This window comes from Genypterus blacodes, unplaced genomic scaffold, assembly GCF_046128005.1.
Source record: "Genypterus blacodes isolate CSIRO-AG114 ecotype Tasmania unplaced genomic scaffold, CSIRO-AGI_Gbla_v1 ptg000003l_1, whole genome shotgun sequence".
NCBI lineage: Eukaryota > Metazoa > Chordata > Actinopteri > Ophidiiformes > Ophidiidae > Genypterus > Genypterus blacodes.
This window is the reverse complement of record NW_027466817.1, coordinates 3,272,664-3,408,483: the sequence shown is the minus strand read 5'-3', so window position 1 is coordinate 3,408,483 and position 135,820 is coordinate 3,272,664. Positions and strand designations below refer to the sequence as shown.

Sequence of the window (135,820 nt, the reverse complement as noted above, 5' to 3'; positions counted from 1 at the left end):
CTACATACTGTAAGCCTAGATGTAATCCACAGCAGGAAGCGGGGCATTACAGTAGGTGTTAAAGCTCCACTGCTTCCCTGAAACACTGCTGCTGACTGTTTCACTCAGTGCCCGCTAATATGAAGCCCCGATAGTGTTTCAACGCCGCGGCCCACAATGCACCTCTAACCGTCATCACCAGTCAAGAAACCAACAAACCATATGCCCAAGGTCGCGTGGTGTAGAGAGCCACCAAATAAACACAAGGCTGGGACATTTAGACAAACTCGAGGCTTAAGCGAGCCAGAAATAAATACATACATGGATTTAAGTTTCCGAATGATGTTAACACAGGACTTAATCATGATTAAAAGTTTCCCTGCAGATGTTCGGGGCTGGCTTGAGTAAGCAGAGGTCGAAACTGTTTCCTTTTCCCATGCTGCTTTGTCCACTTTTGACAATAAGGGAAATGACATGGCATGTTTTCTCCTCCATTTTGAGTGTTGCGTCGCTGATTCTAAAATAATACAAACTGGTACATCACAACACATCAAGAACTTCCTGTAACAGAGCAGCGCCGTGGCGACAAGACGCTCGTTTGCTTCCTGCACCGACGACCATGATGGCGGAAACCAGCTGCCGTTTCAAAGAGCGAGACACGTCAACACATTTTGTCTTACGGGGCTGTCAGACAGAGGGCTGCCCATTGGGCAACTACCTGTCAACAACATCTCAGATCCTTTATCACCTTCTCCTCCCTTTCTCTGCTCTGCCATCCCCTCTGCTTCTGACGCTTGTGGATAACGATGACGATGAGAAAGCCCACGGCAGGAGGGACGTGTGTGTAGGTGAGAGCCTGATGGGCCTCCATGTTACTTTTCACACTTTTTGACGTTCCTTCTCACATGCTACTCATGGGCTCTAGTTAGCAGCTCCACCATTTAAAGTCAAACACCTCTGCGCATTTGTGTGACTAAAGGATGATTATAGCTGACCTACATGTTAATAACATAAACACTGTCCATCTCACTTCCAATGTTAAATATAGTAAAAAAAATACATGTATGTGGTTCATAGAAGTCCCTTCTAGTTACAGAATTCCATAGAAATCCGTCTCTTACTTTTTGAGATCTCCTGCTAAAACCCAGACCAACAGAAAAATGCCAATGAATATACATATAACCTTGGTAGAAGTGATCAAACTGATTGATTAGAGTAATCATGTATGTGCTATTCATTGACATGGCCAGCAGTTTCAGTACAAACATTCCCCCTTCATTAGTATCGACCTTCTAAACCTCATTTGAGTCAAACCCCAACTTCATGCCTGTCCTGGTTCAGTGATCCTGGCTCACTGTAGAGTGTCTGTCAGAGGAGTGTTTATTGGAGAAGAGGTGTGTGTGTGTGTGTGTGTGTGTGTGTGTGTGTGTGTGTGTGTGTGTGTGTGTGTGTGTGTGTGTGTGTGTGTGTGTGTGTGTGGAGGGGGTTTAGTCAGAAGCTTGTGAAGATCAGTGAGGACTAACGGCTTGATAACGACTGGAGCGTTGGAAGTGGTGTGAAAGCAGCGGCTCAGGGTCCAAAGATTTAAGTAAGAGATAAACGAAATAACTATCTAAAATAGCTATTGTCATGGTAACGCCTCCTCCTCTTTTCTTGACGAGAGCGATCATGGACGTTGAAAGCAGAACGTGTTGCTTACTCATTTACAAGAAAGAATGACTTTGGATTATAATGATGGAATAACTGCTGACTGCACACAAGAGGCAAATTCATCATTTATAAGATTTAACTGACTTTTCTCTTCCCCGTTAATTAACTTCAAGCACTGTTTCTATTTTCACTGTGAAACGTTCAAGCATGACATCATAAGCGTTTGTCTTGACTTTGGAATTAAGGAAATTAATAAGTGCACACGTTTGACACTAACTTTTAAAATGACTTGAAATAGGATGCTGGGTGACTTCTCAAATTGAATTAGATTCAAGTATGAGACCCACATACGAAATTCCACTGTGAGCTGAATGTGCCGTTTCTCCTCTCACCACCATTGCACTTCCTTCTCTAACTGCCTCTTTCTGTTTATTCATGTGTGTGGCAGGCAGGGGGGGGGGCAGTCATTTGAAGAAGGTGTCTTCACTTTGGTGTCGATACACAAGTGTAGGCTGGGTGAGAAATGGTAGGATGGGGGTGGAACACACAAACACACACACACACACACACACACACACACACACACACACACACACACACTTCGCTCTAAATCTTTGTTTCTGTAATCTTCATTTGCATATGTGACACTGATCTATAGATTACATTGAAATGTTGAAGAGACGTCTTTTCCCTTTGTTGGTCATGCGTCTTTTTGTACAGAAGAATGACACGTTGATGTAAATATGGAGGAAATTGCTCTGCTGGAGGACAAATGGAGGATGCAAAGATATTCATTGCAGATTCAACACCAACCTTTAAGAATATGACTTATTCTTTGTATTTATTCTATATATCATAGGTTCATCTTTTTGATTGGCGCCTCAAGCTTATGTTCAATATGAACAAAATGTATAGATTGAACTTGTTTTGTGGTCAACACATTTTTTACAGGGCTGCCCATTAGGCAACTTCCTGTCAACAACATCTCCGATCCTTTATCACCTTCTCCTCCCTTTCTCTGCTCTGCCATCCCTTCTGCTTCTGACTCTTGTGGATTAGCCTGATGGGCCTCCATGTTACTTTTCACTCTCTTTGACGTTCCTTCTCACCTGTTACTTATGGTCTCTAGTTAGCAGCTACACCATTTAAAGTCAAACACCTACATGCATTTGTGTGATGGAAGGATGTTGAAGCTAAAACTGACCTCCAGAAGCTTTTTTGGAGCTCACTGAACTGAACCACAAACACACAAGACTATCATTTCACACCTGAGCAGTACAGACTTATGATTTAGATTTTTTTTAAGTGTGTTCGATTGTTATGTTGCCATTGTAGAACTGATCAATAGGACACTGCTGGTCCGTGATATGTCTCTTCCCTTAACTGGTGAAGACACAAGGTTGAAATCAGATTCTACAAAATTGGACAAAGGGCTTATGATCATGTTCTAGTACTTGTCCTGTTAAATACTTCTCTGAGTGCCTTTTAGTTGTGTTTTGTTTTATTATACAAAAACTGTGTGATGCCAGCTGACCAACATATTAATAACATTGACACTATCCACAAATATGTTTTAATTTTGTAGTAAACATTGTATAGTCTACTTCATCATATGATTGTTAAATAAAGCCTTTCTCCACTATAGTTTTCATTTTGTCACACAGTGTTGGACCTGACCAGAATACATAGAGAATACTTTATGTTCAGGGGACACAGTTGAAATCACTCTTGCTTTGCATCATGTCACTTGTGTTGGACTGCTGCTGCAATATTCAGCTGGTGGGTACAAAAAAAAGGGCTCTTGTATTGTTTTTTTTAGCCCCCAAAACCTGCTCGTCTGGAGCCAAAGAACCATGACATCACAGGTTAGGAGGCAGGGGAACGCCATGTGGTGTTTACCTGAACAAACAAACTAAATCAGGGGACGACATCAAGTCATTTACTGGCAATATGGTGCGGTAGAGCGATCCAAGACCAGTTGGAAACTCTGGTAATGAAAAGCAAATATATGTGAAGAACTCAGAGGTGAGTGGGGGAAAGCCGGCACACGACGGACCAAACAATAAATAAGCTGATCAATAATAAAGACTCATATCATACATCATATTGTTGCGCAACCTGACTGCAGCCAAACCAAAAAGCTGCCATAATGCTTTTATAACTGACCGATGAGAAGCTTTAAAGAGTTAACCTATAAAGGAGCTGGCACTGGTTAATTTCACTTGAGCGCCAGAGTTTTCAACCGCACGGCTGTTATGAAAAGCACGGGGAACGGACGACGCGTTGGCTGCTCCCCGCACATCTAACCACATATGAGGCATGAAGCCGAGCCCGAGGCGGTGGATTTTCAAATCAGGCTTTGTTATTACAGGAGGCCTGAGAGGAGAGCAGATGCTTCATTCACTCAATCATGCATGTCACAACTCCGACTGCTCTCTCCCGACTGCCGAGCTCAACCTCTCCACTGCCTCCCTCTTTCTTTAGCGTGCGCTCTCCTGTGGCTGTTTCTGTCAGTCTTCATTACTACTTGTGGCTGTGTAGGTCTGCGCGCACGTTCCTGTGTGTGCGTGTGTGTGTTGCAGAAAAGATACATCTGGCACTGGGTGCTAATCTGAGCCAGGTGGTGGAAGACCCATCGCCGATTTCATGAATGTGACAACAAACTGCCAGACATCTCACACTGACCCCGCAACCAGGAGGAAATGTGTGCGGTTGTACAGTGTGTTGATCTTTCTTTATGCGTGTGATAGAGAGAATGGGAGGTTTGTTTTATTGCTTATTACCTTTGTGTGCGCGTGTGTGCATGTGAGGGAGGGAAAAGAGAAAGCAAAAGGATGAAACGTATTACGGTATTACTTTCCCTGTGTGGGTGTGTGTGTGTGTGTGTGTGTCCTCTTGATTTCCCCAGCCACAGAAGCCCACCCATAACTTGGCACATTGGGGCGATCAGGGTCCTGGTGGAGTGTCAGTAGGTGTCAGAGGGCTGCTTACCTACCATGACGGATGGGAGTGGGGTCACCAGAGAGACAAGAATTTCATTTGACGCCTGCACACACACACACACACACACACACACACACACACGCGCACACACACACACACACACAATCCCTCCCCGGCTGCGTCGTCTCTATCTGTTCAGGTTTCACTCTCAGTGTGAGCCGCTCTAAAGTGACCAAACATGCTCTTTTGTTCATGGTAAAAAAATTTACTACTCTTGGACTTCACTCGAATTTGTGGTAGACAAGACCCAGCAGCCATTTATGTGTTTACACTTAAGCCTGATGGCTTAAATACTTCTGCACTAATGAGGATACACTTCAAATGAAGCAATTTAAAAGGGCATAAATTATACACATTTCTTATTTTTATTTGGGGTTTGAGCAAACACAGGTCAATCTATGTACCGTCTCTTTAAGGCTCTCTCTCCTGAAAAGCTCTGCTCTCATTGGCTGGCAGCATCCGTCCCAAACTGGCAGCATCCCCAGACTGAGAACAACACATGCAGGTCAAATGCTTGCCTGCTCTGTACTTTGTGACATGTTGCATGTCCATTTAAATATGTCACATGTTAGAGGATGAATCCAAAACAAAGTTACATATTACACTATCAAAAGATAAAGCCTCGTATGTCCCCTTTAAGATCTGCCCCCTTCACACAGCCACACTACATCGCCCCAGCCAATAGTGGAGTGTCATCAATAAAATGGACTGCAGCGCTCATCAGAATCGGTTTTCTTGTCTTGCGTAGTATGACGTAGTATATCAAAGAAACCTTCATCAGGCCTGCGGCAGAACACTGTAAGCTGCGGAGCATCGTTCAGTCCACAAACTGTGGAGACTCAGACTTTCCACAGCCACAGACTTCTTCACAAAATGTTTTCATATGCTGTGAAGTCGTCCTAGCGAGGAGGAAACAGATTCCGATGGCCTTAAATAGAGCACATACCCTTTAATTTATTGATTATTTCCTTGAAGGAACGACTTCAATTGCTTGTTATGGTGCTTTCTTAAAGCTGACATCCAGAAACAATACAGCGAGTATGGAAAGTAAAAGTAAAGTAGAGCATTACTTTGCCGCATCAAGCCAAAGCAGTTCAAATACTTTAAGTTTTTTTTTACCGTTTATGTAAGTGAATCATAATTTATTATGTTACTCATTACATGGGGGATGAAAAGTGTTACTAGTGTTACTAACTAACACATCAGCACACATGCATAGTAGGTGGCACAGTAGAATTAAAGAAAGGAAGAATTGCACTGAGGTTTCAGTCTACGTCAGCCGATTGTGTGTGTGTGTGTGTGTGTGTGTGTGTGTGTGTGTGTGTGTGTGTGTGTGTGTGTGTGTTTTTCTTGGTTCACGTACTTCTGCGTTCTGATAAATGAGAAAGCTTTTTCATTTTGAGGGGATAACTAAAAGTCTCTTTGGAGCTCCTCATCTAGGTTTGCACCCCCGTTTCAGGCGGTTTTCCATCTTCAGTCATGCTGCTACTGCTTTGCTGTGTATAAGACGAGCAAAATGTTTGTGACTGAGTGGCAGGGAGAAGCCGAATCAGAGGGCATCTACCTACTTGCACTTATGGAGTCTGGCGTGGTGGTAAGTGGTGTAGTAGGTTTAAGTTGGATGTCGGGATGAACAGCAGCAGCAGGGAGAGGAAATGACGTTCTCTCATTGAAATGAATAAAGCGTCCGGTTTTTCGGTCAACGATCAGTGAGAAACATTCTCCACAGGTTTACTCTCCTCTACGCCCCTGATTACCATGCAAGTACAGATTAACAGACATGCACTCAGACTAATTTAGTGCAGTGCTCTCCTGTTCACTGGCTCAGCTGGAGACAGGCCAGTTAATGCTGTGAGGTGAAAGGCTCTGTGGGCATCTGGCTCTTGAGACAATACAGCAATTACAGAGGGTCTCCAAGCAGGAGGGACTTTAAACCCTGTCAGCTGCTGCACACACACACGGAAACTCTCTCTCTCTCTCTCCGTGTCTCTCTCTCCCTCTCTCATGTCTGTCTGTCTGTCTTACATACACACATACACACACACCAATGTCGTAGCTACAACAGGAGCAAATGAGAATTGGATGTTTGTGTCTTATGCACATACTTCTCAATAATTTGGAATCGTGAGAAGAGAATTGTGAGAAATTATTGCATAATCAAGATATATATAAACACGAGAGAGAGCGAGAGCGAGAGAGTGAGAGAGAGCGAGAGAATCTTTTACCCATAACCTGAAGGCTCAGTCCCATTAAGGCACATTTCAGTGATAGTTAGGTAATGATGATGTCCTGTCTCCTGCTGCAGTCTACATGACACATTAACACCATAACACCTTCAAGGAGCATCATCTTGACAGAGGAATCTCTCTCTATTGCCTCTCCATCACTGCCTACATGTTCTCATCATTGCCGTGGTTGAGCTCCTGAAAACAAGCATTCCATTCTGCACCATCATAATACACAATATTTTTAATAATATAATCTAATTGAGACAAAGGGGTCTCATTCTCAAGAAAGACCTGATCAGACAGCAATACAGACAAAGTTACAGACGGACAAGACGATCAATACAACGACAGAATAGGACAGATCATGAAGCCATTTGTGTTCCAGATTTGAACTGCTATGTACAAGAGCAAATCCCCACAGATGCTTTGGCCAAATTTCTTAAAATTAGTTTAGAATCCCTGAGGGGAATCATGCTGGACAGCTGCAGTTCCTGCTATAGCATGTTCCAATAACGCAATACTTGATTTGTGCCGTTGCGAAGGGGAATGCAAAATAATAAACCAAACATTGACATTGTTTTAGGTTACAGTATCTGCTCTCCTCTTCCTTTTGACAGTACTGAAGAAACTTTGCTCACATCAGAAGTCCCTCTGCACTTGTGCGTCAGCCTCAGAATCTAACAAAAACCAACAGGCCACTGCAAAAACTCCCGGCAGCATAGTGAGTCAGCTTTGGCTGGCATTAGTTGAAAATGGAAGCACAAATACTCCAAGCTCCACTGTCTTCAGCATTCTGGCTATGAGACTGTTGCTGCTGCAGGCCAGGCTGTTACCTGGCCAGCCTCAGAGCAGCCTGGGCTGTAGTGACGCCTCCAGAGAGGCAAGAAAGAAAGAGGGAGGAGAAGAGAAAACACTATCTGAGCAACTTTCTCCCTGTAGGTCTTCAACAATGGCATTAGAATGCATCAGATGCACACTACGGATATTACAGGCTGTTTTTACACACGGCACTGGCCTGGATGAGCTTCTTTTGCATCTCTCCTCCACTTGGTTTGTGTTCCCGTGTGAGAACACTCAACAAAGGGTGAGAGGGTCAACAAAGGAAGCAGTTAAGGTATATGCTCGGGAGCTACGTGCATGTAACAAAGACAAAATTGGCAAATGTTCCTCGTCATAGTCATCGGGGTCATACCCTGGGCTGCCTTCAGGGGCTGAACAGGAGAGTGGGCATTGAACCTTCAGCATGCTACTCTGTACACGTTTTCAGTGTTCAGCATCTGTTTGATTGCTATGGATAAGCTCCAAATGTGTTTTCACGCATCTATGTATAAGAAAGTAGACAATGTTACACAGCAAATCTAAGTTGTGTTTAGACTTTGGATGGGAGTAATTGACAGGTCTTGGACCTTATGAATCACAGTACCAGAGTGGCTGTTTAAGTCACCATAGGAGACTGGGGTTCACACCGCACGCAAACAGCTCCAGAGTTCACTTGAGACTGGAGTGCGACCCCGTCCAAAGGGCCACACTGCTGTGCTCAGACCTGCACAAACAAAACCAAACCATCTATAGATTGATGCCTTCATCAAATCACACGCTGATACAATACAGTGAAGGATGTGGTTCTGCCAGACTAGATTGGCTGTAATAGCTCACTGCTGTACATGGAGGCTTGATTAGTGGCACACAACTCCCCCTTATAGAGCATAAAAGCACATCTAAGGTTTTCACCCTCCAACTAGCAAGTCTCTAATGAACAGCAGCCTGACAGCCTGACATTTTACAAAGTGCTCCAATCAGCTGAATAAGTGCACAGTTTCCTGATGCTGATGCTGATCATTCAGTAAATTTGTTGTTGTGGGCAGCATTATCCAAAACATACCTGCATACGTAGACACGGAGAGAAAGAGAGAAAGAAAGAAAGGGAGAAAGAAAGAACGAAAGAAAGAAAGAAAGAAAGAAAGAAAGAAAGAAAGAAAGAAAGAAAGAGAGACAGAGAGAGAGAAAGAAAGAAAGAAAGAAAGAGAGAGAGAGAAAGAAATGGAGAAAGAAAGAAAGAAAGAAAGAAAGAAAGAAAGAAAGAAAGAAAGAAAGAAAGAAAGGGAGAAAGAAAGGGAGAAAGAAAGAAAGAAAGAAAGAGAGAAAGAAAGAAAGAAAGAAAGACAGAGAGAGAGAAAGAAAGAAAGAAAGAAAGAAAGAAAGACAGAGAAAGAGAAAGAAAGAAAGAAAGAAAGAAAGAAAGAAAGAAAGAAAGAAAGAAAGAAAGAGAGAGAGAAAGAGAGAGAGAGAAAGAAAGAAAGGGAGAAAGAAAGAAAGAAAGAAAGGGAGAAAGAAAGAAAGAAAGAAAGAAAGAAAGAAAGAAAGAAAGAAAGAAAGAAAGAAAGAAAGAAAGGGAGAAAGAAAGAAAGAAAGAAAGAAAGAAAGAAAGAAAGAAAGACAGAATTTTAACTAATCCTGAACAATTCCCCAACATGTTCATTATTAAGAATTCATGTGCAGCCGCCTGTCAAATGGTTCATGTGCTAATAAGAGCTTTGTAGCTGATGGCCAAACACACATGACAGCCTCTTTGTGCCTCCAAACTGTCTCCCAAACAAATCACGCAGACTCTCCGTGAAATCCATTCATGAGGCCATTAATGTAATTGTGTCGTATGACATGTATGAAATCAACAACAATACTGCCCCGCCTTAGCGCACTTACAAAGCCACGGACTTGACAAACTGACTGGGGAAGGGGACGGAGAGACAGGACTGGGAGGAAGAGGAGGACAGCTGCCGACAGAGGTTTATGTGAAGTGAAGACAGGTGGGTTTATGCACGGAGAAAGGAAGGTGCTTTTTTTTTTGGTTCGGTCTTCTAAAAAGACGTTAATGACACACAAGATTAAAACGTGATTTGTCAAAGCAAAATGACAGATTATGATAAAGAAGAGAGTGAGTTTTTTTTCAGACTTTTTCTTTTACTGATTTAAATTATTACGATGTTGCCGCTCTTCTTCTGCCACTTTGCGATTCCAAGCATGCATCAACTATGACATAAGAATACAGGAGCATTGTTTGTTGTTATTCTTTAAAATGTAAAATACTGTGTGTGAGTGTGCGTGTGCGTGTGTTCGTGCGTGCGGTGAGCATTCACGGCATAAAAATCTAAAAACAAAAGGATAAATAACAAAACTAGTAAACAAAACAGCCAAGCCACGCACACACACACATCTTCCTCGCCTTCTATGACACAAGGTCAGTGTGTACACACCGCCTGTCATGTCCTTGTCATGAATGCATCATGGGTATAGAATTCAGACAGCGAGGCCACAGTGTCGTGCCCGTGTTAGCGATAACCCGAGTCTCTCCCAGGGTTAAAGTCATTTACTTGACTTGTTCCACCGCCACATTCCTCAGTACCAAAACACAGCCGCCATCCCTCAATGGCACACGGGCAGAGACAGGCCGTATTCATCACAGGAGGCCAATGGTAAATGACTTTGCACAAAACTCTCTCTCACACACACACACGTACTGTACTTTATACTGGCTCTGGTACATGGCTGCACAATAAAGTAGTGGTAGTAAGATAACAATAACACACAATAACTCCAATCTGTACGAACGGGCGGCTACGTTTGTTGTTTAAAGACGAACACCAGGGTGCGGCTGAAGCATAAATAAACTTGGCCTGTGCCTCCGTGTTGGAGCTCTCAATCACAAGGCGGCCAATCGTTAACCTAATAGCATCGCTCCGAGCCTTTATATTGAGCACACGCAGGAAACATTAAGTGTATTAAATTATAAAGCGAAATTTTTCATTATAATTGTTTAGTTAGCAAGACGCAAAATTCCCTTCCATTCATCTGGAGTATTGACTTGTGATGACCTAGTTGTTGCTGGCCTGCTCGTGAACCGTGCAAGCGTTGGGACAGCAGCATGCGACACAGTATACCTCAGTGAAATAACAGTGTGACACCGGAGGAACATTACAGGCCGACTGTGCTTCTGCTGCTGCCGTGCCAAGTGTACTGCAACTCCAAAAATGACCGAAAAGTGCCCAAGCAGGATCATAGTCTCTGAGTCACGAGGCTCGAACACGGATCCATCTCTCTTCCAGATACCAATCGAGTCCAGGCCGATTCCTGGCTGAAGCGCTGCACATCTGGCTCACTTCTGCCTTCAGCAAAAAGGCTATGGACCAGACCCAGTGTGTGCATGGCAAGTGATACAGGCTCTCATATGGGCCAGCCTCAGTGTGTGTGTCTGTGTGTGTGCGCATTATGTCAAATTCCCGTAGTCCCTCTTATTTTTAATGGGGGCATTATCCGTTTCTACGTTTTTATTTTCATTTAGGGTCTATTTTGAGACCTTTGCAATGCTGTCATGTGCAAAAAAACACACTGATCCACTGACAGACTCCCTTGCTGTGCACATTGACTGAAAATAGGTTGGATTAGGTACAATCTCGCCTGAAATGCACACTGTGTTATGATTGGCCGGCTGCATCAGGCCTGACCTGGTAACGGGGATGACAGCCAAACGTTTGTTCCCCTGCCTCATATTTGAATTGTGTATTTGATCAAGCACATAGGTTGGTAAAGTCAGAGCAGTTGAGGAAATACGACTTTGTCTTGTTGCTTATAGACATGAAGACAATGTTCAACACCAACTCCGTGCTATATTACACTCAGCTTTAGGCCAAGACAATCTAGACTACAAATTTAGCATTTAGACTAGACTTTACCTTTACCTGTTCTAAATGAAGAGATAGAATTTGTAGTCACACACAAAATGTTGATCTTAAGGCTTGTTCCATTGCAGAGCCATTGCTTTAATTTTTCTAAAAGGTTGTCTCAAAATTGTTTCAATAACCTTCAGGTAGTTTGCAATCAAAAGTTCAGAATTAAACCAGGAACTACATTACACGGAACCATCCGGAATCAGCGCCACATTGTTCCTCCAGCAGGTTCCTCGCTCACATTTCCACATTCGAGTGGTGTTAAGATTATGGAAGTTCGAGCAAACGGATGTCTGGCAGCCATATTGCACCACAAGTAAGTCTGTGTTCCGACAAATGCGGCGAAATCTTTTCAAATACATTTCCACTTCGAGTGGAAGATTCAAATTCTGTCAGGATCTCCTCATTTGCATGAATAGATTGAAGGGCTTGCAGCTGAGTCCACTGTTTCATGTTGTTTTCCCCTCTTATTCAATAGTCTTGAAGCCTCGCTTTTGCGGTTAGTCTTGCTGTTTTGCTTTCACTTCACTCTGACAAAATGGTTCTCCAGCCTTTAAGGTGCCGCATGAAAAACTAGGTCATTTAACAATGTACAAACTGCTCTGAATCAACAGAATATTTATGAGCCCCATTCAGTTTGGCATTCGCATTTTCATCTTGACAAATTAGAGCAAAGAATTATCCTCTTATCCAATTATCCACTGTCTCTCTTAAGGCAGACAGTTGGCTCATCCATTACTCTCTTCTCCCCTCTCCCTCTCTCCCTCTTTATCTCCCTCCCTCACTCTCTCAAACACACATTACACAGATTATCCTGTATCCACAAGTCCTGTCACTCTACTCCCATGTGGCAGTGTTACAGTCCTATATGCCTGTGTTAACTGTAGCCATATGGTGCTTCTTTAGAGAGTGGCTGTGGGTGTCAGTCACAAGCCAGCCGTTGGGGACAGGCCCACGGGCTACTCACAGATGATTACACACCATTAGAATGCATTGACAGAGAGAGAGAGAGAGAGAGAGAGAGAGAGAGAGAGAGAGAGAGAGAGAGAGAGAGAGAGAGAGAGAGAGAGAGAGAGAGAGAGAGAGAGAGAGAGAGAGAGAGAGACTGAGGAAGAGAGGCGTCTTGAGACTGTTGGTTTGGTGTAACAATAGGTAATACAAAATCATTTTACAAAAGACAGGGGCAATTTCTTTGGTCGTCGGACTGAGAGACACACAAACAATACTACAAAATCAGAACCAGGGATAAAATGTTCACCTACTGTAGTTTGTCGCTCACATGGTCTTGGGTACCTCTAAAATTTGTAATGATCACTAACTGGGATGTAGGTGATGTGCCAAACGCCTCAAACTCTCAACAACAACAAAAAAACAGCCCTTGTCGATGTCAGGCTCAGAACTAATCAATCAAACATTGATCAGTAAATTATTTCCAGTTCCTGGAGGTGTCAGTTTCGACACGTCAATATAACCCCCTGAGAACTTTCTGTTTTTCTGATCAAGACTGCACAGATTGGACAAGTAGAAAGTGTGTGTGTGTGTGTGTATGCATCTGTGTAATCAAAGATTCTTGTGGCCTGCCCTTAGGATATCAGAAGAACAAAAGCAGCTAAATCTTCCTTGTCAGAAGCCAAGCCTCTCTTATTGACGTCTCTGCGTCTTCCTCACACCATCACCCCACCTCCCCCTAAGCCTCATCTCCCAGCCTTATTTAGCATCAAAAAGGACTCGGCATCTTCACTGCGTTACTTTAAGTCTCACGAGTCCTCCAGTCACTTATCAAATACTTAATCATGTTTTAGGATGTAGCTCTCTCCACCCGTATTACTAATCCTCCCCGAGCTTTATAGCCTTTGTCTCCTGCTAAGATTGAGGCTTAAAGGGGCTCGGAGCCTTCCTGAGGAGTCAGACTGAGACCAGAGGAGAACAAACACATTCAGGGGGAATCCTCAGTTACAGCAACATAATGTATAGATGCAGGGAATTGGGAATTGGCTTTGGGAAGAAGCCAAGTTGTATGTGTGTCTATGTAAAGCACGTATGCGGCTGGATGTAAATGTCCACATATCCTTTTGAAACTGAATGTGTGTATGAGGCAGTGTGTAGCATCCAGGATCACGTAGAGGGTAATCAGTCTTAATTGGTTCAGTCTGATTATTATTTATTATTATTTCCTCTAAAGCCTTTATTCAGCAAGCCTCTGGATACACACTCAGGAAACAGCCCCTAATTACTAATGGATGATGACAAAGAGCCAGTGAGCCAGGGTCAGCCAAGGTGTGTGTGTGTGTGTGTGTGTGTGTGTGAGAGAGAGCGAGAGAGAGAGAGAGAGACAGAGCGTGAGACTGTGTGAGTGAGAGAAACAGAGAAAGAGCAAAAGTAAGTGGCTGTTTTCCTATTCATGAACTAATTTCTTCCAAATGACGCTGTGTATCATGTTCAAACGGATGTGATTCCTCAAATCAATAAAAGACGTTTTGTTCAACTGAAGTTTCTCCTCAGATGTCAGTGAATCAAGGGAGCGCTAAGCCTTGAAAAAAACCAAATCTGTGAAACCAGACACTATCTGCTGCATTCGTTACCTCGCCAAAGTGACTTCATCCAATTCGAATTCAGGACAAAATGTCATTTTCCCCAGAGTCGTTCACTTTATGATATCACTGAAACACGAACTTTACATGAAAAGTTTCAATGTAGAATCAATGTAGATAATCAGTATCAGCACTTCCAAATCCAAGGTGGTTTTCATATAAGTATCTGAATCTGTACAATGAAAAATGTGTCAATGTGGAAAAAGATGCGCTTTGATCAAAATGTGATCCAACTTCCATTGTTATAGGATTTGTCACAAGTATCCAGGCGTAAATGGATTCTGTTCACTCTCATTCATTGCAATTATTTGAAAGGGAGTTGTGACTTTCAGTAAATGTGTCCCTGGTCACTAACAGCCCACACCAAATGGTTATTTTATTAATAATGTCTTTAACAAATGGATTAAGCACATCAGTAGACAAAGGAGGAAGAATGGGCTTTAATTTAAGAGCATAACTGCCAGTCTGCTGAGTCCAGATAAATGGAACAAGTGTTAAGTGGAACAAGTCTTCATTCAATATGTAAATGCTGGTCATCTTATAATCTATTATCTCGCCGAGATTTCGTTATCTGCAATGTGTAAAAAGGCTTAAAAGGCAAGAAATAAAATGTGCAGATTAAAAACAAGAATAAATTTAAATTAAACTAGTTTTTAATTAAAATGAATAATACAATAATTGTAAAAACTTTATAAAAGTTGAAGAAGAACACAAATGTATTCTTCAAAAAAGTTTCTTCATCGAAATTGGAAAATATGAGATAGAAATAACTGAATTATGAAATATATCTCTGCCAGTAAAATCTGAGGAGTTGTAATTCTTTTTGTAGAATACTTTTCTTATCACCTGTTTGTTTCACTTCATCCCAGGAGCCTATTCCTAGTCTAATTCCTTTCAAGAGTCAATGCAGCTCTGCCGTGTGTATTGGCAGAGGTGCCCGACTGGTGCTCGGTGATTTACAGGCCTTCAGTCAATCACTGATTTACTCTTTGGTTTGGCCTGCATGTGTGGCACGGCTATAAAACTACAGCTTTGTTTGGGCTGCAGAAAATACATTAGAGTGCGTGGAGGGGCGCCATGCAATGTTAAATAAAATTTTAATGAAGTGTGTCTGATGGTTGATATGCAAGCCAGATTCACCAGTTGTAAATTTGCCAATTAACCCATGAGCACGGAAGCGCTGAGGTGGCCGAATTTTGAACATTTTTGTCATTCAGGATCAGGATGCTGCCTCATTCGGGGGGGGCAGGAGGGGGGATACACCCACGAGCAGCTTAGGGCACCCTGCTGCCCTGTCATTAAACACCTCCCGCCCTCAGACACACACACACACTCCCCTTTTCATCCAAGCTGAAAGAGGTTCCATGGATTTGGGTGGACAAGCCTGCCGGGGTGCAAGAGTGGTATGGGGAGCTGGGCCGGGGATTGTGGGGGTGTATGTGATCCACATGTTCCCACCCTGGTCCCCTGCAGCTAAAAGTACATGTGGTTAATCTTTGGAACCCCCCCAACGCCCCCAACACACATGCAGAATCACATATACACTCGTGAAGTACACACCAATGCCCTACCCTAAAGGTATTCTTACATCCCCTGGAAGATGAGTGTTAAACTGCCCATTGATTTCTTCTTCCTTCTCCTTCAATGCACATCGTAATTTAGCTGCCCTCTGTGTGTGTGTGTGTGTGTGTGTGTGTGTGTGTGTGTGTGTGTGTGTGTGTGTGTGTGTGTGTGTGTGCGCATTCCTTTCATTCAGAGAGATAAGAGTGGCCTCCAGACATTCTTGACGCCCCCCTGCCTTGCTCTTCTTCAACCTGACTACAAATTCATCCATCTCTTTATTTCTACTGTGCTCCTCATTCATCGCTCCTCTGCCTCCTCTCTCCCTCATCAACCCCCAACATCACACACATATACACACACACACACACACAAACACACACACAGTGACTTCAGAGTTGTCCTTTTTCCATGTCTTTGGCTCTCTTCTTGTTTCTTCATCCATTTACACTACATTACAGTTGCCTTGATCCCTTGGCCCTGGATAAACATCATTTATCAGGGCAGGCTGATGTTTGCACCTCTAATTCAAACAGGGAAGTCAGACCGTGGCTGAAAAATGGCATTCCTTATGGGAGGATGAGGAGTGTGTGTGTGTGTGCGTAGGGGGGGGGATGTTGTGGCTGTTCTGTCATGCTCTCGTCAACCCCGCAGACTCTCCCAATCTGACCTGTGACACGCAAACACACACAGACTCCTCTACACACACACACACACACACACACACACACAGATTCCCATTGACACACTCTATATCTCTGAGCTTTGTCTGGCAAATACACTCACACACTCAAAACTTACACTTGTGCATGGATTCACCAACGGACACACACACACACACACACACACACACACACACACACACACACACACACACACACACACACACACACACACACACACAGGGCCCAGGTGTGGAGTCTCTCACTGATAAAGCCTCGGCGGGTCAGAGGGAGTGTAGATAGGCGCCCCCCCCCCCCCCCCCCCCCCGGCTCTGTCTGGTGGACGCGCACGTTTACATGGGAAGTAGCGCGGCTGTACATCCAAACATTTACACTGCTGACTACAGAGACGAGATTGATCGCTGCTGTTCCGTCGCCACTCTGCGCTTCTTATCACGGGAGTTCATTAAAGCCTGACACACCGCTAATGACAGAGGTGACGTGACATCGCTTGGAATACATCAAGCGACTTGTAATGCACTGCCACGGAACACGATGAGTTACATTCAACTGTGAGATGATAAGAAGTTTGCTGATATTGACACTACAATGATTGACGACACGAATTTAAAGCAAATCATGACACTGTTAATAAAATAGTTAATCAAATGAAAAAGTGGTAGTTTAGATTAGCTGCTCGTATTTGATTTGATTTTGATTTTACTTAAACTGACAATCCTCAATTTAGTAATAATTACTACGAAAACATCTTAAGACAGCTACTGGGAAAGTGTAGTTTTGTCTATCCATATGTAAATGAGAAAAAATGTGAAAGTACTTAAGAAACAAGTACATTTCCCCAAAAAACATGAGCAGCATCCTGTAAGAGCAGATGCCACAGAATCATTTCTCTGTAATCTCTCGAGGTGTCCAGGTCAAACCGGTGCCTGTGAACGCTCATGTCACCTGGCAGCACATGGAGGTCAAAGTTCACACAGTAAAAGGAATACCCGATAGGGAGATGTACTGACCGGGTCGGTGGAGCTACAGAGGTGAGTGAGTTTGGCGGGGAGGGGAAGGGAGAGGGAGAGGGAGAGGGAGAGAGGGAGAGAGGGGGAGGGAGAGAGAGAGAGAGAGGTAAGGTGCAAGTTGTTTACCCTAAAAGAATAATTTAAGAATGCTCAAGATGAAACTGTTGTCAGCTCACAACAATTAGCACAGTTTATTCAAGAACGAGAACAAGACACATTTGGTCAAGGCTTGTTCAGCCTTGGGGGAGGTATGCATGCTTCCAGCCCATCCAGCACCGAGCCGCACCTGTGATTCTACATCTGCTGGCCGATGAGCTGACAGATAAGTAGATCTTCCTCTCTGCATCTTATACTTCTTTGGTTAGCGACCCCAGCAGCGTAATCCGATGCCATTTGGACCTAAATCCCCGAGTCTGTCACCCTTTCACCTCCGTCTCCCACGGGGCTCCGGCAACGCCCGTGCCTCCCCTTAACCAAGCAGGCAGCACAGTCTGGAGCCAAGACAGCGGTATAATTGACCCCTTTGTGAGCGAAGAGAGGAGAAGACAGGGATGTCAATATTTTGCGAGCCCTCTGCATTATCTGCCATTGATTATGTGCGAGTCATCATCTGAGGCCAGATCCAGCCCTTGTTCCGCTTGCCTTACCCCACTGGCCTCGATTGAATGATGAATTACCAATCAATATAAAACTGTTTGATGAATCCCCTTTTGGATGGTGTAGATCTGGATTTTATGCCTTTATGACACTTGATATGGTCATAAATCTAACTTTATTAATGGGACAGGGGCTCCTTTTATAATCCAGCGGTAGATATTTCACATGAAGCGCTGTAAAAGAAGCGTAAAACACTCCTTAAACTGTGGCTGTTTATGAATAAACAGTTAGCAAACACGGTGAGGAGGAGTGGGAGAAATGACTGTATTATTTATGATGCTGGTAAAAACGTGTGAAATATCACCATGACGACATGTGAGCCGGCTATTCATTTGGTTAAGTGATTAGCAAATTGAGGGTGATATAGCGTTGGGGGGGGGGGGGGGGGGGGGGAGTGGGAGTTGGGGCGTGCCAGGCGCCCACGCTGCCCATCGGTTTACCCACAAATCCCTACGGCTGATTAAGGCAACCCATCCTCTTTCATTACATTAGCTCGTGAACTATAGGGCCAATTAGAAAGATTAAAAATCATAAAAGCACCCGCGGCTATCCTTCTTCTTTACGTTTAAGCAAAAATGATGTGGACCGCACGCGCACATGTCCCCATTAAAGCATCGTAACGTTAAAATTCCTGGAAGTTCAGGTGGCTCTCCATTTCCCCTCCATGCCCTCGCCTCTTTCAAGGAGAGCCTGGCCTCCGGCGTGTAAATGTAATTAACCAAATGACTGAGGTAACCTTTAACATCAAGCTTAATCACGTTCTGGGTGTCCCATTTGTACAATTTGTTGCTGGTAATTACATATTTCCATCCGGCTCACCCTTGGATGCAAAAAAGCTGCAGCGCGTGTGTATTTCACGCAAAGAACAACAAAATGGTAGAGAGGGGGAAAAAAGCATCATCTAAAGCATTCTTCGCAGCGGGCACATGTGTAAACACATTCCAACCCCTTCTCCTGTGGGGACGCTCCAAAGAGAATAATTTCAATCTTTTATTCATGCTGTTTAATGTAACCCTTTAATCTGGGTTTGAGCCCAGGGGTGCTCTAATCCAGGAGTGCCAGCCGCCCGCTCTTCGCTGTATACCACTCTGAGTACATGAGCCCCTATTGTGGCTCCAATCAATCACACACTCATTACACCGGTGCCATAAATGTCAAGGCACGCCAACAGCCATGCCCAAGGCCCCCAGCCAGCAGGCTCTATCGGGTCTGTGCCACGTCTCTGCCAGGCCCGAGCGGTGTGTGAGCGTCGTCGTCGCCAACCAGAATATACTGCTGTGTCAATATGGCCTGAATGTGCCAATTTGGTATTGTTATGATGCATGGGTGCTGTCTGATGCTGCAAGGCAGGGGAACACACACCGGTGCTTTCAGATGCTCTCTGGGGACGCCAGGGTCTGTTCCAACCACCTGTGATTATTCATTCTCATTTGCCTGCCAGCATCCTGCTGCACGGATGAAGAAAAGATGGGATATGGCTAGATTTGCATGATTGGCATTTTCATTCATCAGGGGTTTTCTTTTTCGGCATTTCAAAAAGTCAAAGCAAGTTCCAAAAGGCAAGGTTTATCTAGGAAAGGCGTCTCAGCTGCATACTTTTCAGAGAAGTGATCATCAAAGGGTTATTTTGCTTCACAAGCCAACTTAAAAATACAAAACTTGAAGAGCCAAGCGCCTTGCTGAGCTGCAGTGGGTACAGCTGTTTTCTGTATTGAGTGTTAAGTGCAGCCAGGCACACATCGCACCAAATAACCTCCTCCTTGTCAGTCGGCGGTAACGACCTGCATGCTGGCCTGAGACAGGAGGCGAGTGGGGAGCGCAGGAAGGAGGAAGATGAGGACAAAAGGCTGAATCACAGAACATTTGGAGCTACCTTTACCTCCCACAGCTGTCTTAAAGAAGCACGCTCTGCCCGGTGATGACATTTAACCCCTCTTGCTATTGGAAGACCTTCTTCTTCTTGAAACAGACATTTATTATTCCATAACATTTTTACAAATACAGTCTGTTTTCTCATCCTCCATCTCTCGTCCCTGCAAATGAGTAGCGATTCAACCTATAATCAACTCATGAATATCTTATATTTGCTCAGGTGCACAGACGCTGAAGCATTTTATATTATCATTATATTTCTGGCTTGTTTGGAAAAGAGAGAATCGGACATCGAGACACCACCAAGTAACGGCGGGCATCAATATCGAACAGAAGAAGAGAAGAGCTCCACCTATAGAAGCTGAAATCACAACCCCAAAGAAACACATCTCACCAGGGCCACCCACTCTGTCTGACAGTTCGGGGACAAATGCATCTTATCCTCTGGACATACTAGCGGATTGTTACAATCTTTGCCAAATGAGGCCCTTCACACTACATGAGTGGCTGTTGTCGACACGTTCCTTCACAGGGGTTCACACACACGACGACACCAGGGGGTTCATAAAAAGCCAGACTGACAATGGCTCGCAAAATGCTCAAATGGTGGAAGGAGGGAATATGCATAGTCAGGATGTTTACATGTATTATAAAATGTTGATTATGTTGCGATTCAGGCAATTCATCTATTTCTACGCCTTAATGCAGTAGAAGTCTGCACAAATTAAAGGATTCGTAATCTGAGTACCAGGCCTAGATGTGTGTGACTGTAAATGGAGTAATACAGTAGATAAGACTCCTCCCAGATCGGCAGGCCCGCTGGGATCAAGTCAGCCAACGCAAACTCAGGTTCAAAATGGATGGAGCGAACCTGTAGTGTGTAATGTTTTATGTGCCCTTACACAAAGCATTAAGATCAGCATTTTTTTTACATTCTTATCGTAGACATGTTCAGTTTAACTGCCCGATACTGCTAGTTAATGTTAAAGTTGTTAATGATGGGAGAAGAGCTGTCCAAGCAGGTGTAATTAGTGTGATGTCCCGTGAGAGGACGGTGACACGACCCCATTAGGTCATAATGTGCTTCATAAAAAGACGGGAACTTATTGAGAAGGACGTTTTAAAGGTTTGGTTCCCCGTCCTGATTTAAGTGAGAGGAACAGTAGGTTTAATGGTTCGCTAAAGGCATAAACCTCTTACTAAATATATGGTCACGCCATTTCAACTGCCGAGGCGTGAAATTGTATCACTGGAGTATTGGATCTGTGTGTGATTCAGAAATAGGCCGGCTCCGTTTGTTTGCAGTTAATTAGCCACGAAAGGCTTAAAGTGGAAAATGGAAAGTTCTAGAAGTCGCCATGTATGATTGCATATGTACCAGCTGAATGCTCTTTACTTAGCATACTTTAGTAGAGCGGAAAGTAATGGTCTTCCTCAATGACATCGATTTAAAAGAAATAGAAGTGTCCGACGGTGCATTTGGGGATTTTAAGATCAATGGGAAACCGGAGAAGACTGACAGAAGCTATAATAAAAAAAACACTACAACCAATAACATAAAAACCCACAGACACAATTACTATAACTGTCATTTATGCTTTTCCTATTTGTACTTGTTCATATCACCCATAACACCCTGCAACCGTGAGAAATGAGATCAGGTCCGACCTACCTTCTCCCATTCTTCCTGACGTCCTTCCACACTTGCCAACGGTTCCTTTATTCTTCTTCATTTCTTCCACTCCTCTGCTCACCTGCACCATGTCACCCCCTGGAGGTCATGTTGGATTCACACGTACTGACAGAGGGCCTTTTATCTAAACGGGGGAGAATCAGAGAAATCTATGAAGCCCTGGTTGAATATCCAGTTACAGCAGAGTTATAGATGCAATCCTTTGTTACTGAGCTTTTTGAAGACATATTTTCATGGTTAAACTTTCATTTAACAGGCCGTTGTTATACATTTGCGTATTTAAAAAACACATGATCCATTTCTGTTCTCCTTTGATCGAGCACTACTGTGCACATCGATACACTGATCCGCTCTGATTAGCCCATTGCATCAGGGCAAGACCCACAAATTGTGAAAGGAGGATGTTGGCCAACACACAGGCGTATCTAACAACATATTACATGTGTGATGACATAAACACAATTGCTACAATACATTGTAAAATGAGGGAAAATATAATGATGCATATGTCTCCTTTAATAATGACTTAACAGTGAGAGTTTGGACGGGAACTGGCACTAACAATGACTTCATATCCACTGGTGAGGTCGTCCCGTAATCACATAAATTGCTGCATTAAAAGTTTGATTTTGTTTGAATTATAAGTGGATAACACTATCAGTTGCAACAGTCACTCAATAAAAAGAGTTTGATATTGAGCATACAGTGGATAAACATTACAGGAATGTGGAGCTGTTCCAAAGAGCCAAGGAGCAGGAGACTGATTTAAGCCTGGTTTAATAATGTAACAGCGATGAGATTACACTTTATCTCACATTAAGAGATGAATACATTAGGTACAGTAGTAATAAATCACACGGCAGAGCTAGAGATCTGATCTGTAGCCAACCTGAAAGCAAATGTCCTCAGTGTTCCTCTGGTCATGTTGACCTTCCAACAGTGACAGAGATTATTAACATCAATATACCCGCGGCGCTAAAAGGGACACTGCTAAGCCGTTTGCTGCTGTGGCCCTCTCAGTCCGCTCGGGTGGCACAGAGGGATATTCCGTGGGAATTCACTGACATTGTCCTTTCCTTATTCATGCCTTTAGAAACCCCCTCGATTCAGGCTATTGTCTGAAAAAATGCCTGGTGAAACACTTTTTTTTCATTTCAATTTAGCTGTTCCACCTCTTGTATTGTGTTTAACGGCTGCTGGGAAAGTGTCACAGCTTTGCCAAGGGAAATCAGTACAATTCCAATATTTCTTTCATTCGAGCCGAGGCTGGCGAACGGCTGAGGTATCAAGGGTAAAGACAATGTCAGCGGAGTTTGTATTGGCAGCATCCTGCAATCCTGCCAAGTCTGAGCCCGGCTTTAATGGGTTTCTGCTCAATAACAATGAAGAGACAGAGAGCAGCGTAAAGACAGGTCCTCTGAATCTTAATAAACTGGGATGCATTTTATATGATCTGTTGTGTGCGTAAGTCGGCTTAACAGGTTCGAGCTGTCGTGCGGTGCCAATCAAAAAAAAGTTGCAGTGATTTACAGGAGTGAGGGGGGAAATAGCCCAGGGCGGTTGTAGTTACAGTGTGTGTGTTTACTGTACGAGTGAGGGAGGAGAACGCCTGTTCTAATTACAGTCACTGAGGGGGAAAATATTTCCCAAACACGTCTGTGCTGTAATCTAATCCAAAGCAGCCACACCCGGCTACACCACACATGAACAATCAAAACATTCGTGTTATTTTTCATTCGTCGGATGACATATCGGGCCTGGAATGATCAATCAAGCCAATAACTCAGTGTATTACAGCATCCGCCGAGGGGGAGGGCGCTCGCAGCTCCGAGTCAAACTAGTCAAGCATTCTTTTTTATCGTGTGTATGCAATTATTCATGGCTGCGTGCTTTGAGGTGAAACAGCTTGTGTGCAAACTCACGGTAACGGTTTTGACATGTGGCACGCAAGATACATATATATAGTATGAACAGTGTGCAAATATAGTCAGGCAGGTGTTGTGAGCTAAACAGCAGATGCTGCATCGCATGGCCGACCCATGGGCTGCTGTGGTACAAAGTGGGTTAGTGGGTCGGAGGCTCGCGCTGATAGCAAACGCATACCTTTCTCACACTCTTTTGATTATATTTGTTAACCTGACCTCGTAGATGTGAAGTCAGCACCCGACATCCAAGAGGTAATATAACATTCACACAACGGTGGGGACATAAATCCAAGAGAGTGAGCGGACTGGATCCTCTGGACTTCACTCTGGCAGTTTGGAGATTATTTTCATATACAAGGGCATCACAAAACATAATTAATAGGAGGCATAAATTCTCCCTAACATATAGCACCTGAAGTGAATGACTCTCCGGGGTCTATGCGGGGGGTCCTTGATATGAATGAGTCCGTCTATCTCTGTCTTAGTGAGTCTCGGAGGGGCTGTTTTCATTTGGAAAGAGAAAAGTGTTTGCCGAATCATTTGACAAGGACATTTTTGAAAGCGACACTGTAGAGTCAGCAAGGACGCCAGCCGCAGCCTCCTATGCATTCTAAAGGATGCCGACGTGCACGGGGGAAAATGATCCTCAAAGTACTACACTTAATTGAAACCCAAAGCAATTTTGCCCGTCCTTTTCCAGGAACAATTATCCTTGTTCTTGATCTTTATCAGATATGCTCAGTTTGTGATGGCCGTGATATTAGGAGTTCTCTTGCCAATTTTCCTCAACAAGGAACAGAAAACCTTACTAGATACAAATACTGTGTCTGGAATAGCAGCATGTATTTGATGTTTTGAAAATTGCCTGTGTATTAAATGAAAATGGAGATGAAACCTATGGGAATATCACTTTAATAGACAAAACTAAACCTGATGACTTAATACCAATATTTATTCGAGCTCCTAATCTTGCACGATTACTGTTTAAAGCCTTCAATTCAGGTCACTAAGATTAATTTAAGTCTGTAAACATGTGTATATTGATATTTTCTGTGTATACTTTTTTAATACAAGCACCTCTATTCACAGATGTACACACAACGAGCGCCAACAAAGTGACTCAGCGTGTTTCGCTCTGTTGGGATAATGTCGCACGGTAAGTTTGGCTGAAGGTTTCGTTCACGTCGCTTTCACTGGATCGGCTCCATCTATCAGTGTGAGCAGGTCTGTCACACACAGAGAACATCCTGTCGTCAACAGAACGCTCACAGGTGTGTGTGCGCCGCCAAAGCCACATACTGTACGTCATGAGCAGAGATGGTAGAGCGCGGCTCACGATCACACTGTCGTAGTTGTGTCGTGGGACTTTTGAGGCAAAGCTGCAAATATAAAATGTAGATTCCAATAGTTTGTTGCATTTTGAAGCAGCAGGAAGCAATGTGATTTAAGTTCATTCAGTCCTTCCCCTTTTGGCAACGCATCAGAAAGGGGTGAAGCGATCAGGCTGGGATGAGTGGAGATGGGAGGGGACACACAGAGGAAGCGAGTGAGGAAGCGTCTCCCTGCATGAACACAGGACATTAGGAAGGTCGTCTTTCTTTTAACATTCCAGCCGGCCTGCCCCCTTCTTAGTTGTATGTCGACAAATCGATGTGATAACTGTTTCGGCGGTGTTTGTGTTTCCACTGCGAATTGCCTCATCTTTTAAAAATGGGAAAGGTGATGCATCAGTGGGATGAAACATTTATTGTAGAACGATTTTTCATTAAAGCAAGGAGAGAGCCTCCATCAATATTTCAATGGTCCTGCCTGCCCCGGTGTGTCACTGTGTGTAAATATGGGAGTGTGTGTGTGTGTGTGTGTGTGTGCGAGCACAAGGGAAAATCCTCTAAAGTAAGAACATGTGGGAGGACATCCTTGGTGTTACAGCACTATTTATTCCACCTTTAGGATTGAAATCAGGGGTGACATTTGTTGTACAGGAGCAGAGACGCTCCGTTAACTTAAAGTTCAGTAAATTCCTTATGATTATAGTGATCATGATGATTCAGCCGCCATTTTAGCTCATTCTACCATTATACTTAATCACACTGTGTTATCTGCCATGACTTAACACGCACAGACTCTCTCTCTTTCTCCTTCCTTCTCATCTCTCTCTCTCTCACACACACTCTCCTCCCCTCCAGGTGACAGTCTCCCTGGTCGGCGGCTGTCGTAAGCGGCTATCTTCCAAGCATTTTCAGCTGTCACACTTTCCAGCCTCGACTACGCCGGTTTTAGTCTCGTGTATCAAATATTCATAGAGAGAGAGAAGAAGAGGGAGAAAGAGAGAGAGAGAGAGAGAGGACAGGTGGGCCACGTGCTCTCCTGTCCTCTGCACATCTCTGTTTCTCCTCTCACATCTCTCGGGTTTGTGTGTGTGTCTATGTGTGTCTATGTGTGTGTGTGTTTAGCCAGATAACTCAAAACACTAATGACAGATTACGAAATTTTGTCTAGAGGACGGCCAAGACTAAATCTGCATTATAGACATAGAGGGACATAGATCAGTGAAGGAGGAAGGGACTTTGGACCTGGATCAAGCAGGGGACGACCTGAAGACGCTGGTGTCGAATCCCCTCGTTTGATCGACTCCTCCCTACTCTCGTCCTCCCTGAAGACTCATGTGCTTCTACTTGTCCTCCATCAGCGACTGTGTGCAGAACAGAACGCTGTATCAAAAGGACCGCATAAAAGTGTTGCACCGCTCCTTTATCTTAGCCAGGGGGTCTCATGAGAGCAAAGCTGTGCGCCGCTGCCGCCTCTCCCATCTGATGAACAAACAGAGCACGAAGCATGACCCACACGTGACACTCCTGCATTCACATTAGTAAGGAGAATATGGCCGATATAAGCTGGCTGAAGGATGGAGATATACGCGGTAACGTGTGTGTGGGAGGGAAAAAGCACGAGTGGGAGTGATAGAAGTAAAGATGACAAGGAGGGAGGGGCTAAACACGCTGGGAACTGGAGGGAGGAGGACGGAGGGGATGATGGGAGTGCATATGAATATTTGATCTGGTGGTGAGAGGGGGGGCGAGGTGGGAGGGCATCCCAGAAGTCCTTGTGATGAGTGGTGCTGTAAAAATATTTACCTTCAACTCAGCACAGAGGGACACAAGCAGGAGGAGGAGGAGGAGGAGGAGGAGGAGGAGGAGAGCGGCAAGCCGTGTGCACCGTGCCAACGTTGCTTCCTTCCGTCCTTCCTTCCCTCCCTCTCCCTTCAAACATTACTCCCTTATTCCCAACTTATTGTCAGCTAAATTGGGTTAAGATTACATAGCAGAACACACACACACACACACACACACACACACACACACACACACACACACACACACACACACACACACACACACACACACACACACACACACACACACACACACACACACACACACACACACACACACACACACACACACACAGGAGCAAAGGGAGAGGAGGCATTCATCCTGGAGAGAGGAAGATAAGCGGCAAGATAAAAGACACAACAAGTTTGAGGCAGAGCGTTGATTGGAGAGGAGGAGGAAGAGGGAATGAAGATGTGGAGGAGTGGAGGAGAAAATGCGATGATTAATTCATCTGGATGTTTCTGTGGGCCACTTGCAGCGTGGCTCTGGCTGCTGTGGGCCCTGAGAGGCTCGGCATGATGGAGAGTCGGCCATTACCGCGTTTAAAGCGCTGCCTCCCGACACTCCTCGCTCCCTCTTCGCTTCCCCTCTCTTCCTCATTTAGATCCGCAGCTTTGTTTACACCTCCTAAGTGTGGGAGATGACGACGTGAAGAGGACGGAGAGGGAGTGAGGCTGAGAAACTTGAAGGCGAGGGAGGTAGAGGAAGAGACGTGAGTGGAGAGGATAAGACGGGAAGCCGTGTGTCAGTCGGTGCCCGTGGGTGTGTTTACTCATATCCACTATCCCAACACATGTTTACCAGCCTGAGTGACAACATCCTCATCATGTTTCCCTCTCGTGTCTCTGCCTGCCCCTGCCAATGACATCACAGCAGGACAAATCCTCCCTTTGGCTAATTCCTATCCTGAAGACGCTGCGCAAACACAAGTGATGAAGAAACACGAATGCTGGGAGTTGTTCTTTCAGGCAGGAATGTAGTGAAGGTACACCCAGCATCACTCAGGATGGAAATATGAAGAAATGGGGATTTTAAAAAGGTAGAAACTAATCCAAATGAGGATTTTTCAGCCCTGGTGTGTTCACTTGATCACCAGTCTCAGATCTTGATTGGCTAAACACTGCCGGTTTAGCCAAACAGGTGTGGGAAGAAGCAGGGAGAGGTGGAACACATGTGCAGGGCTGAGGTCCCTGAGGAGCCGGATGGAGAACCGCTGCCAAGTAGAATAAATGTTTTACCATCATTACACAAACAAGGTCCATCCAGGTAACTGAGGGATTTTCATAGCCACACACACACACACACACACACACACACACACACACACACACACACACACGTCAACACATTGATAAATCACAACAAAGCTCCTTTCTGTTGTTGTTTTATGTGTTTGTTGGCCGCCTGTGCTTCCCTCTACCTCCATCAAATGTGAATTATTGCGCTACACTTATAAAAATAGATTCAGCAAAATGTCACGTGAATCAATAACGAGCAGGAAGGTGCGCTTTATCTTCCAGGCTTGCATCGCCTCCTCCACTTCTCGGTCTTTTTAAGCGCCTGCCAAGCCCAGTCCGGCCCCCGTCTCCGGCAGTTCAAACACTGTACACCTTGGTGAAGCACCATTCAATCCCACCTAGTTTGCCATGCTAGATGAAAACATCAGGGCTTTTCTCAGCCACCCCCTGCCCCCCTTCCTCCCCTCACCCCTTCCAAAAAAAAAACTACAAAGCAAAGAGGTCTTTTAAGTCCGGAGCTGAGACACTGAGCTCCTCATTGACATCAAACAGCTGGCAGAGGATGTGCCAACAGGCGGCTGCAGATGGTCAGACTCAAACAGGACACTCTAATGAGACGCAGGTAGGGCATTAGTAGTCTGGGCGGGGAGGCAGTGCCCAGGAGACGCCAGCAACACACGCACACATAAACACATAAGGAGGATGGTGTGTGTGTGTGTGTGTGTGTGTGTGTGTGTGTGTGTGTGTGTGTGGTGGACGGTTGCTGTAAAGGTATGTTTGAGGAGAGAAAAAGGGATAACAAGATGGACTCACTCTTTTGACAACTTAATCTATTTTACAGACAGATTCACTTAGCCACATGCACACACACACACACACACACACACACACAGACACACAACATACATAATCACCCCACAGTCCAGGCAGCCAGTGTAGCAGATCAGAGTTAAAACAGCATGAGACAGCTTCATATCTCTGTGACAGGCCTGAGAGGATGAGGGGTTTTCTCACATTGGGGTGGAATGTGCGGGTTAATGGGTTCAGCACACTCCAATCAATAGCAGGCTGCCACTGCCACCTAGTGGATTTGTTGGGTAAATGGCTAAGTGTGGTGAGTTAAGGGGGGGGGGGGACATAGAACTACAAAGCAGTAAAAAGTCTTATGTTTCACTGTTAAGTCTTTGGTATGGAGAGGAGGTCATGAGGCTAACTTCACAATATGATCTATACAATTCCAGCGAACTGAACTGCATGTATTTTTAATTGACTACTTGACCAGTTCCATTACACAGAAATCAGAATCAGAATCAGAATTGCTTTATTTGCCAATTAAGTTTACACTTAGGAGGAATTTGCTGTGTGTTCTAGGTGCGAACGTATAACATATAGAATAGACAACATAAACAACATATAAAACAACATAAAGAAAGCAGGTGTAACTTATATCTTGTGTAAACGTTTCTATGAAACATTACATTTTGTAGTCATATTGCCAGATTCACATTTGCACTTGTACCCTTTTCCTCCTTCTGAATTTGTACTGTCATTTGTACTGTCATGTAGTGTTTCCCCGATTGTATGTACTTCGTACCCCTTATTGTGTTCACTCATTATGTTGTACTTATGATCTGCATGCACTCCTGCACGTTTTTCTATATTGCACTAGTTTGGTGATTTCTCGTTCTAGTTTCATTCTGCACTGTACTGCAACTGTTGCACAGTAATTTCCTTCGGGATAATAAACTTTAATCTTATCTTATGTTATCTTATTTTACAATGCAGCACATCGCAATTACAGTTTTCAATATCTGCCATTATTAAGCAGGACTAAAAATAAAATAAAATAATAATAAATTGAAATATTATAAAATAACAAATAAATAAATAATAACAAATTAATAAAATAAAATAAAATAAAAATGTAGTTAAAATAAACAGTAGGACTTACGGTTGCTTGGGCTGGTGGCCAGTTGTGCTTTCCTGTGACGTCTGTTTGTCACGCATTACTCCTTCAGTAGTCCCTCATAAAAAGTAGAGCATTTCATTCCAAAATGAACGTGAAGAAATGGAAGGAGTTTGAAAACAAACCCGCTAACTTCTCATAAGAATTTTAATTCTTTTTGAGCTCTTAGTTGAAGCCACAAGCTCGATCATTCGGGCTAGCTAAAGAGCTACAGGTGTGCACATGCTAATCACTTATCGCAAGTATGCTATCAAGAGGCAGCGCGGTGATTGGCTCGTTGATATTTCGGCCTGCGAATCGTTGGTGGGTTCTGCGCATGCGCCTTTTCAAGAGAAAACAAACTACTAGGTAATCGCCTCAATCATACAAATGCGGGACGAATATTGGTTATTTAAGAATAAATGAGGACATTTTAAAATTATAATACGGGACTGTCCCGGGAAAAACGGGACATATCGTCACATGATCAGATACTCAGCACCTCCATGCAGAATCCACAGGTGCTCCCCTGCTGCACTGGAGTGGTGTCCACGTCAACAACAACATCACGTCACATGGACTGCTCACATAGACTTCTTGCTCTGACAGGCCAGAAAACATCTCTCATCAATCATTAAGTTGAGGTTTATAAGTAATTCATGTGTTTGAAATCAAAAGATTATTTGTCATAGGTGGTCATCGCTCCAGAAATAGGAAATAGTAATTGGATTTTGCTGCATATCCAGAATGAGGATCTCGTTGATGAAATGAAGAACTGATCAGCAGATTCGTCTTGATAGATAAGATGGTAAAGAACTAATTGACGTTGCATGAATTCTGCAGTGCTGTTTACACCGAGTAGCCAGTAGAGGTCAGTGTTTCGCAGTTTATGTGCTTCTTCTGGCTGTCCTGCTGCCTTCAGTGTCTCCTTCCAGTTAGAAGTTTGACAGTAACAGAATATATCGCGCATTAAGGTAAGCGTGCAATGTATTCAGTTTCAGTTAAACACCATAAATATAGTTTTATTATTTATTTGTATTTGTTTATTTGTTCCTGACCACAGTGTACAGTTTTTGTTGCAGATTAGTTTTTAAATGTACATTTAGATATAAACATTTTTTAAATTCAATTCAATAATCGAAACTTGATATTTTGACTTAAGGTCAAAAATGATTAAAAGGGATAATAAATATTAATCATACCCATATTTCATTAAGCAAACTCACTGATGTAATTCGTAAAACTTTGTAGTTTGTAGTACAAATTACAAGAGACAATAAATACATTCACAAAATCATGCTGTACATCACCTAATCTAAATGTGATCCTAAAAACTTTCCTTTCACTGAACATTCTCTTCATGCTGTACAAATGGACTATTTTAGGATTGTAATACTTCCAACTGTATTTGAAGGCAGCACCGAATCATCAGGCCTGAGAGAGGATGGAAATCTATGATGGCAATCTAATTAAACATTATGTTAGGATATTGCAGTAGATTTGTCTCTGCTTTGTAGAGAGAGTGTGGTCAGTCTGGTCAGTATAAATGTTGTGAATTGTAAAAATACATTTCTGTTTATGTTATTGCTATTAACAACCCCAAACCCAGGCTCAAAAATTCCCCCGCAAGGCATTAAGGCTTTCATTTTGATCCATTCTGTATTATGGATATATTATGAGAGAAGCATCTGTTTGGTGTGACTCATTGTCTTCCATCTGAAAAGTTTCAATCTCTATCTGTTCAGAATTATTATTATTTTCCTTTGTTTTGTCTTCATGCAGACGGGCTTTATTGGATATATGACACCACAAAAACCAAATCCTGCCGCAGACATTTGATAGATGTGAATAGGAGCATATTTCAAAGCAGATTATCCTCTGGGAGAATGTAATTAGTAGTCAGTCACAGCATATCAAACCATGGCCCAGTGCTCTGGACAGGCCCTTCAGTTTGTAACAAAGCCTGGTCAAGGGATAAAATGATGAAACTGTTTATGAAATTGATCACGACCAGCCACATCCATTTATAGAGAAATGTTGTGCCTTTCATTTTCCTACAAACGGTGGTTTCTATGTGTTTATTTTCAGTGAAAATGAGAACTTGTATGTATGGAAAATGGAAGACCTCCCAGCAAAACACTGCACACAACATGACATTAATATAAAAGACATAAACAGAAAAGTTCATTTCTTACAGTTACAAATGTTTTAATGAGTCAATAAAAGCAATAATTCTCTATAAATACCAACTGAGGTGTGATTTTTTTTGTTTTCAAGAATGACTCAGCATGTAAAACTCGAGAATGAAACGAGTCCATAAAGTGCAGGTCGTATTCCTCGCCCATCTCTTTTGTGGGCCGTAAAGCAGGATCATATGGGTTCACTATGGGCTGAAATCAGTCACAGTCTGTCTAAACTAAGTCAAGCAGACAAGGATGATGGGCTTTAGGAAACCATTCATTCGTCCAAACACACACTTTCAAGGCCAATTGAAACACTCACGGTCCTTTGTGTGTGTGTGTGTGTGTGTGTGTGTGTGTGTGTGTGTGTGTGTGTGTGCTTGGGTGTGTGGGTGTGTGTGTATGTCCCTGTGTGTTTTTTCCTACTTTATGTGTTTTTTTTCTTAAGGGTTTATGTTTTAACCTCTGAACGATTTTACTGTTGCAAACTGTTACGACATAAGTAATGTGATTTTATTTAACTACTTATATACAGTGCATATAACTTAGCTATATAACTTATGTAATGCAAACACTCAAATCTGTTTTTGAACTTTCATTTATGGGAACAAAAAAAAGAGGAAAATCATATAATTGTAGGAAATGTGTGTGATCAGGATCTAGCAGCAAAACATTTTATGATTTCTTAACACTGTACGATTTTCAATGTTTCTTTCAATTTTATTAAACACAAAGAAAAATCACAATAAAAAAAAACACCCATATCAATATCCAGATAGGTTCTAAAAACTTCCTGTGTCTTATGAGAAATACGGCAGCTAAATAAAGTCCTGTTATAATGATGATGGTGGTTTGGTCTGGTCCTGCTCTTTATGGCGGCACGGTGGTTTGCTATGCTGCCTCACAGCAGAGAGCATATTTTGGAAAGGATCAAATGCAGAGGAAAAATTTCACCGCAGAAGTGTGGGATCAATTAAAAAGAAAGTTTTTTATTAGAAGAAGGTACATTTTTTGTCTTGGGGTTGTTTGGCCTTACCAGAAGTATGGGCTCTAATTTCTTCCCCCTTTTCATGCATTTATGTAAGAATGTCTGGATGTGCATTCAGAGAGTTTACAGACTGTTACACCTTTCTCTTTATTGAGGCGTTGCAGCCATGTTATCAGTCTCCATGTGGGGCTCCATGGAGAGAAACGACAGGTTTTTTGAATTTGTCAAGTGGAGTGTTGTGTTTGGATTTGCAAGGAAAACAATATATGTGTAATTTGTTTTGGAATGTGTCTGAACGCATCCAGAAACGTTCCCAGTGCACCATAGCGCATGCATGGTGTATATACGTATATATATGTGTGTCTTTTTATTGCGTTTATGAATCTATGTCCGCAGCGCACATAGGAGCCTGTTTGTTCGCATCTTGCCTGTGTGTGTTCCTTCATCCCTGCCAGTGCTGAGCCAAGGGCCCATCTGGCTCCTATGATGGCCGCTGCTTCACGGTGCCTCAGACTGATTCATGGGCGCTGGACAGCCTCAGCTGCTATCCTACTTCCACCGTTTTACATCACATACCTCTCCAAAACCTCTGCATACCTCCCTCCTCCTCCTCTCACCCTCAGCTCCCCAGTGTCTCCCACACGGACACACAGGCCTTCCACACACAGACAAGCATTAACGGAGATGCTGCACATGTTGTATTTCTCCGCGTACATTTCAGACAAGATCTACACGGTCTTATAAAAATCATTCAAATAAATTGGCTGACACGTTTACATCTGCCTCTGTCCATCTGCTGAAGAAATCCCTGTCTAGCGCCTGTTCTGGAATCTTTCTCCAAATCCATCTTCCTCTTCCTCCTCCTCCTCTTCGCTTCACCGTTTACCAAGTGAACCTCAAATGCCACAAACAGTATGGACCACCCCCCCTTTTTGGAAGGAAGTGTGCGTAACAACCCCCAAACTTTCCTTGGCTTGTTGTGATTTCTGTCTCTCCCTCTTAATGTCCTCTGCATCTTAATTATTCACATTCTATCTCTTGTCTTTTCAGCTTTCACACACAGCAGCATGATGGAACCGCAAATAAACGGTTGCCACTTTGTCCTCCATATTCTCAACCAAACCTCACTGTACATGCTGGGGGAACTTGTCGGAGATTCCATTGCACAATAAGGAGCCGCTGCACTCAGAAAGCCTCAGATATGCACTTATAGAACCTCTCCCCCCCCCCCCCGTCAGTCTTGTAGGAACCCCAGAGAGCCTATCAGAGAACAAATGGAAATAATTGGCATGAATTATGGATGAATATTGACAGTTAGATTGCACTCACATCCTCTGTGTTCTGCAGTGTGGCCTGTAACACAGTACAAAGAGAGAAGCACAGTACGACTACAGCTGCTGTGTGCTATGAACAACACACAGTTGTTTTCTGTTATCGGCGATATGAAGCATTGGCTGAAGAATTAATTGCTTCATACAATAAAGTGATTTAATGCGTTAAACAGAAATGTATTTGATATTGAAGTAGTGCTCCTGAGACAGTTTGTGTGTGCACAGTGCAGTCGTGCAGTGTGTGTAGTAGAATGTGACTCAGGCCAAGTTGATCCTCCAGTTATGACTCCATCTCCCAAAGATGATATTTAACAGGTTCATCACTCAACCATAACAGCTGTGACTTTCAGTTCAACTGGTGTCTTTTATTTTGCATTTGTAGTGAGTGCTAATGTCCATTGTAACCAAGATTACAACATATATGTGAGATATAGAACTTCTTGGCTGCCAGATTTGCCATCATTACATCAAAACTGTTAGGAATCATAAAAAAACAAAGATAGAACTTTTGTCCAGGTCGGTCCAGACATTGTTCATGTAAAATATAGAGACAAATGACTGAATGGATGTGAATGGACCCAAGAATTTTAATTGATTTGATTGTATGGCTTGTGGTTGAAAAGTTATTGACCAAAATATGGTTATTACAGCGCCACAATCAGGGCGATTAGTACCATAAAATATAATGGGTACAATCAGTTTCATTGAAATCCGTGAATAACTTTTTGAGATATCCTGCAAACAAACAAAAGCAATAATTGTAGGAGGGAAATGAATTGGGAGTTATTTCATAATTCATTTAGTAATCCCTTCTAAATTAGATTATTATTTGGCAGCAAGTAGCTAATCCGCTCCCTGGCCTCCTTGCTGATCTCTGTGGGTTCTTTGCACAACTAAGTCATTGTTTTGCACATCACTATTGCGCCTTTAGTGTTGCATCAAAGCAACTGTCCAGTCATAAACAAGTTATCATGCTTTATATACCAGTGCAAGATTTTCCTTTAGTATGAATCCTTGTTTCTCAATGTTTATGTTACTTCCCTGTTACATTTAATGACTAGATGAGGACATTCATAAATATAAATATACATACTCATATTCCAATGTGTCTCAATCCAATGGGACTTTCAGTTTGTGCTTGTTGGATACACACAAATACAAACGTTGCAATTGTCGTAGGTTTCGTAACAAATTTCATTTCAAATGTCATTGGGTCGATCGGCAGCCGTTGCCGTGAACGACCTGGCTGTCTGGTTGAACGTGGATCAGGACTACGAAGAGCTGATTTGGTGGGAACACAGAGCCGCAGACTTTGTAGTTGTATCAGCTATCATCTTTGGTTTGCAGAGGGTATCGAGTGCTTCCAAGTCAACAGACTCAAATCCAAATGAAGTCAGGAGTCATTGGTTTCAAAGTCCAGATTCAGGTCTCACACACTCAAACTGGTGACTGGAGTCCAAGTTGAATCTAAGGCATGTGCCCCATGTCCAAACCGCTGTTTCTGCATGGGTGTCAAGAAGTTCTGATGCGCACGCTGTAATTTTCTCAATTTCAGGAGAACATACGTGTGGTTTGCTATGATTTCCTGTGTTGCTTGTCGGTCAAATGAAATGTAGATGTTTTTGTTTGCTGGGGTTTTGTTTTCTGGCTTTTGATGGACAAGTCAGCAAACATAGGAATCAGCCATTCAGTGTTCTAACCAGCTATTTAGGTTGAGTAGATATATTTTGTCATTGTATTTTTATACATTGTGAACATGCGACTTGAACATGCTTTTGTTGCTGCCTTCGCTTGTATCGTCCCAATGGAAGAAGCAGATCACTTCAGCCAGTAAGTACCTTTAGATTTGTGCTACTTACTTTGTTATGGCTGCTTTCTGATGCTAGTGTCGTCACTCAGCTGCACACTAGTGCCAGTTGGAGCAATCCAAAATGGCGGTGAGAGGTCATACTATGAGAAGTGTCCACTGACAGTCCAACAAAAGGTCATTTCTGTTTAATAATCAGAACCAAAATCCTGCAATCTTACTGCAAGTGGGGCCCTCATCTCTGTTTTCATCAACCTTAATAAAGAGGCCTTAAAGAGAAGCCATGGCTAAGTGCATCTTCTACAGTTAGAGTGAATCCACATGAGGTCTGTGCGAGCATGGTTTGCTGACAGACGTCTCTATGTTGATCCAGATGACTGTCGGGACACATTAGATGGACACAAGCCCCGCCAAGACGTCTGTTTGAACTTTTCATGTTTTCGCTGCTTTCCTGTTTATGCTTCCAATCAGAGCTCAATACCGTCAGCTTGTCACACCGCAATTGTTTGCGGCATGTTATTTTATTATGACATGAACCTTGTTCCACAAAACCAAGAGTAGCCTTTTACACTTGAGGCCCTACAGCCTCAGACAGACAGACCCAGCACCCACGCTGCTGGAACACAGAGGACATGTGATTTTTCTCTGGGCAAAGTCACCCCCTCAAACCAGCGCCTGTGTGCATCTGCAGAGGGGGACAGCGTCTGCATTGATGCAGTCACATTGCTCTTGTTTTGCTGGCTGTCATTTCCTTGAAATTCCTCTGACTTCATTCCTGTAGCTCTCTCCCTCTGATCTGCGTCACTGTCTGCCAATTTACAGACAAACACATGCACACACCAGCCTCACACACATACATTGCTTCCACGGACACATAAACAGACACCTTATGTTACTTTCATCTCCCTTCCCTCATCATGTGATGCTGTACAAATTCATGTTGGAATTTTTGGACCCACGGCTATAATAACAATACAATCTCTTGCGTGCTAAGTTTTGTTGTTATGCCAACGCAAACACTGTCTCTCTTTGATATTTCCAAGTGTTTCTTTCCCTATGAGTGAGAATCAAACCCCTGACCGTAGGCCAAGCAAGGACAAGTACAGCAAAAATGATTCTGCAATTTTAGCTTATTAGGATGAAAGCAGCTCTGTTACTCATTTCCGGCAATTTTGGTGGCCTTTGTCTCACTCTGTCCTCTTTTGGTTAAGATTAAATAAATCAAGATGAAACTTTGATTGCTCCCTGTGGGTAAAGTGTGTCATTGCAGCACCAAAAACAGAACCAGCATGAGGAATATTACAAATGGAAGGATATTAAACATTCCACAGTATCAGGAACATATGGAGTTGAGAAAATGTGGGAATTTAGGGGGTGAGGGTCAGAAATGATAGAGAAAGAGAATTAAATAATCATGCAATTTAGTTCCTTCTTCATTTTCTTCAGACATTTTTCCTTTTGTTGTTGTTGTTGTTGATGTTGTGGGTGATATGATGTCCAGCCCATGTTCATAATAAGAAAAAGAACAAAGGAAAAGCAAATGAGAATCAAAGCTGAATTATGAAGCCGTTTGACATCATAACGACAATATTCTCAAACAAACAGAATGGGACTTTCCATATTCTCTATTTTACGTCAAACCTGAGCTAAAGTGAAATCATATCAATGGCCCAAAGTGACATGTGTGAGGTCTTTGTGTGAAGGAAATATTAAGAAATATTTGACAACAAATGAGAAAGAATGTAAACATTTACAGATGTGGATTGGCTAAACTGGCAGCTGTCTTGGTTTCTCTCTCTCTCTCTCTCTCTCTCTCTCTCTCTCTCTCTCTCTCTCACACACACACACACACACACACACACACACACACACACACACAGACACACACACACACACACACACACACACACACACACACACACACACACACACACACACACACACACACACACACACAGATTCCTCATCCTTCTCTGCCTGTTCCTGTCACATTCCCCCCTCTTCTCCCTGTCGATGAGCTTTTCCGTCCCGAGGTCCAGGGGTTAAGTTGTCCCCAGCATGTGTTGGTGCTCAGGTCAGCAGCAGCCAGGACCTGTGATGACAGAGTGTGTGAACGCTGGGGAGTGTCAGGGGTTAAGTGTGTGTACAGGGGGTGATATGGTTGGACACCCCAAAACACTTCCACTGATTTGGGAGTTTCGTGGATTATTATAAAGGTGAAATGGAAATCAGTCAAAGGCGAATAACTGGAAATAAACAAAACTGTGAGTGAATTTTGGTAATGTATTAAATATCAGCTGTCATTTGTACTGTGAAATTCATTGTATGCAACAGTTATTGTGGTTGGTAGAAGAAGCAGCTTTCTCCAGTTTTTTACAATACTGTGTGCACTTATGGCAGAAACAAACACACAGAGTGAGAATGACAGAGGCAGCTGTTGGCGTGATCCTGAGGTCATGTTAGATCACAACGCTGTGGAAAAAACAAATTCTTTAACCCAGGGGGTTGTCTGAGATGTGAGTTACTGGATCACATGGTTATACAAGGCCGGAGTGAGTCTCCCTTTGTGTGTGTGTGTGTGTGTGTGTGTGTGTGTGTATCTGTGTCTGTGTGTGTGTGCGCATGCGGGCACATTTGTATGTCTGTGTGAGAGAAAGTGCAAGAAATGGTTTCACATTGGAAATCCAAATCATTAAACACACACAACAAAAGGAAGATAATCACTTTTATTAATTATTAATTATTTTTAATTCATCTAGACAAAATATGGCAAAATTCGGACTAATAAACAGGACCAGAGAGACAGACAGATTTTTCTTTTTGTATTAGTTTCATTCCATCTGAGCAGAATGGAAGTTTATTTGAAAAAAGGTTGAGGCAAAAAAGATCTGACCGCATTTCCAATACCAACTAAGGATCCAAAAATGTATCATTATCCAGCTTTGTAAAAAAAAACTCATGAAAATAGATTGATTTAATTACACTCTGGGGTGTATTAAAGAAATAATAGGCTTTTCAGTGGATGGGGAGGGTTCATTAATAAAAGTAATGTTTGAGCTTTGGAATTTTGCAGGTGTGATTTGTCTTCATCTTTAATGGTGTGGACTGATTAAGAAAGCAAACAGTGTGTGTGTGCACATGTGTGTGTGTGTGTCTGGTCAAGTGTGGCCACATGTATGCAATGTGGCCACCCATCTGTACTCTCAAGTGTGTGTGTCTGCCGAACTGTGTATACACCATGTGTGATTAGAGTGCCACCGCTTGTTCCATTGGAGTGTGTGTGTGTGTGTGTGTGTGTGTGTGTGCGCGTGTGTGTCTGTGTCCTCACATTGGCTGAATTATTCAAGCTTAGCAAACAGAGCTGACAAGACTATGAGTGATCCTTAACGTTGTTATTGACTTAGACTTTATTTATAGAGTGTGTGGTCCGGCTGCACGAGCTGCACACAGCAGCACCATCCATGGCCTGAGAGCAGACACGATTAATCAGAAGAATGTTATAATTAGGCTTAATACCCTCAGGCTGTAGGGACACACACACACACATACAGGCATGCACGCACACACACACACACAGAAACAACACTATATGTGAACATGAACATAATGTATGAATCCATGTGGTGCACAAACATACACACGCACACACACGGACACACACACACAGAGGGGGCCCTGTGTGTGTATGCGGGGTGGATGGGTTGCAGAGGGTTTGGAGGGGCTGTTTGTCCAAAAACGCTTTAAGGCTTGTTCTCGTCATTGGAGAGGTTCTCAAACAAAAGTCAGTTTGTTACAGTAGCGGGTCTGCCGGGTGGGAGCGTGTGTGTCAGGGGAGGGAGAGGGGGTATATTAATACACACCAATGCAGATGTGGGAGCGTTTGCAGCTATCCCTGAGAAAGGCTGTTGTGTTCAGTGTCAAATTGAATGTCTGGTGATCCCCATTTGGCCGGTCCTATTTTGGTTTGAGGGTTCAAATGAGTTCTTTCAAAAGTACATATTTGTCTCCGTATTCATTATTATTCTTCTACAGCATGAATCAGAGTCACTTGCTTAATTTCTGGGGAAGTTGAAAATAAATATAAAGACTCCATTTAATAATTACTGTATGTCCGGAAGAAGAGGGACAAGAAATGAAGCCGGCAGCTATTTTCAGATTTTTATTTTATTATAAATAGAAATGATAATGCGCTTGTACACATGACACATATGTCATCGCTTTGTCAAATTATACAAAAAAATATATCAAAAATTAAAAGGAACCATTTAAAAAGGACAGATTCTCTCTAACATAGACAAACATACAAAATAAGAGAGTGCTTGTATCGATGCTTGGATGGTGATGTGATGAGATAAAAGTATTCTTGAAGTTTTTCTGGTTGCAATACAGTACTTTTGTGACAATAAATATGTCTGGGCTGCATTAGAAATGTTATTGATATTTCCTGCATTTGCAAAAAAAGGAAACAATAAAGGAGGTCCAAAACAATACAACATAATAACACATCATTTTGGCTTTGTCATTCCTGGTTATTGGCTGTTTATATTGGCATTCCCTTGATACGTTCATTTCCTCACAACACACCACAGTGATTGAAGTCTTTACAAATGTGCTCCCTTCACTCTGCTATCAAAGCAGATATTAACAATGTTTCATATTTGTTTTGGACCCGTAAGCCTTCAACCGCACAAGCATTGTTCTTAAACCAGATCCAGAGCATGAATACAAAGTGGGTTTTTTTTAAGACATTTGAAGAGGCACATTTGTTTTTTATTGTTTTACCACTGAGGTTTACTCTAAGATACATGATATTGCACGTCTGGTCAGCTGGGAGAACGGCTCTCTTTAGTCTAAAGTCTCTTGGTCTCTCGGTTTCTCAAGTGTCTCTCGGTCGTGACTTGTGACCCGGTGGCTTTCTCTCGCTGGGAGAAGATCTTTAAAAAGGTTTTTCACCCTGTGATCGATCTTGCCTATCCCCCCTCAAAGCCACTTCTTTGCCACCCTCCTCTACTGCTCTCTCATCTGTCACTTTCCCTAAAGTCACCCCTGACCTCTCCGAGTCCTCTCTAAAACTACAAAAGGCTGGGATCCTTGCCTCACTGTCTGTAACATCAATGAGACAGAGGGACAAGGACAGAAAGGCAGAAAGGAGGGAGAGGAGGAGGAGGGGGAGAAGGAGGAGGAGGAGGAGGAGGTGGAGGAATGTTTCAAAAGAACTTTTGCGGTGGAGCTGTGGTGTACATTAGTGTGGCGTTTCTGGAATAATAAACCCAACATATTCATTTGCTGACATGCTTGTTTGTTTGCTTTGTGGAATTTCACTCTGTGTGTGTGTGTGTGGGACAGACGCAAAAAACTCAAATAAACGCAGTGTCCAATAAAGTCATCAAAGCTTCTTTCTTTTCCCCATGAGAAGATATAATTTAGGGAATCATTTGGAAATATATGGAATTTCATATGTACTGGTGTGGCCCGGAGATATGTAAACATGTTCCATCCAGCGTCGGCTCCACGGCTGGTAGTCCGCCACGATAGATTCGGGGTTTTCGAGGCCCGAAACGAAGACCCCACAGGCCGATTTGGAGTCCACGGATGGTGTTTTGGTCACTGGGTTTGTTCAGATCCTGTGGAGAATTCTGTAGATGGCTGGAGCTCAACATGTGGTGAGCCAACCACATTAAGGGGACGCAACATACCGCTGGCAACTCTGCTGTTCATCTACTATACCGATTCAGCAATGTTCACAGTAAATCAATCGTTTTTTTGGTCTGATATTCCTTCTTGTGGTCCCTTCTTTTTCTTAATTCAAATCCATGTTTTCACTAAAGTCTTTTACTAAATGTCCCGCCGGTAAGAGAATGTGTCCCCGGTAAAATGGTAGCAAATTTTGGCCCAGATAATGTGTAGCTTTCCATCGATGTACATACAAATGCACGTCCCTCTGTGAAGTTGGCGGCTTCAGATCAGGAGATCTCAGGCCTCAAATAAGGAAGGGCACCTGTAAAAAAAAAGGATGAAACACAGTTGTTAAAGTATGATCTGTGAAAAAAAGATAAAAAGGTGGAAAGATAATAAAAGAGATATACTGTCGCAGTAAATCTTGGGCATATGTTTTAGCGTGCCATTCCGCTAACATGTGGGTATTGTTAGCATTGTGTTTGCTACGAGTGTGTTGGAGTTTTAAGGTCGTCGGAGGGAGATGTCACGCTCACGCTCATGCTCACGCTCACGCCCACGCTCACGCTCGCGAGGCAACGCACCTACATTTGACATTAGAGGCTTGAGAGGAGGTGATGAGTGTTATGTCTCTGGAAGAACTAGGAGGTCGTTAGCAAAGTAGCAACCGTACTCCACTAATGGAGCCTTCAACAGAAAAGCAGAGGAAAAATACCCCGGAGCACCGTGCCCACTGTAGCTGGCAAGTGACCTCTGCAGAGCGCCCAGTCCAAACTCCACAGCAGCCGCTGCTTAGCAACAGCAATACCAGCAAAATAACAACAAACAAATATTGAACGGATTACCCGCTGTCGTTTCCACTGGACAGTCAAGTGAGAGTGGACGGGGTTTTACAGGCACGCTGACCGATCTGCAGTCTCTTAACATTGCGCTGGAACCTGGAGCGGCGCGGCTCGACGCTGCTTCCCCAGCTGACCTCAGTCCTCGCACCTGTTTCCAATAGCTGCCCTGCCAGAGGCTATTAGGATCTGTCCACCCCCAGAAAAGACCTTTCCTCTGCAGCTCCAAACCCAACCGCACACCGGCTATCCAGTCGCACTGATTAATCACATCAAGATGGACCGCTGAGGCTTATAACAGTGTGGAGGTGTACGAAGGCGTGTGTCGTACCGCCGGTTGCATTTTTGTGTGTGTGTGTGTGTGTATGTGTGCCACATGCTAGAGGTGGTTCCTGTGTGTCGCTCTAATTCCTTCTTCTGTCCACTTTGAGATATTTCACCGAGATATCTCATTAGACATTTGCTGCTCTCGGATATTAAGTTAGATATTCATTCGATACTCGCCGCCCCACAAAGCTACGTGTAGTCGGACCCATTGGACCGCTGCCACGGTCTTTGAAGGGCCCCGGTTGTGTATAGGTTGCCGCAAGGTCAGTGGATGAACCTGATTGGTCAACCCCCTGTGGACCAAATTGGAAACGGCGGCCGCTGTAATCACGCTGTGGCGGAAAATGACGTTGCCGTCCAAAGTTAGAAGGAGCTTTGTTTGAAGTTGATTTAAACCCTTATAGTAACGGTAATGTGGAGTGAAAAGGCCTTCCCACTGCTCAACAGGAAGGTATTCCCTCAGGTCAGCCATTTGGGTAGGCCTATCACACACTCCTGGGGCTCCACTTTATCCTGATGGGAGCTGACTCTACGCCGGACCGCAGGATTCTATATCAGTGTTGGGTCAATCACTTCATAGATGGAATCAGATCTGCACAATTAACCCCAACACTTGATTGGGCCCCGCGAAAAATGCCGAAACATACGGTTGCTGCTGTTGGCTGAAACGACCCGTCCCTTGTTGGCAGCATGTATTCGGGTCCATGCTAAAGCTCGCTGAGTGTGTGTGTGTTTAAAACGATCGCACACTGTATGGTTGATTTGGTGCTCACAGTTTCAACTTAAGGCTTCGGCATGGGAGGCATGCAGAAATCTAACAAGTATTCAAATTGCTGAATATGAAGATGAAGAAGATCAGACATTTGCAGCGATCCAGCTTTGGCAAATAATATTAGAAAAAACGTCTTGAAACTCTGAATAAAACCTCATTTCAAATCCTTAAATAATTAGATTTTATTAGATTATTAGATCATATTTCAAATAGCTATCTAAAATAGTAAAATAGGCCAGGATATCTACTTATACAATAAGCCTGCCAACTTTGAAGTATATTATATTAACTTCAAAATGTGATGAAGTCATTAACGGACAACGGTGCGATTGTCACTTATTGTCTAGCTGAGTTGTCAGATTAAGCATGAAAACTAAAGCTTTTATATTAATATTCTTCCCAAGCTCAAGTACATTTTTTATCTAATCTTATCATTATGTTCGTGCAATTGTACTTGTCTTGTCTTGCATGAATCTTGCTATGTAACTCATCACACACACCTTGAATCTGTTGGTGCAGGTCTGGTGCCTGGGTGTCCTAAAAAAAAAGGAGAATAAAAAGTATAAAGTCTATTGACCTTACTTTGTCCGTACTGGCCATACTGGTAGGAGGCGACGTGGTCGACGGTGTAGCCTGGTGAGCCGTAGGATGGCGTGCAGTAGGACTGGGAGCTGGGCAGGGAGGGCAGAGCCGACATGGAGGGAACACTGGTCAGACCCTCCAGGCCCTTGATGTGGTCCATACGTTGGCTGCAGCTGGCCGCCATGCCAGCAGGGGGCTCAAGGCCACCTGTCAGAGGGGAGATGGCATAGTCGCTTTGGGGCTGATGAGGCACGCCGCCCGGATTCAGCAGACCCATCACCTGAGAGAAGGGAAGGAAAGGGAGGAAGGACACAGAATTGAACTTTAGGACGTAGGCTGTCTCGCACACACTCTTACAGAACACCACTGCTCAGGATCATATGTGGGTCACATGTCGTATATGGCTCACATTTATCTGACATGTAAAGAAGTGTAACATGTGTCAACAGAAGCAGAGACAAATATGAACACACTCAAACACAAAAAAAAGAAATCCCTGAGTCGCAGACATCAAAAGGCTTCCAGCGAGCCCGTCCCACACAGCCACAGAGATAGCAGCAGAAAGGAAGAATTAAGCAATTTGTCTCAGATCCATGGCTCCACTTATTCTAAAATTCCCCCTGCTGCTGCTCCAAAAATCTTTGGCACAAGATAACAATTTATCTTCAACAAAGATATGCTAAGAAAGATAACACAAAGGAAGGCCTCCATGTGCTCCGTTCTGTTCAACCTCCGCATAGATTTACAGTTTGAGAAATCCGTTAGCTCTTGACCTGGTCTTTATTAGCCACCAGATAATCAAATTTAGGGGAATATTTCTTTGCCAGCAAAGGACGGAAAAGAGCCGTGGGGTAAAGTCTGTGGAGTGTGCTTCAAAACAGACCTGATGCCACCGCCCCCTCCCCCCTCCTCCAACTCGCACTGAAACTACCTGTCTGTCAAAGTGCAAACCGTTAATAAGGTATTGAGACTGGCTTTATCGCTTACCAAAGGTACTCTAACTTAACCTGCTACCTTTAAATGTATCATATCCCACCTCTTTCTCAACAAAGCACAGGCCTCAAGGCTCTTCTAGCTGTCTTAATAAGAAGCAGGTACACCGCTCTTTGGGTCCTCTTGGCCCTCTAAGTGACATATTATTCTACATCAACACACACACATGGTCCTGCTTAAATCATTTCCCAAGTAGGGGAGGTGAATGGAGGAGTCCATGTTGATTTGGAGAGGGGAGTTTTGTTTCCTCCCTCAGTAACATTTTCCTAAAGAGTTAACCTGCATTTGGAAGGTTTGACTTAAACAAAAAGAAAGCGAGAATACGGTGTGACAGACGTTACTGAAAGTGGTAGATTCTTCTTTGTTAACGCTCCCGCTGGCATAGTTTCCTCTCCTTATCTATCTCTCGGCCTGACAACCTTCGTTATTCTCTCTCTGTCTCACTGTGGGTCTTGTGAGACGGTTGCTGGCTGGCCCGTGCAGGGTGTTTCTTATTGGAATGGTGCTATTGCAAGCAGCCTGAATCGGTGTGCCCAAGAGTTAGCAGGGAAGAATGTCGGGAGAGAGGAAACATCTGAGACGGGACATTCCTTCCCGGCTGTATGAAATATATACAAATAAATTACAACCTTTACTTTCACATGAAGGAATGCAGAGGCAAACATTTTAAGAATGCAATCACAAGAAGCCTCCCTTGAGGCATTAGCGCAGCATGAGTGTGTGGCAGCGATTCTGCACATATTTGACTATCACAATGGTGTGTGTAACTGCCTGTGCATGTATGGACAGTTATGTTTTGCTTGTATAGGGATTCAGTGGTGTGTGTCTTGCATGAATGCATCAGTACATCAGTGCATCTCTGAATGGTTGAATTCATGTAGAATCCAGAATAAAGCCTGTATGTGAAATAAAGGTTGCAGGCTTGGCTTATGTGTATGTATTTGTCAACATGCGGTACATTGACAGCCCCAAATCTGTCCAAGAGATCAGAGGAAGAAGATTGTGAGGGTGAATTGTATGCAAATATTCTGCTAATAAAGGATTTAATGATGACTAACTTCCTACAGATATTCCCAGATATTCCCAGCTGTCAGACATTTGAAATATTATAATGGGTATTTATTTAAGAATCACATTTTGTTTGTTATGTTGCTGCCGAATTACAAAAATGAAAAAAAAATGCAAATGATCATGAAACTACCCATTTAAAGTCGTAGTTGTAGTGCACGCTTTTCAACCATATCATGTAACATTTGTGTAAAAAAATGATGCAAAATCCTTAACTGTCAATTATCTACACTATGCGCACGTGTCTTCGTAATTATGTGAACCCATGAGTATGTGTGCGTGTTGTAATTTCGTATCTACGCGAGTGTGCCATGGTGTAAGTGTGTCTTCATACTGCTGTGGCCTGTTCTCTCAGGAGTTGTGCCAGACTGAAATCTCATTTTCTGCTTGTTAGATTCTTATTCCTCTGTCTTACCCTACGTCTACGTACAAAGACCCAGGGACTTCATGCCTGGATAATTGGCCATAATTGTCTTTTCACTTCTAGTTTGTCCTCTGTTGTACTTGAGTCATATTACTTTACCAATTCTACCAAGGTGAGTGGAGTGGGTGAGTCGGTATGCAGTGAATGTGGATGTAAAATTCGGTATGCATCATCTCACATTTGGTTTGAAATAGCTCAGAACATGTACAGTGTTGGATTTTTTAAAGTATTATTTTACAGTCTGATAATATATATCAAGCATATCTCAATTAGGTTCAACTCTGGGAAATCGTACTCAGATCTGCTCCAATAGCACATTGTTCAGGCAAACACCAGTAGCAGTAGTAGTGTCAAGCACACAAGTAATATTCTGCCAACTTTATCCACTACGAAAGATTTTTAAAAATGAATCAAATTTAGTCTCCCGAATCTAGTTTATAGTTTTTAACTTTCCTTTTTTTTTTTTTTTTTACACATTAGGTCAAATTAGATTTTCATTCTGGAATTAATTGAGATTTAAATGAAACCATCAACTCACTCAGACTGAAAAAATATTTTAAATTTGAATATGACTTGATAAAATCTATATTTTTGCATTTGTATCCGCTGCTGCATTGCCCATTAATTACTGATGAATGAATTCAGACAATAATGTATGTATTTGGTGTCTGACTTTAACAGATATATATATTTGTATATGCCTCACCTGTGGAGAAAGTCCATTTCCGAGGGCGGGGTTCATAGGATTGGCCGGTCCTCCAGGGCTGACAAAGCTGTCTGAGTAGCCTGAGAAGGAGTGGCGTCCGGAGGCCAGGCAGTAGGGCGAGCCGCCTTCTCCCTGCCCGGCACCACCGGGACCCTGGTGGGCTGCGGAGGGAGGTAGAGGCTGGGGCCGATGTACAGTGCTGGGGGGATCTGACACTATCAATGACATAACCGGGAAAATTAGAACCACCTTGCGGGATTGTTTGTAGTAAATCAATGAATCCATTTGAAATTTTAAAAGTTTCAGAAGTTCTTTGCCAATACAAAAGGAATTAATATTTTATAATTCAATTTCTATTTCCACCACAGAGAGAACAGTGTTCAATATTAATTGGATCAGTAACAATAACTAAGCAAAGTACTTCACTGAGCAAAGCAGGAGTAAATATTGATTTGTCACTACATGACTGCAATAATAGACAGTGTGCATTGTTCTCCATAGCAACAATATCAAGTTTAATGTAGAAACTTCATTCAATATTTACTCAAACGAATGTAAAATTAAGTAATTGAAATGCTTTAAGAAATATTGAAATGCATATTGACTGGCCAGATGATTACATAACCCTGTGTCTTACCTTGTGCTATGGATGAGGGGTTGTATGCGCTGTCAGACAGCTGGTAGGGGGGGATACTGGACATGGCCGATGGTGGGAACCCCCCTGGGATTAGGTGATTAAATGCCATCAGCTGATTAGCTCCTGCTTGCTTCCTCCACCTCGCCCGCCTGTTGCTGAACCACACCTGTAAAGTGGAGCACTCCATCAGCGTGTGTGTGTGTTATGTGTGCTCTTCACTAGACTGCACTTCTGTCCACCTGGAATGTTGCCTGTCTCACACACACTCACACACACATACACCACTTTCATACTCACACACATTTTCTATTACAGTCCTCCTTGTGCAAGTTGCAGAAATATAAAAGTGAAATAAAATAAAAATGTAAGAGTCAGGCAGTGTGTGTGTGTGTGTGTGTGTGTGTGTGTGTGTGTGTGTGTGTGTGTGTGTGTGTGTGTGTGTGTGTGCAAGCTATGGTTGGCTGCACGCACTGTGTTGAGTGTGTGAGTGACATGGCGTGTCCATATGGATGGGGCTCATGCTGGGCCTGCTTACACTTCCCATATGGAGCCTGTGGAGGGGAATTTACTGGATTCTGGATCAGGACTAGGAAAATTCAGATTAGGCCCCTGGGAGCAGCGGCAGAGGTGTGTGTGTGTGTGTGTGTGTGTGTGTGTGTCTGTGTGTGTGTGTGTGTGTGTGTGTGAGTGAGTGAGAGAGAGAGAGAGAGAGAGAGAGAGAGAGAGAGAGAGAGGGAGAGATGGATGGATGGATGGATGGAAAAGACAGGTCTGTGGCTGTTTTCGTCAGATGGAGGTGAATGTGTGTGAACAGTGTAGCTGCTGTCTTGTAAAACCTTGTGTTTGTCATGTTTAAGGATTACAGGGTTATCAAAGCGAATGGGGTGGTGCCACATCGTACCTGCACCCTGGCCTCAGTGAGTTTGGCCCTCTGGGCGAGCTCCTCCCTGGTGTAAATGTCGGGGTAGTGGGTCCTCTCAAAGGCCCTCTCCAGCTCCTCCAGCTGCTCGGCTGTGAAGGTTGTCCGACTGCGCCGTTGCTTCCTTTTCAGAGGCAGATCTGGTTCTGACTCCACTTCTGAACCCTCGTCCGAGTGACTCGCTGTTCACATACAAAGACAAGAGAGAAACAGGGAGATAGGATGTCAGTACAAACTTCTAAATGGAATTCTTAAAAATCTCTTGCTTATGTGTGTGCGCACACACACATAAGCAAGCCTGTCTCATCTTGCTTTAAGGAACTGTGTGGATGGAAAGCAACAGTAAAGGGTAAGGTCAGACCACAAAATATCTGTATTGTGTTAATTTCTGATAATCAGGTGGCTACAATATAACACTGACTACACATAACATTCTTCTAAATGGGGTAACAGTAACTAAACCCAGCCAGCATGTGGACTTATTCCTCTTCTTTCTCTTGTAAACCTTTTATATATTTTTTCTTTAGACACACACACACCATCAGGCATCAGCCTTCTTCATGGTCTTGTGGCCAAACAGAGCTCCATTCAGAGGGAATATTCCAAGCCTAAGGAATAATCCCACCGGACATGATTCCCAGAGCACCACGGGGGGACTGGTGGACTAACAGCCACACAATAGGCTAATTTGGATTGAGGGGCCATTCTTTGAGCGTGAGCGTCTGTATGTTTTTCGTGTGTATGCATGGGTGTGTGTGTGTGTGTGTGTGTGTGTGTGTGTGTGTGTGTGTGTGTGTGTGTGTGTGTGTTTGTGAGTGTGTGTGTGTGGACAGCAGCCCGGATCCCCAGGAGCGGTTGGCTGGATGAAGAAGGAACTATCTGTTCTGTCAGGTGAATGCCTATTTATCTGAGTGCAAAATAAGCAGGGACAGCTATGAATCAGCTGTATTGTTTTAACATTTCTCTCTCGTTCTCTCTTTTCTTCTCTTTCATTCATCTATATCAAGTCTTAACGTTAAGTGTATATAAAAAAAACCCATCTCAAGTATTTCAATGGGAAATTAAATATGATTCATTCATTTTAAATGCAGTTACTTGGAATGCAATTATTAAATTTAAAAATAAAATCATAAATTAGGCTTGTATTTTATTCAACCAGACAACAAAATCATGTAACTGTCTGCACACAGTAAGTGGATGTAAGCCTTGAGACAGGAGACAGCTGTCCATGTCAACAATGTGACCCTGTCTGACTGGATAAACACAAACACACACAAACAAAAATGACTTTCCAAAAACTCCAAAGCCACAGAAATTGAATCAATATGTCACTAATGTGAAATAAATAGTGTGTTTCATCTTTTTGAGTTGTTCAGCTCGACTGGGCTGCCATGATATTATCACTCCTGACAGCTTTTGTGTCTCTACTTTCCATGTGTTTCCCTCAGATCACAATTAATACTATTGTGCGCTATGTTCTATAAGCCAGCAGCTTGGTTTTATACACAACACTTCAAACAGCCAACTGGCTCCCTCCTAAGTTCACCAAGGCCAAAGTGCCCACTTTTTGTGTTGCACTTAATTAATTCCCCCACTGCATTGGGGAAGTTTTGTGCGCAACACTATATTAGTTCCCCCTCAGAAGCAACAATAAAATACAAGAGAACCCAAATAGTTCAGGGCCCCTCATGTGAAACTGATCCTCTCTCCCCCTTTGGCGATTCTCTCCTCGCAACACCAATGGCAGTGGGAGTCAACTTAACATGCATTAAGAGCAAATTGGTAAAGAAACATTCACGCATGAGGGAGGCGATGAGTAAAATATTTTCAAAGGGCAAGAGAAATGGAGACATCGCCTTAAGCCTCCGGCAAATTTGTTGTGATTTCGTACAAATAGATTGCCAGCTTTTTAAATGACTTTTGAATCTAGCTTTTTTTATAGGGAATCAAACTCTGTGTGAACATCGTCTCAAATGGACACATACACATCAAAAGCCTACAGTGGTAAAACCGATCAAGAAATAGAAAACATTTACTTTTGACAAAACCTTTCCTGTTTTGCCAGGCAGCGTCACACTTAACCACCTCAGCCACACAACAACCACACCAGCATTTTATATGACTAGTTGGGTTACGGAGTGTGTATTTTAGATGGCAGGGAAGGAATTTGGGGTGTGGAGCGTGAGGCTTTGGAGTTTTGGACAGGATGACTGAAAAACAAGAGATGGGGCCTTTTGTAGCCTCCCCCTCTAGTTCCTGGAGGAGGGCCGCATGGAATGCTTTTTGCTCCCCCGACTTTCGCAGCATACACGTTCCTCAGCATTTCACAGGGATTTGGGCCCTGGGAATGCTGAGGCGGCCGGGAAAATCCTTAATCACTTTGGAATTACCTATAGGTTATGACTGCTACCGGGGATCCAAGAATTTCTGAAAAGAAGCGACAGAGTGGCACCTCTGAAGTGGGAGTCTTGTCTCGGAACAATCCTGAATCAGATCATTTTTGGACAACACAAGTGGACTCACTGACTTTTTGTTAACATCATTAAACTGCTTGATGTTAAGATACTATGAAATATGAAGATCAGAAGAAACCATGTTGTTCTGCAAGAAGAAACTGGATCATTGGAGCAGTATGGACGGAAGCAAATGCAGTTGATGGTAAACGTCTAGAATGTTTTAAGTACAATTACATGGCTTGTTTGGAAGACAACTTCAAACCCGTACTTCCCTCAAACAACAGCAATTTCAAAATTCACCCTACAAACTTGTACACTTCTCCGGCACACCACCTTCCTTAAACAACCACCACCTACTCCTCCCTCCCCTCGTATTTTTCTCCCCCCTTCCCGACCCTCCAAACAACTAACTCTCCCTCACAGCCTCTCTTTGTCTCCCTTCTCTCATGCACTCCCCATCTCTCTCTTTTCCACCCATATTTCTCTCTGACTCTCTGGCTCTGGCTCTTTGTTGCACCAGAGAGCTGAGGTCTTTGCCGGCAATTTCCACGCTCCATCTGTGGAATCCGTCATGGCTCCCTCAGCCCTTCACAGTGGAGGGCTGTCACCTGCCCCATCGGGGAGCTGTGGGAGCATAAAGAGTCTCCGCAGTGGACTGGAGGGGTGGGTGGATGGGGGCACAGTCGGGGGCGTTTTACACCCTCCCCCCAAAAAAATCCCTTCCTCCAGAGGGAACTGTAAGAGCACCTGAGGGGATGAGAAGAGCGGGGCAAAGGGGGCTGTTGTTACTGATGTAAATGTCCCCATGGGGATAGTCTGTCTGGGCATCTGTGTTGGTTTTTGTTGTTGTTGTTATTGGTAGAAGCATAGGAGATCCTCTGTTTCTGTGTCTTTTTCAATGGACACTGGTCGAGGTGAAAGGAAGTACTTCTCAACACATGACTTCCCTCCAGTCTTCTCTCTTTCAATCTAAAACAAAACCCCCTGTATGTCCTTCCTTGGCTCTTTTATCCTGTTGTAGTTCGTCATCCAGAAAGGCAGAAAACCCCTCTAAAACCATTGTGAATAGTCTTCAAGAGTGCAAGTTGATACAATCTACTGAGTCCAGTTGTCAAGCAGTTTTCTACACACGTTATACTTAATAAACCCGTGTTTTAAAACTTAATTCACCTTAGATTGGTGGTGCTAAGTACTTATTTGGGCGACAGACCTTCATTTTCCTCTATCTTTCTAAATTCAATTAAGTCACCAAGTGTAGCTTATGAGACTTTAAACAATTCTAAATTTGGCAGTAAACACACAACCACCTGCTGGTTTTGTGTGTTTGTGGTTGACACTGCTATAAAACAGTGGTTCTCAAACTGTGGTGTGTGTTCCACTGGTGGGCGAGACTTGAGACAGCCTCTAGTGAGCCGCAAGCCATGTCAAAACATGTTTGTGGACATTCTTTTAATTTTTAAAATTCACAAATGATTTAAAAGTAAAACATTTCTCTTGTTGAACTTGTTAAGCACAAGCTCTACTTCTCTCTTTCTCTCTGGTCTTTCAGCCGGTAGGTTTTCACATTGGCCTCAATTGTTACAGTCTCTTCATTCTTTTCTGATTTAATTTGTTATTGCACGGCTTTGCACAAATTCTTAAGACTACCGTAGCTAAAATTCCAAGAATTTATTTAAACAGAAATTGAACTCTGGCAAGCTGTACCAATGATTGGGTGACACAAGCACTGTGGGGGACATTGTAGTGAAAAAGTGATGCAACGAAAGAGACATTCAGTCACCCCTGATACTCTCTATTACTCACAGGACACATAAACAAACACAAAATCTGTTCACACAATACTTCAAGCACATGACCTACACACACATGCACAGCACTTTGCTTTCCCCTGATTCTACAATGTGTGTTACCTCTCTCGCAGAGACAAAGACGACGAAGAGAAATGAAGAAAAGAGAGTGAAACCTTTCCACTGCTCCCCAGATCTGTTCCAGCCCTGTAAACCTGTGGTTTGAGAGTGCCCCATTTGCCGTCATCGCCTTGCTATCCCTAAGATCTGATCGCATCGATTTGGCACTGTCAAATAGCCTTAGCCAATCAAATTATCCACTTTAACTCTCATATCGCTCCCTGCCTGTATACATATGCTATATCTTAAAATACTGTATTTATAACCCCTGTAAACACTTGACTTCTCTCTGTGTACTTTTGCTCCACCTCAGCTGAAAGGAGAGGGGGGTTGCAGATGTGGTATTGGCTCGTGTCGGTTCATCGAAATATGAGAAAATATGAGCCTTAAAAGGGTAAAATTATCTGAGCGAGGAAGGCCTGGAAAAGCAACCTAGGCAGGATCGCCCGGGAGCTAAGGAGCGTTTGCTTCTTTAAGCCGCAAAATAAGAGAGAGGGAGATGGAGGGGGTAGGGGAAGGGGTAGAGGAGAAAAGAAAACTGTTTAATTTAACCAAACTAAAGCCCTGAGAGGCACACAGTGCACTGGACTCCAAGCCAAAACAACCTTTCTGAGGCCAAGAAAGCCCAAAATGGCTCCCGCCGTGCAGCGCCATCCCAGGGAGGAGGAAAAACGAGGAGGAGAAGGAGGAGAATGGAGGGTTTAGCTGAAACAGACTGTTGGAAAGATTTTGGCATTTAGAGGGAGGGGGAGACCCAGTCGGATGGGGACACAAAGGCTTAAATATGTCCACTGAGACATGAGACAGTACGCATTGAGCATGTATGTGTGTGTGTGTGAGAGACAGAGAGAGCGAGAGAGAGAGACATAGAGAGAGACAGACATCGAGAAGGGAAGAGAGAGAGAGAAAGGGGATGTGTCAAACTTGGATTTTGGGACGTGGGGGAATTGAGCGACCATATGTGGGCTATTTACACCCCTCTTCGGACATCCCTGTAACTCTTCTGGGGGTTTGGTTAATAGCGAGGGTAAATTGAGCCTCTGACACATTGGCCACCCCCCTTCTCCCCACCTACCACTCTCAAAAACACAAAACAAAAGGCAGAGGAGACAAACGCAGCATTTATTTGGGCGGGCCGGCTATGCTGCTCCTATTCAGAGGCCGGCCGACTAAGTGACTGGCCAACTGCATTAAACAGTATATAGAAGTCAAGGCAGGCAGATGCTGGGCCAGATAATGGCTTTACTGACAGCTTATGGACCCATCTGCACCTCTTTCTGGCGGGTTAAGAAAAAAGACTGTGTGCATGTGGATATTTGGGATAGGGGGGGTTACACGAGGGGGTGGCGGCAAGGGGGCTCACTTGACTTGCTAAGGAGGACTTTCAACCCTCACAGCTGCCCTGTAAATGAGAGTGTGCCAGAGCTGTGTGAGAGAGTGTGTGTGTGTGTGTTTTGTGTGTGTTTTGTGTGCTGGCTTGAGCACATGCAGGCGTGCACCGCTGTGTGAATATATGAAAAATTATGTGCGGACAGACAAAAGCAAACTCTGTCACGAGTCACAACCCCATTACATGACAAAAAGGCATAAAGAGGTCCGACGCTGTCAACAAAGAATTATGGGAGTTGTTGGGGAGGGAGGGAGGGGGCTGTCAGGAAACAGTTACCTGTCATTTGTTGCTAAATGTGTTTCTAACCCAGTTTCCTGTGTGGTGTAGAGGAGAGTGACCCTGCTCTGCCCTGTGACCTGGCACTTCTTCTACATCTTTTAACTCTCAAATGCACTCTCAGCTCCAGTCAGCAGGGACCTGTTGAAACCAAACACGGCGGTCTGTCTGCATCGCTGACAAGAAAAATCATTGCTAAATGCCACCACAGACTACAGGCATAAATCTACCATATTATAATACAAATCATGTGAAAGTGTGTTTATTACCCATCATAAATTGAATTAGATTCCAGTGTTTTTCTCTTTCTACACTGTCTATATGAAAATGATCTGGTGAAGCATTTAGTCCGGGAAGTCATGTAATATAAAATATAAAGCCGCATTCATGTTATTCATGGCAGATATGAGCTTCCTTCCTTGGTAAATATCAGTGAGGAACTGGAGGTTTGGCAGCGAATCCTTATCTGAACAAGGAAACAAGTGTAATCAAGTTAACAGACTTGAGCATTGATTAAAGGAAATGAACACAATGATTGGTTTTATTATTTTCCCGCACAACTCTAGCAAGATTTTTCATTTGTGCTTGGCATTGATATGTTTAGTAGTTTATGCTATAAAGCTTGAACACAGATGTATCTGCTGTTTGAAGTGATACTCTGGAGATTTTACACATTTCAGAATTGTCAAGACATTTTTGTTGTTCTGAAGTAGGTCACTGACTCATGATATTTGGCTGTGGCTGATTTGTAAAGTATAATTTTAAGCGTTAGGTCCTCTATAATAACAGCAAAGTTAAAAACAAAAATGCCGCCATGGTGAATGTGAGTTATTTCAAGCGATATTCCCACACGGCATGACTTGCAGCAAAAACATAGTTTCTGTTGCAAGTCATGTTTAACCCATCCGCTTGTGACACAAAGACCTCTGGGCTAATTAGTTAACAAAGCCCTCAATGAAAGTCAGGCTTCATCAGTCAGGTGATTGACAGCTGCCTGTCCCCAATCACGATCATAGATTGCATTTACTGGCCTCTTGACTGATCTCTGCAATCTTTGACACCCCATACCTAACCTCTAACCAGGCAAATCACGAGTCATGCACAGATGCTCACAAACAAACACATACGCACACAGATGTATGAAATTCACCCAAAGAGAAAAACACACATTCTTCCGTTCTTTCTCTGAAACTCACACAGGCATACGCATGCACATTAAAAAACAACCTTGCTCCCCTTTTCCCCCTTTCCCCCCAGCTGTTGTGCCTATAGTGCATACTTGCACCAGATAAAGAGGGGCCTTATTCTAAGGCGAGCCATTCTACTTGACCTTCGCTGAGCCTTTTCACTCTTTCACTCCCTTCAAACCGTCTTTGGGTTTGCTTGCACTCAGCTCAATGTGGCTAGTCCATCACGGGTGAAGGCTGGGGTGCTAGAGAGGAGGGTCTTGAAGGGGGAATACCCCAAAAGACCCCCTGCGCCCTCCCCCCAGCACACACATACACACACGCACGCACAGGCCCCCTCCCTCTCAAAAATCACCCTGACTTCAAAGTTGGTGTGCATTCATTAATTGCCCTTTGAATTGATATCAGAGGGTCACAATAAGGGTGTGAAAGGAAAAAGAGGCTTTAATGAAGCATAGAGCAGCCATTCATTTGCAGATAACTATGTTTTCATGCTTGGATAGTCATCATGCATGGGCTTATTAGAAAAAACTCACGAGAGAGGGAGGAGTGAGGGGTGAGGAGAGAGGGACAGAGGGACAGAGAGACAGAGAGAGCCTCGGGGTAAAGGAGAGTGATTTGGTGCTCGCCACTTGGCCCTCATGCCCCCCTCTGCCCTCGTGCCCAGGGACTCACTGAGTGACACATTCATTCTTCAAGGAGACAGACAGAACCCTCTTCACCAGACACTTGGCTCGCAGGCCACTAATAGCCAACAGCTATTCTGAGATCTATCGAGACCTTATCTGTTGTGTTTGTGCCAATGTGGCCTTGATGAGTAAGAAACAGCGATGAGAAGCTGACGGAATCCATCAAGTATTTGTGTAATTCTGCATGCGATTCTCAAAACACTCTTTGACAAAAAAGTTATTGTTGACAAATATACAACACTGCTGTCACTACAACAAAAAATGGTGCTTCGGAAGTAAAAGCGACCAACAACAAGAAAAATCCAAAACATTGAGACGATCTTTAATAATGGAGACATGTCAATAATGTATGTGCAACTTGGAGTAATGGGTTTATCATTAAACACATCAGCTCACACTATGAGTTCTTTTACTAACCCTGGGATAACAAGTGCAACTGGTGAACAAAAGTGAAGTGTTAAAAGTCAGTCTCACCTAAAGCCTCTGCAAACACTATCATCACACACTAAACACACAAACCCTGCCCCTTCTGTGCTCTCAATGCGTCCTCCGCCTCCACCTCCGTTCCCTCCCTCGCTTCCTCCCATCCCTCCTATTCCCTCCATCCTCACACTCTCTCTCTCCTCTTCTTTTCTCCTCTCTGCTCCTCTCCTCTACCCTGGCACGGCTCCAGTGTGTGCCAACGCATCGCGCTCACTTGGAGAAACCCCGATTTCCTCATTCACTCGGAATTATTTACACAAACACGGCCCTGCTCCATTTCTGTGATAAAGCCAGCTAAATCTTTATGGCTCTTTCATGTATTGTCTGCTGGCGGTTTCCTTTTGTCCCCCGGCCATTGGCCCGGGCCTTGGATACAATGAGCCCGGGAGAATGGAGGCAGATTGGAGGAATGCGCCTCAATAAACCTAATTATGACATGATGACTGCGCTCACCATGGTAGGGGTTTTTCAAAGATCCTGAGCTTATTCAATTAGCCCTTTCCAGGATCCCCTTTCACCAAATAAAGTTATCCCTTTGACTGTTTGCATTGCAGAGTGGAATGTGTGTGCGTGCGTTTGGGTGTGTGTCCGTGCATGTAAGTGCAAGTGCATGTGCCAGTGTGTGTGTGTGTGTGTGTACATGACTGGCCTAAATGAAAATGTATCAGCCCTCAACAAGGGTCCTCTGTATTATCTGGCTAATTTCACCTAACGAAGTATGGACTCTAAAGATACACTGTGAAAATATGGAGCGTGGAGGAGGGAGAGAGGGCAGGGGGCATGTGACTGTTTTAATCATTAACTTTGTCTCCTGGGTTAATTACTGTGACTTAAGAGTTTTAGCTAAGCAGCAGGCCTGAGGGTTCAACTGTATGGCCAAATATATAAACCGAGGAGGAGGGCTGCTTATGTTTCAGTACCAAAATAATCCTGTTTTTGCAGGTTTTTATGTATTGTGCGTCAGTGTAGAAGACTTTTATGGGCTTTTAGGTTAGAATTTTAGCACATCATCTACCACTGGAGTGGCCAAATCTTTCCCTGAACAAGATTTTAATAAACATTATCTCAACACAAATGAAGTGAGGGATTAAACTGTGACAACAACGGGGGAGACCCTTGCTTACAATACAGGTTTTGGCCCTAAATTATAAGTTAATTGTTTGTTTTTTGGGCCTGTTCAATCCGCATAAACTCTCACTTTTGACCATATAACTGCAATTACTTTATTTAAAAACTAACCTCGACTGTATTTTTTCTTTGCATGTTAGCTTATTATTGCCTGTTAATTCAATGAGCGTGTTACGTGTAATTTTGGTGGCGTCACTATGGAAAAAATATTGTCCTGGCATAACGTGCAAATAAATTGAGAAAATATGTTGTTGGACCGAATCGGAAGTTAAAACGAAACGACATTTTGAAGAAGAAAAAATCACAAGCAACGCAAAAAAAGGCTGATGCAGAACTTTAACTCTTTAAACTTGATAGAAACAGTTTGACGCGGCTTTGTTTGGGCTCTTGCGCTCCGGAGGATGCAGCGCAGAAATGAAACGAGCAGTGCGCCGCAGGCAGAGAGACATAGAGGGGAAACAGAGGGAGAGGGGCGGTGTTGCTCTTCAGATGAAAGTGGGATGAAATAAAAGAGTCGATTTAATCTGCTTGAAGAGATTTGGAGGAGCGAGAGGAGGGGGAGGAGGAGGAGGGGTGGGAGGAAAAGGGGGGGGAGTGAGTTGGTTGTCGGGAGTTGCGCGGAGTATATAGCGGGGCCGGGACGGGTGGCCGGGGCCCCATTGTGAAGCATGCGCTCCGGGCCAGGCCTGCGCTCTCCGGGGAGAACATTGGTCCTCATTCACCAAAACACTCTTTAATACACTCCCTCTGTCATTAAATGTGACATAGCACAATATCCACGTCGTTTAGAAGACATTATTAATGTTCCAGAGGGCAAGGCGCGGGTATCATCAAAGAATCGATAATAGATCAAGGATCAGCGGCTGGAAACGGCTCGGAGTTATTAGCGCTGTTCCTCAAGGTTGACAAGGCCTGTTACTCTTCTTGGTTATTAAAGCTTCATACAAATACGAATAATTTGAGCCTATCAACGTGAAGATGTCATTTTCTTTCTAATAACACTGATACTGAAAACCACTCTTTAAGTCAACAAACTGGAAAACAGTAACATTCAACTCCATGACCTGCTCACAAAATACGTTTTAATAATGATGTCATCGATGTTTGATTAATGCGTTTACGAGGCTAATTAGTCGAGTTTCCATGTTTTCTTCCAATCTAATGTGGTCTAAACTCAAAGTGCGTTTATCAACACTTTCACATTAGAGAGAGACAATCCTGGTTTGAGTTCTGCATGTGTGTGTATGTGTGTGTTTGTGTGTGTGTGTGTGTGTGTGCGCGCGCGCGCGTGCGTGTGTTCCGTGGGGCTGGACGTGAGGGGCTTTCAGAGGCCTCAGTTGCCACTCTTGAATGGCGGTCGTCTTCTCGCCGACCCCAATAGGAAACATTTTGTAGGTGAAAACGGCCATTTTCTCTGGTGAGCGGGCCTCTAAACCGCGCAGGAGCCGGGTCCCTGAATAATTCATCCTTCATTGCTGCCTCATAATGTCTTTTGTCGGGGCTCTCTGCGGAGAAGCTCCCCTCTCCCCTTCTTCTTTCTCCTGGCTGAATTATAAACAGGTTGCCTTCTTCTATAATGGCGGCCAAAGCTGTTTCCAAGCCGGCCTTTTGTCCGCGCGCGCACAGCCACAGCGCGAGCTCCTCCCGAAATGGACTCGGGGCGCTTTTGTCTCCCAAGTTCATCCCGCGAGCGTCCCGTTGTGCGCGCGAGGCGTGTCTTTGTGACGAGATGGAAACCGTTGAGCAAATGTTTGATCAACTCATCGGGCCAGTCCATTATCTCTCACCCCCTTAGAATGGCGGCCGCTTCGGATACAAGAGGACGAGAGTCGCACCTTCTTTTCTGTTGTTGTTTTAAAAGGAAATACTCGACACTTTGGCTCTTCTTATCGCCCTTTGGCAGGAAATATGTAACAAATCCAACATGGCGCGCGACCACGTTCAAAACAACATTACACTTATCGCTTTCTGTCATTTTCCCCTGCTGTTTCCCTTCATAGGCTGAGTTACCAAAGCCTCTGAGCCCTAAATAAAGTCCAATATAAATCAAATAAAGCAGTTAATAAAGAGTTTGTAAAGTTGAGTCGCTGCCTCAGTGAATTAAAAGCTGTTCAGGCTGTGTGGGTTTATCCGTGTTGAGGCAGGCTGTTTCACAGATGTTTGAGGAGAGGATTTGTCCATTTTAGACAATGTAACGGAAAAAAGGCGAGTGTAACAAATTATTGATCCGACGACAAAGCTAAAGGGGAAAGAACAGACGCAACTTTGGGTCGCTATGCTCCCTCTAACGTTCCTCACTGGAGTTTGGATCGTACCTTTACTTTGCCTCTTATATGTGGAAACGTGGGAAAAATATAAAGTCCACCTGTTTCTCAAAATGAGTCTGAGTTAGGAGTTGATTTAAGCACTGAATATTGCTCATTTTAGGTATTTTAAGCCATACTTTAAGTGTAAGAAATGGCGTATTTTAGTTTTGATGCTAGTATTGTCCAGTTTATATTGATTAGCGGAATAAAATAACGAATAGTAAACTAATTAACTAACAATGATCAGCAGCGGTGCACAGAACAATGATATTGTTTTATATAACTGTTAACTGTCTCATACTTCTGTACATGTTTGTCTTTTCATTCACTCAACATTCAAATCCACAACAGTTACATTTTTTAATACACTTCATATGCAGATCTCGCCTGCTATCCATCTCCTTCACTATCATCCACTCCCACGCACACACACGCCAGCGCGCACGCACACACACGCACAGACGCTCTTCTTTGCACATGAGCCATCACCTGCTGTTTGATTTACGGTGTCAGGCCTCATGGGAGAGACATTAGCGGGAGAGATGCGGAGGATGAAGCGTTCTTAACAAAGGACGACACACACTCTCCACCCCCACGCACAACAACAACTTTTACAGCATTTACACACACGCAGGCTGTTGCGATCAACAGGTTGTGGGTTTCTAAGGGGTTTTGAGGAAAGTTCTTCGTGTAATTATAGATATAGAGGTCTAGAACTCCTTTAATTCAATGGAAGTCGCCCCAGTTATGATGGGTTGTTCCTCTAATATGTTCCAGGAACATTCCTTACAAATTAACCTTAAGTGTCTGACAGATAAAATCGGGCAAAATCAGGTTCCCGTGCTGCTCTGTGTGTCAGTTTCGGATCAGTGTTAACACAAATCTAACCCCTGATTTAAAGTTTTAAACACTTATTTTTTCACATGAGTATAAGAAGTTGGAGGGTTCCACTCACATCTGTCTCCTAAGATGCCTTCGATGCTGTGTTTGGCCCTCCGGTCGCTCTCCTCCAGCTCCCTCTTCTCGATTTCATCTTCATCCTCCTCCTCGTCGCCTTTTCCTCCGAACTTACTCCGCATGATGCGACTGATGGAGCTCACTGAGGAAAAATTACATCAAAATGCATTTCATCACAAAAAGAACAGGTGAAATAAAATAAAACAACTCAAACGGTATTAACTGATTCAAATATACTAAATATGATAAATAAATAGAATTACACAGCATCAACAAATAAGAGTTAACTAAAAATTCATAGAATTTCCTGATTCCTGAAAATGTCCATTTTTTTTAATTCAATCTGTTAAGTTAAATAAAGTTAAAAAATAGTTAACAATAAAAGTAGCCACTAACATTATTATTATTAATAATAATAACGTCATTTCTACGCTTTTACCTGAAGGAACGTTGTTGCGGTCACATATCCCATCCTTCAGTAATTTATCCCGAATTTCCCAGCTAAACATACCCGGGTTTTCCCGCTTGTACTCCTCTATTCTCTTGTCCACGTCCGGCATCGTTCCCTGCTTTTAAAGATCAAAATCAGAGTTGATCAACTTTGTGTAACTACAGTTGTCACATCACATATAACGTTGAAGAAAGCTTGATTCATATGTTTAGGTAGCAGAATTAACAGCCTTCAAGATGTGTGAAATGTCTCAAAAATTAATGTACGTCGCAGGAAATGTTTATAAAACTTTGGTACATAAGATTTTTCTTTCTGTTACCTTGGGTTTGCTCCCACCGATGGCTCCGGGTCTGATGGAACCCGTCTCCTGGTACCGGCACAGGATTTTGGACACACACCCGTGAGAGACCCGGAGCTGCCTGGAGATGACACACGGCCTGATGCCATGGTGGGCCATCTCCACGATCTTATGCCGGATGTGGTTGGGCAAAGGTCTGCCATTTATGAAAACACCTCCGAGCTGGTTCACTCGCCCTTGACCCAGCGGGGTAGAAACTAGAGATGGAGAAACAGGAGAGGAACTTGTCAACAAACACACCGAACACACTCATATCGATGACACGTTGTATTTCATGGAGCTCGGTTTGGTCAAATACGTCATGCCTAGTTAAAATATAGGCATTTCTGATGCTGATTGAAATATTGACATTATTCATAACCAAACGTATTCGTAATTATTTATATGAATACACCATTAACTTAAATTAAAGTTGCGCAAACTTCAGCTATTCCAACATATTACTCGTATGAAATAATGTAATAACAGATTAGATTAATTAGAATTATTTAAAACTTTTAAGGCAGTACAGCTTTAAAAAAAAAAGAGAGTGTGTGTTGTTATTGGGGTAAAGTAGAGTAACAGGCCCGTGACAGGGGACCAGGGGACAGAGAGCCGCCCCTGGAGCCCGGCTGCCCGGCTCTCCACCCGTCCATCCCGGGCTGTGATGTTTTACCTTCCAAGGGGAACCCGCTGCGGGGGTAGTTCTGAGCCAGCGTGGGTCGCATCATCCTCGGAAATGACCCCGCCAACGCAGTCATACCTCCGCGCCACGCCACTTACGATACACCTCCCTCCTTTACCGGGGAGGCTGCTGCTCGCTCCACAGCCCAGTTAGAAACACTGCGACTCGGGTAAATTGGTTGTAAAACGCGCCCGGCGTAGCCTTGTTAGCTCTCCTGGGTGGTTAGCTTCGGTTCGTCTTAGCCGCAAACCAAAAAAATATAAGTCCCAGAAATCAGAACCTCCGCCTCTGAGGAGTCAAATAAGTCGACAAAGATGGAGAAAATGTAACTTTTTATGCGTTGAGAGGTTCTACTTCCCCGGTGTGCGCAGCTTTCTGTGCCAGCGGTGAGGCTGAAGGAGACCCGGAGCCGCGGTCGTGTCGCAGGACGGGATTGTTGTTGTTTTTTGTTGACACCGGTTCAAAGTGAGAGGAGACGGTCAAAAGTAGCCAGCTCCTCTCTCCACCAGCCAGCGCGCAGCGTTGTGATTGGTCGAGATGGGACGTCCAGCACGCGGTGGGGCGTGACAATTGGCTGGATGTAAAAAACTTTGGTCCAATCAGGGAAGCTGTCACATTTGCGCCTTGGACAGGACAGGGGCGGCCATTCACTAAAGCCGACGCTAAGGTAAAGTCTCTATACGTGCTGTTTAACTTGAATTAAATGGTAAAAAAGGCCTCTCATATGTTGGATAAACAAAGATAATAGAACGATGAATGAGAATTTACTGTTGTTTGGTTTGTTTCATCATAAATTAGTTGCCAGTTATATTTTAGAAACAGTTCCAAATAGAAAAGATGTCTCTTTTACTGATTTTTTTTTTTTTTTTAAATCACTGCTCTAACTTTAAAAATAAAGGTGAAAACTGAAACACACGAATCAGTGAATCTTTCGACCAAATCCTGTAACAAATTGAAGCAAAGACCTATGGGGGAGTAAATTAACTTAAGCATATTTGCTGCACATGCACACATAAACATACATATAGTATACATTTATAAGCAATTTTTCATCCCAGAATTAAAAACATCCTGTACTCGATTCTAATCTCGCATCAGAACCAAAACAAAACAAGCCTAAACATTTTATCACATTACTTTAGGATTCTTTGTTTTGGTTTGTTTTATTCGCCAAACTACAACATCGCCTCCAAAGTGTTTAATTAATGTGTAATCGTACACGACCTCTAATTTGTTCCCACCCCACGGCCTCATATATGACACAAATGGTGCTAAAGTGTGTGCACCTCAAGGAATTTATTGTGGTGTTCAGACGGAGCACCAGCCAGCTTAGAACAGTTGAAGGGGGACGTGCGCCACAGCGGGATACGACGCCAGAGCGGCCGTAAAGCCGGTCTGCTCCGTGCACAACACAGAGTTTCACTGCCAAATGTCTAATATATAACCAATATTGTCACCGCTCAAAGGAAGATAGAGGTGCTAAGAAGCCGCTCTATTGGCCTCATGAGCGGGTCGCAGCATCCTTTTGTCCCTATAAATCACCTACATAAAAAAGTGTGTATTCCTCCCATCAACAACAGAGAAACAACCCCGCATATCAGATTTACAATCTTGATAAGTGCGTTACAAGAGACACTTTTAATTTTTAAATCAAACATTACAAATCTGTCAACTGTCATCTTTCAGATTCCAATGCAATTCTCCCAACTTTTGCAATATCGTCGAATAACCGTTCGTTCCTTGAAGCAGCACGAGCATCCTAATTCGTTACCAAGGTCATCAAAAATGCAGATTAACCAGTGAATTCTAAAATCTTTCAAAGTAGTTTGGGTATAGATGTAGAACCAACTTAAAGGTGAGAGTCGGGCCTCTGAAAATGACTGTGGAGGTATTTGTGGAGAAAAACCCCATGCCAAGCTCCCGATCAGCCCCAATATCGGGGCCACAACAGGGGGTGGGGGGGCCAGCAGATACACCTATACTTTAGTAGAGGTATCACACAGGCTAAGTAGGTTTCAATTAACATCCACCTCTTTAGTGGTTTAGGGACAAAAAAAATGCACTTCAAATGTCTCTGCTGTCAGATCGCACTCACACAATGGCCGAGACGCTGAGTTTAAAATAAGCAGGTAACCAGGGGGTCTTTCACCTGCAAAGGACACTGTCATTACCCCCCCCTCCACTGAAGATGATTATCACTACCCATGTAAATGAATCCATAACATGGCTTCAAAGAGGAGGGGAAATGTGAATTTGTCTCTCGATTGCTTAGACATTTGCAGTAAAAGCAGATAAGCTTTGAATATTTGGTTATCATGCCGTGATAAATAATTATTCAACGGATCATTTACACCAAATTGTCAATAAATAGGCTTGGAGGCATGTGATTCGAGGTAAAAAATAAAGTTTGGGTAACGTATTATCTTCAATCGGGAGTGTTTTTGAGTGATAAGTTTAAGAGAATTAATGTTTTTAAGGTTAAAATGCACATGGTGACTGAAGAGTGTATGAATTCCGTTTCTAATGGGGAAACATCAGTCTTACAGGGACGAACGTGACGATGTTGAGGGTCGGCGATCTTTATTGAAATTGGATATTACAGCCAAGAAAGCAAAGGGGGCAAATGGGAACCAGAGAGAGGCATGATGCATATAGCTCGGTCTGCCTTTAAGGGTGACACTGAATCCCCGTGTCCAATCCATTACCGGGGGATGAAATTCAAAGTCAGAAATCTCCCTTGATGAGAAATAAATGAGTTGCATCACATGAGCGCGTCTACAAACACATATATGTCGAATCAAGCGGGTTAAAGGTAGACGGAGGTAAACGAAATGCCTATTAAATTTCCTTATGATAATTCATAATAGGGCTTGTGGTCTATGTTGATACTTTGTTTTACTCGTATTACATTTCAAATCTTAAAAAAAAAACGTTTTGTGTTGTGTTGAATCATTTTAATGGCACCAGGTGCAATTGGAAAATAATATAGAATATAAATATACGTGTTTTTGTCATTAATATGTAACACCTGATCCTTACTGATTTAAAAAAAACATTATTATTAAAAGCAGAGTGAGCGTAAGGTTTGACTTCTTCATTACATAAGTACATATTCCAAGACCTACATGACCTAAATGTCTGTTGAGAGGCATTAAAATTAGTTTTCCCTGCAAAAATATGTAGTTTAAACCTTTATTTATCTTGTTGTCATGCTTGAATTCTAGATACATATTTGCCTTTATGTATTTTCAAGCGATCAAAAGTGGAAAAAAGCGTCAGGACTCACTTATGATGCGTTCAAAGACTGTGAGCACCCAGACACTTGTTTAGCCACGCATGCGCAGATGTGTGTTATTTATGGCACTATAATGACATTATCATTAATATATGCGGTATGGAAAGTTACAGGGGTGAAATGATGATGTATGATGTAAATGATGTCTTTAAGATGAACAGGTCACACTCTTCATCAGGATCTGGTTTGAACTGGTTCATATTAGACCCTAATTGTGTTCAGGAGACCAGCGGTGTAAAAAAGTAAAAAAAAAAATCTGAAATGAATGAGGGGAAAATACATGTGTGTGAATGGCTTAATTGATATAAAGTAAAAGCGCGCCTTGTTGTAAAACGTCAACACGTGTCATTCTGTGATACGCTATTAAGACCTCATCCGCATCCAGACCCAGACTGGGACAGATATTTACCTTTAATCAACTTACAGCCACCACACGTTTACACAACGAGACCTACATGAGGAATTCAACTGAAAACATGTTTTGACACTTAGAGGTGGGATTATGCTTTTATATGACATGTAGTAACAGTGGACCTCCAGTAGGGGGCATATTTGATACACAGCAGGATACTAAAAGTGTCAAGTCCAAGTCTGATGGAATACCAGTAACCAGCTGATGTTATCCATCTCCATAAGAATCCATTCAATGCTGATATTTATATTTCACTGTATGAATGAAGTAGACAGTGACGTACGCAAAGGTATTTATGTTTTCTTTATTACTGAAATGTGTTATGCATGTAAAACAGCACATACAGAACATTTCTCTGTGCAAATACATTTTGGTACTTTGAACAACAACCACAAGTTCTCATAAAAACCAACAACGTTTTCTAGGTCCTCTGAAATAAATACGATACGATTACGAGTTTCTTTTTTTTCTTTTTTCAAAGTTAAACCCCATTACTTGTGACAAATAAGAGGGTGAAAGTGCATCATCTAAAAGTTGGAGAAAGGGTTGAGGCGAATGATTGAAGCAGGGCCGGCGTGGGAATCCGATTGGGGACAGCTTAAGAATCAGTTGTTGTGTTTTTTGACAATACCCAGCAGCAAGGCAGTGCAGAGGAGAAACCTACTGCCCCAAGTCATTAGGAAGTGCCAAGTAAGGTTCAGTTTGAAGCCAAATGCTGACTGGTTTGAGTGTTACAATTAGTATGCTCCATAAAGCACAACACATATTGTCCATAACATTAAGGGCCACATTATATTAATAAAGTTTCCCATTTGCCATATCTAAGAGCACATTACCTGTCCCCATAGTAACAACTACATCCTCTCAAATAACCTGTGGTTCACAGTTATATTCATAAAAACAATAGGCTCTTGATTGTTTTCCCCCAATGCATCGTCAATTCATTGATTGTGATTTGATACAGGCTCTCATAATGTGCCTCTGAGGAAAACCAATACTCCATATTATATCAAGTCTCAGTAAAGTTCAATGTTTGTTTTGTATTAGTGCAATATTATAATGTCCTCATTCCATGTGTAGTTTCTATTTTTAACCTTTTGAAAATCTCACAGATTTGGCTTTTTAAGGTTAAAGAGTTATAACCTGACAATCAGCTGGGAGCGAGGGTGGATTCTTCCTTTCCTTCTTCTTCTCTGCTCTGTCAGGATTTAGTTAATTTGATTTTCTTGAGTGGCGCTAAAGGAGACACAAATGGAAATACAAGCTGTTTTTGCATCATGAACACGTGAAAACTGACTTAAAGTCAAGCTGAAGCCCACCACCAATGAATGTACATCAAAGGCCTACACCCAGACACTTGTTTAGCCACACACACGCGCGCGCGCACACACACACACACACACACACACACACACACACACACACACACCAGCGAGACCTTTGTTCAAACCAGATGCAAAAGCTTCATTTTTCAGAAATATAAAAAGGCGCACAGCTGTGGGGGGGAGCTCCATGCTGGAAACCCTGTTTTCGACTTCCTTTCTCTGTCGAACATGAAAATTGTGCGACGGGAAGAAGAAACGACTTCCTGTCAGTCCAATTGGATGCTATGGGTGATAAGGTCAATGCAAGATTTTGATCATGATAACATTTAAAAAGCTTTGATGTGCTGATTGATTGACTAAGCATTTTGTCTGATTAATGGTTGTGGGGCAACACAGGGGGGCAACAAGGTGAGGCACACAAGTCAAGAGACATGATGCCCCTATACCTAAAACAAATAAATAAAGGTCTTTCTGTCGACCTATCAGTAGCCTTAAATGCACAAAACCTGCCAAACATTGGGTCAAACTCACAAGATGTCACCTCAGATCTCCTTGAGCTTTTGCAGAAGACCTGGAAGGTGTGAAGGTTCCATCTATGGGTCACAGGTGACAATACGTAGGTATAGGTTCCATGGCAGAGCAGCACAATAATCGGGAGTCTTCATACCAAGACCACTCACCCCTGTGTCACCAACAACTTGTGAACTATTTACAATATGGGTTTTGTGTACAACATTTAAAGACTTCTGCAATAACCAATTCAAGTTGGAGAAGAAAACCAAAACAAAACAAAACCCATCACTTCAAAACCAAGAGGTGAACATTGTGGAATTTCTGTACAATAGAATAGTGCTTCGTCACTATCATAGTGAATCCACGGACAGTTATCATACAGAGAGTGGCATAGACATGGATATCAGAGGGAGGGAGGGGAGGGGAGGGATAGAGGATCAAACCCTGCAAATAGCACTTCACTTTCAGTCATCGGACCAACCTCTACTCAGCCCGTCTCCAAATGGTCCAAGTGTTGAGCAACTAAGTGCAGTCATCCAATCGCCCAGCCAACTGGACCCGTACTGGTCCTATACAGGACACACACTGGACCTATACTGCCATTTCAAGTGCACAATTTAGGTACAAGGTTAAGAAGATTAATGTTGGCCTATTGCTCCAAACAACATGAAGGCCTTTGGGTGTTTGCTATACTGCTGAAAGGCCATTTTGGACAATATTTATTCTTAGAAAAAGGTAAAGGGAGCAGGAGAATCAGTTGTCAGTACTATGTACATAATCACACACACCCAAGTTCAGTATCTTCATCCATAGTCTCCACCCTCATCAGGCGTTTCTGCGGGAGTTACTGGTGGCGGACGAGCGGCCTGTTTCATGGTCCGGTCTGTATTTGAGCCAGCAGATCAGCCATGTGACGACCACCGAGAACATGGCCAGGATGCTGGCTACAGACAGGCAGATAGGACCCGCCGGCGAGGGAGGAATGCTGTGACTGTGCACAAAGATCAGGCCCATGAACAGCAGCACCAGCATGGACAGAAAGGAGAAGATAACGCAAACGCAGCCGGTGGTCAGCGCCACCCTCTTACAGCTCTGACAGCTGTCGTAACGCACCGAGTCCTGGGAGAGGGTCGTGGCCGTGGACACGGTGGTGGACGGCGTCGCCTGGCTGGTGCTGGACGTCCCCGACGCCTCCTCCCGGCGGAGGGCGACGAGAGCCGGGTGTAGCGGGGGAGGGTACGGCGGCAAAGCGTCCTGTGGCAGCGGGTCCGAGTCGATGTAGAGCGGAAAATCCTCCGTCACCTTGGTGTTGTTGGGCAGGTTTTGTATCCGATAATCAGGCACCGGGGTGCGGTGGCGGCAGACGGGGCAGCTGATGCGCCATGGCCGCTCCTCCCGGAGGTGCAGCGTGTTCAGGCACTCCTCGCAGAACGTGTGCAGGCACTCTAAGATCTTCGGCGCTCGGCGGTCAAGGTCGAAGTAATTATAGCAGATTTTGCATTCGTACTCCTCGTAGGGAAACGCCGCGGTGACCTCGCCCGGGGGTTCCGCTCGGTTTGGTGCCAAATTTACCTCTGCCATGTCATCTTTCGCCATTCACGCTCTCCGGTGAACACAAAGGGAGCTGGCGGACAGATGCTGATGACGGTGCACGTCTCTCCTCCTCTCCCCTCCTCTCCTCTCCTCTCCTCTCTTCTCCTCTCCTCTCCTCTCCTCTCCTCTCTGTTCATTCAAACGCCGTCATCTCTATGCAGACACACATCGCCGGTGTGTGTGTGTGTGTGTATGTGTGTGTGTGTTTGTATAATCCTCGCTGCGTCCCCTTTTTCTAAAGACCCCCCGGGGCGCGTCTGGTATATACTCAAGTCTGAATTACAGATCCCAGTGATGAAACGCTCCCAGTTCCCGAATTCAGCTGTGTGTGTGTGTGTGTGTGTGTGTGTGAGTGTGTGTGTGTGTGTGTGTGTGTGTGTGTGTATCAGGGGGGGGAGGATGATGTAATGGTTGGGATTCTGATGCGAGGCTTCGTCCATCAGAGACGCCGCGCATCTTACAAAAACACAGGGAGAGAGAGAGGGAGAGAGAGAGAGAGAGAGAGAGAGAGAGAGAGAGAGAGAGAGAGAGAGGGTGATGTGTCGTTTGAAATCCCATTAAAAAGAGAGAGAGAGAGAGAGAGAGAGAGAGAGAGAGAGAGAGAGAGAGAGAGAGAAAGAGAGAGAGAGAGAACGAGAGTGTGTGTAAGTTGCTGTTGTTGTTGTTGTTGTTTTCAGGTCTGACGTGCGTGTGTGTATGTGAGCTTGTGTGTACATGGAAACAGTCATACTCCATCATAGTTACGCATCTTCCCTGACAATAGGACGCGCTAATATGGTCAATCGGGGGCGGCGGTTCATTTCCAGTATAACAAAGTACAACTCATCGTTATAAAGCCTCTAAACACAACACACCTCCGGACTGTCAAAAACACGTTATTACAAAGAGAAGATATGAACAAATGTGGTATTGATAAGTGTATCATCACTATTCATGAAGAAACAGCATTATGGTTCCGCTATAAAGCATACACTTACACCTAAATTGTAAGTTTAGACTCACTACAGTCAATTCAAATTCAAATTAATTTGGTTTGGTCAAATGGTGAATGTATCCTATCATATTCATATCAAAGTGACAGCTGTGTAGTCGAGCTCATTGACTGATGAACTAGTTTGAAGTGATTTTCCTGCAGTAATGAACAGAGTGAGTGGGCCGGTTGTCATGTGGCCTTCATGCGCACAGCAGATGATGCCAGATTAATAGCGCATATTCCGGTTGCGTAAGAGCACATCGGCTCTCCAGATCCGCACACAGTGGAATTGTTGACAAAGAGCGAGTGAAGCTGAATAGTGAAGAGTTCCTATTTCCATCAAAGAATGTGGAATGATGAATGATGTGGAAATACAAACACACCGTTAAGCGCACTCAATTTGAAAAATACTGTAGATTTCATCATGCTTTCTGTTAGAAAATCTAAATAATACAACTTTTTTTATCTTGTTTGTAGACATACTTCGGTCTTTAACATGTAAATGACACAATTAATTAAGTTTTGCATTGGTCCCCACTAAGCTGTATTGGAGGGATGAGGAGCTATGCTGTAAAACTGTATCTAATGACGTCATACCGGCATAACAAGTATAGAATGCCCGATTGTAATATTTTAACTATTTAACTATTTTACTTTAGATAGTGTTCTAAACATTAACCTTCTTTGTGCAATAGTGTGTATATGAAAAGTGGACCAACCTTGCACCTGATCATTCAGATAGTGAGACTGATGTGTGACTTCCATGTTACACTTATATTGTTCTTCCATATTGCTACTGTGTGTAACAAAGGTGTCCTCACCACCCAGTAAACCTGTCCTCCCATACAATAAACTGCTCTCTGAGTTTCAGTGTAAAGGTTGGAACTGACACTACCTGCCCGGCCTCTTTGTAACCCCGCCCCCTTCTCCCACGCCCCGCCCCCACCCTCCTCCCCTCCCTGCGCACACCTGTAACCCAGAGCAGCCGCACCTAATAGAGCAACTCTCCTCTGATGCGCTCTCTCTCTCTGCTTTTGCTCCGAGTCTCGACGCCGCGTTGACATGTTCGAGTTCTTGTCTTACCTGCACGACTCGGAGCTTGTGGCGCGGTTCCAGAGGCGATGCGGACTCTTCCTCGTCGAGGCTGCGCATCACGGGAAGACGCGCGTTTTTACGGGCCACAACGTCCAAGGGGACAAATCACGTGGCGAGTTGAGGGAAAGATGGGCTACTCATGATAGCGATCCACCTCAGAAACACGAAGCGAATGGACGCAAAGACGCTGGCGTAAGTTTCAAATTCATGAAGTGACTGACCTGAGAGTCTAGACTAGAGAGAGTTTCTTCAGGTGGATTGACTGAATGAGGAAATCAAGGGTGACATGTGCTGCTACTACAGAGATCTCATATCAGTGGCATTTCTAGTTTGTCCAGCTGTGTATCTGACTGATCTTCTGCATGAGGGATACTGGTTACATTCTTCTTTATCTGCTTTTGGTTTGAAAATCTATTTATAAGGCCACTGATCACGTGGCAGTGCCCTTATTCCAGCTGATTCCTGATAACTTTTGTAATCTTTGTAGAATTGTTATAGCAAACTACATGGCCACATAATAAAATTGCAAGTTTAAAATGTTATTTGAAAAGTAATAAAGGCTCGAGCTGATATACAGGACAATATAAAACATTATAGAGCATGAAAATGGGTCATAAGGATGATGTAAGATATGGACAGAGGCTAAGAACATGATGAGTAATGTCCAGGTCTTTATTATGTTATTCTGAAATGATGCAGGAGAGGTTTGAGGTTTCTCTTAGAAGAAGGAAATGCTGGATCGGTTATGAGAACACACCTGCCTGCTTAAAGGGAATTCATAACACAGTTCCTCAAGGTTGCCATCTATGTCTTTAGGGTTCATTTGAGTTAACTGGTGTTTGTTTCCCCGCAGGGCTGCAGGCCAAACTATGAGGTGAGGAACTGGATGCTGCACTTCCTCTTCCTCATCTCAGCTGGACTAGGACATGAAGTCTTCTACATCACCTGTTTGCCCTGCATCCACTGGAACCTGGACCCTTTCCTCTGCAGACGTCTCATTAACACCTGGGCTGTAAGTTACATCAGAGAGAGCGAGAGTTAGTGAGTGTGTGGGCGTATGTGTGTGTGTGACTGTAGTTGATCAGAGACAGGGGCTTGTATATGTGTCAGCCAGACCACCTCAGCGGGCTCATATGCCAGTCATCAGTCCGACGTCTGTCCGGTTCACAATGCCAACTCTCTTCTCTCTGCAGTTGCTTTGCTCTCTTCACCTTTCAACCTCCTTTCATCCTTCTCGCTCTCTCTCTCCCCTCCCCCCCTCCCCTCAGTGACCTGTCTCTGACACCACTGTGTCCATATCCCCAGGCCTGGGGGGGCCATTGGGGCCAGGTTGACCGGGGCCCCTTGGCATGGTGAGAGGCCACACATGAGCACACATCAGTGGAGTAAGGCCATTAGGATCCCTCTCTTAGATGGTTATTCAAACTGAATCCAGTGTATTACAGTGTATTGCCTATCCCATCGCGCATGGTACCCGTAGTGTACAGTACATTTGGCTTCTTCTAGAGATACACACCAGCCTCAGTCCTGCAGTGTGATGAGAAGTGTGTTTTTGTGGCCTCTGTGGCCTCTGTGTCCTGGCCCTCACTGGTTGTTGGGTGCCCTGGGTCTGAACCTCTAGTCCCCCCCCTGCCCCCCCAGGGAATAGACACCATTCTTTTGGCATCCTGACTCCAACAGGCCCTTTACGTGAACTCAAACACTGCTTCTACTACACAAGAAACAGCCCCCCGACATACACACACATGTGCAGACTCACTATATTGCCTACTAAACACACTCATTCCCCTCCCTCTAGTTAGACATTACCAGTTTTCCTCTGTGTTCTCCTCCTCCCAGTCTAGCAGCGGTGTGTTTTATTGCTCTCATCAGTGTTGTGAGCTTTCTCTCTCTCTCTCTCTCTCTGGACTCCCCATCTGGCCTTTGAGCCCTCAGGGTGCGCTGCACTGCACCTCTGACTGCAAACAGCACCCTGCCATTGTACTGGTGGAGTTATCGGAGGTTCATGGAGGGACATGCCCTCTCACTCTCGCTCTCTGTCTCCCTCTCTGTCTCTCTCTCTCTGTCTGTCTCTCTCTGTCTCTCTCAACTCGCATGACCTGGACGCAAGCAAGATTTGTAGGCATGCATGAGCAGCCACATTGCGGACATGAATGCCGCGCACACACCCACACAACCACATACACACACAACCACACTGTCCTTCACTGCCCTTCATTGACTCAACTTGCAGGGTGACTTCTTTTGACTTACAGAACAATGATAGTCATTCACCATATGGCCATGAATTTACAGGGCGAAGTCATATGGTATTTCTTAATATTATGCGTATCACCAACTGCATGCCGTCTGGAATATCAAAAAATCTCACGTTACGCTTTTTGCATAATTACACAGAGGACATACTCTAGTCTAAAATCTGACTCACTGCATATTCTTTACAAAGACACTGTGGTCATTGCAGGTGGTGCCGGCTTAGAAAACAGGTTTTATGGCACATTTCTTTAAAATCCAAAGTGCTCGAAAATAACCAGAGCCAATATCATCAACAAACCATGTGATGAATAAAGGGTGGGATTGTCTTACATTAATGGGGCACTTAGTAAAATGGAAACTCCCCAGATAAAATTTTAAAACACAAATTGGCTTGAAAGGGGGAGAAGTGGACATATTATACAGACGTCTGTGTTGTCATTTAGGGGTCTATTTTGTGATCTTTGTTTTATTACTTTAATGTGCAAACACCTCGTCGATTTCAAATTCAAACTTTATGTTTGCTCCAGCACCACTGTGCCCACTGAGAGAAAACAGTTGAATGTACTGAGTCTTAAAGGCCCCCTAAGCAAAAGTCCTTCCTGCATCATTTTGTACATCGACAGACCGCAAACCGCCTTGTATTCTGCCATTATTTTTCTAAATGTTCTGTATCCTCCTAAAAGCGAGAATCCTCAGAGAAAAGTGAAGAATTCTCTCTGGAATGTGTATAAGCATGTATGCAAACATACTGACCAAAGCTGCTCCCACTCCCGTCCTACCCTGTGGGTGTGACTAACCAGTTCGGCAGGTAAACACTCACATGGCGAAATAAACATATTTTGTAACTTTCGGTGTCTCTAACTTGACCCAATAATAATCATATTAGTACAAAACAAATCACTGTGTGTGTGTGTTCCTGTAACTAATACTGAGCTGTTGAATACCCCTCTCACATGTTGACAGATCAAAGTCCGAAGCCACACTGGGTGTAATACACTTCCACACACACACACACACACACACACACACACACACAGCAGCATGACTATCTAAAGGATAGGAGTTAACTGTTGTGTCAGTGTGAGCGAGCCATCTTTGGGCCGCTCCTCTGATGTGACTTGTACAAAGATTACCACAGAGGCTGGAGTGATAGATTGACCTCAACCAGCTGAATATGATGGTTTGTTGATGGGAGGGTGAGGGGGGCGGGGGAGAGGCAGGGGAGGGGGAGGCCATATTAACTGGTTGGCAGCTGCATAGTGTAAGCAAATGAATGTAGTAGATGCTGTAAACACAGTATTGCTTGTTGTCTGAATAAACTGTCATAATGAATGGACGGAGTCACAAGTACTAAATGTGCATTATAGTTCATGGTACCGAGTATTGTGTGTGTGTGTGTGTTTAGTGAACATATCAGAATAATGAACGTCAGGCATTTCTAATGGACACGGACAGAATTAGTCTCTTGTTGTCAGAAGTATTGACTTCTCTCGGCTTATTCCGCTTAAGCGTTTGTATTTTCTATATTTGTTTGCAGGATTTTCTGAAGAAGTCCCAAACTGCTCTTGAAATTAAGCTTGGTTAAATGGTGAGAAAGGCTGTTTTTCATTGTTCCTTTTTTCAGTTTCTTCACAAATGATACGCCAAACTCAATGAATAACAAACCATATTTATCCCATGATTGGAATACATGGAATTTGGATCTGGGTTAGGATCTGGACTAAATCTATGCTTAGATAGGGCCACAGGAATGATAGTTATTCTGTGTTTAAAGCTGTTGTCCCCCTTTTTGTTAGTTGTAGTCTCTATCTCTCCTTCCCTCCCATCACTTTTTCCATTATCTCTCTGTATCTACCAGTTGTTGCACTAACAGCAGGGTCAGCAGCCCTGCTTTTATATCTCATTTGCCATGGTAACAAGCATTTCTTGATTACAGTGTCAGTAATAACAACCTCTCTATCCTCTGCGTCTTAAACACACACATTAGTCTCTCCCGCTCCCTCTCTGCTTTCTGTCCCTGCTCCTCGCTAAGACAGCCAGTCATTAAATATACAAGGCGGATCCTTAAATAAACCTGGAGCTGGAAGAGCAGGCTGCCCCCTCTGACTGCCACTGGGGAGCTCATGAAAGAGAATATAGGCAAGAAACACACCCATACCCATACACACCGGTCCACACAAGCACTGTCACACACACAGGTTGAGTATTTGATGGTATACACCCCCAATTCCCCACCGAATGAAGACGCTGCCTCAGCCTATTCCAGTTTTCCATTTCTTATAATGGATTTTGTTACTCTAAGACTGCAGGATCTGCATCTTCTGCCAGGGTGGCTCTCCATTTCTTTGTCTTTTCTGTTCAGTGGAAGTGGTGATAAGTTATTTATGAGAGTGTGTGCGGTACAGAGCAAAGACTAATCAGGATTTTACTTCCACTTCTCGTTGTTTTTATCACCATCTTCCTTCCAAGCAAAATGCAAGAGCGCAAGAGACAAAGGAGGGGTAGAAGATGGATTTCTGATGTCTGATACTGATATTAGGGACTATTATACAGATTTCCATGTTTCGCTTTTCTTTTAGTGGTCCATTTTGTACGCTGAGTGAAAACAGGCCATTTTAGGTACTATCCTTTAAAGGGCACACATATTACACAAATCCATTTTTCCTTGGCCTTTTTGGATCAAATTATTGCATCATAATTCACTAAACACAACATTGAGTCAGCGCTGCTTGCAAGGGACTGTCGGAAAATCTAACCTAGAGCTTGCTGAGCACCATCAGCAATGTGGAGAAGCTTGCCAGTGTAGCCTATCACTCAAATGGCTGCTTGGATACCATATAAGTGTGAGTGTCATTTTCAGATGGTCCTTGGTGGACAGCAGTGATTTAGAGACAACCAATCAGAGGTTTGGCTCAGTTGCACACAGTTGGTTTTGGAAAATGACAGACTGAGGGCCAGGAAACACGCTGCAGAAACTGATTTGTGTGGATTTTTTCGTCAACAAATTCCCCAAACTTGAGTCTAGTCCAAAGGGAACTATGCTAACTTGCTAATATACAACAAAATATGGTTCCTTTTAAGCCCCCCTGGGAAAAATCCTCCTCTTTATTAATCTGAGCCAGCAGAATGTCACAGCAGACATCTCCTCTGCTCCTCATCTAACACACTGATGTCCCTCCTCTCCCTCAGCTGGTGATGTATGTTGGCCAGGTGATGAAGGATCTTCTGAAGCTGCCTCGCCCTCTGTCGCCCCCAGTGGTCAAGCTGGAGCCGCGTGTTGATGCGGAATATGGAATGCCCTCCACCCACGCCATGGCCGCCACTGGCATCTCCTTCACCCTCCTGCTTAGCGCCACCTCCAGGTTTCAAGTGAGTATTACAGATTGTTTTTCTAATTGTCATGCTGTAGTTAAGGTGAAGTGCGGACTGTGGTGAGCGCCTCACTGGAAATTACAATTTTGTACTTTATACATTATTTCTTGTTTTTATTCACTTCTTTTCATAGATATTTCACCTGTGAGCACAAACACATTAATGCTCGAAATTCAAAATTAGTGTGATGTAGTTTGGTTCCAAAATAGTGCAAAATGTAGGTAGGTTTTCCAAATCGGTTTGGCTCCAACAAGGTTATTATTAAATGATATTATCAGACGTTATCGTAATATTAGTAATAGTTATATTATTATTATTAGGAAAGGAGCAATAAATGAAATTAATTTATAGAATTCAGAATTTTCTCAAACTCTCAGACAAATCCCCCCACAACCAAACATTCTTGGGAAAAAGCGACAGATATTATTTTATTTTAAGCACAATATGCATTTTAAGTGAAAATATTCCTGAAATAGTCCTAGGGAAAAAAAAATCTAACCAAATATGACCTAAAAAGAACTATAAAGAAAACGTTCTAGCTTCATATCCGGTGCTTTCTTTCACAATCTATGGATCAAATATGGATTTGAATTTCAGCTACAGTGGCACTGGGAGCCTCCATGTGCCACTGTAGCTGAAATTCAAATCCATGGGTTGGGAGCGAGTTGATACTGGTGGCTGAGTGGGATGAGGGGCATGGCCCTGCTGTCCATCACTGAGCTGCTGTACAATGGGCAGGGAGGGGTGGAGCCAGCAGTCACCATCAGTCACCATCAGCCACACCCGTCCAGCTGCTGTTTGGTCTTCTGATGGACTCAACTGAGTCAATGACTGTCAGTCTACATCTACACCTCCCTCCTACTCCTGTTCTTTCCCACTTTAGCTCTCACACTCTACTGCCAGATCAATAAAACGCTCAGTGGCTCAATCATGCCTGTCTTTAATAAAACACTGAAGAACTGAGAACACACTGAGGCTCTTTCTGTTAGAACTTTACAGCCCCTACAGCTGTCGGGCTGATGTTGTCATCATTTTGCCAAACTCGAGGTCGTAATTTTCTCAAATCCTCAAGGTCAGAGAACATTTCAACATCCCGAGACGAGCGTGTACACTGGAGCACTTAATTGTGGCCTTAGATTCCTCCAGGATTTCTTGAAGGCAACAGCGTGCATAGCTATAGATGAGTTGTGGGGTCTTTCCAGAAGTACTGAATAGCCACAAGGCCCCGGGGCAACTTGCCTGGTTCCCAGAGCAGGTCAGAGGTCACAACAGTCAATCACAGAGTGACCCCCCTCCTGTCCCTGGCATGCTTTGTGGCCATTCAAAAAACCCCTCTTCATGAACTACCAGTGAATAGACCTCCAGCTGCAAAGGACAGGAAAAGACACAGGAAAAAAGAGAGGGAGGAGGAGAGGGGAGGGGCGGGAGGAGGTGAATAAGGCCTCTCTTCTCACTGTTATTAAAATGGAGGGAAAACAAAACCTGCCGCCATAGGTAAAGGAGGGAGGGAAGAGAGGACGGGGAGACAGAGGGATGAAAGAGCAGTGAAGTGATGATGGGCAGCACTTCACCCTGACAGAATGGACGACAGGCACAGAGGAATGAAACGTCACCATGAGAGGGTTTGACGAATGGACGGCTTGGTTCTGAACTAACAGGAACAAGGATGCAAAACGAGAGGCAGGATGGAAGCTTTTCTCCAGTATACCATGGAGGAATGGGAGGAATTGGAGGATGTTGGCTGACAACCTGCAGTCACAGATAGAATCAATGTTACAGCTGTCGCTCTGCATTTTGTTCTCACTTGTTCATAAGTGTGTGTTTGTCTTTCAGTTCCAGTTCGAGGTGGGTCTGCTGGTCGCCATGGTGCTGTCCTCTCTGGTGTGTCTGAGCCGTCTGTACACAGGCATGCACTCAGTGCTGGTGAGAGCTCTTGCGATCCACACACACACACACACACACACACACACACACACACACACACACACACAGCATAAAAGATTGAAACCTAATGCATGATTCATAATTCATATGTGCATCTTGTAGTATGTCTGGATGGCTCTGATTCAGAACTGCCATCTGTCTCAAATAGTTTCCTGAGGCTAAAATATAAAGTCACAAATCTTTACTTCTGAGAGAATCAATCATCCTTAATTACAAATTGATCAGATGCAGATGCCCTTCGCTTAAATAAAAGCTTAAGTACTTTACTGGTTTGAATCTCAGAAGCAATTATTCATCAGTTGCAGTAGACAACTGGGGGAAACTCCAAGATCCAATACCTCCACCAAGGCCCAACAGTCCTTTAATTGTACCTGTTTGCAATACAGTATAAGGCCAGAATCATTCCCTTGAAATCAGACATTCTAATTCATTGCACAGTATTATTGAGTCAGGATCCTTTTCTTTAAATAGTCAAAAATATCAAAACCATTTATTCTGCCTCTCTTCTAGTTTCACTCACGGCAAATTATCCTTACATACCGTCATTATTCTCTATTCTGCTTCCAGGATGTGATCTGTGGAGCCTTGATCTCAGCCGGTATCATGTTTCTCACGTACCCATATTGGGAAACCTTCGACCACTTCCAGCTCAAAAGCCCCGTCTCCCCCGTCGTGTCGTTGGTGCTGCCCTTCGTCCTCAGCTACACGTACCCGGACCTGGACCATTACAGCCCCACGCGGGGGGACACCACCACCATCCTGGGAGCGGCGTCCGGCTCCTCTGTGGGATACTGGGTGAACCAGCAGCTGGGGCAGACGTTCGAGCCCGAGGGAGTCTTACCTGTGCCCCTGCCCACGCTGAGAGTGGAAAGCCTGGGTGTTTGCATGATTCGCTTCCTGTTGGGTGGGGTGCTGCTGGTGGGAACCCGACAGATCATGAAAACGCTGAGCCTGAAGGTGTTGTACTCTTGGTACGGAGTGCCGCAACATGACGAGAGCGCTCGCAGGAGAAAAGAGATCGAAGTACCGTACAAGTTTGTCACCTATACATCTGTTGGACTTGTCAATTCTATGCTGATCAATAGAGTCTTCATTCTTCTGGGGCTTTGACATGGTTTGATATTATAGCTAGGTGTCTCTTTAAAATGCTCAGTGTAAAGTTTTTTTATCTATTTGTATGTGTCAGAGCTGTTTGTACATGTTTATAACTGCTTTTGTATATATAGTTCATGAATAAAAAAGTGACGTAACTGATTTGAGTTGTTTTGGTCATGTACTGTATGTAAGCACTGTGACATCATAGGAACTGTCCCTGGTTGAAGCCTTTACGGACCCTTCTGTGTGGAGCTGGCTTGGTCCCTCTGTGTTTGCGTGCGATTCCTCCAGGTACTCGAGTTTGTAGGGTTAATACTTCTGCCATTGCCCTTGAGCAAGGCACTGGGATACAACAAAGTCCCTGTGTACTTCACTAGCATCTGCTCCCACGAGTGTGTGGGGCCATGAATCAGTTAAAAATGTAAATTATTTTCACGATTTCCGAGTTTAAACAGTCAGAATTGTGCACTGTTGCTTCTGGTGTGTATTCATGCACTGCAGGGTTTTTACTTCCATGTCTAATTTCCATGACATGTTGAGCGGGGGGGGGGGAGAACTCCTCCTTGATCCTGACAAAACCTCCAACCAGTCAAAAAAGAAACAAATAATCAAAACCGGTTCAACTGAAACTTGGCAACTTCATTTCAATTTGGCCCGTACCCGTCTGTGCCCTGTAAGGCGTATCAACCCCGGCGGGTTACAACAGGCCAGAACGCCATATTGTTCCATTTAAGGTTCAAGACCCAACAGTGCAGAAAGAGAAAAAGTTAAGCTGCCTTCCAGTGAAGCGGAGTTTGAAGGAATGCCGGAGTACCTGTCAGACTTGATTATGACACGGCGTGTTATCTTCACGGGGCCCTTTGATTCGGAACGCTACTAGCTGCGGCTGTTTGACTTTCAACCGCCAATGTGCAGTTACGGCTCCCGCAGCGTCGGTATAGGGGGTGACTGAAGGTTTTTCGGGACACGGCAAACGGTATGCAAACATGTAGACGACATTCCCTTTAATGTTGGGATGATTTATTAGAAGTACTGCAGGTGGGAAAGAACCATTTGTACTTAATTGTATTAAAAGATGAACCATCTACTCTCATAATCGACCAGAGCTCTGCTTTTTCTAATACAAGGACATTGGTAGTGTAGTTGATTGCAAAGAGATGATGTCATACCATTTCTCAACAGTGTTTTTCAGTGATTAATGCATGGCGTGGGCAGATGTGGTTCAGATCTTATTGAACGCAGCCACGTCCACTGACTGGACGTAGTCTTCGAAGGCGGTGATGGCTTCCTCCAGCAGATCCGTGCCTACTTTATCGTCTTCCACCACGCATCCTATCTGGAGTTTCTTGATGCCGTATCCGACCGGTACCAGCTTGGACTGCCCCCACAGCAGCCCGTCCATGCCCACGCTGCGGACGCGCTCCTCCAGCTGGGCCATGTCGGTCTCGTCGTCCCAGGGCTTGACGTCGAGTAAGATGGAGGACTTGGCGACGAGCGCTGGCTTCTTGGACTTCTTCGCGGCGTACTCGGCGAGACGCTTCTCCTTGAGTCTCGCCAACTCGGCGCCCTCGTCCTCCTCGTCTGATCCGAACAAATCCAAATCGTCGTCGCTGGCGGCGGTGGTGTCGTTTGAGGCAGGGGGAGTCGCTGGATGGACGAACTGACTCTTGGCTAACGGGAGGATGGTTCCATCCCTCTGGAAGGTCTTGATGTGGTTGTACCAGCGCAGGGCGTGGCAGAGGGCGGGTGACGGGGCGGAGGACATGGCTGCAAACACAGACACGTCAGCCTGGGACGGCACAAAGCCTTCCACGTAGCTTTTGTCCGATAAGAAATCGTTGAGGGCTTTGAGGCCAGCCGGTGCGCTCAGGTCACCGAAGACGGTTTTAGTAGAAGTCTGGCGGGAGACGGGAGCCTGCAGGGATTCAGCTGGAGTGGGAAACTTGTGCTTGAGAGCTTCTTGCACGGGGACGTCGTGTGTGAGGAGCGTTTCAGCAGTGTGACCACTGGAAGAACCAAGGCAACAGGTAATGAGTCAGTGCACTTAATTACCATGCAGCAACTCCAAGACACAAGTCACCCAAAATGAAGAGCAGGCATGCCCCAACACACACACACAAAGATACACAAACACACACGGCACGACACACCATTCACCTCAAAAACACAATGGAATCCTATTCAGTTTAATTCTTCTGTCATGATTTAAAAACAAGCCTCATTATCAGTATAACAAAGGTGACTCCACATTATGATGCAGCTCAGGCTCAGTTCATTAGTTTGCTCATGCAGCAGCTGAACAGAACCATCAGCACTCATCAACCACATGATCCAAACACTCTTTCAACACTTCAACAGCTCCGCAAAATCTCAAATTTGGATTTGACGGCTGCTTTGCATGCTTATGAATAAGAAAGTAAGATTCACAGGAAGGTTTCGATGTCCATCTCCAGGGCGGAGCAGGGCATGGTGAGCTCGAAGCGCTCGATGACGTCCGGGTGGAGGACCCCGAGGAGTCCCACGCTCTTCCCGCGGACAAAGATCTCCGCGCAGCGCCCGGGGAAGAAAGTGGAATCTGGAGGAGTGAAAAGAAACATCGGAGCACTTAGAGACGCACGAGGAGCAGAACCAAAGAGCAACAGTGACCAGACACGATAGCTGGCCTCAACATCGTCCTCTTTCATCAGCGACACCTTGTAGTTCAAATCCCTGTGCTTGTTTCTTATGCATCAATATCCTGACAAACATCCTGAATCATTGTGCTATTATTCAACCTGCCACCTGTTGGATCTAGTTGTTTCTTTGCCCTCTGTCACATTTCTGTCCTCCCAGTTACCACAGTTACCACAGAGATGCAGCAGACAATTCTTCAGTTTTTTTTTTTTGTCATCCTCGGTATAAAGAGCTTCTGCCTTTGGTTTTTTCTTGCGCTGTACTTCCCGGAGATCACGTGTCAATCAAAGAGTGGGTGGCGCTGCGCTGCCTTTCCTTGTTTTTCCGTCCATCTGTTGATAATTGTTCCCCCGCGGTGGCGATCGCTGATCAGCTCTCAGTATGTTTGTGTGTGTTACGAAAACAGAAAAATGCTCGACTTACTTTCTTCTTCCAACCATTAACAGTGAAACTTTGATGGATGGAAGAGGACTATGCAATACATCTTTGCTCTATAATTACATTCCAATCAGCTGTTAGTCATGTCAGTGTTGTGCTGAATCCCCCCCTTCCCTTGCCCCCCCCTCCTCCTTGTCACTGTGAGAGAGGCATCGCTCACTTTGTTGCAAAAACTGCCAAGTGACACGCACAACAGAAAGACAAACAAGACTCATCGGAGATTTAACGAGCTACATGGGGTTGCTATGACGACAGCCCCACATGCAGAGACATGAATTCTCCCACAATGCACCGCGTCTTCCCACGCTGCCTTTGCTAATGGCTTCCAGAACCCACCGCTTAGATGTTCAGTCATCGCTATGGACAAAAAGCCTTGCAAAATCCATGGGCCTGCAAAACGTCTCAGAGTGTGTGTGTGTGTGTGTGTGTGTGTGTGTCTGCGTGCACTCAGGAAACTAAAGTCAGGAAATTCAACCATTAGCTCCAGTTGCCTGTGCTGTGTGTGTGTGTTAAGTGTATTAAAGCGCTGGGAGTGTGCTTGCGTCGGCGCACACGTCATCTACTTGTACCATGAGCAGGATGCCATGGCAACTATATAAATAGCTCTGGTACATCTTAAATAACCAGTCAGTCAATGAGAATCTTACACTTCAGCCAGGCCACTTTTCCGCCCACTCGCCTCTTAACTTTCAGCAAACCGGACTTACAGGAGCCGATAGGAGAGGAAGCAGCCATAATTATCCAATTCAAACATGTATATTATTGACAGCTTCCTCCATTTCTGGGTCAAAGTGCGACAGCTTTCGGACAAAACCTCGCCTTTTAAATACGCCGTCTATATCTGCACGCCTCAGCTTCAAATCCAAAGCTTCAAAAATCCATAGAGAGGGGAGAGGAGATGGGCGAACACAGGGTACAGTACAGGGGCCAGGACCTTACATTGGTCACAGTTGTTAAGTGAAACACGGGCATCTGTCTCCTAAGTGGTTTCTTCCCCCGCTTCTGCTCCCCTGACTCTTCATTTCATCCCCCTTTCCTGCTCTGAGGGGAGGAAACCCAGCTGACACTTATTCCCTCGCCGTCAGGGCCCGGGAGCGGCGGTGTAGTCGGTGATCGACGCGTCTTGAGGGTGCGCGCGCGCGCGCGTGTGTGTGTGTGTGTGTGTGTGTGTGTGTGTGTCTGTCAGGTGAGCCCTTAAGATGTGGTCATGACCTCGTAATGTGGTTAAGGGACTCACTGACATATGGGGGTGGAGCTTTAGGCTAATGGTGGATAAAGAGTGGAAAGAAAATGGCAGAGGAGAGAGAGGAAGAGTGTTTAGCCCGGTGCTCGTGTGCATTAGTGTGCTGTGCGGAAGGACTGTTTCATTTTCTTCTATCTGTGTGTGTGTGTGTGTGTGTCTTGTCAGATGGACAATCTCAGCACCCGTGGGTGGGTGTTATATGTGCCAGTCTGTCTGCAACAGGGCAACGTGACTCCCGTGCGCTCTCTCTCCTCCGGTGCAGACTTTTTCCGCGCCGCCATGCCTCGTCTTCGCTCACGCCTCCACTTCGCCTCCACCATCCCCTCTCCTCGCTCCCTCATTACATCTCTCTCCCCCGTCTCCCTCCACACATCCATCCCTCCTCACCCTCTCTGCCAGTCTCTCTCCCCCCAGCCGCACTTATTCCCTGATACTTGAGCTCATTGATTTGCAGGCGGAATGGGGCCAGCGGAGCCGCGCAGATATCCTGCAGTACGACCTTGGAGCCAGCGAGCCAAGGAGAGGAAGGGAGGTGGGGGGTGGGGTGGCAGAGAGGATGGGGTAAAGAAGGGAGAGATAAAGTACGGGGAGAGGAAGGACAGAGCGAGCCACTTCCCCCGCAGAAAAAGAAAAAAATTGCCTTGATTTATGAGATTCTCTTTGGGAAAATGAAAGCTGAGCTGCGTTTGAATCTGGCTGCCCTGCGTTTGCACCTGCACACAGCAAACACGTCTGACTCTGAAAGGAACGACGGCGTCTGCCAGGAACACCGTCATACCTCCGACCGTACTCCAACATCAGGCCGCGAAGACAACGGCGCCGGGTTTCCAACTGAGGCCGACTCTCAGAATGGTGCCAAACACGCATCATCGCCGTTTGAGGCGACTGTAAAGAATCCAAACGTATTAATGAATAAAACGGAGAGTGAAGCTCACAGATGTGGAGACCTGGAACAATTTCACCGCCTCCAAACCTCATTCAACTTCCACTGCTCTTCTCGTCGGCTGTTGGAGAGCAGGGGTTGGTTATTTTAGTGTTAAGATGACACAATTTTTGTATTTGACAGCAAAGCATAAAACAAATGAGACGGAGCACAGGGAGTGAATTGTGCTTGGATCCGTTTTCGGACTTTTCCAAGACTTTCCTTTGTAACGTTGGAGCCCCTGATAACACCGACCACCTGTTTGGTCCTTGTTTGTCCATGTCGGGTTTCCAAAGTGGTTTCCACTTCAAATGGGCTGGAAAGCAGCTAATCAAACCAGTGTGTACGACAAGTTGTCCAACACATTGTTCAACAATCCTTTTAACTTTCCTGAGCCAAATATCAAATTCTTCCCATGTCGCCTCTCTGGAATAGAACCTTTTCAATGGCCGCGCTATTCCACAACTGCTGTGAGCAAGAGACACGGTGAACAGCTCTACTGACAGCATTACAGCTAACAACTCTGAATTATAGAAGCAAAAAGCACAGCAGGGCATCAACTGGACTTACATCACCTCAACAAAACCAGACTCTTACCCATATCGGCTCAAAATGTATTTGCTCACCGGCTTAGAAGGGAAATAAACATGTTCTGGCTTGGAACTCTAGGATTTCTTTCTCCCTGTATCAATGCTTTGACAGTTAAGCACTTGTACGTTCCCAGTTTGGGTTCTTGTTGTCCCGCCCCCCCTCAGCTTCTCACCGTCTGCAGCCTGGATGTGGTAGCCGTCTCCCCTGCCCGGCTTCATGTCCAGCAGCTGCATGGCTCTGTCCAGCAGGCCGTGGATCACCTCAAAGCCGGGACTCTTGTTGTAGTAGACGGCGCAAAAACGCCGGCTGTTCCTCGCCCCTACGTCTGAGTGAGGGATGAGGAGGAAAAAGAGGGGGTTTAAGTTGGATTGCTGTTTCAGAGACTTTTCCAAACATACCAATAAAAGACTTGACACGCAAAAAACAACACAAACCTTTGGTCTCATCCTTCAGAACCACGTCGGATACCTCAAACAGTTTGAGAGGAAGGGGCATCTTCCTGTTGGCGGCTATTGTTTTCAACAGGCCGGGCAGCAAGGTGGTGCGCGCCACCTGGTGGAGAAACACAGTAGTGAGGTTGAAAACTCGGCCGGTCAGACAGAGTGCGCCCTCTTCTGGACAACAAGCCGGGTTGAAATTCAGGCAACTAGATTCTAGATACACTTAACACACAGAGATACAGCTGCTAATCAATCCAAAAGCAAACACAGTCAGCTCTCTAATGTCCACTACACTACTATTTCCAATGTACATCTGCAGCTTTATAGAAATGAATCTGTTACACTCTGTGACAGTAAGTGACCTGGAACTCAGCCGTTTTGGGATTGGCGATGTGGGCCGCCCCGGTTTCAGCGATCTTCTTCCCAAGCTTGTCTGCTATGTCTTCTTGAGAACACTACAGGATGACAAAGGGAGAGGAGATAAATAATAATGAATATGGATCAAAAACCATTTTTAAAATTGTATCCGGGTGTTTCTATTTTACCAAGGCAAAGTTGAGGGCCTCTGTGAATCCAGCCGCTGCCAGGTCCTGCCTCAACAGCTCAGTCAGCTTATTCAGTGGGAACTATAAAGCAAAACGACATTTCGATTAGATCCAATGACGTTTCTCTGCGACATGCTTCCGCTGTAGGAGAGCAAAGTACCTGGTTGGCGACGGTGTAGGTGCGCGGCGTGGTGCGCTTGATGTTGTTGAAGCCGTAGGCGATGGCAGCGTCCTCCATGATGTCACAGGCGTGGATGACATCCGACCGCGTGGGTGGAATCTCAACCTCGATCTCGTCGTCGACGCCTGTGACCTGGGAGCGCAGGCACATCCTGGTCAGCAGCCGGGCGATGTTCTCTGTCGACTCGCTGATAGAGAGAACACAGACATATAGATATACATAATATAGGTGATGTGGTCTAAGTGGTAGTAGTCACACAGGTTTGTGAATATTACCATAATAAAATGGCATCACAGGACACTTGAACTTAATTCTGATGCTATAGAATCGGTCCAGACAGTAAATACCGTAAGGAGTGAACAGAATCTCATAGCTCCTCCTCCTAAATCTCTAATATATGTTGCTAACGCCTTTCATGAAAACTTTTCAATGTGACTTTTGTTTACAAATCCTGATTACCTTAAGAAATCAATACAAATAGAAAACAAAATCAAAAACAAAAATATTCAATAATGGTTGAAAACAAAGGAAATGATCTAAGTTGGTATATGTGTACATGGATGTTAACCCTTCATTGACACTGTAAATAAGGCTATAAGTCAGTTTCTTCCAATGTTGTGTAAACTACATTATTAGATTGAAATTACCGTAGCAAGTTCATTTATTTGAGTTTCAAATCTCATCAGTATCTTGCTGTTGTACCTAAAAGTTTCACTCAGCAGCAGCAATTTCCTTTTTGTCTTCCTTGTAGTTTTAATAATGTGCTTCCTAATGGCTCACCTGATGCCCACTTTGCGGTTGATGAAGCTACTGGACAGCTTCTCCTTCCTGTAAGCCAGCTCCTGCAGTCAGAGCAATGAGAGGAGTGACGGCAGAGAATTATGGACCATTGATCCCTCAGTGAAACACACATAGGGTAGAGTACGAGCTGACTGTAATGTGAGTGAGAGAGTGTATACCGTACAGGATATAAGCAGCTCTTGCCATCTGCGCACACCACCTCCGCCTCCTCCACGCTGACACGGCAAAAGAGAGAGACGGAGAGATTAGCTTCACTCATCGTTGCTGCCCTGATGCCATATTACACAGAAAAACTTAATACGGCCCCTTGAAATATAAACCGGGTGCGTTTCTAATACTTCATTTGAGAAACTGCTGATGCTGTCATTCTGTACTTTCAATGTCCGGTCATGTTCTGCAAGAGCAGGCAAACAAAGTGTAGAAATAAAAGATTCTGTGCTGTAGCAAACAACAAAGACAAACAACTGAAAACAGAACACGCAGGATTTACGCCTTAACTTATCTTCAGCACCAATCACACATTTGCACATTCACTCCTCATTAGAAATCTGTGTTTGCAGAGGGAAACACACGAGTCACGTTCAAGTGCTGAACTGGAACGCTGGCTACTTTAAGTCTCAAATCAAAATGTCAAAATGTGCAACTCACGTGAAAGGCTGTGAGCAGTACTCGCTGAACATGGTCACCATCATGTCCAAGACGATCTTTGCCTGGAGGGAAGGGGACACGTTTGTGTAACTTGTCTGGGATGACACAAATTGAAGGCAACATGTTATTGACTTTGTCAATGCCTCTTAGTTGTACCTTGGTTAGATCTGTGGCTGTGCACTCGATGAAGACGTTCTTTGTCTGTAGGGTGATTTTTGAATGGTCCCCTAGAAAACAGAAACATATTGAAAATGATAAGATAGAGGTGATTTCAGTTAAAAATGTGAGCTTGATTTTATATTATATTATTTAGAAACAAGCTGGAAATAAGTGCAGAGACATAAAGAGCGTGCAGTCACCGTTGATGATGGGAGGCATGGACAGGATGATGCCATTGCTGTCGTAGATGACGGGGTACACTGGCTTGTCTTCAATAATGTGAAGGTAATGTCTCAAGTGGCTGTCCGTCTGTTAGGAGGCAGGAGCACAACAGTTGATTAGCAACAGCTCAGAAAGACAAACGCTTCCTCAAACCAAAGTGGAGTAGGGTGGTTAGATGTTCACCTTGTAGAGGCTCATGAGCTCGGTGGCGGTGTACTCTTTGGTCTGGTTTAGGGGTTTGAAGCGGATGTCTCCAGGAGGTTTGGCCGTGTATGTGAAGGGGCCCGAGATGGTGCCCAGGTCGTGGGTGCCGATTGCCACCAGACTCCTCTTTCTGCAGAGACGGAGGTAATGTAACGTTCATGATTTGTCACTTCAGGATGACGTGACCAAGCAGATGGTAGTGGAACAGCAACACACGTGACATTGTACGCAAACTGGTGAGGTAACGGCTGCTCTGACCTGCAGATGTTCTGGTGGAGTTTGTCCTGCAGCTCGATGAAGCTGTCGTAGCTCTCCTGTGTGAAGGTGATGTTCCTCAACACTGCTGCCACAGCGTGTGGGCGCACTGCTGCGGTCTGCACGGGACAGCAGACATGACAGTCAGAGATGACAACAAACACTCAAGTTAAAGCTGCTAATTATACAATGACCCAAGCCACTGATCTGTGCAAGCAAGGTGAAGCAGGTCAAAGCAAAAGATGGGAATTTAAAGTAGTTACCTATACTGGTTGTACTTCAATGACATTTTTGCATTAGAGCAATACAGTCATATTGTTTAATAATTTCATTTTGACAGAATACTGCTCTGATCAATACCCTGGGACTCCTGAGTGAGTTTTTGAGGGGTGTTCTTACTTCATGTTACTACTATTTGAGAATGTATTTGAGTTGTCATGCATATATGGAGAGTAAGTGAAAGATGAAGCGACCACGCACCTCTTGAGTGATGATCAGCCTCTGAGGCTCGCCGCTGGCTGGTCTGACACGCTGGTAGCGGGGGGCCTCCAACCTGAAACACAAATATAATCTGTGCAGCAACAGTATGGCAAATCTGCATGCATCACACCACAAATGGAGAAGTAACTGGAGCGCACAACCAAAAGCAAAGAACATGCTAACCTATCATTAGACGGTATGCCCAAACAAACACACGCACTTACTTGTTCTTGAAGACTTGCAGTCCGCGGGCGAGCCCTTCCAAACACAGCAGGTCATAACGGTTGGCTGGCACATCAATCTTGTACAGGATGACATCGGACGCTCCTGAAGCTTTGGAGTCACCTTGCTCCCGGCTGATTATCTCCTTCTCCGAGGTCTGTGTTGGGAGTCAGAGCAGAGAGGTTCCCGGCTATATGTCAACATATGACTAGAAGACATTTATAGTCACAAAAGATATCTGTAAAAATCGGACAGAGTAAAGATTCATCTGATTTGTAGATGCAAAGTACTAAGTGTGATCATAAAGAAGGGATCAGACGTATACTTACAATCTCATCCAGCTCCAGTCCAAATTCAAAGCACAGCTCATCAAACTCCTCATCAGCTAAAAACAAGAAACAACTGTCATGAAAAATGTAAGTTCACGATAATTGACCCACCTGCCTCCAACTTCCCAGACATGGAGGAACTGTCATCATAATTCCACACTACAAGTAATTACACAATTATTCCAATTATCACAATTACAATTATTGCTACTACTGAAGGTGGCATGTGAAGTCAACACTGTTTGAGTTCACATTCATTATTAGACACATTTGTAAAATGTGATGGACAGGGAGAGAGAGAGAGAGAGAGAGAGAGAGAGAGAGAGAGAGAGAGAGAGAGATTCCCATTATACATTTGACTGATTCACTGACGACAATCAATCACTCTTGTATCAAATGTGCAACTTGAAAAATTGTCAATCAAACCTCTTAACACCACTAAAACGCACATTAAAACAGTGGAAAAAGTAGTCATCAGAATATCCTGGCTTGATTATTCGATGCTATAGATAGACAATGTTGCTACAAAACTGCAGGAAGAAAATGGAAACAACTAAAATAGCAGTGACACTGAAATGACAGGAGCCGGCGGAAATGATGCAATCACGTTGAAACCGAAGACACTATAGCTTTAAGTCCAATTGTTAGCGGCTACATCAGAACGACACCACACTTAACTGGTCTTAAAATTTGTATGCAGCCCATTTTACAAATTTTAGTTTAATTCATAATTGACGAAAGCATTGGTAGCGCTAATAGTCGCTCATGAGCAGATGCTGCATTGCTAACACGCGCATGGAAAGTACTGTTTTTGTTGTTTTTAACAGCAAAATGACACTTAACACCAGAACAAACGGTTTGTATGTTATTTGAACATGCAGTCGACGTGACTTACTGTATGTTCTGCCCAAAGCTTGGAACAGAAGATCCCTTTTTACCCCGACAGTCGGCATGTTGACTGCTGCTAATCCTTACGAGCCGTGGAAAAGGACCCCAACTAGCCGGCTGTAGCTGTCTGGAGCGGCGCCTGACTGAAAAGCAGGCCTTTTAATATTACTTTAATACATACAGATTTTACAAATACTACCTGAAATTACACCCATGGGTTTAGATACAGGCCTTGGGAGATTAAAGGATATCAAATACAATATGAAGAAAGAAAAAAAAAGAAAGAGAGTCCTATGTAAATATAAAACAAATCAGATCACGTCAAACGTAAATCAAGGTGTATGTGCACTTACACTTCAGCTTACAATAAAAACGTATCCTTGCTTAAAAAATGTTATATGAATGTAATTCATGAGGCTTGTAACCAGTCAAGGTTCTAGATATCTGGATGCCAATTTAACTTTTTGTCGCTCTATGTAGAAGCATTTGTATACGTGTGTCCATTTAAAGCAGCAGCTCAGAAATTAATTGAGAAACAACAGAGTAAAACATATGAATTATTAGAGGTTCCATACACTTGCAGTCTTTATCGTGTATACACGTGCAGTATGTGTTTGTAACGTCATCGTGTGTTTTTGACGATCCTATTTAATGTAATGAATTATACAAAATACACATGTTCTTAAATTCAGCTATTGTGGTGTGTGTTTTGGTTCAGGTTAAGATATTTTTTTGTTATTTCATGTCACGTCACTTTCTAGAATAGTGACATCATCTGTCTGCATACACCAGCCCAAAGAAATGTCACGTCACTTTCAAGAATAGTGACATCACCTGTCTGTAAACACCAGCCCAAAGAAATGGACAGTAATAGTATCTTTTTTCACCAGTAGAGGTCAGACTTCGTACATATTTGATTTGAAATTTAGTTTGAATCATTTTTCAAAATTAACATTTTAGTTGATTAAATACTTTAAACATTGAACACAATTTTGAAAAAAATATATTGTTATCTTTTAATATATCCAAATGTTTCAGGACCGAGGTCAGCAGCATCTAAGCATTCGAGCTTAATGAAGTCCATCAGTCTGTCTGTTTTAACCATTGAGCTATTCCATTAGTCTTTTTTGTCAAAGCTGAATATGCAACAGAATCACAATTCTAGACAACTCAGCAGCGGTGTAGATCCTACTGTAAACAACAACAACTTTGTTATGATTATATGTGTTTCATTCCCGAGAACTAAATGCTGAACTTGTTCCTCTTCTTGATTTGTGTTGCTTTTAGTCATGTTGTTCATTGTTATTGTATTGTTCTGAGGTGTACTTCATGTCTTCATCATAGACTGCGTGCGCACTTGTCCGAGTGCCTGCGCGTGCCGCTCTCTCGCAGACACATGACCGCCAGTAACCTCGCGCTTGCGCTCTCTTCAGCCCTGCCCTCAGCACGCGCCACCTCTACGAGTCCAATCATGAAACGCGGCGTGACCCCCCCCCCCCCCCCCCTCATGTCACAACACCGCGCGCATGTTGCTTCCGGGGTGACATTTCCGCGCACTAGTGTGAGTGTGTCTGAGCAGTAGCATCCCGGAAATCTGATCTTCAATACATACAGAAACAAAAAGACGTTCTCTGTTTAATTTCCGCTGCTGTTGCCAGGGAGACAGAGTTCAGGTAAGTCTCTGTGGTGTTGGTGATGGGCATGTGTGCACAGATGTGATGATGCTCCAGCTGTGTCAAGTTTCATAGATAGTAGATAGACGCAGAAAATACTGGAAATGGTTTTAATATTTTGCAAAGTGTCGCTTTAAACAACAAGAGGTCGAGTTCGTCACCTGGGACAGGATAATTAATCATTTATACATGTCTTGTCTTGGGTGTTAAGAGATGAGGCAGTGCAATTGTACACTGAACCATTAGTGAACCACCATTAGGAAGATTGTAGTCTTGGCTAATTCATAACTTAGTCTTAACTCTTAACCATTGTTTAAAATGAACTTGATTTTATTGTACTGTGTTTTACAAACTAGTGTTTATTATATTTCTTACTTTAAATTTTTCTTATCTTCTTTCTACATTTATCATTATTTTCTTTCTACACTTGTTTTAAGTCTGATGATCGGCAAAGGTCTAGAACTAGTTTGAATATATTCTGAAGTTGTCTTCCATTGTATCTCACCTGACACCTGCCTGGTCTCAACCTGAGTCTCTGACTGAATAGTTCTGAAATTAATAACACTTATAATGTATGTATTACACTTCTACACTTATAACATATGTGATGTTGGAGTGTTTTGTGGTGTCCGCATGTATTATCCATAAATGATGGCTGTTAGTGAGATTTTATCAACATCAGCAGAGTTTTTTTGTCTTTGCTATGCTAACTTTATTGACAACAACATTATAGTCATAGCTACCCTGTGGCCAGCACAGCACACACTGCCTCCTATGTGTGGAGGACATTAAGCTGCTTTCACATGATGTGCAATTATTAAGGAGAACAATTTAAAACAATTAGTAAAATCTATTTCCCTTTTATTACACTATGGGCTTTTGTTCCTTCCTGGTGAACTGAGAGTCTTTCCCAACCTAAAGCTTCTTTCCACAGTGTCTTCCATTGCGCTCATGGTGTGAATTGGCCTGTGGCTTTGGTTATCAAATCATCTAGGACGGTCTATGAAAGTTTGCCTGTATGAACCACAGTGATGCTCTTGTTTTGTAAAGATGGTCCAATGTGATTGGAGCACACAGATACAAATGTATCCCCTCTGCCAGACACATTTCTCAGAATACGAGTCATGCCTGTTATGCCTGCAAGGACTAATGTTTGTATTAGTTGTGACAAACACACCTTCAACTGAATCAAATTCCATTCAGTGATTCAGCTATTGTATAAATCCAGCACAGACTCAAGCCAGGTGCACCCAACATGTTGATAATATAAGGAAGGAAGAAGTTGGTTAGTTTGTGACTAGTTTAGGTCACCATGTTCCCACAAAGCTGAGACAAAGCAGCAGCCTGATCCGCATAATCCAGCCAATCGGGCTTTGTTACTTCACTTCACAGTTGAATCAGGCTCCTAACTCTTCCTGTGCTTTCTCATGCGTTTGATTAAACCAGTTTTAAAACTTGAAAATGCACATTTTTGTGCATATACATGCATAATGCGCCCACACACCTTTTGCCCCACCCACACAAACTTACCATACACTATGCAAACTGGCTTTCTTTTTCTCACACAGAAAGTGCATACACACACACACACACACACACACACACACACACAGAGTCTGACCCTTGACAGTGGAATGATGTTATGTGCTGCTGTGTTGTTTGACCACAATGACCATGTTAAACTTTCCGCAAGGCTTGACTGCTTAACTGAGTGGGTGAAAGTGTGATGACGTCGCCACACAAAAGATTCCATTCAAGCAATCTCTTGAGGAAGCAATGATCCATACACACACACACACAAACACACACACACACACACACATACTGGCACAACTAAATGCCTGCTCACCCCACCACTACGTAGCCTGTGTCTGAATCTTTCTCCATTATTCCGGTGAGAGGAGGCAGCCTGCAAAGCTCACTGCTGTTATGGGTTATGATTTGGATCCAAGTCCTCTTATGTGTTGCTGTGGTGCAGATTAAGGCCATGACCTATTCCAGATATAAACCAGTTTATATCTGATTTGGGGATTCTCTCATGAGACCCACAGTGCTGTCAGTGTGTGTCTGTGAGTTACGCAGCTTGTCTGGATGAAACCATCAGGGACTTAGTCTTGTCCCTTCTAGGTTGATAGACCTACATCTCATGTGTATCTATTCAGTGTCAGTTGCTCTTGGGGTTGAACTTTGTGTGATGTTTTTCATGGACACAGGTGCATTTGTTCCCTTAGTGTGACATGAAGTATCAGATGTTAGCACTGACACCTCTCAGCAGGAGGAGATGCCTGAGTTTGATCCAAAGTTTTCATGTTCTCCAGGGGATTGCATGTGTTTCTCTCTGGGTGCTCTGCTTTCTCTTTCGCCTCAAAGACATTCACATCAAGTATTGTAATACAACTGCCATTTCCCTTAAACCACAGCATTGACCTCAGAAGAAGGAATTGGTCCCTGGCCCCCCTGCACCATGGCTGTGCACTTCTCTTCAAGTCAGTAGTTAGATTGGTTCTGTGTGACACATTGGTAACAAATGTCCCCGTGTCTGCATGTACGCATTAATGCTTTCTGTGCAAAGTTCAGTCAACATTTCCTCATAATTCCAACAAGCTTGCACACTGCCTCCTGCTTTTCTGTGATTGTATCCCCTCTATATCCCCTCTGCCTCTGTTCAGTCTGACTAACTGCACACATACTGCAGCACTCACACCGCAGCCAAGTGAAGCACAGATGTGACATTAAATCTAAAAGAGCTGAAAACTTTCAGATTCAGTTTTTCAGTATGTGAAATAAATACTGTTGTTGCTGTTGAGTTTGTGTGTGTACGTGACTGTACTACTGAGAGGTGTGTGGACAGGGGGCGGGGGGGGGGGGGCTAGCTGTGTGGTTTGTGTGAGGCTATGTAGAGCAGCTGAGAGGTCTGATCAAAACTTTCCATTTAAATAAAGTGACTCATAACCTGAATAGCTTGGATGTCATTTTAATGTAATTTCACCAAAGTGTGAACAAAATACATTTGAGTATCACCCTGATTCCATACAGCAGACATGTATGTCATAGTTCAGATAAATACATTTTACATGCCAGTGTGTTGATGGATTGTGTCTTCAAAATGCAAATGAGGAAATACTGTATTGACGGCACTTCCAGGGTAAATGAGGAAACGTGGTTGGGCGATGCAGCTTTTCCCTTAGCAACATGCACACCGGTGCTGTGCTTCGTATTGATTTTAGCCGCCACAAAGTAAATACAATGAATTTTGATAAAAGGAAACCACACGGCCGTCTGCAGGATAGTCTGAATCGAAACTTGGTCTGCATTAGACAGTTGGTCAGCTTGCAAATTTGTTGACATTGTTGGCTCACATATGTAATTTAGAGGATTAGTGCTAACAATCAGCCCACCAGCCAAAGTGGAGGGTTAATGTTGCATTCAGGTGCTCATTGGAAGGTGGTAAATACCAGATGCTCCTTTGAAGAAGCAAACAAAAAAAAGGGAATATAAACATGGAGATGCAGAAGAGTACAATGCTAATATGTGTATTCATTTTGGTCATTTTCAAGGTTTCGTTTTCACGTTTATTAACACTATTTACCATTTTCCCCCTAGCCTGAAAGGTTAACATGTCATGTACGTAGACGTCACAACTGCTAAACTTGTGCTGCATCTAGGATTCTGGGTTTATGACTTGTAAATACTTGGGCACCCTTTCGTTTTCAATTTCCAAATTTCCCAATTTCACATACTGCCCAATTACGGCATAGTACTGATCTATATTCAGCACTGTGGACAGCTCCAAAACTCTGCCATCGCTAGGTAGCGCGGTACACCTGGAACACAAAATGAAACAATGGGAAGGAAAACAATTACACAAGACAGATGAAATAATATTAATAATAATAATAAATAATTAAATAATGATAATAGCCAGCTCAGTTAAGAGGATTTGTTGCAATCGATTTGAGCAAACCCCATTGCACTCATAATTTATTATATTCATATCATTTAATATCATGGTGTTTAATGTGTGCAGTACAGTTAGTGGATCCAATTGTCCTTGTTTGTTATTTCTGTTCAGCAATCCGATCCTTTCCTGTCTAGTGGCTTGTATCCTGCCACACACTCTGACACACACCCATTGAGAAACCTGTCACACAGCAGTTTGCTCTCAGTGTCATGTGCTTCTTTCACTCATTCGTTCACATTCTTTCTCCGTTCCCATTTGTCCTCCCGTCACACTAACATTGGGCGACAGTGAGAGAGTTAGTGTGTTTGTCTGTTTTTTGCTAAATGACACACATGACAGAGCTAAGAGTTAAGACTTAAGATCTGGAAGCATAGTTACATTTTGGACTTTGACAGCAAAAATGAATGAAATGTTAATGGAGTTAGTTGTTGTTGTTTTCCAGGATTATTGTTGACGTGTGACCAGAGTAACAGCAACAGCAGCGGACTGTGGAAAAGGACCTTTTCCTCACGATTCCTCTTCCCCACAACTCTCCAGCTACCTCTTTGCACTCTGCCCACCTCCTGTTCAACAAGCCGTCCACTACCTCACCGAGATGAAGCTGAAGGAAGACCTTAATCCTATACTGCTGCTGCTCTTCCACCTGGTGGTTCAGATCTACGCCTTCATCACCTTCTTGCCCTCGTACCTCCACAGCTGTCTCTTTGAACCTGACATGCTGTCCTTTGGCTCTGAGGAGGAGCGAGCCCAGAGAATGAAGGCTGTTTCTATACTGGGATGTCCCGAAGGACCCTACAGGGCGGTGAGCGCCTCAAAGAGGCTGGTGGCGTCGCTGCACCCAGCAGTGGACACCTTGGATAAGATGTTAGAGTTTGCAGCACTACAGTTCCCCCACAGAGACTGTCTGGGGACAAGGGAGGTGATCAGTGAGGAGGACGAGCAACAGAGCAACGGAAAGGTGTTTAAGAAGGTACTACTGCAGAAGACTGCCTGCTGAAACATTAGAGACAAACTGATTAACTGGGTTACATTGGTTGCAAAAGCTTCATAATGTTTCAAATGATATTGTTGTTGTTTATAGTGTACAGTTTTTGCACAGTCAGCAACAAGCTAGCTTTGACATACAACTGTATTGCATCTGAATTCCCCCACTAATCCCATTTGCCTGATCTTTCTAATCCATTTAAACCGACTGTTGAAACACGTATTGCAGCAATAGAACATGCTTTAGTTTGTTAAAGCAGGACTGCATAGTCATGATTACTCTGTGCATCTTTGAATACTAATGTGTGCACAGTACAAAGTCTGATGGGGACACACAAGCATGTGTTATTTTCAGCTGTTGCAGTTCTGCTTTAACCGCTAGGAGACACTATAACCCCACTAGTGCATTTGCATAGTTGGAAAAATATTCTTGTCATACTACTAGACACTAGCACAAAGGTCTGCACACACATATTGGTTCTTTTTATTTATCTTTCATTTTTGCTATTTGTTTTTATTGAAGCAAACATTTGACATGACATTGCGCATACAATTATAGGATATTTTGGAGATATACAGAAAGAGGGGGGAAAAGAGTGAGAGAGATAGAGAGAAAGAAGGAAGACTTTATTCTTATTACTATCGTTGTTGTTTTATACGTAGACCCTGAGGTAGAATACAAGTAGATTGAAATTGAGACTGCCGCTGGAGGTTGTGAGAACATGGCACAGTAGTGTGGACGCAGAGTCCAGGATGGCATCAGTGATTATGATGCGATGATGTCATAGGGTACATACAGTTTCTACAGTATGATGTTAAACAGCAATGTAGGCTAGTACAAATCGCATCATAGGCCGTGGTAAAGAGAAGGAGAGAAGAGAGAAACAAAAAAACAAAAACAAAGAAAGGACATCCCACCCAGGGACCCATCCCAACCCCGCAGTCACACAACCCCGCATCCGTACAACCCCGTCCTGGCCTGTCTGGGATGTAAAATAAATGAAATAACAAAAAATGAACTGTTCAGTGTTCTGGTTTTCAGTCACTGGTCTGGCATAGCCTGTAGATCTGTGAAGTAAGAGAGAAATGGTTGCCATCTCTGATAGAACTTATCAGTATGGCCCCTCATAGTGTACTTGATTTTCTGGAGTTTAAGAAAATACATTGTATCCTTCAGCCATTGCGAAATAGAGGTAGGGGTGAGGGATTTCCAAAGCAGGAGCAGGCGGCGTCGAGCAAGCAGAGAGGTGAACGTGACCATTGCCTTTTGTGAGGTTTTAAATTGCCGTGAGTCAGATGGGGTGCCGAAGATGGCAATATGAGGGGAGGGTTGAACTTGCATCCCCAATATGGTAGACAATGTGTTGAAGTAAACAGACCAGTAGTTGTGGAGCCTGGGGCAGAGAAAGAACATGTGGCTTAGGTTACAGTGAGGCTTCCAACATCTATTAAATTTGTCGTCTACGTCTGTGTGCATTTCGGCCAATCTGGACCCTATGTACGACCTTGAACTGGATGAGTGACAAGCACAGGACGAGACAGTATGTAGATTACGTATAACTTCGTCCCACCAGTCTATGTCTAGATGGAGTTCAAGCTCAGTCTCCCAGGCAGCAACTGTTTTAGACACATTGATTCTTTATGGCAATACGAAGGTCATTTCTCACAATTGTTCCTCATTCCTTCCTTTTCTCTCCGAATCCTCTTCCACTTCTGTCTTCCCCTTTTTTGCTCAATCACTTTGGCTCTCACCCTCTCACATCGCCTCCCCCTCTCTTTTATCTCCCCCTACAGGTGGTCCTAGGCGAATACCTCTGGCTATCCTATGAGGAGACCCTCTCAGCAGCCTCTCAGCTGGGCAGCGGTCTGGCATCGCTCGGCCAGCGGCCAAAAAGCAACATCGCCATCTTCTGTGAGACACGAGCTGAATGGATGATAGCTGCCCAGGCCTGCTTCATGTACAACTTTCCCTGTGAGTCAAATATATATATAAAGATATAAAGGAGGAGAAAAATATTACGCTTAGATAAAAATGAAAAAATGACGAGACAGCAACCACATATACACAGTTTGCAGCCTACAACCATCACAACCTTTGCACATTAATGAAGTTAATAGACACAAAACATCATCTTTTGTTTGCTCGATGTGAAATAGATTGATTCATTAGGTTTCTACCATCAACAACTCCAGATGTATTCATGAGGAAATGGTTAATATGATGTTGTAATAATTGTGAGATTGCTTTGATGCCACATGGTTTAATTTGGTTCCAGACATTTTTTCCACACTGCTTAGAGCATGTTGTATTAGTCAGAGAATGTAAAATTACTAAAAAAAAAATCCTCACACAGATGTTTACTTAATTGCATTTCCAAATACATTGGAGGCAAGTAAGTATACATAGAGACATTTTCCACTTTTAGCCTGGAGACAGTAATGATGGCGCCAGTGTAATTAAATTTTCCTGTAAAGATTATGTGAAGAGTTGAATAGATTATAAGCCTGTTTTGTGGTGGTATGTCCAGAGAGCAGAACATACATGAGTAGTTTTAGCTTGTGGCATGTTGAGGAACAGTGTTCACAAAGCCAACTGTGACTCTCTACTTTTCAGTGTGGTTGCTCCCTCTGTGTGTCTACCAAATGTGTCTGATTTGCAGATAAGATAGAACTGTATTTGTCCTTAGGAAAATTGTTGAAATGCCATGCATTGGCCGGGAATCGAACCCGGGCCTCCCGCGTGGCAGGCGAGAATTCTACCACTGAACCACCAATGCTGTATATGCATTGTGAAGTGTTTGTGTATCGCTGCGCGCCTGTGCGTGTGTGACTGTGTGTGTTCTTGTAATAGCAGCCAACTGAGATGGAAGGTCAAATTGTCCATTCTGCTCCGCTGTTACATAAGTGACCCAATTACTTCTTCTTCTCTTCTCTTCATCTCTCTTTTTCCCCTTTCTCAATAACATATCACAACAGTAACTCATGTTTACATGTGCAATGTGTCTCCATAATATTTCTTGAAGACACTTAACATACCACCCCTTTAATTAAAATGTTGAAAAATGAATGTATTGAAAGGGAGCCAAGTGTTCCCTTCAGAACACTTTTTAGAGCTTATACATAATGTAATATAGAAATATGTTTTGTTCTAATAGTATACTGGCCTAAATAGAAACTATGCTAAAAGAAACTACCTATAAAACGTCAAACCCGTTGCCATGTTTCTGAATCAGCATTATCTCTATATACATACTGTTGCATGTTTCTCACTGCACAGCAACTCCATTAGTGTGTCACCTGTCTAAACATGTGCCCCACCCTTCCCCTCCATGTTTTGTCAAAATTGGTCTCTAACCGTTGGAGGTCTCTATCGGAAAATCAAACAAAGACAAAAACCTCATCTCAAGTGTTCCTCGGAATAAATGAGCGATGTTCTAGCCAGTCTCTGTGTTGAAACTGTCAGGCATGTTCCCCTTGCAGCCCATAGGGGGCAGTGCAACAGCAGGTTTCTGTGATGTGTGATTCAGTGTTGGTTCACTCTTTAATATACTCCTATTTTATTAATATATTCTAGATTGTGGGCATCCTTAGCTTCACTTTCTGCCCATTACATCTATTTGATTGTGCCTTGAAGGCCCATTCATTTTCTTTTCTGCGTCCATAGTTTGAAAATACGCTTCAGTAAAATTGACAAAATCTGTCTTTCTCACAGTGACAAACACTGGGGCCTGAAAGCCTGGGCCAGTGGAAATCACATAGAGTGAGCAGTGGAAAGGAGAGAAAGGTTAAAGAGTGAGAGAGGAAGAGACGGAGGGGAGGAAAAAGAGAGAAGTGAGGGGGGGATGGCGTCAGAAGAGGGGTGAGAGGGTCTACGTGAGCATCTGATGTTGACAGAGGCATCAAGGAGTCAGCCAAAGGCCTGCAGTGAACTGTGTGTGTGTGTGTGTGTGTGTGTGTGTACTACTGAGTCTTTATCAGAAGGAAAACGTGTTAATCATTTGTTTGTCCTGCTTGTCAGTTTCCCCTTAATATCTGTGCTTCAATGTAGTAAACAGTTATTGATTTGTACGTCTATTACAAATATCTTGTAATTCATTTGCAAGGCATTAAATAGCGTTGCCGTCGCATGAAAAGCTCATAACTCACATTTTGTGTGTTTTTATGTCTTAACTTCTAGAACACATCCTAGTCATGTTAAAGTGGAAGTTGTTTTAAAGTTGTTTGTGATCAATGTTCAGGCTTTTAGCAAACTGGCCTCTATGACATACAGCAGATGGATTAGCTTCTGATGATGCAAGACTACAAGTTTGTAAAACATAAAACAGCTCTGAGAGGTTGAGGGTTTATATCTGTGACCTTTAGTTTTATATTCTATGTGGAATTTTTGTTGAAACTGAGTTAAGCACATAATTTTTGTCAGTGAATGACGCTTTGGTCTTGTGGTTATACTTTTGTGTTTTTCCAATTTATGGCTTGTAAAAAGAAAAAAGCTTGTTAGAGTGTCTGTATCTCACAGTGGCTCTAGGGTCAGATAGAACCTTGTAGTTTTAAGGTGACGACAAGGCTGAACTTCTCAACAACAGACGTGTTGGACGTCTGTATGAGTGTATGTTCTGATCTGAACTCTTGTGTTAATAATGTCGTTCTACGTCCCTTAATGAGGCAAACTGAGGCCCGAGCTACTGTTTAGATCTCACGACTCGAGGTGTCACGCCCCTCATCCTCACACACATACACAGAGCGAGAGAGAGAAAGAGAGAGAGTGAAAAGAGAGAGAGAGAAAGCCGGAAGTGTAATATTGGAATGTGATGATGTCACTAAGGGACACAAGTTACATCTCTCTCTCTCTCTCTCTCTCTCTCTCTCTCTCTCTCTCTCTCAATTCTTGATTTTGCAGGGGGCAGTTTACTGTTGGAACCTTTTTCACAGCATGCATACACACACACACACACACACACACACACACACACACACACACACACACATACACATGCACATATCTATCCATCCAGCTATCATTTATGATGTAGAGATAGAATCTATGTAATTTAAAAAAAAGTTTTGCTGTCGTATTTGAGGCATTAATACAAAGTAAAATTGTACTGTATGTATCACATCCATCATATCAGAGATGGACACTGCCTGGCTGATATTTATACATGATATTCAGTAAAATATATAGCAATAAATAATAGCGTGACATAATTATGCAGCCATCAGTTGTGTGTGCATGCATGAATGCAAGCACGCAGACAAGTGCTTAGTCACACAAATATGCACTTAAGACACAACTGTTTGTATCCCCAGAAGAGATCATGCAGCAAGAGCCTGGATCATACTGGGAGGCTGTAATTGGTCCTGTGGGGGTTTCATGATACCATCTCACTGTGTAGCTCAATCACCACATTGATTTATTGTCTATGACACAGCCCCCCCCCCCCCCCCCCGCTTAAATGGACTCATTACTCTGTAAACAGGCCTTTCACATTTATTTTACTTTCATTATATTGCTACACACAGACACTTCCCTTAAGTGTAAACTGTAAGTGTATGTGATGTTTCTAATGTGATGTATTTGCTTTATAGTGGTCACCCTGTACGCCACCCTGGGGGGTCCAGCCATCGCTCATGGGCTGAATGAGGCTCAGGTCACACACATCATTACCAGCAAAGAACTCCTGGAGAGCAGACTCAAGGTACGAACAAATGAAAAACACACACACACACACGGGAAATGGGATGATGGCACATTTAGCACATTTGGTACAGCAAGACCGACAGCAGTCCAATTGTCTTCATTCATTCAAATACTCAAATACTCTATATGAAAGTCAATATCAAGTACAAATCTACAGGTAGTTGGTAATATCATATCATGACATCATAGTAGGTCCAGGTCCTCAGTCCTCAGTCCATATATTGCATGTAAATTTGACACATTCTTCAAGCCATTTTATTACGCCATTTATTATTGGGAGGATGAATGAGCAGGAGTGCATCAGCAAATAAGTGCACATGTGAGGTGAACTTGTGCTCATCTGTACATTTGTGTGTGTGTATTTGTGTGTGCCAGGCTATTCTACGGGAAGTGCCCAGACTGCAGCATGTCATAGTTGTGGACAACATATCAACCACATTGCCCGGATACCCACGAGGCATCAGTGTTCACAGCATGACTGCTGTTCAGGAGCTGGGAGCTCAGCCTAAGAATGGTAACTTCTGTTTGTCTCTCAGCCTTCTTTTGTACTGATTGATTCTAAAATGTTTTTGAAGTCATGCTTTAAAACATTGTATATAAATTGCTTAAAAGGGACAGATTTCTATGTTCTTATTTGAATGTAGGTGTCTGTGAAACATTTGTAATGCAAGACCATTTACCTAACCTTGCAACTTTGACATATTTCCTACAATATTACTCTATAAAATGTGGGGAAATCACAATATATTCATAATATAGTAAGACAATCCAACGTTGAACCCTTATTTTTGCTTAACATTCAATGTTGTCTGGGGTAACTCCACAAATATAAGATATTTACCTAATATATCGGTGATGGGGGCAATAGTCAGCATGTCAAAGCAACTACATAGCAGAAAACTAAAACCTTAAAACCTTCACCTACATTGAGACAGTTGGCTTACAGTAGCTTCTCTAAGCATGCCCAAGAGCATGCCACCACACAGAAAATAAGTAGAACACCTCTCATAAATACAGTATTTTGGCTTTATCCGCCTTCCAAAGCTGCAGAGGTTCATTCATTTTTCTCGCAGTCTGGATTTCCCCTGTTTTAGTCACAGTTTTGCCACATGTAAAAGTCTTGAATGACAAGAACGGGATGGTCAGGGATTGGGGTTTGGGGGGGAAGTCGGCTCCATTAGGTCGTGTGAATAAGGAAGTGCTCACATCTGTGTTGGATTAAGATTGATACGAAGGAGGAGTAAGAGGAAGGATGTTGAGTGACTCAGTGGATTTGGGTAGAAGAAGAAGTAGAATTTTCCCTCTCCTTCACTTTGTCCCTATTTGCTATTGGCCTCTAAATTGACCCAAAACAAGCGAGGCTGGCACTATGTGCAGATACAGAGAGAGGGAAGGAAGTGAAAGAAGGGAGGATGGAGCAGTGGGATATGGGGGAGGGATGTGTTTACATACAGTGCTGTTAACTTCACATGACATCAAATCTCGAAGCAGCAACAGCACTCCTCCGTGCCTTGTGTCCGACTTAAGTGAGGAAGAAAGGCCCTCCCTTTGTGACTGTGACGCACTTTTCTCCCCTTTACTCTCCTCCATGGTTCCATCCGTCCTCTGCTTGGTTTTTTTTGGGTCATGCTGTGATCAGATGTCTCGGCTGTGTTTGTGTTTTTCGTGTCGATGAACAGAGAGAAAAAACTCAAATCAAACTCTTGACGACATGAGGAGCGCACTGCTTCTGTCGTGTCTCACCTTTAAAATGACTGTTAAACTGTTAAAATTCTAGACGGCAGCAGGAAGGGAACATAAAGTGAATCCTACCAAGAGTGCCACAGAATACTTATGTAACCATTTATCATCATAAAAGGGGAATGATGTGAAGTGACGATTTAATGTCCTCAATTATTGGCTATGTGATATGAATCTTAAGGGATAAAGTGAATTATCAGTCTAACCATGACTGTAGATGGTACCAGAAGACAGATAAAAAGCCCCTGTCACTTATAGGTCATAGGAAACATTCATTTAGTCACTCTATGTGGCAAACCCCCGCCACATATCTGGCACATGAAGCAGGAAAAAGCTCACCTCAAAATAATATCTAGTCCAAAGCAGATTCTAGCTGAAAAACGACCTCATTAAATTGGTATTTGGAGTTGTGACATCAGCCTGCGCACGATCCACACCTTATGATATTTGCTCAACTTCCAGCTATGTCTTTATGAGTTGCACCTGTGCGGCGTATTGCATATTACAGCACTTCAAAAGGTTGTACGCAATATAAAGAAGATTTACAACGTGGTTGGGGAAATCCTGATGGCACACAGAAACAGACACACAGCCAGTACCCACCAAATATACACAGCTGACATCCTGAAAGAGGAAGATGAAAGAAGATGATTGAAAGAAGACAAAAGCAAAGGAAGGCAGTAGTTAAATCATGTGTCAGAGGGTAAAAAAGCAAGTCATGAAAGATGAGAGACATAAGAGAGTTGAGTGGAGGAGTGGACATAATGTTTCTGGCTCACACATTCACTCCCCATAATGCCAAGAGACTGAAGTAGGTTTACTGAAGAGCAGCCTGCAGTTTAATATCACAGCTGACAATTTTCCATCCCTGTCTAAACTGCAGAGGCTACATAAATGTTTATGCAGCTCCTCTCCTCAATTACACGCACTGTTAAATATTTCCTTGGCCTTAAGCGTCGCCTGATTCTTTTTCAATATTTTCCCGTGTGTCCTCGTTTTCTCTATTCACACTACAGCAGCGCGTGAACGTAAACAGCCCCTCCCGTCAGACATTGCAGTCATCATGTACACCAGCGGGTCCACAGGCATCCCAAAAGGCGTCATGATCTCCCATAGCAACCTCCTTGCAGGAATCACGGGAATAGCTGAGCGGATACCCAATCTGTGGTAAGCAATGCAAACTGTATGTCTAGACCCCCAACCTTTTTTATTACCTATCACACTTTTAGAAACGTGTTATGTATGGGGGACCCTTTTAATATCTTCTGTCCTTCTTGTATACGTGAAGCCTTTTTCCAAGACCAAGAAGCAGAAAAGGAAATACATATTCCTGTGATATGTTAAAATGACCCGATTTCAGTTTAATGTACAAAAACTTTAAAGGAATTCTATTAACTATCTCTGATAAGTTCATGTGTTAGGCTCAGAATTTATCAGTCAACCTTCTTTTGATGGTGGTAATGTGCTGATGTGTGTTGAAATCAGTTTAGCTGATTAATCAAACTGCGCTATTCAAATGAACTTTGTGTTCCCTTTGGCCTCTCAGGCATCTTACAGCTCAGGTGTCATTTGCAATCCTAACCCGCTTACCTTTACCATCCATATTTTATAGGCAAATGATATGTTACAGTTGTCTTTAAATAACTTGCAGGCAGAGCTGCTGAGAATAGTGCAACATCCATACATTCTCCACACCCCACCATGTGCAGGGTGGTGCTGGGTTGGAGTCTATCCAAGCAGTCATTGGCAAGAGGATACACACGTGTGTAGAAATCTCAGAAGTGACACTCCCAGAATTTTACAGAATTAAATGATTTTTGTGTCATTTACATGCCAACTTGGTTACTTTCTATGTGGATTCTGGAGATATGTGGTGTTCATCTGCCAAACCAGTAGAATGGACCCTCATGGAATCCTTGGGTAAACAAGTACAAAAACCTTCAAAAGTTACACATTTTAGGGTGAAGTAACTTGTACTATACACACGTGTACGGTTGTTGTAAGGAAGAATAAAATTTTTTTATCATTACAGCTAGATCCCTAACATACTTAAGCTTTTATTGCAGTATTCATTACCACTGTTGAAGTAATAGCACTGGGTACCATAAGGGTCCATTCAAAGTTCTACAGAGCTGATAAGTGGATGCAAGATTTCTTCTGAATGCTGCAACTGAAAAGAGGGACAAACAAAGCTTCAATGAAGAAAATCGCTTCCGTGGTGATTTTGTTTGACAAATCTCTGCCGTCACTGGCTACATGCAAAGTAAGCAGCGCTGATTTAGGAGTTAAATGATAACACTGAGATTAAGGAACCGTGCCAAATGGTGTGTTAGACTTACTTCCTGGTTGCAGCCTTCATGTTGGCTAAGCACGTGCAGAGTATCATCACACAACAGAAATGTTTAGAGAGAACCCCCCACCCGCCCCCCCATCAGAGGAATGAGTCAGGGGGAAGAGGAAATGCAGAAGGGAGGGAGCAGAGGGTACAGGGACAAACCGGGAGGATGGGAGTCAGGGTGAGAAGGATGGAGGTTAGAGAGGTTAGGTCTGTTACGATCTCAATCAGACCCTTAATGAAAACAATGGCTGGGCTTTGTGTATTTAACCATTTGATTGTGTAAACCTCCCCCCCGCGTATATGTGCTGTATTTCATGTATGTACACTTGAATGTGATTCTGCAGATTGTGCAAGGTTCTTCATGAATACATCAGACGAACTCGATGTACTTTTACTTTGCGAGCTCCGTAGCCATTTATATTTATATCAAAGCAAAACAAAATGCATTAGTGGTAATAAAGTGTCTTTGTGTTTACAGTGAGGAAGACTCATACATTGGCTACCTGCCTCTGGCCCATGTGTTGGAGCTGAGTGCAGAGCTTGTATGTATTTCTCACGGCTGTAGGATTGGCTATTCCTCACCCCAGACTCTGGCCGACCAGGTACACTAACACTGAAACGCAACTGTGTGTGATGTGTGATGTATGATGTATATTTGGAACATCAAAAATCTCAGGTATAGACAGAAACACATTGGATTTCTGCCAGATGGGCTCTTAGGGAAACTAATTAGGCTGGCAGAAGCTTATCTTCTATAATTCCATGATTGTAAGGTTTATAGGGAATATGGCAACACCGTTAGTTAGGGGTTTGATTCCCACAGAGGGCATTTCCCCTCAAAATTATTTATTATTGTTAGATGCTTTGGATAAATGCATCCAGGCTGGCACATAATCAAATACAGTGGTCTATAACAATGTTTTATCACACTAATGGAATGAGGAAGTTTATCATTGATTGTATTTGCAAACATAAATCCATATATTCCATTCACTGTACATAATTGATCTCAAACTACCCACTCCAGCATGTTAAATGATACAAACTAATGTACTGTAAGATAGTGAGTCAACAAAACCCAAATCAAAGCTGACCTGGCACCTCACAGACCCCCAGACAGGAGAACCTTAACTTCCTGGACCTCTATGGAGTCCCTAGCCCTGCTCTCCTTCCTGTCTGTGTCGTGCACGTCTCCCCGTCCAGCTGGCTTTGTCTCAGTGTGACATTCTATTTGAAACAGTGCGTGTAACACCAGTAGTACTTGTCACGCAATTGCAAGGACTTTTCCTCCTGGCCTGATCACTGGAATAAACCCGTCCAACTTGAGTTGCCTTACAAGTCCTTAAAAAACAAAACATAATCTTTTTGTGGGAAACATGCATGGGAATGTCGCCTGTAGCTACTCTGACTCCAATTCCCCAATCAATGACTGCCACCTTCTTCCATGCTGATCAGGCCAAAAGAACCACTTAAATTCATTAATAGAAGCACTTTACCATCACCAGCTCACTAGCTCACACTTTACATCACCTCTTCCCCTGCTCTTCCTGCTCTTCTTGCTCTTCCTCCTCTCACTCAGCCATACTTAGGGAATGCAATGCAATGCAGGTTATATAAGAATATATACCTGAATACTACACTTATATGAAGATAGCTTTTGTGGTTTATGTAAGAATCTAGAAATCTAAAGGGTTCAATCATCATCGCGATTTTGTTGTTGTTGTTTTTTCAACTATAGTCAACAAAGATCAAGAAGGGAAGCAAGGGAGACACCAGCGTCCTGCAGCCCACACTGATGGCAGCTGTCCCGGTACGTCAGCAACACAACACTGTCCAGCATACAAAGCCTTAACATTTATCTCTCATCCAGCCGCTCCGTTCTGCATCTCAAGCAAGGCTGCTGGGTTCACTTTGGCCTCAATTGGCAGCGGTCCAGATTTCTCTCTCGCTTTGTTCTCAGTCCAGCTGGAGGAGCAGTAACAGAATTCAGGCTTGGACCTGCTGGACGTGTGACGTTCATACGGTCTGCTTTCTATCATTGGCTGTCTCCGCTGTCACTTATAAAGTCATTTTAAACAAATGCAGCATGACACACCCAGGCACCAGAATGTCATATGTTAGGCTGGGTAGACCTGCTTGTCTTTGAGGTCTAAATAAGACATTAATACATTTCAACAGGGATGACACCAGGATCAACTCTAGTCAAAACTGGCTTGTTATAGCACCTCCCGCCCATTCTCTCACGAGCACCACCCCCAGTCTCCCAGCAGTCAAAGTGTAAAGGCCAGAGGGCCCCAGTGTCTGGAACCATTCACAGCTGTAAACAGAACGTGAGAAAGCCCCATGTGGTTATCCCCACGACACACACTCATGAGTGCGTACACATACACACACACAGACATACAAATTGTTTGCTGTCATATGACAACAGGCCTCTGCATTAATCCCTAGTCTACTTCCTCTCACTGATCTGTCTTCACACACATACATGCACGTACGTATATTACACACACACACACGGAGCAGCTGGTTTTTATTGTTTTTTTGTTTGTGCCCTATCCCCTATTTCAACATAACTTAGGCTTTTTATGGCACTCTGCTGAATTGGATAATGAACTGTTCTTGGTCAGTGGGTTACATACTTTTCCCCTTTGACGATATGAACTGAAGATATAAATTAAGTCACGCCAACATACAGCTGAGTTGGAGCCAGTGTACGAACTAGTGCTTTTGATTTCGGTTTCCCTTCGCATCCTCACTTCAAGAAAAATCTCTCAAGGAATTTGTGATTCCTCCACACACCTGTCCTCCTCTGTACCTGCCTCTCCTCTGCAGGGTCATGGGAGGCTGGAGCTGCAGATCACTTGGCAAAGATAACACTAAATTTTTACTAATTATCCAATTTTTGAAGATAATAATAATAATAATGTACAATGCAATCGTCATAAAAGCACATATCAACCTAAATCTACTATGACTCACTTTAAGGCAGCACTAGGTAACTTTTTAAGCCCCCCAGTGAGCGTTATTGTTATTGCATCCATTTTTGTCTGTTAAGTCTGTTCTCGCTTCACTTTAGTTTTTACTCCCAAACACACTTTTTTCATGGAGCTACATTATCTAATACAGTGTGCACATCAGTAAGACCTGCTTGATGGCCCGTGTGTGTTTGTGTGTCTGTAATCACAGGCGCACACACGGCTGTCATGCCACCAGTTTGTTTCGATGGCAAAGCGTTACCATCCAACAATTCCAGAACAGACACCAGTATATACTGTCTATAGTATGTTAATATGAAGAGAATGTTTTCAGGTCAAAAAGTGACATAGTGCACTTTTAAGTACTGGACCCAAACAATGATGTGCAGCACAGGCATCACACACAGTGACATGGTAAAGGACCCTGGAATAGATGAGATGGGGAATTTAACAATTCCTTAATTTTTACAGCAATAAGCACCACAAAGGCAATAAAACAACTGGATTTTCAAGAAATGCACGCCAAAATCTGAGCGTTTTAGTCACCCAAGTCACCCTTGTGATTCTGTTTTAAAAGTGTAAATGAGTGATTGTTTCAGGTCAACTTTATTTCCAATAGCCCAATATCACATACAATGTCTCAAAGGGCTTTACAGACCCACAACATCAGGAAAAAATTCCCGACAACGCCCAAAGCTCTTCAGTAAGACTCCTAGCATAGAGATTCCTCCTCCACCAACAGCAATAGGAACGTCCAGTGGGATAATACAAAAGTACAATAAAGCATGCAAAGCAGTCATGCAGTAGGAAGTAACATGTCAGACAGAGTCGTCTGTGATGTCCAGGGTCTCCTGTGGATAAGTGTGTGGAGGAGCTAGTATTCCAGTGAGCTGTATTGTGGCCATGCAAGCAAATTCAAAGAATATGTTCTTTGGCCCGATGGCATAAATATGTTCCTCTCGACTTTATGAGATGTGGTATAAATGCTCTGTCCTTTACCAGTGTTTGTTTTTTCTAAGGCCTCTGGCTTCCATTAATGCTTTCATCTTTTTTAGTCACTTGTAGGCCAATATTTTTGTCAATAAATCTCCTCCACATTGTGTGCTGAGATGGGCTCATTATAAATACCTCCAGGGAACACGGACCTAAAATGAACTCTAGTCGTTCCATTTTTACCGTTTGAATCCCATTAAAGGAAAAATGTGGGAAAAGTGGGGGAATAAGTTACTTACATTCATTATTAGATTTAAATTTTATTATTATTGAATTTCAACACTTGAGGACCTCCAGGTTTATTGATCACTAACACAAATACATTTTTTTCTTACTGCAATAATTTAACATCGGACTAAAAGGGATCTTAATTTGTGAAAGTGACGGTGTTCCCTGACTTTCAAATGACATAAGTATTTCCACAGTCACATTTTCCCTGAGCGTCGTGTGAAATCTGACTCTGCGCATCATCAGTTGTCACCGTGTTTGTTTCCATTGCGTCTTTCCCGTCATTGTTTTCCCTCATCACATATCTCTCTTCCGCTCTGGCTGTAGGAGATCATGGATCGCATTTATAAGAATGTGATGATGAAGGTGGAGGATATGAACTGCATCCAGCGAACGCTTTTCATTCTGGCGTACAACTATAAACTGGAGCAGCTTGCCAAAGGATACACCACACCTCTGTGTGACAAGTATGTGACAAGTGTGACAAAGCTCTGCACTAATGTTCATGGATGATGACACTTTTGGAAGGTGACAAGTGTTGGTGAGAGCTCTTGATTTGCTGCCTCAGGGCAAAAAGTTGATCCAGCTTTAACCTCACACATTCACTCCCACTCTCTCATTCCTCTCTTCTTCTATTTGCTGCTTTCATTTTTTTCCTGCTGTCCATCACTCTAGCATGGTCTTGTCGATCATTCCCTACATCTGAAATAAACTAGTTTTAGATAGTCTATGATGAAGCTGTCAACACGTTTATGTAGTATAATGTTATTGTTATTTTGTATTGAACATTGTTGTTGACAGAAATACATCCAGAAAGACAAAGCCCCTTGGGTCTCAACTGCCTTTTTTTGTTGGTCCTTTACTGCTGTAACATGCTGACATCAACACCTAACACATTTAAATTGACCTGCCTACACACTTAGCATGGTTTTTGCCGGCATCCATTGATTTTACCAGCTCAGCCCCCCTGCAATCTGTAGTATGCAAATTTGTAGTTAGACATACAGTATAAGATCCTTCTCTAAACTACCTGTTACCCCCTCTGTCCCTCCAGGCTGGTGTTCAAGAAGGTGCGCTCTCTGCTGGGTGGTCAGACTCGGGTCCTGCTCTCAGGTGGAGCGCCGCTCTCTGCCGCCACACAGCGCTTCATGAATGTTTGTTTCTGCTGCCCAGTGGGTCAGGGATACGGCCTGACGGAGACCTGCGGCGCTGGATGCATCAGTGAGAGTAAGCAAGAGGAAGAACCGTAGTAGTTAGGGTAGTTAGGAGGGAATATATCTAAAACCTTAACCTTCAAATCAACAACAGATGATGCTTCTTAGTTTCTTGGGCTATTTGTCATATTTGTTTTTCTAATCTTAATCTAATCTCAAACGTGAATGTTCAACCAAACCATAGTGTGTTGATGTCCAGTTGTCCTGTGCTGCTGCTGGATAACATCATGGAAAGTAAATTAAGCATTTTGCATGTCTTAAATGACAAGATTTATATGTATTACAATTTTAAATTTAGCTACCGCAGCCTTTGCCTTGGAAAGCCCATGATGGAGCAACGGCAGGAGGACAAGAAGATCGACGAGAAAGCGAAGGAGAGCAAAATGACTAAAAGATGGATGAGATAGGGTTGGGAAAGAAGAGAGGAGGGAGTAAGAGTGCTTGGAAAAAGAGGATAGAGAGCTGTGGAAAAACAAACAATAACAGCAACAAATCATTGCACAGGGAGAACCCAAGTTAGCGTCCACTTCTTTGTCCATGCTTGTTTTGGAAGAGTAAAGGAATCGAATAATGCAGATAAAATTGCAGACATTCCTGACAACAGTAATCCAAGATTTCCTATTTCTAATTAGTGTGCATAAAATAATGGCTGTTATATGTGTGGTGCTGATGCTGTCTCTTGGCTGATGTATTTGTTAAATGGTGGCTATATTCCCAGGCAGACTACACAATCAGTGACCCGCTGCCTGTCAATGTTTACTGCACATTCCTTTGGGATGGGGTTTCCATGGCAAGAGAGCAAGTGAGGTCCTGTTGCCATAGTAATGTCCTGCCTTGATGCTCGTGTGAGTCTTCATTCGGTTGTGCGTGCACATGTGTTTTGTTCCAGTGTGGGATTACAGCACTGGGAGAGTGGGAGGGCCGCTGGTTTGCTGTGAGATTAAGCTCAAGGACTGGGTGGAGGGTAAGTGAGAGGAGGAAAACACACACACACACACACAAACACACACACAACACACACACACACATTGTGTTAAATGATGAAGTTTGTGTCTTTCTGGCATCTTTTCAGGCCATTTGCAAAAAAACACACATTCATAACCTTGTTAGGAAATCACGCAACATTTCTCTCTTAAAACTGTCCTGGCATCTTTTTACGTAAAGCATTATAACTTTTTATTGTGCCCTAGCATGCTGTAGTTTATTGCTTTGTTGTGATCTGCAGAACAGAGAGAGACTCTAAGGAAAACACGCTCTCTGTACTTTATCACCACAAATTTATAAGGAATGCAGATAAAGTTGATTAAGTGTTCGTCAGCAGCATTTTGCGGCCTGTTGGTTTCCCTTTGTAGTGATCTAATGAAGTTAAACCGCTACTTTCAGGTGGTTACCGCAGCACTGACAAGCCCCACCCTCGAGGAGAGATTCTGATCGGCGGAGCCAACGTAACTATGGGATACTACAAGAATAAGAGTAAAAAGCAAGAGGACTTCTTCGTGGATGAGAAAGGACAGAGGTGGTTCTGCACGGGAGACATTGGAGAGGTTCACAAAGACGGATGCCTCAAGATAATTGGTGAGGAAAAGCGGATGGAGGGGTGAATATGTGGAGAGTTGTGCCTAGATGCACAGAGTTAAATCAGAGGATACAGTCACATGGCAGCCAGGTGAGAGTTGCAAACCTCTCTGCAACTTCAGGGTAGATGCTTAACACCTACTTCCGTTGTGTCCTAACATCTTTACCCTGTAATCCTGCTACCATGAAATTATCAGCCTAGTTCCCCAAATTCTAGGATTTCTTCCAGTCTACTTCTCTGCTCTGTTCCCACTCATCAGTCAGGCAGGAACATTTGAACATATCTGATTCACCTCACTTCCCAGAATTACTCTCACTTCTGTTTACCTTCAGCCAGCCAGAACCCCCATCGTCTCTCTTCTTATCTACTTTCTTTAGCTCACTGTTTAGATATACACAGTTCCGTGGAAATGTCTCCTTCCTCCAGATTTCCCATCGTGCTGTTTGAGGATACACAGGCATATGCACGTGTGCACATGCACGTGGATATTGAGAGTCACGTGCAGGTTGTCTCTTTTGTTGTTTTCAGATCGTAAGAAAGATTTGGTGAAGCTGCAGGCAGGAGAGTATGTCTCCCTGGGGAAAGTGGAGGCTGTGTTGAAGAACTGCCCTCTGGTCGACAACATCTGTGCCTATGCTAACAGGTGCGTGTGTGTGTGTGTGTGTGAGAGAGAGAGAGAAAGTAGCGGGGAATTTCTTCTCCTCTGCCTCTTAAGAAATGTTAAGCCTCGTATTTAAGTTTCATCAATCAGTCATCAATGCCTCACAAAACAGCATAGCATTACATCATGGCAAAGCCTATAAGGTTCATATTTTAGTGCCTCAAACTGGGAGTAGACCTTCAGAGAGACTTCAGCCTCAGGGAAAGTTTAGCTAATATTTGACAATCACTATTGGCTGAATTGCTTGAAACTGTAATGTACCTACTGATACACTATACTATAGCATCACTTATGGAAACAGAAGTTCGGAACTATTGTAAAGTAGGAATTTCGGTAAAAGGTATGGCAATGTGAGCATGTCTCTGTCTATCAAACCCCAACTGATTATTGTATTTATTGATTTTCTTTAAAGTTTGGAATAATACTTTTGTTGCCACTGCTTTGTGTAATTAGGAATTCTAACTTCTGATAAATGTGACAAGGTCTGAGTATGACTCATAGTCTGGATCTCATCATCGCAGTCACATCTTCTTTATGCCTTTTCATGGCTAATCAAACTCAATCGCCCCATTTCTTCAGCTCTGTGCTGTTGTGTAAAAACTTTTTTTTTCGCTACATTTGCCGGTTGCATGGCATTAGATTTCAGCTTCGACAGAAAGAATCATCTGTTCCATCCTTCCATACACTCTGTAGGAGTGCATTGTGTCCATCTCCTTATAAGGCTAAATATCTCCCTTGGCCAGAGTTCTGTTGTTCATGAACATACATGTGTGTGTTCAGTCGTATCCCCTTATTTGGCCCAACTTTAGCTGCTAGAATACACACAATACCAGTTGCGATTAATAACTTTTCTGTTTTTCTTTCCCTTTGTCATTGGGTGTTCTCTCCTCGTACTCTTCAGTGATGAGACATACGTGATTGGCTTTGTGGTGCCCAATCAGAAGCAGTTGCTAGCTCTGGCTGACCAGTTTCATATCCAAGGCTCATTGGAGGAGCTGTGCAACAACAAGGCTGTTGAGGAGCTGGTCCTCAAGGCCATCACTGAGGCAGCTGTAGCAGGTAGAATCAAGTTCTCTAGGGCCTCAGACATGGGTGTTTTATCTCCATTAGCTCAGGTTTTAGCATGTTGAAATCTGCAAAACTTTGTGGCCTTCATCAGGTTTCATTTTCTTCTGTTACAGCCGAACTAGAACGGTTCGAGGTCCCCCGCAAGATCCGTCTGAGCCCAGATCCGTGGACTCCAGAGACGGGACTGGTGACGGACGCGTTCAAGCTCAAACGCAAGGAGCTGAAGACATATTACCTAAACGAGATAGAAAGAATGTACGGAGGGAAATAGCAAGGAAAGCACTGTTTCTCTTCAAAGCACAGACCAACACTAGACCACGTCCACTAAAAAGCTGTGGTTACTTGAATTTGTTGTTCAATCATAAGACTCTTAAATCCACAAAGAAGGTCAAGTAGGAATAATTAAATTGAGCAACCAGATTTGTAATGGGTCAATCTTCCTCAGACACAAACATGAAGTGTCCCTGAACACTGCTGCTTCTCCTTTTCTGTCGTAGTGTGTAAGCTCAGTGTGTAAGTTGGAGCAGTTTGCCTATTGTGCTTACTCACGAGACACTAACCTAAAAAAACAGTAATATTTTATTGTTCTTTTCTTAATGTTGTTTTCCTTTTATAGTTTCTATTTGCTTCATTGTCTTAAATTCCTTCTCTTAAGTCTTACTGGCTTTTTTCTTTTTCTTTTTAAAATCTTGTTCTGCCTGGTGACAAATTGTGTTTCCTGCAGGTCAGGAGACGGTTTTTCTTCTTCACTTTTTGTTCACTTGTTTTGAGTCGGGTTCAAAGATTTATTTTGTTTCTCACCCGCTGTCAAGCTTTGGCTTACATGCAAGCTTGACGTCTCCCCAATCAGCATGCCGGAGGCCAAAAGCACAAAGTCATTTGAGGGCAAAAAAAAAAAGAACCGATCGGTAACGTGTTGAGGTCATATCTGTTTTAAGACATTTATATTTTCATTACCAACACTGAGAATGAAGTTCTTGTTTAGGAAAATGACACAAAAGAATAAAACAAAAATGCACTGTTATTTACGGCAACTCAATTTTCCTACAGTGATAGAGTTTACTTTTCTATTTGTTGTACAGGCCAAAGCAGACACTTTAAAAGCACATTAACACATTTAATAATTGTCATCTTTGATAAATAGTAGTTATTCAAATAAGGCAGTTGATTACAGATAGGATTTAGATATCTATTTTAGCGCACTTTGGCACTGGTTAAGAAATTAGCACTCTTGTGAAAGTGCAACCTCTATGTTTATGGTAACATTTATTCTAGCTTACTGTCATTGCTGGTTTATAGCCTCGCTGCATATTTGAGTCTTTGCGTAAGTGTGTTCCTGGGTTCATACTAAGTTCATGAGTGGATTGATCATCTCTCTAAACAGCACAGATTGTCCCAGCATCCCTCATAATGTGATACCTGTTGCCTTCTCTTCTGAGTCTGATTCATGCCTTTCTAATAAGCTGACCGATGATTGATTGATTAACCGAATATGTTGGTGTGGAGCTGTGTATGTATGATAACTATTTAAGCTTTATTGTCACACACCAATAGTTGGAGCTCCACTGTCTCTCTGCCTTGTAAAATAAGTGCATCCAATTGTATTTCTTTCTAATTTGCCTTGGAAAATAATCCAATGAAGTTAATAAAGATTGTGTGTTTGGTCTACACAGGGGTTTGTAACTTTCTTATTTATGTGAGACTATTAAAGCCTTATATTTCAAATTACCCAGCTGTATTGAAGTTATTAACCCCCTGCCAGGATTTCTTTAGTTTGATTTTTTAATCACAAACACAGATTTTGTTGTGATAATTTCCAGAATTTTGGGTCAAGTTTTGAATTTTTTTTCCCATTATTCACAACTTTTTCACTTTTTTATTTATATTGACAAAGTTTCAAAAGGTATACATTAAAAACCACTTTTTTTCTTGTGTCACTAGGTTTTACAATTTCTATTCATCAACATTGTACTGATCATGCAAGGTTAATGTTCAAAAGTTTAGATGAACACATTATTAGTATTGTATTATACTGTATTGGTAAGGGAATGTTTACAATAATTCTACTGTATTATACAACAGGGAGGAAGCCCCAGGGAATCATACTTCTGTGTGCGGCCCTGTTGCTTTCGGAGCCATGAACGCACCAGTCTGCTTCGCATGCATGAAATTTGTGCAGTAAAATGGAAAATAAGCAATTGAATTTGCATTAAATTCCTGAACTGTGGAAACGTAAAAGGCTGGAGAGACCTATTTATGCCTTGTGAGTGTAATTAAGGACTCTGACCAAAAGGGAGAAAGACGATTAAAAGTATCCCAGCTAATCCAATTTCGGTGTTGTTGACTGAATGGTAGTAATTAATGAGCAGAAAGTAATCCAATTTAGAAGTGCTAGAGTAGACTGATTGGTGAAATGAAGGGTGCAGTCATACCTCCAGGCTTACACCTTTCTGTACAACTTCTCGTGATAAAAAGGTCTTCTGTGGACATACAAGGACAATCTGTGCATATGCTATATGAGTAGGTATGTTGTGTTGACTGAGATATTCTAGAAGTCCTGAACGGGTAGCTTTGTAAGAACCGGTGAGGAAGAAAAGTGAAGTGTTTCTCGTAAAATGTTGTTTATTGGCGTGTCACCTCTTTCCAGGGAGAGAAGGAGAGATAAGGACAATATTTATTTCATGCCATGTCCACCGGAATTTTAACAGAGGCCCTGAGAAGTTGTTGGAAAAGAAACCATGTAAAGACAAATGAAACTTTACAGGTCAGCAGTTTAAAGAATGATCCCGCTGCAGTGTAATAACTTGTAAGGGGACGACGGAAGGAGTTTGATTTCTCTACAACTAAAACTGAAAGACTTCTATTTCTCTAGAATACCACACATACACATGTTTCAAATTCAGTTAATTAATATCCTATCATAGTAATCCCCCATAGATGTATGAATACAGCAAACAGATGCTGAAAGCTCAAAGGTTTTAACCAAACATTGTCTCCTCAGTCTCTCTTAAGGGACACGTTTCCTCTTACACTGTCTCTTCCGCCAGACTCCCGACCATGTGACTAACTGCAGGGTCTCTATATAAATATCTTCATCCACTCTGTAGGGCTGTTCAACTCCAGCAAAGTGTGCAAGACACCACAAGGTCCTACCAGAGGTTCCCTCGCGACACACAGCTCTTCAGTTTGGTGAGTACCAATGAATTGCATGAGCAGTTTAAAAGTTAATACTGTATAGATAGATATAGTATAGTGTTTTTTGTGAGTGTTTTTATAAAACTTCATATGATTTCTCAACTTTTCCAGAAGTTCTCGAAAGTTCCTTCTTTTTTGTATTGTAGTTGTTGTTGTTATTTTTAATTCATTCATGTTTTCCAAATAAAAAAGGGTGTTAACTTTAAACTAACCACAGATTTTTAAAGAAAAACAACACATAACATTTATAAGGAGAGATATAATATAATAATGTTTTGGTCCATAACAATAGGCTTAGCATTCTAAAAGGATTTACAGTATATGCTATTACTTCAATCACCCTAAACTTTGCGTAAAGTGTGCGTAAACATGGGAGACAACCCTTATGTTTGATGTATATTCTGATGTGCTTCTAGGTTCTCCTCCTGAGTTGTACTTAAAGATGGAGCACCCAGAAAACGCCACAGCGTCACCCAAGCGCCTTTTCCTCCAGACGGATGAAACGGAGGACTCCCAGGGGAAGCAAAGTAACGGGGACGCGTATCTGTACATTTTAATCGTCATGTCCTTCTATGGAATCTTCCTCTGCGGCATCATGCTAGGCTACTTTCGCTCCAAGCGGCGCGAGAAGAGGAGGACCAACGTGTTCACGCGCCTCGTGCACGCGGAGGAGCAGCGGGAGTGGGGCGCGCACCCGAAGAAGCACAGCCTTACGTTCCCCTGCGCGAGCTCGGGACTGAGCGCCCTGCAGGTGTCTCTTCCCTTCTACGGTAACCACGGTAACCACTTCGGACACGTCCACTTGGACGGCGCGTTGTCCTCGCCGCTGGCGTGCGTGGTGTGCGCGGAGCAGAGCAGCATCAGCTCCCTGTGCTCCTCGGCGGACGTGCGCTTCGCCATTGAGGAGGAGTCGGACAGCGGCACGGCGGATGGAGCCGAGGAGCACCTGAAGGCAGCATCCGAGAACAGCGCCGACGACTCGGGCTGAATTTAGCTCCGCCCCCTCCCCCCGAAGTTTAGACCAGGAGGCCTCAAACGTCTCACAGCCCCTTACACACACGCACGCACAGGCTAGTCTCACCCAAAGTGTCCCGAATTCGTTATTTAGAATATCATCAATCATAACACATATTATCAAACTGTACATCAGTTATTTCATACAGATCACTAAATTAGAAGTGAATCAAACAGTTAGTGAATCAAACAGCATGACTGCATTGATAATTACGATGACTGGGAACTGAGCAGAAATCAAATGAGAAATAAAAGGACGATGCTGTGCAGTTTTTTTTTTTACTTTATATCTACAGCCTTGTCACAGTTTGATGGTGACCCAAACAGACGCCACATTGAGGACCACTGGTTTGGACCGGCAGCACTGGCTTTGCTCGATGAAAGTGAACTTGACTGCTCTTGCCGCTCGGTGTTGAGTATTGAAATGTACCTGGAACCCACTTGAAAGATTATGCAGATAAATCTTATTAGTTTGTAGCCTCATGATCGACACACTGCGCACTGTTTATATACAGTCAATGTAGGTTTACTTGATGAAAGTATAATGCACTGTACATCATTTGTCACTCGAAAAAGTTTTAATTTAAGATGGACTTTCTTTGTGTTTCAGAAAAATAAATGTTTATAAACGAAGACAACCTTTTTCTCCCCCCTCCCCTTCTTGTTGTATTGTGTTGTTTCACCAGTAGAGGGCAGTTTTGTAGTTGTTAATACTATCTGTTGCTGCAAAAGGAAGATAAAAGAGAATGTGCCCAATATCATCAGATCATTGTTAGAAGAAGCATACATCCACTCATTTTCCGCATTTTTGGATTGTTATGTATCTCAATTTCTTAATTCTGCAAACTACAACACAATCAAGATGACGATAAAGTTTATTTATCCAGACCCTTTATACTTCAAATCCTCATGATGCGCTCAAAGCCATTTACTTTTATGAATGACCGGACAATATATTCTATCTTATTTCATTCAAATCTCAGCACTGAATCAAGTTTTGTTTAAAGAGTTGTATTTAATAACACTATTAACTCTACCTATCCTACTTCAGCATTATTTATAGCACAATCTAGAAAGATGGTGGCTGTAGTCTACAATTCAGATAACTGGAACATATGACAGCACATTTGATGTTTTGAAGTAGTTATAATCAATATGCCACATGAATAAAACATAATAATAGCACTAATAATAATAACACGTTGAACGGCATGAATCATACAACATCACAGGGTAATCAATAAAGTCACCATAGAGATGTTGATAGGGCCAGCAGGTGGTTGAGTGGGTTGACCTGCAAGCCTCCAAGTATCCATCCACTATACTGACAGGATTTGATTGGATTGGATTGGATTTGATTTATTCTTAGTGTTACCTGTAGGGGTACAAGCAGAGGAACATTGATCAAATCCAGTCCAGCTCACCGCTTGTGTTTTTTCACTCCAATTCCAATCCCACTTCCAATTAACCCAATAAATAAATTATTCGAAATGATAGAGTAAGCAACATTCCATTTTGGTGACTAGATTCTCAAACGTCAAATAACAATCGATGATGATGATGACGATGATGATGATGAGAATTGTGATGACGATGATGATGATGATGACTGTGACGATGGTGAAGAAGATGATGACAAATACCTGGGAAACAAGCTTCGGCCGAATTTTCTAATCCGACACTTAAGGGTTTCTTCTGTGCTGCGTCACTCTCCCATTTGCACACACATACGCACACACACCCCCCGATATCAGCAGTGGTGCAGGCTCATACTCCAACAAGTCACAGCACTGACAGCTCACCACACGGACAAAAGCTAATGCAACAGCCAGAGGAGCCCACACACATAGATTTTATGACACATATATTGACAATGCAGTCTCCCTTTCACAAGCTTACAAGATGTGTGCGTGTGTGTTTGTGTTTGTATTTGTGCTGATGAATGAACTCGTTCAACTTGATTAATTGTAAACACACTTCCTGTCAACATTCACATTGTTAAGAGTGAAATCCTCAATCTCTCTATCTTTGTGTGTGTGTCTGACTCACATACAGACTTGTTGGAGCATTATAAATCACATTTCCTATGCAACATAAAGGCTACATTTAATAATTCATTCCCAACAAATACTTACATGAAACACACACACAGTGAACCGTGAATGTATTATCTACAACAAAGCTGAAAATGGATCCACTGCTGTGTCTCTGCCACTAAGCAGCAGGAAATGTATGCAAGCTTTGTCCTCTTTTATCCCACGACCAAAGCTGCATATGCAGTTTGTGTGTATGTGCATGTGTGAGAGAGAGAGAGAAGGAGAGAGAGGGAGAAAGACGTATGCAGAGAAAGACTGGGATAGACAGCAAGCTCCTTTATGGCTTATCGAGTGAGTAAGGGTGAGAATAAAAAGCGTATTTGATGCATGGAGCGTCCAGTGCACTGTGAAGCAGGATGTTTGTCATTACTGTCCTCCTGTGGGAGTTAGCGGTGGGGCCTGTCTCCTGCTCCAGCCCCCACCCACACACACACACACACACCATTAAAGAGTCTGGAAATGAGTCACTTCGAACCCATGATCTTTCTCAGCTTTGATTCTCTCCCAAACTCGCCTAATTAATCTTCTTTTTACTGGCAAGAGTTGAATGATTTGATTATCAAGGGAGATTTATTCTCACAGAACCCAACGAAGTGTTTGACTAATGCAGTGTGTCCATTTGGCAGCATGTCAAACCAGCACTAATATTTCACGTTTGGGTGAAGTTTAATTTTCAATCGCTAAGGGGAAACATTTTAAATGAGCGTGGTTAATGTGATATTTATTAAGATTTCATTAACAACTGTGTAATTTGTGAGTCCCCTGCTGCAAAGGATGAAACCTTCAGGAAAGATACAAATGTAAATGTAAAAGCAAATGTGGGGTCTTTAGCACAGTGTCTGTCAAATATGTGCTCAGTAGTGTCCCTGTATTAAAGTGTAACCGTCATATCCAAATTCTTTCCACAGTTCTGGTCTGCACTCATTCCAAGTGTTGGAATGTTGTCCCAATCCTGGAAGTGGTGGAATTCCCTAAAACGTTGTGGCAGCGCATATTGTTTTCAAACTTAAACTTATATTCTAAAGCAGCAACATGCACAGTAATGTGATGTGATGTCACAAGAGTCAGCCTCCCTGCCTTTGCACAGCGCCCTCTACAGCCACAGCTCCTGTACTGCTCCTCATTGCCAATAAACTGATTTCTGATGTGTTGAATACATTTAGGAGATTGTTTTTGTACAAACTGAAGCGGTGAAAAGAAAAGACAAAAAAAAAGATGAGAACTAAAACCATAAAGAGAAACAGGGTGTGTAATGTTCATGTGAATTAAGTTAATGGGATGACAAACAGAGTGACAGCAGCTAACCACAGCCAGCAAAGGTTATGTTGAAATGACCTAATAATGTAACCACGGAGTTTCAAATAACATCAGTGTTGCTAGATTGATGATCTCATAGGTACAGTTTATACAGGATCATTCCACCGTACAGGCAGTTGCACAACGCATCATGGACTCAAAAAAGAAATGAAAAGGGGGTGAAATCTATCCCAACAGCCCCACAACCCCACATTCACAAGCCCCCCCCCCCCTTCCTGGCCCACTGTCACTAAAGAAATCCATAAACCAGAGTTCTATAACTTAGTGTTCAAGAATCCAGTGATTGGTCTTTTATTTTGAATTAATCTCTGAAATGACATCACGACATCCTCCCTCTCCTGCGATGGCGATGAGGGGCGAAGCAGAGATGACCTCTCTCATCGGAGCGTCCTCACTCTGCTGCCGTTAGACGACCCTTCGTTATGACCTCCCGGCACATCGCCCAAATCACTGCACGAGGCTCACAGCAGCTGGAAAACTTTGCAGTGGTCAAAAGTGACCTTTGGCTCCGTGGAAGCACGAGTCCTGCAGAGACATCAGGCACCGCTAATGAGAACCACAACTTTCTCTCAACTTTTCATATTGGCCATGACTTGTTGATCTTTATCTCAGTGACCATAAGGGCATAATCTTACCAAGCTTCTCATTATAGTCTGGTTGAGTTTTTTATAGGGTTAATATGTATTTCTTTGAATGCTTATGACATATGCTGAATGTTACTGTATATGAGAATTTAGTGTATTAAGAAAGTCACATCAGAGGAAAATGGCTTAAATGTTTCCTTGTCCACAGATGAAATGTCAGTCTTTCAGAGAGGGGACAGGTTTATTATCCTTGACAGAAACATCAGTCAAAGAGTCAACCTTATACCTGTGTAAGTAGTACTGCTTGCTGAGCGTCACTATGGAAACCAAAGGCTGATTTGCATCTGTGTTGCCTGTCGAAGGACCATCGCTATAAGGAAAGAGAGGAGAGAGCCTTTAAAACACTGAATACATGGAAAAGAGAATGATTAGAAATGTTCTGTTACTGTACATGTTGAACAATATATCTATTTGTTTTGTTTCCATTTTCTTTCTCTAATATTGCTTGTCATTTAATCATCAGCTGACCAGTAATACACAGTAAATACCTGTTGTGATGTGTAATGCATTTGTCTGGACAAAACTGCACTGGCTCTCCCTTTAAGAATTAAGTAGAATAAGGATTTAAAATGTATCTTTTGCTTTGTTTTGAATCTAATATTCTACTTTTTTGATCCAGATTTAAGCATGTAGCATTTGTGACTTCAAAACAACAAGCTCTTCTTCTCACAAGTAGCAGATAGGTGTGATGTCCCCTTGGAAAATCATGTCACCCACTGCGTGAGATGATCATCCAATACAAAGTGAGATTGATACTGTGAGGCACCGTGTTGTGTGTGAACATGTGCTCAGGTCATGTGTGCATGTGGATGAGTGGGTGTGTGTGAGATCAAGGCACGGCAGCCGTATGTGGTCTTTAGAGGTCTCCTCTCTTTCCTGCCTGTTTTGTTTTTGATCACTTCTCTTTGCAAACTGCTCGCTCAGAAAGAAGAAGGAAGGATAAATCGGGCTACATTGCTTAATTAAAGGAGTGGCCCCCTTGTCGGCTTGTTACCATAACAACTATGCATTGCTGTTGGTGTCTTCGTCACCCCTCTGCAGGCGAGAGGCACTCTGTTACTTAAACAAGAAAAACAAATCAAGTGAAGCTTTGTCTCCTCTATGTTCCCTCTCGTTGTGAAATGAGGTCCTGAGTCTGCTGAGTCACTTGTCAGAGGTCTTCGCAGCGGAGCAAATCGGTACACAGTCTGGGGATAACTGATAATTGAAGGGATTCATTTCCCCTGTGGAGGAATTAAATGGCTCTGGTACCTCTGCGGTGTTGCAGCAGTGCTGTCAATCACACCTCACCCAGGAATACAAGAGTGGAGCAGAAGTGTAGGCTGGAAATGTAATGATAAGAACTAATATGCAGCGCTCAGAATCATGGACCCACACATAGAATGATTTAGCTGCTCTTGCTTTTATACACTTGGTCCCAAAAGTACGTATTGACCTGTGACATGCAGCTGGCCTGCTAGACAATGACTCTTCTGAGGAGAGTTTGCTTCTAGAGATCACTGTAGAACTTAGATGCTGCTCTCCCTCCTCACATGTCTTACATAATGCAGCCGGATTGTCAAGGGAAAAGGGTTCAGGATAATGGCTCAGATCCTTGAGATGTCTCTTGAGATCCTTGAGATGTCTGTGGGATCACCTCTTAGATGCATTTAGCATTTTGCAAAACACAGTGTAAGATAACAAAGGACGGAGTGTTTTATATTCAACATTTTCTTATTGTTTGTTTGTTTCCAAAGCTATGAATGTGTCCCAATCCATGCCATACTTGTGGCTGGGTGTTTCTGCAGTTCATTTACGCTCATGAAGTACGAGGTTGTGGGGGTTGAAAGAGCAAAGCACAGAAAGACGGAGCCAGTCAGACAGAGAGCAGAGGAAATAAGTACAGGCAGATTGTCGGAAATTAACTAAAGCAACATTAAGTATGAAGCGAACAAACTCGAATGACAGCAGGAACACATCAATCACACACATGCACACACAAAACCACACACACACTGGTCATCTTGTTACTGTGCCTGCCTTTGTGCTCTGTTGTCTGACCCTCTGTCCTGAACCTCTTAGTAGTTTTGCCTCCTCCTGGCTGGATTTGTTTGCCTGCATTGTTCATTGTTCAAAGTAAAGCCTGTCATCCCAGTGAAAGTAAAAAAAAAAAAAACACACAGAATCAAACATTATCAGCGCTGTTTTGGGTCAAATTCATATCTAAAATATGTATATCCTTTGTTCCATTTACATTTATTGACTCGTTTCGTTGACCTTCCCTCCATCCATTATTTTTCAGATCCTCATCCGCAATGGTGGAGGTAGCGTGTGAAGCCAAGATGTCTCTCCCCGTAGCCGCATCCTTCAGTTCTTCCTGGGCGATCCTGACTCGTTCCCAGGCCAGATGGGATACAAAACGTCATTCTACATAATAGTATTCAGGGTCTGCTCCAGGGAGGCGTCCAGGAGGCTTCCTCATCAGATGTCTGATCAAAGCTGGTGAACACAGGTGTGAGTTACAGCTGAGACTGATGAGTGAGTTAATGATTGATTGATTGGTTTTGTCCTGACTCCTCAGGCTTCCATCTCACGCTGATTCATCCTCACTCTTCAAAAGAGACCCAGCAAAATGTCCAGGGGGGTCTGTTTACCTCCATCTTAGAAGCTAAATCCTTGATGGTTGTTTTAAACACAAGTATTGATATGCTACGAGACATAGATTGAGATAATTAGTCATCAATCTCCATCCATCCAATAGGACTTCGGCTTCGACCACCCAGTGGTAAACACAAATCACTTGACGATAACTCTGGAGGAAAGTTTGAGATGGAGAGGGAGAGAGAGAGAGAGAGAGAGAGAGAGAGAGAGAGAGAGAGAGAGAGAGAGAGAGAGAGAGAGAGAGAGAAAGAGAGAGAGAGAGAGAGAGAGAGAGTAGACACAATGAAAGCAGTATGATGACTCATGCAGGGAACAAAACAGGGTAATAATAATGAGACATGACACACTAATGAGACAAAAAAGAGACGAGACGAGCGATAAGAGTTGTTTGAAAAATTATCATAATTTGAGTCTGTAATACAAAGACTGTTTGGCTGCTACATGCTGCTCTACCTATGTTCGGTCATATTTACCTAATTAACCTAAATTAGTTTGGCCAGACAGACATATATTAGAATAATTGTGTTCATTTCATACCTTAGTTTTGTACAGACAGAGAGAGATACAAATGTGTCAATAAGCATACAACATTTTTACACAGTGACATAAAATAGAAAATAAAGACTCATCCAAAACTATACAGACTAAACTGAAGCAACTTAACTAATAGTGCCACCGTAGCAACAGTGAATTTGTGCATTCATTGTCACACACACACACACACACACACACACACACACACACACACACACACACACACACACACACACTGTCTACTATCCAATCTCCTATTGAGATTTTGACATTTCCACTTTTGATTCACATGGATTATGGATTTGTTGTGTGACCCAACAGAGATCTTTTCCATGTCTCTCTCTATCTCTCTGTGTCCCCCATGACATTTTCAAAAGCTTCCAGAGTTCAGAGTCAAAGCCCCTGAATGTGAGTGTGTGACCTGACCGCACTGCTTCCAGTGAGGCAAATGAACCTTATAACACCTTTGAATCATATTGAAATCATCAAAGTAGCAATCGAATGCACTTTGGAATCACGTCAGTTCCAGCATCGCTACTCTGGCCAGGGCTGATGTTAAATCTAGAATAACTCAAGTCAAGTTTATCTGTATTGCCCAATATCAGATATGTCTCAAAGGGCTTTACAGGCCCACACATCAGAGTTCCAGGCTCGGCCCATAGCTCCCTAAGAAGACAAGGAAAAACCCTTAAAAAGGAAGGAATTAAGGAAGAAAATGGAAACATTGAGAGAGACAAACACGAGCCATGAATGGAAAATAAATACAACTGTGGAGTGTTGATCCAGTAAGAAGATCTCTAATCCACAAAGATGAGATCAGTATGAGCATAATATCATAACTGAGTGCTCATGTTACCTGGTAACATGATATTTTTAGCACCTGTCCTTTGTGTAACAACTAATGAATGTTATATTTAAAAGTGTGAATATGTTAATCACAGGAGCACATCACATAATGGCCCCCAGCATCTGGTTATCTGGGTTTTATGTGTGTGTGTGTGTGTGTGTGTGTGTGTGTGTGTGTGTGTGTTATACGGTGTGTTAACCCACACATTCTGTTCATATTCTGATGCAGTATGAACATTGGAGAATCTTTATGGACCACACACACACACACACACCATCCTCTCTGAATATCCTCGTCTGTATATTTGGTAATAAATGTGCGTCAGCTGGTTTTAAGTTGAACTAAGCTTCTTATGATGTGAGTGAACCAGCTGGCAAGACACTGTTGACAGCTTTCACATATGGTGAGGACTCTGTTATTTATCCCCATAATGAAATGAACATTTGTGCTTCATAATGCGGAAAGATGTGTGCGGCAGTTAAGAAGGCTGTTTATTATCCCTGCAGCCATGTGTTTGTGCCTGAACGCTCTGTTTTTATGTGGACAATAAATTCTGTTTTGGGTGTGTGTTGAGTCCTAAAGCCAATATCTTACCTCCTGCTCCTCAAGAGGGCGTATGCACACAGAGGCACCATCGATGTGCTGGGAGAAGATACAGGAGATTACATGAGATCGTTGTGTGTGTGTGTGTGGGTGGGTGTGTGTGTAGTAGCAGTAGTGCTGTCCTGGGAAAGGAAGACATAAAATGAAAAGATGAAGCAGCTAATGAAGAGAGATATAAAGTGTGTATTAGAAGCATTTTACTCGAGCAGTCTAATGTGTGACATGGGACACAGCAAAGGAGCTGCATGAGGCTGTTTGTCATTTCCTGACGGCTCTAAATATCCACAAATGAAAACTGCATGCGGGAAACAGCGTGCTGAGGTGCAGTGTGTGTGTGTGTGTGTGTGTGAGGAAACAGAACCAGCTGGTCTGATTTGATTAAATGTCCTGTGCAAACTTTAAAACTTGATTGAATTGATCTGATTTTATCAAACTCAAATATAAAAAGTTGTTTTCTGTCTTTGTGTGCGTGTGTGTTTGTATAAGTGTGTGTGCATGTGTGATTTTCTAGCCAATCACGCCCTTGTGTCAGGACCGAGACTTGAACCAACGTGAAGGACTCAGTGTGAAAGGTCAAAGGTCAACAAGTGTGATGATGAGTTCAGCATGTTTCAGGATGCAATCTAGCTACAGAAGGACAGTTTGTCCAGAAGGACAGTTTGTCCATTAGGACGTTATAGTGCAATATGTTTTACTGTTAAATGTAAATTTCAGGAGTGAACGTGTCTCCTGGGAGTGAGGCTTGACTCGATGTCCCTTACTGTAAGTGCATCATCCTCACATCTCAGGCATCCTGGTGTGTCCATGGCTTTCCTTCAGTGATCTTGATTATGTTAAACACTGAGTCAACTGTAATGTAAAAGTGTCACAACCGAACCTAGAGAGAATCACAATGAAACCTTGCACACACCTCATAGAAATAGGCTGGTAGCTGTTTTCAATAAACAACCTCAGACGAGTTGAGTGTATACTTCCTGTCCAGCACCACAGAGCCGAAGTAACAAGTGCAAACATATATTTTCAGATGGACAGACAGAGAGGCCAAAGCTCCTCTACTGACTTTGTGACACTTAGCCACATCAGAAATCCATACTGGCTGTCTCACTGTGAGTTTGTTTAGAAAATGTTCTGCCCCTAGTGGTCAAAAATCACTTGATTTAACTGTAACCACGCTCACATAGTGAGACCTCAAAGACCACTGGAATTGTTCTGTCCTTTCCTACGACGGCAAATACCAGGAGTGGAACCATCCACGACCCTCATTCTGAAGCGTTCTCATTTCATTCTTCAGTACTCAGTAATTCACTTTCCAGTTTGCACATTGAGAAGTTACTCAGAGGAAGAATCTTTAATCCCGTTTGTTCTACTGAGAGCTGAACTTGCACATTTGCTGGTTTGATATTCGATTTCACATAATGAACAAAGACCTTCACCATGACTTGAGATTTAAAAAAAATTATCCATTCATACAAATATGCCATACCTGTGATCATATCATAATCAGATCAGTGTACAGTTTCATCAAATTATAAAGGCTAAAGGAAAGAGATACATATTACATGTACATATTTACCAATTCAGGAGCATTACAGGCATCCAACAAGGAAACAAGCAGCATAAAAATGTACAAGTGCATCACAATCTGGTTATTTTGTTCAAGTGGAAGCGGCCTCATTGTGTTCTGTGAACACTGGAAACACAGAGTTAATCACAGCTGAAAGGATGACGTCATATCTACAGCCAATGGCCTACTGAGGATGTCAGTTTGTTTTCTCAGATGAACCCTCTTTACTCTGTGCATTAAAATCCTTTCAGACTCACTCTGACGTAGATGGAAAATAAAGTCAAAAGTAGCAGAAACCACAGAAATATGAAATATTTTGTATTAAACCAGCCGGTGATTCATGGATGATGCAGCATGGACCTGGACACAGGTGGCTTCTATTCGCTCCCTCAGTTACAATTTAGCACAAAGGCACAGTTATGCTTATCGCACATGCACACACAGGTGAATACAGTCACACACACACACACACACACGCGTACACATGCACTCAAAGCACGCACACACACACCCTATTGGTTCTGACCTATGAGTCATCCCGTACTTCCAGACGGCCCCTCTCATCCCTCCCTCCCTCCCTCGCCCTCCCCCCCCCCCCTCTCTAACCCACTGGATGTCACAGATTGATGCAGCAGACAGCCACAGTCTTAATGTTACTTCCCGTCTCTCCCTGGGCACTTAGCAACCGCTAGGCTCAGGCTGAGTTTAACCGTCAATTAAGGGAGCAATTCGTCAACATGGAGAAGGTGGAGAACTGAATGAACCAAAACTAAAAATCTTTACAAAATACCAAATGCTGGATGTAAGTGGATCAATCACTAATCAGCTGTGATGTGTTTTGGTGTGAAAGGCTACAGGCTGCTTGGCAGGCGTGACGCACACGGCTTTATGGGAATTTGAAATCGCTTATTCAGCTTTCTGTGGTCGAATTACTGCTAACTGCCGGCTGACAGAAGAAGGTAGCTGTGCACGTGTGAACATCATTCAGCGACACACATGTGGACATCAATCAGCTACACACGTGACCCTGCCGTGACTTGTACATGTAGCAACTCTTGAGTAGGACAGTGTGTTTTCAATGCTGCTCATCTTTTAAAACAAGCAACAAACTAACTGATTAAACCTGCAGTATTTCACCACTAACATTTCATTCTGCATTATAAATGTATTTATCACAGAGGTGAACCCACAGTGACTGAATGTCAGGCTCAGATTCAGCAGCTGGACAGAGACATTGGTTCTAGTGGGTTGCTAATGTTGCTGTGAGACTTCTGCTGAGACTTCAGTTTTGTCTTTGTCAGATTATTTTGGAGGGTTTCATGCTCTAACTGAGCTAAAATAACGGGTTAACATACATATACACACATTATATAAAATGGAACTCTTTATTTTCCCTCAGGTTTATGGTGTATATTATTAATATTTTTGGGAGTGTGTGATGAACATTGTCAAAGTTGTAAAGCATTCACAGGTTTACGTACAGTATATAGAAAGGTTTCCATTAAGAGAAGTACTTGAAAACACATATTTAAACCCATTTCATGTAGAGCCTAAAGACCATAACAACAGGTACAGAGACACCATAAACCCCATGTGCATTCTTTACAAATTAACACAAATACTAAAGAATGAAAACAGTTGCTGGATGCCAGAGAGCAGAGTGTGATCCCGTCTACTCTGACATGAGAGAGAGAAATAGCTGGTAATAAATGATTCAAGAGATCTGAGCACAGAGAGCTGTAGGATCCAGGAGAGAATCAATAATTAGACCTGACCCAAGGAAAATTCAGGGTTAAAGAGGAGAGTAGTAGAGCGGTTCGTTAAGTATCATCTCTGCAGAGGAACCATGGATCTGCAGTTGTGTTACTACATCATTTGTTACAGTATTACTCAGATTGGATTACAGCATAATACTGCTCCATTGTGTACCAACCTTGTGTATTGTATTGTTGTGTATGTGCTTTGTAGCCTCGCAACACTAGCAGCTGTCAGGATTTTGTCTATTTATGTGTTTCACAAATGTTTTCCACACGTGTTTCCAGCTCCGGCGTCTGTCTGATCTCCGCTGTGGCCACATAGAGCAGAGGGTGAATTCCCAGTTTGTAAGTGCACTGCAGGGCCCACTGAGATCAAACTGGGGCTTTGTCTTTGGCTTCATCCCTGCAGATACACTGCATAAGTCAAGTATCAAATCTTCTGTGCAGCCCCGGCTTCACCTGCTCCTCTCCCTCATCCTTCTCAGTAAACAGCAATGCAAAGCTTCATGTAAGGAAAATCCCAATTCAGCCCCTCTGCTGTTTAACAAGCTTGACTGCTGTTTGCTGATGTGTCGTATCGGGAAGAAGATACTTCTGAGAAATGCCAGTGGGGAAGCAGTGAGGGAGGGGCGGGTTTATTTTTATCTTTCAGGAGGAAGTAAACAACAGAAATCCCCCATGTGCCAACAAGAAAACATCTGCTCTGTGACTTTAAGACAAAAGGACAAATCATTAAAAATATCAAAGCCCGGGATTAAGAAGAGGCAACAACAAGGCTTTTAAGCATCCAAGTGGGGATATTTTAACCCCTCGAATAAAATAACATGTTCTCAAACGCCCTTCAACCAGATTCTTTTTGTTTAGTTTTGTCCATTTTCCCCTGTTTTCCTGTCTCATCTGCAGCCTCGGGTGAGACATAAAAGCACAGTATATTATCCGGGGGTTTGGAACACACAGAGACAATGTGGAAGAATGATCACGATCTCTTATACCACGGCTGATTTAAAGTAATGTTGCTCTGCGATGTGTTGTGACAGTCCGGCGATAACAAGGAGCCAAGAATAGATGCAGGAGAGGAGGTGGAGAATCAAACAGAACAAAGAATTATACAATCACAAGCTGTTTGTTCTGAGACATTATGTACAATGAAAGTTCTGTGAAGGTAAAAGTATAGGATTGTTGATGTTGATTGGAGTTTTTGGAGTTTCTCATTGGATCAATAGCCCTGATTGTCTGAAATTGATTGGTTGGTGTATAACTTTTTAAGAAATTGACAAAAAAAATGTCCTCAGATCTTCCTTCAAATCAATGCAGAACTAAGTGATCCTGCTAAACACCAGAAACAAGAACAGAAGCGTAATCACCTTGGCAGAGAAACGTCCTCTTTAAGTGACACCAAGCTGATTTATTGAGAAATATTGAATCATTTTGTTGCAATTAATAAACATAACGTGAGACAGATCTCCTTCTCTTCCTCCCTGACGTCATTTGCTCACCCCTGCTGTGTATGATACACTTATTTCACTTGTGATAAAACAGCAAAGTGGCCTGATTGCTACTGCGTCATTCTCAACACGGTGTGTGGGTATAACAGGAGTGATTAATGCTCCCCCTGGAAGCAAAGTTTACCTACAGCTGGCTCTCTCCTCTGAGTGGAGCACAAACACAACAAGGAAATGGATCTGAGCTTTGTTACGTAAATGGTGCTTTTGTGTGTGTGAAATAAATCCAAATTAGATTTTAATCAATGTTTTTTAAAAATGCCATTGCAAAAATCTCAGATTGTTGTACTCTGCCTTTGATTCCAGCCTTCAGTAACACATGCTGCAGGTGTATAAACAGCATCTGTGTCATTGGTATTCATCATCATCATCATGCACACTGAATTTCATCGCTGTGTTCATAATTTTAAAGAGAAGTGACAAACAGGAGAGATTGTTTTGGTATCTGC

The 135,820-nt window shown here is 43.2% G+C and overlaps 6 protein-coding genes and 1 non-coding gene across 16 annotated transcripts; 3 read left to right on the top strand and 4 right to left on the bottom strand.

Moving 5' to 3' along the window:
• Window positions 1–41,943: 41,943 nt before the first annotated feature.
• On the bottom strand, window positions 41,944–63,508 carry pax3b (paired box 3b). Of its 6 annotated transcripts, XM_076142279.1 has the most exons (10): window positions 63,424–63,508; window positions 62,730–62,965; window positions 62,399–62,528; window positions 61,958–62,101; window positions 57,119–57,124; window positions 49,163–49,362; window positions 48,262–48,427; window positions 47,625–47,839; window positions 44,434–44,713; window positions 41,944–42,235 (listed from the first exon to the last, which is right to left on the bottom strand). In XM_076142279.1, the coding sequence occupies exons 1-10, from the start codon at window positions 63,506–63,508 to the stop codon at window positions 42,201–42,203; spliced, it is 1,497 nt and encodes a 498-aa protein (XP_075998394.1). In that variant the 3' UTR covers window positions 41,944–42,200. The 6 variants fall into 6 exon arrangements, with proteins under 6 accessions (XP_075998394.1, XP_075998386.1, XP_075998350.1 ...); XM_076142271.1 differs by lacking the exon at window positions 57,119–57,124 and having other exon boundaries at window positions 44,429–44,713; XM_076142235.1 differs by lacking the exon at window positions 57,119–57,124.
• Window positions 63,509–67,498: 3,990 nt separating this feature from the next.
• Window positions 67,499–71,089, bottom strand: rnf228 (ring finger protein 228). The gene has a single exon (XM_076143244.1). It carries the CDS (start codon window positions 70,571–70,573, stop codon window positions 69,803–69,805), a length of 771 nt encoding a protein of 256 aa, XP_075999359.1. The 5' UTR covers window positions 70,574–71,089; the 3' UTR covers window positions 67,499–69,802.
• A 1,423-nt stretch (window positions 71,090–72,512) lies between these two features.
• sgpp2 (sphingosine-1-phosphate phosphatase 2) lies at window positions 72,513–81,483 on the top strand. The gene is made up of 5 exons (XM_076145846.1): window positions 72,513–72,830; window positions 73,492–73,650; window positions 78,084–78,263; window positions 80,100–80,189; window positions 80,778–81,483. Exons 1-5 carry the CDS (start codon window positions 72,606–72,608, stop codon window positions 81,318–81,320), a joined length of 1,197 nt encoding a protein of 398 aa, XP_076001961.1. The 5' UTR covers window positions 72,513–72,605; the 3' UTR covers window positions 81,321–81,483.
• A 951-nt stretch (window positions 81,484–82,434) lies between these two features.
• Window positions 82,435–92,681, bottom strand: farsb (phenylalanyl-tRNA synthetase subunit beta). Its single transcript, XM_076144429.1, has 18 exons — window positions 92,554–92,681; window positions 91,659–91,714; window positions 91,332–91,486; window positions 91,108–91,180; window positions 90,631–90,746; window positions 90,352–90,502; window positions 90,147–90,255; window positions 89,944–90,014; window positions 89,788–89,849; window positions 89,303–89,354; window positions 89,119–89,180; window positions 88,318–88,525; window positions 88,158–88,238; window positions 87,975–88,067; window positions 87,607–87,724; window positions 87,345–87,497; window positions 83,733–83,880; window positions 82,435–83,311 (listed from the first exon to the last, which is right to left on the bottom strand). The coding sequence occupies exons 1-18, from the start codon at window positions 92,609–92,611 to the stop codon at window positions 82,528–82,530; spliced, it is 2,550 nt and encodes an 849-aa protein (XP_076000544.1). The 5' UTR covers window positions 92,612–92,681; the 3' UTR covers window positions 82,435–82,527.
• A 1,398-nt stretch (window positions 92,682–94,079) lies between these two features.
• acsl3a (acyl-CoA synthetase long chain family member 3a) lies at window positions 94,080–118,620 on the top strand. 5 transcript variants are annotated; one of them, XM_076144424.1, is made up of 16 exons: window positions 94,080–94,219; window positions 96,640–96,705; window positions 98,623–99,150; window positions 100,959–101,136; window positions 104,751–104,860; window positions 105,238–105,376; window positions 107,619–107,769; window positions 109,419–109,542; window positions 110,679–110,750; window positions 113,467–113,606; window positions 114,194–114,366; window positions 115,243–115,317; window positions 115,737–115,928; window positions 116,458–116,572; window positions 117,492–117,649; window positions 117,772–118,620. In XM_076144424.1, the coding sequence occupies exons 3-16, from the start codon at window positions 98,776–98,778 to the stop codon at window positions 117,927–117,929; spliced, it is 2,160 nt and encodes a 719-aa protein (XP_076000539.1). In that variant the 5' UTR covers window positions 94,080–94,219; window positions 96,640–96,705; window positions 98,623–98,775; the 3' UTR covers window positions 117,930–118,620. The 5 variants fall into 5 exon arrangements, with proteins under 5 accessions (XP_076000539.1, XP_076000542.1, XP_076000538.1 ...); XM_076144427.1 differs by lacking the exon at window positions 96,640–96,705 and having other exon boundaries at window positions 107,622–107,769; XM_076144423.1 differs by lacking the exon at window positions 96,640–96,705.
• Window positions 101,871–101,941, bottom strand: trnag-gcc (transfer RNA glycine (anticodon GCC)). Its single transcript has one exon. It is a non-coding gene; the product is annotated as a tRNA-Gly (tRNA).
• Window positions 118,621–120,781: 2,161 nt separating the features above from the next.
• kcne4 (potassium voltage-gated channel, Isk-related family, member 4) lies at window positions 120,782–122,455 on the top strand. Its single transcript, XM_076143354.1, has 2 exons — window positions 120,782–120,847; window positions 121,270–122,455. The coding sequence occupies exon 2, from the start codon at window positions 121,296–121,298 to the stop codon at window positions 121,839–121,841; it is 546 nt and encodes a 181-aa protein (XP_075999469.1). The 5' UTR covers window positions 120,782–120,847; window positions 121,270–121,295; the 3' UTR covers window positions 121,842–122,455.
• Window positions 122,456–135,820: the final 13,365 nt, after the last annotated feature.

Bases quoted from the DNA above. Each gene is read 5' to 3' on its own strand.
- sgpp2 (XM_076145846.1), top strand. From the start codon at position 72,606: ATGTTCGAGTTCTTGTCTTACCTGCACGACTCGGAGCTTGTGGCGCGG. The intron at 73,651-78,083 runs GTAAGTTACATC...CCTCTCCCTCAG, and splicing joins GTCTCATTAACACCTGGGCT to CTGGTGATGTATGTTGGCCA. The intron at 80,190-80,777 runs GTGAGAGCTCTT...TTCTGCTTCCAG, and splicing joins CAGGCATGCACTCAGTGCTG to GATGTGATCTGTGGAGCCTT.
- kcne4 (XM_076143354.1), top strand. From the start codon at position 121,296: ATGGAGCACCCAGAAAACGCCACAGCGTCACCCAAGCGCCTTTTCCTC.
- farsb (XM_076144429.1), bottom strand. From the start codon at position 92,611: ATGCCGACTGTCGGGGTAAAAAGGGATCTTCTGTTCCAAGCTTTGGGC. The intron at 90,256-90,351 runs GTGAACATCTAA...GCCTCCTAACAG, and splicing joins AGCTCATGAGCCTCTACAAG to ACGGACAGCCACTTGAGACA. The intron at 89,355-89,787 runs GTGAGTTGCACA...TTGCCGTGTCAG, and splicing joins TACTGCTCACAGCCTTTCAC to CGTGGAGGAGGCGGAGGTGG.
- pax3b (XM_076142279.1), bottom strand. From the start codon at position 63,508: ATGACTGCGTTGGCGGGGTCATTTCCGAGGATGATGCGACCCACGCTG. The intron at 62,102-62,398 runs GTAAAAGCGTAG...ATTTTTCCTCAG, and splicing joins CCGCAACAACGTTCCTTCAG to TGAGCTCCATCAGTCGCATC. The intron at 47,840-48,261 runs GTAAGACACAGG...TGTCATTGATAG, and splicing joins CCCCTCATCCATAGCACAAG to TGTCAGATCCCCCCAGCACT.
- acsl3a (XM_076144423.1), top strand. From the start codon at position 98,776: ATGAAGCTGAAGGAAGACCTTAATCCTATACTGCTGCTGCTCTTCCAC. The intron at 99,151-100,958 runs GTACTACTGCAG...CTCCCCCTACAG, and splicing joins ACGGAAAGGTGTTTAAGAAG to GTGGTCCTAGGCGAATACCT. The intron at 115,929-116,457 runs GTGAGGAAAAGC...TGTTGTTTTCAG, and splicing joins CGGATGCCTCAAGATAATTG to ATCGTAAGAAAGATTTGGTG.
- rnf228 (XM_076143244.1), bottom strand. From the start codon at position 70,573: ATGGCGAAAGATGACATGGCAGAGGTAAATTTGGCACCAAACCGAGCG.